At 41.7% G+C, this 111673-nt stretch overlaps 8 protein-coding genes and 2 long non-coding RNA genes across 21 annotated transcripts; 6 read left to right on the top strand and 4 right to left on the bottom strand.

Moving 5' to 3' along the window:
* Positions 1–10913: 10913 nt before the first annotated feature.
* On the top strand, positions 10914–29141 carry gne (glucosamine (UDP-N-acetyl)-2-epimerase/N-acetylmannosamine kinase). 7 transcript variants are annotated; one of them, XM_086120983.1, is made up of 15 exons: positions 10934–11066; positions 18250–18391; positions 18473–18541; positions 20287–20435; positions 21045–21291; positions 22002–22209; positions 22594–22746; positions 23220–23432; positions 23565–23652; positions 24476–24686; positions 24764–24893; positions 25003–25224; positions 26609–26791; positions 27240–27356; positions 27531–29141. In XM_086120983.1, exons 3-15 carry the CDS (start codon positions 18491–18493, stop codon positions 27764–27766), a joined length of 2208 nt encoding a protein of 735 aa, XP_085977109.1. In that variant the 5' UTR covers positions 10934–11066; positions 18250–18391; positions 18473–18490; the 3' UTR covers positions 27767–29141. The 7 variants fall into 7 exon arrangements, with proteins under 7 accessions (XP_085977104.1, XP_085977109.1, XP_085977103.1 ...); XM_086120980.1 differs by lacking the exon at positions 10934–11066 and adding an exon at positions 12421–13697; XM_086120981.1 differs by lacking the exon at positions 10934–11066 and adding an exon at positions 15476–18164.
* Positions 29142–29876: 735 nt separating this feature from the next.
* Positions 29877–38812, top strand: clta (clathrin, light chain A). 2 transcript variants are annotated; one of them, XM_086120984.1, is made up of 7 exons: positions 29977–30154; positions 30905–30933; positions 31523–31640; positions 32960–33071; positions 34714–34767; positions 36439–36474; positions 37846–38812. In XM_086120984.1, the coding sequence occupies exons 1-7, from the start codon at positions 29977–29979 to the stop codon at positions 38015–38017; spliced, it is 699 nt and encodes a 232-aa protein (XP_085977110.1). In that variant the 3' UTR covers positions 38018–38812. The 2 variants fall into 2 exon arrangements, with proteins under 2 accessions (XP_085977111.1, XP_085977110.1); XM_086120985.1 differs by lacking the exons at positions 34714–34767; positions 36439–36474 and having other exon boundaries at positions 29877–30154.
* Positions 30403–36342, bottom strand: LOC147200324 (uncharacterized). The gene is made up of 2 exons (XR_015101909.1): positions 36279–36342; positions 30403–33668 (listed from the first exon to the last, which is right to left on the bottom strand). It is a non-coding gene; the product is annotated as an uncharacterized LOC147200324 (long non-coding RNA).
* A 4569-nt stretch (positions 38813–43381) lies between the features above and the next one.
* LOC147200322 (uncharacterized) lies at positions 43382–52124 on the bottom strand. Of its 3 annotated transcripts, none has more exons than XR_015101792.1 (4): positions 52077–52124; positions 46465–51180; positions 44881–44983; positions 43382–44787 (listed from the first exon to the last, which is right to left on the bottom strand). It is a non-coding gene; the product is annotated as an uncharacterized LOC147200322 (long non-coding RNA). The 3 variants fall into 3 exon arrangements; XR_015101793.1 differs by lacking the exon at positions 52077–52124 and having other exon boundaries at positions 46465–46584; positions 46677–51506; XR_015101791.1 differs by lacking the exon at positions 52077–52124 and having other exon boundaries at positions 44881–51506.
* Positions 51593–54667, top strand: LOC147200321 (N-acetylneuraminate-9-phosphate synthase-like). Its single transcript, XM_086119590.1, has 6 exons — positions 51593–51823; positions 52150–52365; positions 52449–52548; positions 52895–53049; positions 53131–53397; positions 54284–54667. Exons 1-6 carry the CDS (start codon positions 51692–51694, stop codon positions 54473–54475), a joined length of 1062 nt encoding a protein of 353 aa, XP_085975716.1. The 5' UTR covers positions 51593–51691; the 3' UTR covers positions 54476–54667.
* Positions 54668–58566: 3899 nt separating this feature from the next.
* Positions 58567–62631, top strand: LOC147200320 (N-acetylneuraminate-9-phosphate synthase-like). 3 transcript variants are annotated; one of them, XM_086119855.1, is made up of 7 exons: positions 58567–58814; positions 59478–59693; positions 59784–59883; positions 60458–60612; positions 60691–60957; positions 61679–61931; positions 62535–62631. In XM_086119855.1, the coding sequence occupies exons 1-6, from the start codon at positions 58683–58685 to the stop codon at positions 61886–61888; spliced, it is 1080 nt and encodes a 359-aa protein (XP_085975981.1). In that variant the 5' UTR covers positions 58567–58682; the 3' UTR covers positions 61889–61931; positions 62535–62631. The 3 variants fall into 3 exon arrangements, with proteins under 3 accessions (XP_085975981.1, XP_085975980.1, XP_085975979.1); XM_086119854.1 differs by lacking the exon at positions 62535–62631 and adding an exon at positions 61999–62233; XM_086119853.1 differs by lacking the exon at positions 62535–62631 and having other exon boundaries at positions 61679–62233.
* A 1034-nt stretch (positions 62632–63665) lies between these two features.
* On the top strand, positions 63666–80054 carry slc24a2b (solute carrier family 24 member 2b). Its single transcript, XM_086119852.1, has 10 exons — positions 63666–63852; positions 64848–65959; positions 71925–71963; positions 72058–72169; positions 72668–72754; positions 73280–73356; positions 73460–73597; positions 74420–74509; positions 76276–76442; positions 77583–80054. The coding sequence occupies exons 2-10, from the start codon at positions 65054–65056 to the stop codon at positions 77830–77832; spliced, it is 1866 nt and encodes a 621-aa protein (XP_085975978.1). The 5' UTR covers positions 63666–63852; positions 64848–65053; the 3' UTR covers positions 77833–80054.
* An 809-nt stretch (positions 80055–80863) lies between these two features.
* Positions 80864–82586, top strand: xpa (xeroderma pigmentosum, complementation group A). Its single transcript, XM_086120175.1, has 4 exons — positions 80864–81699; positions 81779–81884; positions 81971–82254; positions 82334–82586. Exons 1-4 carry the CDS (start codon positions 81405–81407, stop codon positions 82486–82488), a joined length of 840 nt encoding a protein of 279 aa, XP_085976301.1. The 5' UTR covers positions 80864–81404; the 3' UTR covers positions 82489–82586.
* A 526-nt stretch (positions 82587–83112) lies between these two features.
* On the bottom strand, positions 83113–86650 carry kpna7 (karyopherin alpha 7 (importin alpha 8)). The gene is made up of 12 exons (XM_086119932.1): positions 86585–86650; positions 86362–86505; positions 86199–86284; positions 85747–85915; positions 85510–85609; positions 85234–85316; positions 84980–85066; positions 84489–84665; positions 84160–84393; positions 83900–84082; positions 83679–83825; positions 83113–83255 (listed from the first exon to the last, which is right to left on the bottom strand). Exons 1-12 carry the CDS (start codon positions 86648–86650, stop codon positions 83163–83165), a joined length of 1569 nt encoding a protein of 522 aa, XP_085976058.1. The 3' UTR covers positions 83113–83162.
* A 15574-nt stretch (positions 86651–102224) lies between these two features.
* LOC147200316 (fibroblast growth factor 20-like) lies at positions 102225–107210 on the bottom strand. The gene is made up of 3 exons (XM_086120040.1): positions 106657–107210; positions 105038–105141; positions 102225–103454 (listed from the first exon to the last, which is right to left on the bottom strand). The coding sequence occupies exons 1-3, from the start codon at positions 106961–106963 to the stop codon at positions 103209–103211; spliced, it is 657 nt and encodes a 218-aa protein (XP_085976166.1). The 5' UTR covers positions 106964–107210; the 3' UTR covers positions 102225–103208.
* Positions 107211–111673: the final 4463 nt, after the last annotated feature.

Here is a 111673-nt window from a genome sequence, read left to right as displayed (position 1 = left end):
GATCGGTGAGAGGGGGGGGCTGTGGGAGTGGTCACAGCTGACTTCAAGCACGGCCCATCAAAGTGGCTCCTTTCATTCTCTTTAAATGCAGCACGCTTGAGTAGAGACGAGGCTAGACTAGCTGTCAGACTCTCATATTGACATTAGCAGACTACTTGCAGACACAGAAGAATCCATATATTTATTGTAGCTGCTCCATTGGCCACCTGGAGAGAACCTATCTCACTCCACATTTTGTGCTCATTTGGGCTCAGCAACCTCGAAGAAAATAGTCTCTTTGTCTTTTTAATTCCCTGTATCTTAGATGTATTCACCGGGTTGTCTGCAGACGAGCCAATCAACGGTGTGAACAACTCCAATCAAGCTTGAAAGGTGTCACATATTGTAAACTAGTTTCCGCTCAGTGGAAAAACAAGGCTCTCCCTTCAAATTGCGGTCTGAGTCAGCTCAAACAATCTTTTCAAAAAAAAATTGAAGAGTATATGAGAAACACAAACACTTGAGTATTTATTTTACTCTTGACTTTTGTCTGTTTGTTGCTTCAAATACAAGCTGTCAAATGCAATGGGGACCAATGTCCTGCTTTCTTTTTGGACCTTGTTCCGCCTTTCCATCAGGTTTTTGTTGCCTCATTGCCTGTTTTGAGAAACAAACTGCAGGGTTCAATTCCGGCTCCGGCCTTCCTGTGTGGAGTTTGTATGTTCTTCCCATGTACTTCACCCAACTGCCCGAAGAAGGTTCCAGCACGCCCGTGACCCTCGTGAGGACAAATGGATTAGAAAATGGATGGATGGATGGATGGATGAAATAATCCATAGCGATACCAATCAAATCATGATCCACGTTCTTGGGCTTGCTCAAAGTCATGTGCCCTGTGGTTTAATGGCACCATTTTAGCAAACACATTCCTCTTTTATACACCCAACAGAAGCTGTGCTACCAAACTACATAATTTATAAATATGAAATGCAAGTGTTTACCGACTGTTTTGCTAAGTGTGTTTGCTATCTGGCCCTCTAAAATAGTGTGCCCCTGCAAAAGCTTAAACCCCCCCCCCCCCCTCCCGTGGTTACATTTGGCAGACTCAATAGGAATGGACAGACAGAGAGCACACCGAGGACCATGGGGAGCTTAAACTGCTGCATCTCACATCAATTAATCAAGACGCAGGAGACTGTGTCCAGTCAACCCACTGTGGCACCAACACATCCATCACCTTGTTTATAGCCTGGAAACGCTCTGAGACAACTGCAGCTTGCAGTACACACGCGCACACACATGCACACACACGTGACATGGTCACAATTTACAAGCTTTCGGTTTGAGGTCAAAAATATAAATTCACAATACTGTTTTCAGATTGAACATTTGATTTTTTTTTTCTCTGTTGGACCACACGTTCCCTCTGACAGCCACATTCAAAGAAGTGCGTGCACTACACTTCTTGACAATGGATTGGGCATTTGATTGTAGATTTGGGTTCATGCTTCAAGAATGAATTCACATTATTTGGGGTGCCTCTCAGCAAATGTTCAATACATTTCTCCACCTATCTCAAGATGCAAACTACTCTATGTGCGAAACAAGAGAAGTCAAGATATGAGCTCCCGAAATGCCATTTAAATCTCCATCAGCCATTTTCAAAGGAACATCTAAACAGTCGAGTTCCGCAGGGACTCGCTGCCATTCAAAAAAGGTCAGAATTAACATAGTGCTGCTGTCGCACGGTGTCACAGCGGTGCTGATTTTAACACCTCTACAAAATAATCGTAAGAATGAGTGCGATGTTATGAAGCGATCACAAACGTATACTGCCGTTGTGGGGGGAAAAAAATTACAAAAATGTCATTCCAACTGCTCAAGTTTTGCGAATGTACTGCCAAATATGGGACATCCAGTGAAGCCTCCAATTTTAGTTCAACAAACTAAATGTGTAATATATACATACAAATGCAATACTATGAGTTGCAAATCATTTTCAAAATATATTCATTTGACAAAGACAATATGTTTACTATTCAAACTGAACATTATTGGGGTTTTTTTGCAAATCTTCTCACATTTCCAATTTGATGCCTGCAACACGTTACAAAACAGATGGAATGGGGCAACAAAATACTGGCAAAGTTGAAAAATGCTACAAACAAAATAAGATAAGATATCCTTTATTTGTCCCGCAATGGGGAAATTACAATCAGACACAAAACAACCCCACACCTGTTTAGAACATTCCACAGGTGAGCAGGTTGATTAGAAACAGGTGAGCGCCACAAAAGGAGCACCCCTGAAAGGCCTCGTCATTCTCAAGCAAGGACGCGGCGAGGTTTATCACTTAGTGATCAACTGCGTGGGCAGATAGTCCCACACTTTACAAACCGTGGATCTCAATGCACGATTGCAAAGGATTTATGGGATTTCATCATCTACGGTCCATAATATCATCAAAGGATTTTGAGAATATGGAGAAATTTCTGTACATACTGTAGGTCAAAACAAAAGAAAAAAGAAAAACAACTACACTGAATGCCTACGAACATCGATCCATCAGGCGGCACTGTATCGAAAACCAGCATCGGTGTGTAAAGGATATTGCCACATGCAATACAATACAACAGGAACCATTGTCAGTTAACACAATTCATCGCATTCTACAAATGCCATTTAACAACAACTCCCAGAAACACTTCTTTGGGCTCATCAAAGTTCGACTGGCCAAAAGTGAAAAAGTGTGCTACCATCAGAGGAGTCCACATTCCCATATTGTGTTTGGAAATCGTGGATGCCATGTCCTCTGGGCCAAAGAGTATAAAGGACCATCCAGATTGTCAGAAGCCAGAAGTTCAAAATCAAACATCTGTGATGGCATGGAACGGAGGAATTCCACCAACAGTGCTTCAACAGCTTATGAGAGGTACAGTATATCACAGTAAAATCGAAGGCAGATCTCTGAACAGAATGTGTTCAATCTACATTCTGCTGCATTTTTGTGACATTCCTGTAGTGTGATATTGAAATCACTGAATGTCGTTACATAAATAAGGAGTAACGAAATTGTCTTTCTATTGGTTGTATTGTATTGTATCTGTCATACTGGATCGCAGTACCATGACAGTGACGTTGTGTCATGGAACAGCAATTAAATTTTGCAATTTAGTGCCATATCCTCCGGCAAGTTCAAGTAAAAAGGCATCAGATTGTGTTTCTGCGTCAGTAAATCCTCAGAGAAAGCCTTTTGAAATTCTGGCAGCATCCTTTTTTTCATGCCCAGACGCAAGCATACAGTACAAAAATATCCGACCCAAAAAGAAAAAAAAATGAAAGGAAACTGTGTGTGGATTATGCATTTCAAAACATCCTTGATCTATTTGGATACCGTTCAGAGCTGCATAGAAACAGGAGCCTGATCAATGAGAATTGCTTTGGCAGAGAAAACAGTTTTTCTGGGTCTTGAGAGCTGAGCATTGTTTTATGAACTCTGCACCTCTCTGCAGCCCAATGTGAAGCTAATTCACACCTGATCTGGAAACCTCACTCGTGCTAATAGCGTATTACGCCATTGGCCCCTATCAGAGCATTGTCCATTAAGAACTGTTGTTTTTTTTTTTTTATCATCGACATGATGTACAATATATGAACAGTCCCTGTTTGCCAAACCAGTTCCAGCCCATGTCTTTTACATCGTTACTGTCAATATAAACACACATGTAAGACTATGTGTGATATAAAACTCACACATGTGCCATGTCAAAGGTTTTGAGTTTATGGCATAATATGACGAGGAAGGAAGATGGGTGAGCCACTTCATGAGAACAGTGAACAACTTTGGTCTGAAGGCAGCGAATAATGTTCTAAATTCTTTTGCAAGATAAAAACCCATCCAAACTGTTTAATTCATTTTTGAATTAGAAGCCGCATTTGGACATCTCGGCCTATGATTTCCCTCTTTCACACATATTACCATATTAATATGGCACTGTGACCTCTGTGAGGTTGTTTTGAGAAGTCAGAGGGGAGGAGTGATTTAGCTTTTACATTAGTCTGCTGTCCATCATCCATGCAGCACTCTCAGATCCCTGGAGAGGGTGGAGGGAACGGCAGAGGCGGAGGGGGAGAATAAAGACAGGAGGGGGAGGGGGCTGAGCTACTGAAGGTAATACAGTGTGTGTGTGTGTGTGTGTGTGTGTGTGTGTGTGTGTGTGTGTGTGTCCGTGTCCATCAGCCCACGAGGCCCTCAGAGGTCGCGTGCAGTGAGCAGTGGTGCTGCTGTGCTGCATTGCGTAAAGGCACCTCTTCATGCGCAGAACCGACTGGAGGACTAGCTGGCTGCCTCAAAGATTTACGCAATGTAAAGACGATAAGTACTGTGCTCACGTCCTCATTTATAGAATCTCAGCATCTCCTGACAGGTGACTTACCTGGGGCTGCACAACAAGAGAATAACTTCAAATAGATTGAGAAATAGATCTACGATGAAGCGGAGTAAGACAGCAATATCTTAACTTAGATAGTTTTTGGTATACTTCTGTTGTTCTGGTGATTTCAAATGATTCGTGTAATTTCTAACATTGAGAAATTGGAATGACACTCAAGAGGACTGTTGTTTTTATCATACTGTACGTAGTCCACTAAAGCAGGACATGAAATTTCATGAAGCATTTAACCCGTGCCCATGGTTGGAGACAGGAGGTTCTCACTGGGGCGTGGCACCAAAGATAACCAGATTGCGGTGTCAAGAGATCACTTCCTGCCTGATGACCAACAGCGTGGTGAAAGGAGTGGCAAAGGAAGCAGCTCAGTATGACAGCTGGAAACACTCCATTGCGAAGACCTGAAATGTGATGTAAACAAGGGTGGAGCTGCAGGTCGGGTGTAGGACATACTGCAATTTTCACCCACTCGATTGCAATGGATGAAAAGAAAAGGAGGTAAGCAACCACAAGGATGCGAGTAAATCTTCATTGTCTCTTCTCTCTAAGGCTGTGACCAGAACAGCACTTTTCAAGTTTTTTTTTTACTCCATCCTTAGGGTTATGAATATGTTAACGTGCTTCCACCACCTTTGTGGTGGTAGTACAGGTTTAAGAATTACAAATCTCCCTGGAACTAACAGCACTTCCCTGCGCCACGCCCGCACACACACACATACACACACGTTGAAATAGGTATAAAATACTTCTAAAGGTAGTCCCCGTCTCACTTACAAAGCACCCAGAGTGGGAAGCATGGTGTCCTAACAGCAAAATAGTTGATAGCTATGACTTAACATTATCCTCCAATCCGCTGCCTGAAGTAGGTGAGGCCTATTTTAACGAGAAAAGTTATTGCATCAAAGCAAGACAGCAAATTATGCAAGTGATGTTGGCGGTTGATGCTCTCAAAAATGCGCAATGTAACAAACCCGTTTCATCATTTGAAGAAGTACGACCAACTAAGTAATGACGTGGAAAGCATGAACATGCAACTGGAGCCTGCCATTGCTGACAGCACACCTCACAATAGCAGTTTAGCCACGAGTAACTAGCTGTGCAGCCACTGCACCAGTAATCAAGTGAATTTGAAAGAAGAAGTGACGTGAATATCATGTAGCATTATCATTTTAAAATTATGCTTACATTTAAAGGGGTCTTCATTATTACCAAGAGGTCAATTAGTTGATTTTGGGTCTTAAATACCGGTACCCGTGAAAGCACTCAAGACAGTAAACTAGTTAACTGTGTTGAATTGTAGTACATTTGCTGTACTGTTTAGTAAAGAACAACAAATATTTATGTATTTTTCCCCATGGTCATCTGTTTCATTTTGTTTGTCATATGTATCTCATATTTTGGAAATGGATATGAAATAATGTCCCTGACTATCACTGGAAGATGACCCCTTCCTGTACATCAAATCACAACAGCTGATGTTACACATTTCAAAAGGCAGCATGCTAAGAGAGCACTGACTGATCTGAAGGTACAGGACATCACCTCACTCATCGTCGGCCTCTTAAAATAATGGCCTAAGTTATATTTTGACATTCTTAGTGAAACAGATCGTTCTGTTAACCCCTGAAAACATATGGCAATCCAAGAAAAAAAACAAAATAAAAACACCGACGATGATTGGATCAAGACCAAAGCACCGCTTCCCCCTGAAGAGACAGACTGTACTGAAGGCAGTTTCCCCACTGAGTGCCACCCGTGACAGCCCACACGTGTCCTAACAGATGCCCCTTTGAGCTACAAAGGAAGGGGGTGCCTTTCCGAGTCACATGCACCGCACTTCAACTAGCCATTATTGAAAATATTTTAGTCTTATAGTCTCATGAACACATTTGATCCCCTTCTATCTTTTTATAGATATGATCCATCTGACTTTGTGTTCTTGCACTCCTTGTGCAGTCGATCATATCAATAAGGCAATGGTCATCAATAGATCAGCGTCATCGTGTTTGTCTTTATGAGCCAAACACACATGCACACTGCTTTCTTTTTGTGTCAGGCAGACACATAGGCATATGCAGTACATTCATCTGTACAGTCATAAAGATTGCGCTGACAGGGCTTCTTGCAGTGACCACCAATGACTCATGTCCATTGAGAGAGAGAGAGAGAGAGAGAGAGAGAGAGAGAGAGAGAGAGAGAGAGAGAGAGAGAGAGAGAGAGAGAGAGACTCTCAGTCCGACCCCATAGAGGAAGGGGGAGGGAAAAGTGAAGGAGTAAAGAGTAGCATTAGTTTACATCATATTTGGAAGCAAGGTTCCCATACCAGGCATCTGATGGCGATGAAATACCATGATGACAGCCATCTGCAGGTAACGTCAAAAAGTCAAAACTGGTCACATGGGGAATGGCATTTTCACTAAACAGAAAAAAACCCTGCTTGATACTCTGTCCCAATGATCAATAATGACACTGGATAGAGCACATTATTGGTCTTTATATTCCATTTTATCATTTGAACATTCAAACTTGCATGCTAACATGTTTCATGAACAATCTCATGAGTTAACAACACATTGTCAGTTGGAATCTACTTGAACGTTAAATGTAAAACACGCAACAGCAACGTGGCCCACAGCAAAAGCTACTTTCTTCTCGAGGACCATGAATCAGGGGTTATTGATTTAAGTGTACTTCCTGGTCCCACATGCACCCGCCCATACAAGCAAACTGCTGATGGGAATCTTTGCAATTCAACAGAGATCTGTGAATACATTACTGTATATGGACGCTCAGAGAGCCATGCATATTTGATGACTTTGAAAAGGTAAGGCACTCGGAGAGATATGATGGTTCAACTGTTTTTTTTTTTTTTTTGCTGCAAGCAAAACACAAATCCTCTGTTAATCATAATTCAGCCAAATGTGGCAGGAAAGGTTACATTCAGGCCCATTCTGTGCTTAACGTTATTTCTGATTTTGAGGTTTTGGTGTTATACTGTATTTCACTCTTCGAGCGTACTGTTGCACAATATAGCAACTGCAAATGAATGTATTTGTGCATGCGGAATGAAAACATTGCTCCTCTTCTTAATTAGTCCGACAGAAAACGCCAACACAGCCTCTCCCTGTTTTTCCATTTGACTTTGCAGATATGATGTGTGCCCTTGAGAGAGACCTTGCTTTGCATTGCAGTCATGATGACGGGAACAAGAAGAGGACTCTGGCTGCACCACTGCCTCCTTCTGGACAATATTAAAAAGTGCATCCAGCAAGTGAAATGCTGCAACTCGTACTGAGGCAGAGAAGCAGCAACGTCATTCAGGAAATTCCTTTTCCAAGAAATCTTCAGGTAGTTTGTTTTACTTTGTTCAACAATAATGCCACCATAAAACAATGTTTACAATTACTGGAGTGTTAAAGAAACACAAACTTAAATTCAATTACATTTGAGATGTGTCAAATGAAACTAAAAAACAGAACACGATGTTATGAAAAATCATTTTCAACCAATATTACATTTATCACACTTCAAAGACAAGATATTTAATGTGGCGGCATGGTGGTTGACTGTTAAGCATGTCCACCTCACAGTTCAGGTGCAGGGTTCGATTCCGCTCTGGGCTTCCTGTGTGGAATTTGCATGTTCTCCCCGTGCCTGTGTGGGTGTTCTCTGGGTACTGGGGTTTTCTCCCACATTCCTACAACATGCATGACAGCTTAATGGAATATTCAAAATTGTCCCTAGGTGGGGTGGCCTGTTGGTCACCTGGCACACAGCGCAGAGGTGTAGGGTTCGATGGCGGCTCCAGCTTCCTGTGTGGAGTTTGCATGTTCTCCCTGTGCCGGGTGGGTTTTCTCCAGGTACTCTGGTTTCCTCCCAAATTCCAAAAACATGCATGGAAGGTTAGTGGAACACTCTAAATTGTCCCTAGGGTGTGTGTGTGTGTGTGTGTGTGTGTGTGTGTGTGTGTGTGTGTGTGTGTGTGTGTGTGTGTGTGTGTGTGTGTGTGTGTGTGTACGAGTGCGGATGGTTGTTTGTGTCTGTGTACCCTGCAATTGGCTGACAACCAGTTCAGGGTGTCCCCCGCCATCTGCCCAAAGAGAGCTGGGGTAGGCTTCAGCACACGCGCAACCCTCGTGAGGAGAAGCGGATCAGAAAATGGATGGATGGATACTAATGTTCAAACCAATGTGTGTTGTTGTTTTTCAAACATTCTCTCATTTTGAATTTGATGCCTGCAACACGTTACAAAAAAATGGGGCAAACATAGCCCTGTCCCGTTGTTTTTTTGGAACGCATTGCAGGCATTAAATTCAAAGTGAGTGAATATTTGCTAAAAAATAAAACAAAACAAATCAATCAACTTTATCAGTTTCAACATGAAGTATATTATCTTTGGTGTGTATTGCATCGAAGTCAAAAAGCACTTGCAAATCATTGTCATCTTTCACACTTTCCTGTTTGCATTTGTTTCCGTCAGAAAGTTTTCCATCATCTCCACACCCACTCACAGCCACAGGAAATAAAATGCTCTGTTAAGGGATCCTGAATCTCCAGGAAGTCATCAGTTCTTATGCAACCTGGTCCTGCAATGCAGCACACAAAGTAGCAACAGCAGAGTTGGGTACCTCTGCACTTGTCGTTGGCCACGAACATTAAGCTGTCATATAACAGTCAGTGGAGGAAAGTTAACCAAGAAATGTCTCAGCTGTATCAGATGTGTTTGGGGGGAAAAGAGTTTCTTACTGGTATGGACAACTCTCATGGCAAGTTGATTGATTGAACGCTCTAAAATTGTTGGTGTGATTGTGAGTGTGAACGGTCGTCTGTCTATTATTCCATTGGCTGGTAACCATGAAGTTCAGGGTGTACCCCGCCTACTGCCCGATGTCAACTGGGATATGCTCCAACACGCCCGTGGCCCTTGTGAGGAAAAAGTGGTTCAGATAATAAATGGTGGATGTTAAGAAATACACATTTAAAACATTTTAAAAAGGAAGAATGGCCCCCGGTTGATCGATAATATGTCACCAGGGGGAGCCAAAGGTCCTTTTTTGTAATCGTAAAGAGTTTACATCTAAACTGCCCTGAAAATCATGTTAAAATTTCAAAAATATTTTAACCGCAGAATTTCATGTTCACTTGAAGAACACTGCCATTATTTTAAGGAGAAATGTGTGTTGCTGCTGCTTTTTTTTCTTGTCAAATTAGTGATTTAGCAATTATGTTGTGAAAGAGGACATAAAGGTAGCTGGTGTGAGAGAAGAGGATGCACTAAACAGGGTTAGATGGAGGCAGCTGATTTGCTGTGGCGACCCCTGAAGGGAAAAACCGAAAGGAAAAAAAAGAAGTTATTTAGCATTTAGTCGGGACAATAAATTGGCATTTGGCTTATAATGATGAAAATTCAAACTGCCGTTAATTTTTTTTTTTGCAATGGTAATTTTTTGTTCTGTTTAAATGGCATAAAATAATATATTATTTGTGCCTGGAGACAGTGTCATCTAGATAGTTGACTCGACACAATCCTCTTCTCTCTCTCTCTCTCTCTCTCTCTCTCTCTCTATATATATATATATATGTGTGTGTGTGTGTGTAAGTCCAGTAAATGCTTAATGTGGGCGGCCCGGTAGTCGAGTGGTTAGCACTGTGTCGGCTTCACAGTGCAGAGGTACAATTCCAGCTCCGGCCTTCCTGTGTGGAGTTTGCATGTTTTCCCCGTGCTTGCATGGGTTTTCTCCGGGTCCTCTGGTTTATCTCCCACACTTCAAAATCATGCATGGCAGGCTGATTGGAAACTCCAAATTGTCCCTAGGTTTGAGTGTGTGTGCGAATGGTTGTGTGTTTTTGGGTGCCCCAAATTGTCCCTAGGTTTGAGTGTGTGTTGTGCGAATGGTTGTGTGTTTCTGTGCCCTCCGACTGGCTGGCAACCGGTTCAGGGTGTCCCCCGCCTACTGCCCGAAGACAGCTGGGATAGGCTCCAGCACCCCCCGCGACCCTAGTGAGGATAAAACGGTTCGGAAAATGAATGAATGATGTATGTGTGCCATTTATAAAACAGGCAGATTTCACAAGGAGAAAGGACATTTGAGTTAACTGAGACGAGTAGATCATTATTGTTTCAGAATATCATTAATATTTTGTTTAGTAGTGTGCCATACATTTTTCCAAAGTATGTGCCTTGGCTCAAAAAGGTTGGAATTTTGGCTTATGTAGTCGTTAAAACACCCATTACCCACAGTTGTCAATGCCAGCCTCCACTAAGCAAGCAGCGAGGATCTGTTTCAACTCGACATCACGGTATTTATAAACACTGACACGGTACAATAGCGGACGAAAAAATGTCAGTATAGTGACGATTTATTTTGATGAATGTCACACTTGCTTCCACTTCATGTTGACACGGTGGACAGCAGAGGCCATCTTGAAAGTGAGAAATGGGCGGTGTTAGGAGCACGAGGCGTTTATGTAACGTTTGGAAACTCGGAATTTTCCCCTTCCTCCCACAATTGGACTGTACGACTATTAACTCTGGTTTTGACTCGCGGCTAAGTGTCTCCAGCAAAATACAGAAGAGAAAGCCGATTACGCCGGCGCTTACCTACACCACAGTAAAGTTCTCTCTTCGCATAATTAAAGGTAAAGTCAGACATCATCGGTAGTTTATCATTCGTTGTAACTAGTGTTGGAGAGGTGAACTTCGGCTAAGCGTTAGCGAAATTTAGACATTGAATCTATGCAGTAGGTGTGGTGAATGAGCTCAGCTAACTGCGACACTCGGAGTCCGTTAGGGAGGATGACTCGTAGTTGACGCGCAATAAAAATACGCATCACTTAATTGCGATACGGTGTTATTTCAAGTCACGTGCTAGCATATCTCGAGCGAAGTCATTTCGTCGTCCTCTACATCCGTAGCCCTTCGCATTCATCGTCGTCTTATCAGCCACTCAAGGCTTGCTTGGGGGAGACAGCAACGCATTTTGGGTGCTGCAGCAGCAGACGCGGGTGGTGATAGATAAAACGCGAGTACGATTTCATGGCATAAGAATGAATTGGCATCCTTGGATTTTGCATCCACTCTGGCGCTGGCCACGTCTAACCACTCGTCACTGTGGTGCTAAATTAGGCGATTACACGGGAACAACGTCTTTCTGACCAGTTGTAATAACATTTAGAATGTTTGGTATTTTCACTCAACATATATGCAACGGAATTGCGACTTTTCGAATGGACAGGCGGATGTATTGTATCTGTATCTATCAATCCATTTTCCGTCCTGCTTTATCCTCACAAGGGTAGGGGGCGGGGGGGATGCTGGAGCCAATCACAGCTGTCTTCGGGCAGTAGGCGGGGGAGACCCTGAACCGGTTGCCAGCCAATCGCAGGGCTGTATCTGTATCTGTTGTGACAAATTGGATTACAGATGTCTGCAACATCATCGTCCAGATCAAATGATGTCACTTTCCCCATCCATGTTTCAGGGGTTGTCATTACAGATTATCCAGTCGCCAATATCCGCGAATGCAGGGGTCACCAACGTAGTGCTGCCCGGTAGCCCCCAAGACCATGTGAGCTCTAAAAATGCTACAGGACCAGCAAAATTATGAAAAAAAAGTGCGTCATAGTCTGAATAATATGGTAATTTGGTCCTTTTTTTGCACCATAAAATCTGCCATTACCATTTGGTTTCCATTTTCTTTCATTTTGCAAGAGGCAACCATCAAGGGATGATCTTGCCGATCGCGTCTGCTACAGTGCTGTGTATTTGAGGTTGTTTCTGTGCTCTGTAGCCCCTGACTGTTATGTTGACTTCACAAGCTCCCTTTTGTCCAGTTACAAGCAACTGTGCACTGTCATTCCACTTCCAGGCATTCCACCACAGTGCCACCTTATTGTGCTTGGTGGGTGACTCAAGATGCAGAGTTTTGTTGTGAGTTATTTTTAGACTTTATCGTGATTTTTTATGAGCAAACAATGCATGTACTGTGAGTACATAATGTATGATGTGAGTAAATGTACTGCCATACGGGAGATGGCCACCGAGAGCCTCTTTCACGCTGGAAGTCCTAAGCGTCCTTTTTCTTGGCTCAGTGTCCTGTGAATCTTTTGTAGGATAGATGGTTGCATTTGACTCTGTACTTTGCTGGATTCTGGCAAAGTATCAAAGGTGAAATGCTGCCACGTCCACAGTGTGAAATTGAATCCTGCAAATCAATGTCCTCAACCCTTTGTGTGAAAAGAAACCGCCACAGATGTGTCCACACTCCTTAGATTACTTCAAACCCGCATCAAATGTGTGAGCGGACATTTTGCTCAGCTAAATTCACTTTCGGGAAATTACCGGTACGTCAAAAAGGAACAGGTGTCGACATTCTCGCTCGACTGTTAAGCTTCGGATGAGCTGTGGATTAGATATGAAGATGTACAATGTGGTGTTAACCCACAGACTTGGCCTTAGTGGAGGTTTGCGTGGAACTCAGTTAATGATTGTAACTTGGATTTATTTGTGAGTTTATATAGATCTTTGCATATGAGGTTTATAAAACAAAATTTGGGGCGTCTACAATTCTAAGGCTGACAGTGTACACTGATGGTGGAGCAATAGTATGTTCGACCGATGTCAATGCAGGCATTGTTGGTTCGGTTGCCATTTAGAGATGCTGTGAGTGTGAATCACTTTCTGTGCCTTGCAATTTTATGGTGACCAGTGGATTTAGTCCTGAGGAAAGGCTTCAAGTGAGAAAAAAAATACAAAACATGACTTGAGTCTTTTTTTTTAATGATACTACAATAGCGTCTAGTGTGGTTGCTTAAATATTGTTTTATTCATAATGCTATTTACAATTGAGAAAATCAGTTTCCAGATGATACAATGAGCTGTTGTATAATTGCAAAATGGTGTGCATTTACATGACTACGGTGGTGTGCCTCAGTTGCTGTTTACATTGCTTATCATTAATATAGCGTTTTTTAAAATAAAATACAATATTGTAGTTTTTCTCTCATTCTTTTTTTCCACCCTCTCAACCAATCACATACTCTTCAAATAAGCCCAACCCAATTTCTCCCCTCCCCGACTACTTGCCCATGTCACCCTCTCTCTCTGCCTCTCCATTCTCCTCCCTACACATTTCCGCTTACCAATTTAACACGTTTAAATAGCAATAGAAATAGACAAGGGTTGAACTACGGCACAGAAGGGGGACTGGTGGAACATCCTGTTGTGAAGGGATGGAAAAGCATCGTGGTTTTCTGTGCAAGAATCCTCATGTGAGTCATGTGACTATTTTTCTGCTTTCTCACAAATGTGTTTTTTTGGTTGTCTTTCTTTATCCTTCTTTACATTTCTCAGTATCTCTCATGCTCATTTTTCATTTATGCCTGTACGTCATCTTCCATCTCCGCTGCTTTGTCATCCCTGTATTTCGATTTGCATGCGTACCTTCCCCCGCACAGTAATGCCAGGTGCTGGCTGCTGATCTCGTCTTGTGATGCTTGAGAAGAAGTTACATTTTAATGAATGGGGCACTGGCTCCATCACATGCTTGTCTACATACCAATAGTGTTTTTTTTGTGTGTGTTTGTGTATTGCCGGATGGTTGGGAAGGAAACATAAAGCATGTGTTCTGTGTTTTTGACATGGGATGAACAGTGTGGCAAGTCAGGCATGGCATTGGGAATAGTTTGTATACTGTAAACCAGGGGGTGTCAAACTGATTTTTGTGCCAGGCCACATTGGAGTTACGTCTTCCTTTGGAGGGCCGTTAATAACTGTCATAACGGCCCGTTATGACAGTGAAACCAGATAAATGTTTAATTGTCTCATTGCACTATTACTTGTACACAATAAAATAATGGATTACTCGTTTTGAAATCAGTCAACTATCATAGTTTGCTCAATTATTGTTCAAGTGACTAGAAACAGGGTCACAAAATTATCGCAAAATGTCAACATTATTTATTACATGTGCCAATTTGACATTTCAAAACAGATTTTAGCAAGGATCATGCAAGTTGACACACACAATTTGCATTCACGGGCCACCTAAAATGACATGGCGGGGCGGATCTGGCCCCCGGACCTTGAGTTTGACACCTGTGCTGTAAACAAAACAACAACAAAAAAACATTAAGTCAATTGCTTAAAAAAATAATCTGCAAAATGGTGGGAAAGCAAACGATGACATTACGTGTTATTGAGACACAAATATCCAGAAAGAGAGAAAAACTAAAAACTCAAAATGCGAACAGTGCGCCAGTGCGAACTGCATGTGGCGACCCTCTTGATGCTTCGGCCTTATTTTCTGTTTTTAGTGATTGGTGCTGTATTGATGGACTCCACTAGTGTATGATCACCAATCCTTATTGGACGTGCAATACGTTGGCGGTTTGGTTGCGTTCTAGCATGGTTGGGAAAAGACGTTGCCCTCGTTCCTGGCTGACATCCTGGTGGATCTTTTACATCTCCATGCGATCTCTGCACGGCGGACGCGGCACCGTGGCAAACCCTGTGGCCAGCTAGCGAAGCTAAAAAGGGAGCTAAAACACTTTTCTCCCCCTGCTCGCTCTGAAATGCACAGATGTTGTGGCGCTTTCAGGACCCTTTCGACTCCTGCTTGCTCCCGATCATCGGCTGTGCTGCCCTCCGCGCATCCTCCGATGCGGAATGGGATCGAAAGAGTTACGCACCCCTGCTGCTCCCACAAGAATAGCGTTATTAAACACCAGGTCATTGACGAACAAAACGTTTATTCTTCGGGAGCTATTTCTTTCCAATGACGTGGATTTCCTCTACCTGAGTCCAAAAGGGGACACTTATCAAGTCTTATTCGGGAAAATCATCATAATCCACGTATTCCATTCAAAACTATCGATTTGCATGTCAACCCCATCAGTCTATTTGCGCAGACTCCTCTCCTACAATGTGCAAAGGAATTTTGCAGTTTTTCATTGACAAGATTCCTACAGCTATGGCTCTCGTTTCGAATGCCACTTTTGACCCCTCTGTCCACGTTCCTTGTCCCACAGTGTTGGATTCCTTTGAGGCACTTTCCTTGACCTTTTTGGAGGATGTGGGTTGCCAAATTAAGCCATCCGGCTCTCATTATGACTCTGTTCCTCCTCACTTCTTTAACCCTCTCATGCCCCCTCTAACATGGTAAGCTGTCCACTTTAGTAACCGCTGTCCCTGTAAGGATTAAGGTGGTTCTCTTAGAGTATTGGTAAATCGGTTTTTGGCAGTAGTCTGTCTTCTGGTGTATCCCACAATGTTTTAAACATGCTGTCATACACCCCTTGCTGAAGAAACGTGGCCTTGATCAAGTTATGCTGTTAATTTTAGACCCATTACAGGCTGCGTTTTATTTCTAAAATTCTGGGAAAAGTGGTGCACACGCAGTTAAAATCTTTCTTTGATAAACGTAATGTCATTGAGGTTGTCCAGTCAAGTTTCAAGGTGACGCAAAGCACAGTCAGCCCTATTACGATATTTAAATGATATTGTCCAGGCAAATGACACTGGAGACTATGTGTGTATTGTTTTGTCTGATCTAACTGAAGCGTTTAATACGGTGCACCACAAGTGCTGAGTCCCGCTCTGACCCTCTCTCATATGCTGTTCCACAGGGTCGTATTTTGGGGCCCCTGCTGTCCTTAGGTTCCAGCCTAAGAAAACATGGCATTTCTTTCCACTGCTAGGTGGATGACAGTGAGATCGATGTCCCGTTGAGCAAAATTATGCGTTTTTTGTTACAGCTGCAGCTGTTGTGAAAGTGCTATATTCGTAGAGATGTATTCTATTTTATGTTATATGTAAAGTGCTTTGTTACAGCTGCAGTTGTTGTGAAATGTGCTATATAAATTAAGTTGTATTTTACTATAATCGGTATGTCAGTCCATTCTGTCTCCAGTCAAAATAGATGCTCAAGGCAAAGCTGGTACTTTTATTTGAGAGTATTTTCGGTGGGCATGTTGCCTTGACTGGTGACTGTCAGTGGCCATGACATGATAAAAACAAACTTGCTCTGTTGATTCAAATGTAGCCAAGGACACTGGCTTGTTTGCTGAAGTAAAAGTTCATTTGATTTGAAGCAAGTACCAAATGTGCTGACCGTCTTTTCTGACTGTCCGTGTTCAGTCAAAACTGACTGTCTTCAGTTGTAATTGAGTCACTCGTTAAGAATATTTTACTGTAAACTCAAACTGAGTCCCTTTACACCAGGAGTGCCCAGGTCCGGTCCTTGAGAGCCCCTATCCAGCCTGTTTTAGATGTCTCTCTCCTCCAACATACCTGATTCAAACAATCAGCTCATCAGCAAGCTTTGCAGAAGCCTGATCACAATCTTGTTTGTTTTAATCAGGTGTGGAGGAGAAGGGAGACATATAAAACAGAACGGATAGGGGTTCTCGAGGACCACACTTAGGCACCTCTGCTACATACTGTCATTATTGTGTTGCACCTTGATTTGCATTTATGCTTTTGTTATAGCGTAGGAAGGTCGAGTGTGTCCTTTGACAAATGAAACATGAATGTCTATTTGCATTTGAACTTCTTGACTAGCTTCTAGCATTTTACTCTTGCGGCATCAGTTATAATGCACGCACACAAAAATGCGATCGACATTTGAGCACCCCTGTTCCACAGGGAGGATGATGTCCTCATCAACTATTTAGATGAGATGAGTCTTTATTGCTCTAAGACTAAAGTATGTAGAACTACATCTAGATTCCGAATGATTGTTCATACTGGCATATAATTAATTCAAAAATCGAATTGTAATTAAGCAATCACACTGTAACATGAATTAATGTGTCTTTTATATTGATCAGATAAGATGAAAAGATAAGAAAAGAAAACTTGTCGTCACTTAATCATTGACCTCACAATGGGATGCCCTCCTGTGGCCAAACACGCATGTTCCAAACCAACGACCGCCAATGTCCGGGTATTGCTCAGAAGCTCGCAGCGGGAAGATGGAAAGTAAACTCAGGCGTTACTGTTTTGTTCTGGCCAGTCTTATCGGGTGTCCTAGATCCGGTCCAACCTGTTCTGTTGTATAGTAGTGGCCAAGGTTTGTTTTTGCAGAGTTGCTCACCATCCTGGACAATGGTTGAGTCATAGTCAGAGAGCTTTTAAGCATTATTAATTGCTCTATTCACCCTGCTGCCTTCAAACAGCAGCGGTCATTCCCCTACTGAAGAAGAGCAAATTAGATCTTAACAACCACTGACCAAGATCAATTCTAGCATTTTATTGTGAAAATTATATATTTTTGTTAGTGCACCTTGCTTCCCATTAGTCTCTCTTTCACAAAAAAAAGTATTTTAAAATATCAAATAAAAAAAGCAGCTTACTTTTAACCTACGGTAGCGCATGACCTGCGTCACCGGTAGTAGCCTGCAATTGCAGCTCGCGATCAGAGCTGTTGCGATATATCTTTTTTAAATTATCATTATTCTCATTCCAAGTTTGTTTGATCTACTATTCTCCAATGGCGTTGACAAAGAATGGGAATCTGGAGTATCAGGAGAAACATTTTAAAGCGGTTCACAGAAGCCACAATAGTGATGCTCAATAGTGATGTTCAATTGCACTTAATTGAACGGTGTCTGTTTGTTTTTCTTCTTTCTTCTTTCTACCCACATTCTTGCTGCTGGAGGCTGTAAACTTCCCCAGTGTGGGACAAATAAAGGATATCTTATCTTATCTTATGTTCTTGCACTTAAGACGCTGCAAAAGTACGTCCCATGCCTGTGCGTCAGGTTTCTAATAAGGCAGGCAATGATTTCCTTTTCGCAAACTCTTGTATCTACTTTTTTTCAGTTTCACTCATGTTTGGGGCTGTTATGGCTGTTGCTCCTTATGGCACACACGCGTGCTTGTGTGCGTTCACATGGGTGAGTGCGCGGTAACGGTCGATCGTGGGAGATTGGTTGATTGACAAGTAGATCTTCGGTCAAAAAAGGTTGGGCACCCCAGAAGGATCAGAGAATTGTTTTTGGAATGTGTATTGTGTGTGAAGTGACACCTTTGCGATTTCTTCTAGGAACTTTACTACAAGAGGATGCAAAGCAAAGAAAAGATGAAAAGGGAAAAGATGGATAATCTGAATCAGGTGAATCAGATTATTTAAACAGCAAACTGCTTATTTTACACAATGCTCATTTTTAATCAGTGTGGTACCTCATCGTCAACAAGCAGGCCTGAGGATTTCACGGTAACAATCGGGAGCGTTTCCTCGTTTCCCATAAAAAATCACCGCGCACTAGTGGGGGGGGGGGGGCAGGAAACTTTATGTGCACGTGCGGTGGTGGAGAGGCGTATCACTAAGATCACGTGTGATGTACGCAAACACGGAGGAGAGATTCAACGGAAGGCACGATTCCGAGGCAAGTATTGAAGTTGGTCATTAGATCTAAAGGCTAATCGCTTTAAAAATATTGATGAAACAGTCTTAGTTATCCTATAATTTACTAGTTGTAGTCATGGTAATTTTATGAATAAAACATTCGTCACAAGGTATAGTAATAACTGTCGGTAAGGCCTAACATTGACATATGGTAGATTCTTTAGTCAAATTGATAGCAGATGACACAGTGCGTGGTCTTGGGGTTGCAAAGAGGACGTCAAGCCATGTCAATACGATATGCAGTACAATACAATACATCCTGATTTATATAGCGCTTTCACAACAGCTGCAGCTGTAACAAAGCGCTGAACAAAACAGTTAACATAAAGTAAATTAATAAACACAACGTACACACACACAACACGGACAGTTGTGCAATCCTGACCACATCTCCCTCATATGCTTTGTTGTTTAAAGCAGTTTGAAATGAAAGAGGAGAGAAAAGTGTCCTTTCACCAGTGGATCAGCGACGGCATGCTCAAAATGTGCACATATCGGCTACAAGCTAAATTTGAAAGTCAACAAGAATCTTTGGCATCCATTGACGAAAAAAAGAGATTGATTCACTTCTCCTGTCCCATGTAAATCCATTTCAGTTCCAAGCGGCGACTCTCAGTTCCAAATATGCATCGGCGCTCTGCGCCGACGCTCCTCTCTCTCTGGGCAAATGTAGAACCAAACAATACACGGTCTTTTTTCATGATTCATCACATGATTTTAATAATTCAATTCCTATTACATGATTTTGTATTAATAAAAAGGGTGAGTAGCCACTAATATGTTTATTTACATACATAGCACACACACACACGTATAATCATATATATGATATATAGCCAGGACTGAAGTATTGTGTTCACATATGTGTTTCTGATAGCCATAGTAATTCACAGTAATTGATATATTGATGATTACTAGTAAATTAATCTTTGCAGCGTGAGACTGGAAAAACATACGCTGACATTGTGGTATGCCGTATTCGTGATGCCATGTGAATACATTCAAAGTGTTAACATATTTTGATCCATTTATTTTATTGAATAAACCTGGAGTACACAGCTGCTGATGTAATTATGTTCATTGTTAGTGCATAGTTTTCAAACATTTACCCTTTAAATTTTATACTTTTGAATGTCAGAATTCTTGATAATGAATATCAGTCAAAATAGAAAAATTTGTTCACATGGTGAATGTTTACGGAACCCAAAATTAAAGTTACCGTGGTTTCCCATGAGGTGATCCAATGGAACCGAAAAACGTTTTCTGTGAATTTCTGAAATCCTCTGGCCTGACAAGCATTGTTAAAACTAAGTTAGGAGAACAGTCTTGCCAGTTTGCCACTTTGACTCTGTTTTATTACACTGTGTTCCACAAGATGCTACTACTCCCCAAATCACATTAGTACGTCAACTAATATGATGTGCGCGGCTGTCCCATTTGCATTGCTGTAGTGTAAGAAGAGGCTGAGGGTGTGTGTGGCGACATGCAACAGGGCTGACTACTCGAAACTGGCCCCGATCATGTTTGGGATCAAATCTCACCCTGATGACTTTGAGCTGGATGTAGTCGTGCTCGGTTCGCATCTCATCGATGATTACGGGTAAGATACACACACAACCTACCATATACACCTAAAATGAAGCTATGCGGTATATTTTCTTGTGCATTAACTACACAACAGACTGTAAAAGATATGTCACCGCTCACACCACCCCTTAAGAAGTACAGTGGACCACTTCGAGTTGAGGGAGTAGGAACCGAGCCTAACTGCAAAAATCACATTTATGCCAAAAATTGATGCTACTCGTAAAGCGATGATAATTTCCTGTGTTAATACGAGTGCCTCCTGTGCTGTTCCTACGTATGACCCAGGAAGTAGTTTGTATTTGACGCTGAATGGCTGTTGCCAATGTGACGCCGCAGAAGTAAAGATGATGATCTGACGGTCTTAAAATAGTGGTGATGAACTATAATTTAGCATTGATGGAAGCGTGGTTCAAATAAATTGGCACGAAATGGGCAAAAAAAGGTTTTCGCTCTTTTCCCGCATTACAGGAAATCACGAATGGGCAAGCTTTTATTTAAATCGTGGAGGAAAGGTTCCAAACTAATCCACGGCTAGGTGGATTCGTCATTGCCTAACCGCAAATATGCAAGGGTCCACTGACCACCACAGCCATTTAAACATTGCTTTCTGCCTGTGTCATAGGAACACTTTTCGTATGATTGAGCAGGATGACTTTGACATCAGCTCCAAACTGCACACAATTGTTCGAGGGGAGGATGAGGCAGCCATGGTGGAGAGTGTTGGGCTTGCTCTGGTCAAACTTCCAGATGTCCTACAAAGATTGAGCCCGGATCTTGTCATTATCCATGGAGATCGTTTTGATGCACTGGCTCTAGCAACTTCTGCTGCACTGATGAACATTAGGATACTTCACTTAGAGGGAGGAGAGGTGAGAAGGAAGTGAATGAATAACTAAGGGGACTTTTAATAAGCTAATGGTTGTCCAACTTCTTACCAAAAGAATTCCTTGCTTTCCAAGTACAGTACCACCATCATGAGTTACATTGCAATGCAGTAGCGTAGTAGGCCTAAGTGTTAATAAAAAAATAGGCAGAGGTTTTATTCATAATTAATATTCTTGTCTGGAAGCAAAACATTGTAACTCTTTATTAAAGAATGGTTCTCAAACTTTTAAGAACATGAAAACAGCTGTCTGTAATTAATGAATCAATCCAACTGTATTCACATAAAAATGAATAAAAAGATTCAAATTAAGCTGTATGTGCAGTTAGAAATAAGTCACCCTTCTGCCAGCGCAGTCTCATCGACCACTGCGATTTGTTGTGATGCCCTGGCAATATTTCTGGCACTGTTTCTAGCAACTTCCACATCACGGATGAATTAAAATACCTGACCCTGAGGGAGTTTCTTTTCATTTCACTGTTCAAAACTTAAGCATGTGAAATAATACAAAACCCTTAAAACCTGCTATCTTAGGACATCAGTCATGAATAAAACTCACTTTTTGGGGTGAAGAACTGAATTAAAATGAATATCATTTATTTTCACTTTTCTATAGAGTTACAATTGAGGTTTGAACATTTTGTTCTGGTGTACATTGAACATGATGTGAAGTCTCATCTTGGCTCACTTCCCCAGGTGAGTGGCACAATTGACGACTCAATCCGCCACGCCATCAGTAAACTGGCCCATTATCATGCCTGCTGCACACGGAGGGCAGAGCAACACCTCATTTCCATGTGTGAGGACCACTCTCGAATCCTACTGGCTGGCTGTCCCTCCTATGACAAGCTGCTGTCACCTCATAACTCGGAAGTCTATTTGGATATCATCAAGAGCTGGTTGGGTATGTCAGACACACTAGATATAACTGTCAGGGTTCCGACACAAGTTTGGAAAATTATGGAATTAGATTTCTTAAATTTCAAGGAATAGAAAAGTATGGAAAACATTTTATGGAAATATATTCAAGTTTATAAGACTCCTACAAGAGCCTTGATTTCTTAAAAAAAAAAAAAAGAATTAAAAAAGTGAATATCCATCCATCCTTTATCCAAACTGCTTATCCTCACGAGAGATTGTTTTTCATAAAAGTCTGGAAAAATAATTGAATTTTGAAATCGCACGTGTGTAGGAACCCTGAACTGTTGTAAGTCAACAGTAGAAAGTCACACACAAACCAAGTTAGGTCATTCCTGTTTTTTTTTGTGTTTTTTAATACATTCTGCAGGAGACAACGTGAAGGATCATGACTACATTGTGGCTTTGCAGCACCCTGTCACCACTGATATTCAGCACTCTATCAAGATCTATGGACTCATGTTGGACGCACTTGTCTCCTTCAATAAAAAGACCCTCATCCTCTTTCCCAACATCGATGCCGGTTTGTATTGTAAGGTTATTGTGCATTATATTTTCTTGAGTATTTTTTTTAACCTTTTAACAGTTTCATAAAACAAACATGTTTTATTATGTTTCATAAAACAAACGTGCCAAATCCCTTGTCAGGGGTTGAGAATCACTGATGTTTTCCTACGCAAAACACTTTGAAACATAGCTTGGTTTGTACACTGGGGGCACAGGCATGCTGGAACAGTAAAGAACCGTAATTCCCGAAACACATTCCACATTATAGGAAGTATTGAATTGTCCAGTCTGTCCGATATGCTGATATGGGTAGGACCAAGGGGGTCTAGCTCAATCTTTTGATCATATATTTGATACATTTTGTGATGCTGATGGCGGCGCGGGCACCCGCAGCGACGCCTCTTGTTTTATGTTGTCTTGAGAGGGAAGAAATTCATACAGCACATTTGACAATAAAGTTGTACTTGACTTGACTCACCCTGTATACAGGAAGTAAGGAAATGGTGCGTGTCATGAGAAAAAAGAGCATTGAGACACATCCCAACTTCCGGGCAGTGAAGCACATTCCCTTTGAGCAGTTCATCCAACTGGTGTGCCACGCCGGCTGCATGATCGGAAACAGCAGCTGTGGTGTGCGAGAGGCCGGGGCCTTTGGCACACCAGTAGTCAACCTGGGAACAAGACAAACAGGCAGAGAGACAGGTGAGAACGCCTCGATGTGAATGTGGGTTTCTAGCGGCCCCTGCTGTCCATATTTTGCTGACCATTTTTCTATTGGACGATCAAATGTTAATAGGTTGTTCGACTTCAAAATTTGAATTCCCACTTTGCTAGGTGAAAATGTTCTACATGTGAGGGATGCTGACTCGCATAATAAGATCTACCATGCTCTGCAGCTGCAGTTTGGAAAGCGATACCCCTGGTAAGACTACGTTTTTATTGAAAACAGCAGTCCCCAGTATGTGTTCGAGAATATGTATCATGCTTAGAACCCTAGACCACTTTACAATCACATCTGGTATTAGTGCTGAGAGTTTAACTATATATCTTCCTCCACAGTAGTACTGCAGCAATGATAAATGGTTACTTTTATTAAATATTCTAATTGAACTTTGGTGACAGTGACAATCAGAAAGTCATCAAAAATCCTTTCAGCACAGGCAAACATGTTTATTATGATTTTTAAAAAATCCAAATCTGGATTACAATTATAGCAGCAATGTACTTCATTTCAGTATTTCCGTTTTAGTATATTGTTAAGCTTCACCCAATTGTTCCGCCGGGGCGCCTGCCAGTGAAACGCAGTTTGCGGCAAAAAGTAAACCATGGGGGGAAAAACAATAATTGTTCATTCATTGTATGGTCATATTTTTATTGTTTAATAAAACCCTTGCTTCTTTCTCTGGGTTCAACCTGTGGGAAAAAATACGCTAACATTGCTATAAAGTTATAAAATCCCTCCTCAAATGAAGTCATTGATTTGCAAAACTGCTCCATAAAGAAAAAATTTTTTTTCGAGCCTTGATGTTTACGTACACAGCTTGGTGTTATTATTATTTTTTTTCGTGGCTAATGTTAAGAATATGCTAATTCAGCGTCAAAACTGCATAATAGGGCAAGGAAACTTTAAGTTGATTTGAAACAAATGCCACACCCAGTATAAGGAAGACCAACCTCCATCAAGCGCTTCATTTCAAAGGCTTTGCCTTCACTCGGTTTTCTTCTCAATGTTCCAACCTTTCCAGCTCTAAGATCTATGGTGATGGAAACGCCGTCCCTCGCATTGTCAAGTTCTTACAATCCATTGACCTGAATAAGCCCCTTCAGAAGACTTTCTGCTTCCCTTTGGTGAAAGACTCCATATCCCAAGACATTGATCACATCCTGGAGAAACAAAGTGCTTTGGCTGTGGACCTTGGCGGGACCAACCTCAGAGTAGCAATCGTCTGCTCCCAGGTGGGTTGCTCAGCCTCATCTTGAATAGACCCTTATTACTTTTCATTGATTCTCTTTCTGCCCTTTGTCCAATCAAGGGAATTGTAGTGAAAAAATATACTCAACCGAATCCAAAGACCTTTGAGCCCAGGATGCAGCTCATATTGAAAATGTGTGAAAATGCCATGCAAGATGCAGTGTCTCTCAACTGTAGGATACTTGGTGTTGGTATGAAACAATAGTATACAGCACTATATGGAGAGAAAAAAAAGAGCAAATGAGTTTATGCTGTGGGTAAATAAAAACGACCTAATTCTGTCAAATGTTTCCATGATAGGAGTATCCACTGGCGGACGCGTAAATCCACAAGAGGGTGTGGTACTGGACTCAACAAAGCTAATCCGGGAGTGGACGTCTGTGGATTTGAGGACACCCATCTCAGATGCCTTTCACCTGCCCGTCTGGGTGGACAATGACGGTAACTGTGCAGCCTTAGCCGAGAGGAAGTTTGGTCATGGAAAAGGAGTGGAGAACTTTGTCACTGTGATCACAGGAACGGGTGAGTTGCCCAAGTGTTTACTTACCGGTACTCATTTGTAAAGACTCAGAAGAGCTGCTTTAAAGCAGGTAAAATAGAAGAAGTTGAATAACTTCAGATTTTTTTGTCGTTAGTGATCACGAAGATAACAATGATGTAAAATAATGGATGACTTCATGAATCATTTTTGTCCGATGTTGACTCGCTGTGTGAGCCTTCAAACACACACTTGGTCACTCACTCCCTGCCGTCCTCCATTGCAGAGGCCCTAACCCCCAAATAGTTCTTCCAATCACATTCGGACAGTTAGTTATCCAATTACATTCAGATGACTTTTGGGAATCGTAATCAGTCGGAATTTGTAAAACTCAATCACCAGTTCATGTCACAACAGTGCAGGGTTGCTTGGCGTTACAGTATTTATTAATTGTATATAAAGTGGACCACCGCTATTCGCAGGTGATATGGACCAGGACAGCACGCGATTGGCGGCAGTCCGCATATCACTGACACCCATTGAAATGCATTGGAAATGTTTTTTTGTTTTGTTTTGTTTTGTTTTTTAACCCATGAAGTCTTCAAAAATGCTGATGAATTCCTCATACTGTACACATTTTCTACAAAAAAAAAAACGGGGTTGCTTGCCACCAAAACACAAACAAAAAATAGATCTATGTGTCTCTCTACTTCGCGACATACTGTACCTACTTTTTCATTTCAGAGCAGTTTTGCTAATTAATGATTTCATTTGAGGAGCAACTTTCAAATTTGGAGGAGCATTTTTTGCAAGTTATTCTCAGGGACCTGAAGCAAGGGTTTCAAAAACTACGGGGGAGTTGAATGTAGGGTTGCAGCTATTGAATGTTTTCCAAGCATCGGAATGAAAAGTAATGAAATCGAATTATCAAATGTTAAGATAAACTATATTTTTGCCTGATTAAAGTGCAGTTATGAATGTAACAGAAAAAATAACATATTACACGTCATAACAGATGACCAATTGTTTTACTTTTTTATAGCAATGCACAATGTATATTTTTTAATGCCGATACTGACAAATTCCTGTTTCTCACCACCAATACGATAACAGATAACTTAATATTCATTTTAAAAAATGAGTTTGCTATAGTTAACTGCATGAAACAAACACTCAGATTTATCCAAACCAAATATGACACTAAAATAACAAAAATCCAAAACCGATCTGTTTCTTGAATTGCACCTTTATGTTTTTCAATGAAATACTTCTTATTATACTTTATTATACACACACACACACACACACACACACACACACACACACACACACACACACACGTGTAGTTGTGTTACTTAATTGTTGAAACTGCATTGACACAGTAAATGTAGTTTAATCCTACTCATTTGCAATTTTGTACTGTGCAAGGCATTGGAGGAGGGATTATCCAGCACAACGAGCTGATCCATGGCAGCACTTTTTGCGGTGCCGAACTGGGTCACATCATGGTGTCATTAGATGGCCCTGAGTGTTCGTGTGGAAGCCAAGGATGCATCGAGGCTTATGCTTCTGGACTGGCCCTGCAGAGCGAGGCTAAGAAAATGAATGATGGTGGGTGAAAGTTTGAATCTATCTCATTGTTGAATGTGGTGAGGCTTCCGAAATGTTCAGCATTTGCCCATAAGCAATATCGCGAGAAAAGTGAAAGTGCAGACCTTCAACAAGACTTGCGTTCTTCATCATTTGCAAAGTCAGTGAGTGAACAGCTGCAACCTGGAATCTTAATAACTAAATGTTTCTTCCATGTCTCCCTTCCTTGTGACTCCAAGGTAACAAAATGGAATAAGATCTTACATCAACATAAATAACATGTTGACAGAAATTTGAAAGCGTCAAAATTTTAAAAAGTTAAAGTACATTTTTTCCCTTGTTGTATTTTAATTGCTTCCAAATGGAGGTCATATTTGGGTGAAATTTGGCATGACATTACACCTGTACATACAAATAAGAACCTAATTCAGCAAGATTAAAATCTGCGAACTACTGTTATGTTTTTCAGATGAACTGCTTAAAGGGGAAGGGTTGACTACAAAGCTCTCTGAGCCCATCACTGCTGCTCACCTCATCAACGCAGCAAGACTGGGGAACGCCAAAGCTGTCGCTGTTCTCAACAAGGGTCAGTACCTAAATGAGCACATAATACACATGACAAAAAACTGCAATGGTTTCCTGATTTACAAAGTAATCTCATTATAGCCATCAGTTGTTGTGCGATAGGAGTGTGTGTTGTAAGCAAAGTTAATATCCATTCCTCAAAATGTGTTGTTGTTTTTTTTCTCTTTCTCTGTAGCCTCCACAGCACTGGGTGTGGGCATTATCAACATCCTTCATACACTCAACCCCTCACTTGTGATCCTATCTGGTGTCTTAGCCTCGATCTATGAAGAACCAGTGAAGCACCTCATTGCTAGTAGAGCTCTCTTACCGGCTCAGAGCACGAAGGTGGTCACGACAGACTTGGAAGAACCCGCTTTACTAGGAGCTGCGAGCATGGTGTTAGACTATGCTACAAGAAGGACTTATTAAAAGGATTTGCAGTCCTTGTCTCTTGATTTACTAACATTCTAAAGTTGTTCCCAGGATATGTTAATATTTCCACATTTAGTTTATTTAATTGAAAAATGTATTTACTTTTTGCTGTTTGGCGATATGTGTTTATCAAAGTGGAAAAAAAAATTCCACTTGCTGACAATTTTCATCCATTCCAAACTAATGGTTAGCCGGATTCCTGCGTGGATCATCCATTGTGTATTCTTCAATCAGATCAAATCTTATTAGATTTCCCTGGTTTAAAAAAAAAGAAAAAAAGTTTACTACTTATTTTTCAATATTTTTGGGGGAGGGTGGGGGGAAACGATTTTGCAAACACGCCGGTATTTTTTTTAATTGTGTGTCTTTCATTTCACTTATTTGTTAACCCATCAGTTTTTGTTCCAATTTTAATGAAATAAAAATAACAATGTGTGTTCTAATTTTTTTCTTGACTTCCAAAAATATTGAAAAATGACTTTGGCAATAATGCTATATTAATGCTAGTTATAGCATGAAAACATACACCAAGTGTGAATTGGCTAGGTATGTCAAAGAATTAGTGCGTTTAAAAAAACTTGTTTTTCTCATGACCAAATTTTTCGCTGTTTCTCCATTGCTTCTTCTTTCACCTTTCTACAAATGTTCATCTTTGACTGAGATGATAACGATATGAAATCATATACCGTTGTTTCATTCCATGTATTCGTAGCAATCATTCTTTGAAGACTTGGAAATACTGATATCCTAGTTAGTGGTCTCAAAGGCTTCAGTGATCCATCCATCCATTCTGTAATCCGCTTAACCTCACAAGGTGCGTGGGCGTGCTTGGAGCCTATCCCAGCTGTCTTCGAGCAGTAGGCAGGGACACCCTGAACTAATTGTCAGCCAATCACAGGGATTCAGTGGTAATTAGCCTAAAATGTTAATTAATTCATAAATCATTGGTTCAACACTGTTGTGACTGAAACTTAATACTTTTGCTGCTATGATGGAAATGACTGCATTGTATGATTCTTTATAATGGGCTTCCAATGTACTTTCATTTTTGTGTGAGTTTGCGTGTTTTTGTCTTGGCTCATTATGGCCCAAGTAAATACACAATGAATGTTACATTTCAAGCACTTACCTTCTACCTTCAATGTAGCAATTTAACAATGCTGCCGCAATCACACAATTATCAGTGTGATGGTACACCAGTATGGAGCTCATGTCATGAACCACACTGTTTTATTCAAGGACTCGGACACCAGCGGGATGAAAGCAGAAGTGGGCGTTGGAATCAACATTTTTGACCATTGTACTGCCTCTGCCATGTCCTATTTTACACAATCACATACACTGTATACTTAAATAAAGAGAATCTTTTTTAGGTGTGTCGTAATTGACTTATGCTGTACTGTTTTTCTCCTTGATAATCTGGAAACACATTTTGTAACATGATCATCTCATTTGCAGACAGGTTGAAAAAGAAACTTGGTACTTGAGTCATGCGGTGCCTTCCACCTGAACAATATGACACTGTCGGGGTAGTTAAATATTTAACCACTGTGACTTTATTCTTGGGCTCGAGCTCAATTGTTTATGGCTTTTCACATCGAGTATTAAGAATGGGCTAAATCTGCAAAATTGAATGTGAGTTCCAGTTTGACATGCCAATCTGCGGGGGCATTTGTATGCAGTAGGCTTAATTAAATTGTAATTAAAGTAGGAAGTAATGCATGAATTATTAATTTTATAATGAATAAAACGTTTTATAAAACATTTTCTATCACAAATTTCATAGAAATAGGCGTGTGTTTGAGCATAAATAATAATTTGGCTAAATAATAGTGGAACTGATGATTATATACTTCCTGGATTTGATCGTACAAGTATTGAAGATGATGATTATATACTTCCTGGATTTGATCGTACAAGTAGTGAAGAATGTGTTTTTATTTTTTCATTGAAGTTGTGACAGCACGTACAGGTCACGAGCGCAGTATCGGGGTGGGCATTCGTATTTGATTGGAGACTGGTTGAGACAGGGCTTTTTCAATTGGTTCTTGATCCAATCAATCATTTTTCATGGCTTTTCATTTGCTACCAGTCCGTTTCCGTTTTTTTTAATACGCTGGTTTTTTTTCTTGTCTTTCTCTTTCAGCTAACCGCTCTTTGACCACTACCTACACTTGCCGAAGATTTCCGCCAGATAAAAAGACAATATGGATGATTTTGACATGCTCAATGCACCCGCTGCTGGAAACGGCGTCGGCTCAGAGGAGGACCCTGCTGCGGCGTTTTTGGCCCAACAGGAGAGCGAAATCGCGGGGATTGAAAACGACGAAGGCTTCAGCATCTTAGACGGTGGAGATGTCCCTTCGTCACTGGGAGATTTTAACGGTCGGTGACCGCTGCAGTCAGTTGAGGATACTTTGCTCTCACATCCTTGATAACATTTGATCAGTTGTTTTCTTGCAGTCAGACATTAGCATAGATCCGAACTTATTTTTAGTCTACGATTTTGTTTATCCCGGTCACAGCTAGCTGTGCTAAGCTAACCTGACCCCTGACAACACACTACTGTAACGTAAGAAGAAAAAGAAGAATACAATCACATACATTAACCTTGCGAAAGAGAGAAACATTAATCATGACTGACGTTTTAATGGCATTGTGCAATATTGAATGTCATGAATGAAAGAATGAATGAAGCTGTGTGACTTCAGGGTTTGCTTGCCAACAAGAGGACGACGATGTCGCCTCGACATTAACGTCCCAGTGGCTATACTAAAGACATATTTACGAAAAAAGGCATGTTTTTTTTGGATTTTCCAAAATGAATTATCGTGGAAAAATGCCACGTAATCCTTAAAATTGCCTGTCAAAGTTTGCTAAATGTTCTAAATGTCGATATTGACGAATTCATAAGTTTCATGTTATATGTGTTGTCGTTGAACCTTGAGCCCTTACGGTCATATTAGTGAAAGCCTTACATTTAATTGTAGTGGCCCTGGCCTAGGTCTTCAGGGTTTTTTTCCCTTCATCATTGAACTTTGTACTGAACTGATCATATTTCTGCAGAGGTGATCTAGGTTTTAAAGAACACTGTCTGCTTGAATTCTAACGCAGCCTTTCTTGCTGTCTTTGTAGATGGTGCTGTCAATGGAGAGTTCCATGGGGTAATTAGTCTTTATATTATTTTCAGATTATCACATATACGGCTTTTTTTTTATTCTTGATTCTTAGTTTGCAACGTCAGATCAGCAAAGCTTTCATGGTTTAATGTCAGACTTTTTTAATTACTCAAATTTTAATTGTTAATCAGAGTTAAATACCAAAAGTAAATTTGAAAATCTTCCCGCCAACTAGGTAAATCATGAAGGATGGCACCATATGGAAGTTTATGTTTATGAGGGAAATATTTACTTTCACTCTCATAAGGTAAAACTTATACTGCTGTATGTACTTTCAGAAACTTTGTTTTAAATCATTTGGCTGCTAGAACCTTCCGATTTCCCTTTCCTGTGCTGTCATTGCAACATTGCTGCCTTTTGCAATGTCAGGACTTCCTTTGGCCTGTAAGAGAAGAACAAGAAATGGCATGGATATTGTTTTTAGAGAAAGCCAACAGCGTACATTTTGAAAAATGCACTGATGCAAAGGGACAAAAACTGCAAGAATGAACTCTGCCACTCTGAGGTGGTAGTATGAGTGATCAGAACTGTAAGAGATACCGGTTATCACTCCGATGTCTGTAATGTTTCTTAGGAAAGCAACGGCCCATCTGATGCCTATGCAGCAATTTCCAACGCAGATCGCCTGCAGGCAGAACCTGAAAGTCTTCGCAAATGGAGGGAGGAACAAAGAGAGAGACTGGAGATGCTTGGTAAGCACAGAAGAAGAGCAGCTCAATTACATCACGTGGTGTGAGTTCCAGCCTAGGTGTGTGGAATTCAGTGGAACACTTAAAAAAACAGCAACAAGGGACACTTTATCCTCAATGCCAACTTGTCAATTTTTGCCTAATTATTGCATTTAACCCTTTCAGGGATAGTGGTTACTACAGTGGACAGCTTGTCATGCTTTCAGGTTACAGGGTGCACGAAAGGGTGTATCAACTGAAACCGGATTTTCATCTGTGTTGAACTGTATTGGAAAACAAATAGTTGGGGCAGACAAAGGTTTAGCCAAAGGTTGATTTGCGTGCAGGGTATGTATGCAGCTCTGTCAGTAACCCGATTAAGGTGTGCTAAATGTGCTCATTTGCTGCTTTTCCACTAACGCGGTTCCATATGGAGCCTTGCTTGGCTCAGAGTGTTCGCTTTTCTGTTAGATTTTTTTGGGGGGCCGAGCGATTACAATGTAGCCGCTTTTCAGAACCATCTTGGAGGTGGTTCAAAAGAGCAGGCCGTCTGGTGCCAATTGGGGTTGCGTCCTCCCTGTCATCTAATTGACTCACAACGATGCAGCAAGGAACTCTGCTGCTCACGCCCATTTCCTAGTTTTTTGACGACCTAATTAATAAGCCCTCGCATCCATTGCAGGCTATTGGAGCAGCCTAAGCGGCTGTGAGAGGGACTTGACCCGAAAGAGAGAGCAAAACACCGGGCAATGGCTTAGACAAAAATGAATATTAAAACATTGATTAATTTTGAGTGGGACTAGTGTTAGTATACATCAACCTTCAAAAACGTATCTGTAGATCACTGTAAGCAGGCCAGGTTTCCAGATGCTTCATGAGCTGACAGAAGAGCTGTGTACCATATTGACCATGCTCGGCAGCTTCAAATCTTTTGAGTCCTACCATGTAATGGTATTGCACCCGGATTACAGGTTTTCATCTACTGGATCTCTTGTTCATGGCTCCAATCTTCCCATCATGTACCTTGTCCATGAAGTTCCCCATATCACTAGGTTCCTCCTCAGGGAAGGGATGTCTCGTAATTTGCTAATAAAGTGGCAGCATTGATAAGATGGTCTGCACAGATTGCTTTGTCAAGAACCAGTCCATTTAGGACATTGTTGGCACTGAATAGGTCAGGTAGGTGGATTGACTCTAGTATTCCAGAATCCTCTGTTATATGACCCGAGGAGTCAAAGTCGGACTGAAGCAAGTGAAATCCTCCCAAACGTTGCAGATTTTTCAAGGGTCTGGTAAAATTGCCTTTCTAAATCTGATCTCTTTGCGCTTACCTCCCTGGCCAGATGATAATTCTCGCAAGCAAGAGACTGAATGGAAGACCAAGGCCAAGGTGGAACTTGAGGAGTGGCATGCCAGGCAAAATGAGCAACTGGAGAAAACCAAAGCTAATAACAGGTACAAAGATTGCTTCCATCTCGAGTGAACTTATTGGTAATAATATAACTTCTATGTCAACAATAAAACCACGGGTTAAAATATCAATTTAAGTATGACTCGGGCCATAAACAGTAGTCTGCTGATTACAAATTTGCCCTTGTTTTTTTTTTCCTCGAGCACCTCAATCAGGTTTTCAAAATAATAATATAACAATGATGTAATATGGTAAATATGTTTAGTCATATTTACAAAACACTAATGTAGAAAACCAAAGGCAGATGTAAAACATCTTGTTAATATCCTAATACACACAGATGTATACTTTATGTACAGTAATGTGTATGATATATGTAGGGGGAACTTTTCACCTTCATAAGTGTAAGAAGTGTTGGCGTACAGTTAATGTGCGGTCCTTAGTTGTAAGCCGTTGATTTTGTCAGGGTAATGCAGCGTTGCCTTAAGATTCGAATGTACTGTGTGTTGACTCACGTGTTTTTGAAGAGAAGACTTTTTTTTTTGTCTTGGGTGATAGATGAGTGCACTTGAGACCCCCCACCGCTAGGTAGCGCCAGCGCACTTGACAACATCCATCCACCATCCATTCACTTTCGTGTCCTAGCAGTGGAAGGATGATGTCAGTTAGTGGCAGTAATGTGCCATTAAGCTGCGTTGCCAAATGCCAATTCACGCCACAGAAAAAGGGCAAGCCATTTGGTAGAGTTGTGTTCTGTGCTCACATTTTCCATGCTTGTCGGTTTTTGGAGAGCAAATGTTATTACTGTGGTTTTATACAGGACTATACTCGTGAGTGCAATCAATATTTATGGGGGCGGGAGTAAAAAAACAACAACAACAACCTTAGAAAGTATTAATTGCCTTTCTATTTCTATCAATGGGGAAAGATGATTTCTGGTTTGAAGATACAAGTCTGGTCGCAGAAAAATTAAGCTCTCATCTGAAGGCACCATTGCAATGTAATGAATTTGAAATTATAATGGGTACTATATAAAATGTTATGGTGTGTGTGTGTGTGTGTGTGTGTATCAATGTCCTGTGAACAGTCCGGCTGTAATGTTAAAAATAAATTATTCGAGAAGTTTCTTGGTTGGCCGCATTTTGTAACATTAGACATTGGATATCATTTTGGAACTAAAGTTTTTTGTTGTTGTTTTTTTAATACAAACACTAGGTTCTGGTGAACGTCTATAGTATGTGAATTTTTTTATTTACCGTGGGACGATCCTGGATCACTTTGGGGAGGAAAGAAATTGCGTGTTTTTCGTGTTTTTCATTGGAAATAATGGTTAATCCCGATTAATTTATTGCTTGCTTGTTTGAAAGAAATCACATGGAAAGAGGAATTTAATATCATTTGCATATGGAATCACAATGTTAAAGGGGGAGGGGGGAATCAAGATGGGATTTTTCTAAATTGGTCAGCAGGAGAACATTTTGACCAAACAACCTAATTAACCACATGACATTTCTGACCAATAAAATTGAGCGTCTTGTGTCCGAATTCTGGTCTAACCAACATGCCAGATTTTGATTGTCCTGTTGTACTATAACTCTTGTTTCCACCCTCTTCTCTATTTCCCCTGCTCTCTCTTTTCTCTTCTACCCTCTTGCTGCTTTGTCACGCGGGTGGATGTTTGTCCAGGGTGCTCGATGAAGACTTCTACAAGCAGCCCTTCTCTGAGCTCATTGGTTATGTGTATGTTGCTTCAACTAACATCCTCTGTTCTCATTTTATGCCTTTTTTTTTTCTTTCCATTTTCACCCACATGGCATCATACTCCTCTCATTAGATAGGACATTGTAGTTTGCCATCAGTCTGTATCCCATCCATCATAGCCCAGGAGCATCGCTCGTGTTAAGATTGTACGATGCGACCGATTCAATCGGCATGTCACACATGAGAGGAATGCAACTGCATGTCGCAACTCACGTTCACACTTCCTGTCGCATCTGTGAAGTCTTTTTTTTTTTTAATCCTCTCTCTCATTGTGTAATTGTGTGTGCACGTTGTTACTCATTTAAAAAAACTGCCTTGGTGTCACTCATTTTTTTAAACTTAGGAATTGAATTGGATGAAATAGGATGTTTTGAAGCAGTTGTGTTACAATACATTCATATTATTTATCGGCATTCTTGAATTTCTTTCTCTTTGCTTGGGTTGCACCGTCCTTGCATTCCTTTTTTTTCCCCCCCGCTCCCAAATTTGGAGTGAGTGCATCCATTCAAACCAAATCAAGTCATTGCACTTTCAAATATGAGATATCCGAGGAGGAAATCCCACATTTACAGAACTAACAGTTTCACTCTAATATATGTGAAATGAATTAATTGCAATCACCTCCAATGGTCGACGCCATCGTTTCCACATGGCCATACAAACTTCATCAATGTTCAAACTTAGTTGCTTACCAAAGCAACAGCACCGATTGGAAAAACCCCATCAAGTCTCTCCGATTAATCAGTGTTGACTTCCTCCTCACTGCAAAATGATTTTATAATTCGTTTACAGTGGAGCGCAAGCGACGCAGGTTCATTTTTCAGTCTACCTTTTCTTCGTGATATTTCTCCGCTTTTCTAGGCCACCCTGTGTGGAAATATGTTAATTGTACGTTCCGAGAAAATGAGGAGCGTTCTTTCACGTATTCACAACTGCTTCAAACAGGACATGCCAGCCAGTCTTTCGACCTGTGCAGCCTTTGCTTTTACTATCTGATTGCTTCGGTGCTCTTTAGCCTGCGTTGGGGTGTGCGTCCTTATTTTTTTAACCAATCCAGCACTGAGCAACATATGATTGGCAGTCATTATTTTAAGTACAGTATAATTGACGATAGATATATTTTTTTAATCGCAGTATAGTTTGTAATTTTTTTGTTTGTGTAATCCTACTGGAATTATTATGCATACCTCAATGCAGTGTATGGGGTAAGTGCACAGAATTTCGTGTCTGCGATTGGAACTAGTAGCAAATTGAGATGAAGCAGCCACCTAATTTGCTTTAAGTAGCGTAAAGTAGTTGTGCTCATTGTTTTGCTTTGACCAGCCTTTAGAATCGTCTCCCCTTGATCATGAAGACCACAGTGTCCTTGTGGAGCAAACAAATGACAAGCATGAGCTTTCCGGTATGCAAAGTGAAGGCTGCCCACTGATCATGCTGTAACTTTAGAACGGCTAGAAATAAATTAGGACAGACAGAAATACATAACTCACCTTTTGCATGTCAGCTTAAAACATCTGCAGAGCTCAAATTTAAGTTGTCTTTCATTCTGACCCCCCCCCCCCCCCCCCCCCACCCATCTCTTTGTCTCTTCTCAATTCTGACCTGTGAAACTATTTCTTCCTCCTTTTTTTTTCCTCTGCACCTTTAAAGCACACACATTAACCATCCTTGCTACCGCCTAGACCAGTTAAGTAACGAAACACCCAAATGTCCATTTAAGTTCATCTTGCTTTTGTGGTGGGATTTGACAAAGTTTTGTGTCTTAGCTCCGTATGCAGTCGAAACCCAGCTTAGTTGATCAGTCGTATGGATTGCCTCTTTTTGTGACGTGCCTCGTGTTCGTTGTGACGTTTGATTTGCTCCTCGTCTCCCAGTTTTGCTTTGTGTCATTTGTGTTGTGGCTACAAGTTGTTTTGTTTTAGTCATTGATCGCTCTCAGTGATGGGAGTGCCGTCTGTAGAACTAGCTCAGTAGCATGCAGCCACAGAATGGATTGAAACACTACAATAGCGGTCCACACGTACAAGTTGCCTCGTTTTCTTGGTGGTTGTTCCTTCAGTTTTGAAGGCAAACCTTTCTTTGACAAATACAGGTAACTGCACTGTTATTTTAGGGGAGTAGATTGGGGTCCATTCAAGTTGTTCTGTCTTCCCTTTGTGTTTTGTTCTCGGGTGGCCTCTGCTGAACCAGTTGACGCTTAATGCGTTTCCATGACAGCACAGTAAATGAAGCTCTCGGCTCAGACTGAAATTAGATTTAAAGATGCACGTGAAAACCAATGAAAACAAATGACTCCTAGCTATGACAATGCCATTTCAAGTTAAGCTACTGCGGCAATTAGCAACGATATGAAACGTGCTGCACAGATCCTCTACCTCGGTTGTCGTTTCAAAGTAAGCTACAAGAAGTCAGTATATGACAAAAAAAAAGAAGCTTTTTAAATTTATATCATTCTAATTCACCAGACCTGACATGAAAGGTAGCGTGTCGAGAACTGCATATCGTCATTCCTGACGCAAAGTTCATTGGCATTGTCATGTTGCAATGTTTTGTCAAAGGCTGTCACAGCAACGGTTTCGTTTTTATAGTCATGATACGGTACTTGCAGAACACATTGAGGCAGATTTCTTTATATTTTTTTTCCAGCACGGAAATACCCGATGGGAATGCGTCATGTTCTTTGTTGCGATGCCCCTCACGTCTATTCCAATAAAAACAATGTGTCAGGTTTGTTTTTACTTCAAACAACAAACTAGTTTGGTTACATACTTTTGTTGACACGCAAAGAAAGTGAACTGCATGTAAACGGACCTGCTGAGCCCAACTCCAAACCTCCACTCCCCACTTGTTGAATTGCCTCATCCTGGTTCTTAAGTTAAAAGCAGAGCTGCATTTAATCTCTCCGGAAAATGAATAGCCACATTCCCATGAGGACTTGGGCTCCCCTGGTTTTCAGCAGAGGAATAACTCAGAGCCGTTTTAATATTATGTTGCTCATCTGTACATCACCTCTACCGCCTTTGACAAGTTTCTGTCGTCCCTCCCTGTCGGGTACAGGGCGGCCGAGGAGGCCATGATTTCAGACATGGACGAGAACAACCCAGGCACGGAATGGGAGCGGGTGGCTCGCCTGTGCGACTTCAACCCAAAGTCCAGCAAGCAGGCCAAAGATGTGTCCCGCATGCGCTCCGTCCTGATCTCCCTGAAGCAGTCTCCGCTTGTCCGCTAGGGTGCGCGCCGTATCATTCGCTATCACCGTCAATGCAAACGCAACCAACAGCCGATGACCCACCCCTGTACTTGGAAGAAAAGGCGGCATATTCCCCTTCTCTCGATACCTATTTACTGCACTCGCAGCTCGTTTTCACTCTCGTGGAAGCGGCTAGCCTGCGATCACAAAAACCACAACAGAGTATTCTTCTCCTGACGGGCCAGGCCTTTGGAACATCAAATCACTGTTTTGTCACTGATTATTATTATTGTTTTTTTTTTCAACGATATGTTCTCCGACCAAATACAAGTCCTTGTTTGGGTCCACAAAGCCAGCAGATGATACCGGCCCCATCAAAACATGCTGTAGCCCCTCAAACTCTTGTAAGATTTGATTGATAGTGTCTTTTTTATGTCACATAGTGTGAGTTACCCATCCATAAAATTCCTCCGAATTCCTGTTTCTGTTTAAGGACCAAAAAAAAAAGAAATCCAGTAAGTGTGTTTTGAAGTGTCAGTGTAGTGGCGTATTGTGTTCAATCTATGCATCTCCTTGTGAAAAGCGCCTACTGTCGGGAATAGTCCAGTCCATTACAATTCAAACATGTTGACAGCTCAGTGTGTGTGTGTGTGTGTACGTACTCTATGTGCACCTATGTACATATACAGAAGGCAATATATATACAGAATATAAAACCTCTATGTTATAGAATCTGACAGTTGTGGTTTTAAAGAGAGCTAAGTATTAGTCAAATGATTGACCATGCATGTCCATTGCCCACTCGTTTCAAAATCAGTAAACAGTCAATCAAAACCGTTGTCCTGTTTTGTTTTGTTTTTCCTCTCATTTGTTCTGTTGAGGTTTCCTCCTACCTAATTAGCTTAAAAGTTGTTCAAGGAAAAAACCTGTATGACTAGCACATCAGGTTATTCTGTGAAAGTTTGAAGTTATTCAGGTAGGTATTTTCTTCTTTTCAGTTTGTGAAATGCCTGCAGCAAGTAGTGTTCTGGCTTGCACGTCTACCTCACAGTTTGGGCTTCAATTCTCGGCTTCGGCCTGCGGCGGTAGCGTTTGTACATTCCCCCATGCCTGTGTGGATTTTCTACAGGTACTCCGATTTTCTCCCGCAAAAACATACATGTTGTGTTCACTGAAGCCTCGAAATTGGCCATTGATGTACATGAGTGTCTTCATTCACAAAGCACCAGCCTGTGCCAACAGTGACTACTCCAGGAAGTACCAAATTGGATCAGATTAAAACATTTTTGGAATTACAAATTACTATGTCCAAAATGCATATACAATACTGTGTGTGTGTGTGTGTGTATATATATATATATTTTTTTTTAATTGTATCCATTTAACAAGTTCAATCGACAACATTGTCATCAGTTGCATTTAGAACAAAATCAGATGAGAGGGGCTCCAACTCACCCCGACTCCAATTCAAACAAGCACTATAAATGAACCGCTGGCACAGTGCTGCTTGCGATTTAGCCATTTCGCATGTGCGTAGCAGGTCCCCATGCCAGCTGTGAGTGGCCCTATTCATGCAGATCCAATTAAACCAACAGATATAGATATACTGTATATTTACAACTTTTTCAAGAACCGTAACATACATCTTGTGTTCTGTACTCCTTGAATTGAGAAAGAAATCATCAGCAGGATGTCCCCACAAAGTACGAATTCAAAAGATAAAGATGCATTTGACGTGGCAACTGTTTATGCCATTTTTTTAAGTCATTTGTAATAAATCATGACAACACATGGTAGAAAAATAGCAGGAGTTATCCTTATTTTTCAACTTGTCGTGTTCTAATTACCAACCCATCTCATTATCAGCCCAATTTTCGAAACTTCTAAAAATATTTTTCATGGCATGCTTGGATTCAGTTCTGACAAAGTGAGCCAGCAGAGGTTCGTGAGCAATCGATCAGCCGTGCCAGATTTACCCTCATCACAAAATTAAAGCTCTGTGACTTTATTTTCTGTTGAAAAATCAGAGACGCACTCTTCAAAAGAGCTTTTGAATCACTCTGGTCCGATTATCAAAGAAAAGACACATTTTGAAATTACAATTTATGTTTTCTTTACCTAAAATAAATTCTCACACTCATCAAAGTTCAGGTCCGTACTTTGCACTCCTTGACTCTAAAGATAAAACAGTGACGATGCTCAGTCTGTTATCATCCACGATAATATATGCCAATACACAGTGGATGTAAAAAGTCAAAAAAGAAGATAACAGTTCATTTAAGTTCCCCTTTCGGGGAAAAAATGTATTGTTTCAAGAAGGGAAGTAGAAATAAATGATTGAGATAACGTTGTTTGTTTTACTACTTCCCCTTTCAAAAAATTTAATTCTATTCACAATCTAGTTGAATAAATTATAGGTCACAATAATAACGGTGGGGAAAAAATTGTAAACGAGTTATCGTGCTTTATTGTCTTTATAATCACAAAAATCATTCATTTGAACTCCCCTATATTTAGTTTTTCATCCATATAGAGCACAATAATAATAAGAGATGGACTAAAACAAATAAAGTGGGAGAGACATGTTTTGGACCACAATGGTACAGGTTTAAATCTGCGTTAAAATGGTAAAATCATCATTTACCAGCAAAAATAAATGCATAAGAATAAAAATATACTGTACTTCTGATGCGCATTTGACACCTGAATAAGGCAGTTTGATCCAAGAGCGGGGGCTGAAAAAATAGGGGGTAGGCCAAATGTTACACATGCAAATCAGCTTTAAAAAGTTATATATACTGTATATATACCTGTGTATATATAGATAGATAGATAGACGAGTGGTTAGCGTGTCGGCCTCACAGTGCGGAGGTACCGGGTTCGATTCCAGCTTCCTGTGTCGAGTTTGTCCTTGTGCCTATGTGGGTTTTCTCCGGGCACTCCGGTTTCCTCCCACATTCCAAAAACATGCGTGGCAGGCCGATTGAACACTCAAAATTGTCCCTAGGTGTGAGTGCGGGTGGTTTTTCGTCTCTGTGTGCCCTGTGATTGGCTGGCTCCCGGTTCAGGGTGTCTCGATCAGGATAAGAGTTCGACGAGGGAGAGTATGACCTGCATAGGGGCTGTAAAAAAAAAAGAAGAGGTCAACTCGAAGGGGGATCAATTTGCAGTTGCAACTGAGCTGATTTGCCTGCCGTTTTATGGCGCTTCCAGCCCATGGTGCAGCTCACGATGCCTTCCCTCTCTCATTCACACACTCAATGTGAAACACTTCTAGCATTTGCAATATTCTGGTTGCATAGGGCCAGTTAAATGTGAAAGACATGAATATGATGTCATTTGAAAGTAAGAAGCGAGAAACGATTTGCGTCCTAACATTGTCAGTATGTGTAGCGGTTTGGATGTGGATATTCCAATTGGTCATAATTAGCATGTATACGGGAGCCATTGTCTGATCGCGCGTGTGAACAGGTTATTCCGAATATTTCAGGAACCGGAATTTTGACCTTAACCCAAATACTGACGGCATGTAAACATAGTCATTGACAGTCCCTTGAACCAGAAGATAAAAGATCAAAAGGCTTTCAATAAAACAGTGACAAAATTCAATCTTATCATCTAACAAACAGAAAGAGTTAAGCTGCCCCCATAAATTTTGTTGACCTCATTTCACGACCACATCCGTGTTCTTGTCAAACTTTAACTGTGAGTCAAAGATTTTGTCAAACTTTAACTGTGAGTCAAAGATGGCACTGAGGTATTTGTATGATTCAACAAGTTTGACTTTTTCATGGCGGCCCGGTAGTCCAGTGGTTAGCACGTCGGCTTCACAGTGCAGAGGTACCGGGTTCAATTCCAGCTGCGGCCTCCCTGTGTGGAGTTTGCATGTTCTCCCCGGGCCTGCGTGGGTTTTCTCCGGGTGCTCCGGTTTCCTCCCACATTCCAAAAACATGCATGGCAGGCTGATTGGACACTCTAAATTGTCCCTAGGTGTGAGTGTGGGCGTGGATGGTTGTTCGTCTCTGTGTGCCCTGCGATTGGCTGGCAACTGATTCAGGGTGTCCCCGCCTACTGCCCGAAGACGGCTGGGATAGGTTCCAGCACCCCCCGCGACCCTAGTGAGGATCAAGCGGTTCGGAAAATGGATGACTTTTTCATTGTGAACAACTGCTTGTTTGTGTGGAAAATTGATGAGCAGCCCCCTCGGTTTTGAGAAGATTGAAAGCCAGGAAGGTACAATATTTTGACACTTTTGGACAAAAGCCAATAAAGCGTTACCATGATCTTTAAAAGAGAAAGGAGAGCAGTCTCAAACAGAAACGTTGACCAATAAATAAATAAAGACTGTCTTCCAGAGACGGACAAATCTTTTATCACACTCTCAAAAAAAACCAAAAAAAACATGGATGTCACTGATGTTACTTACTTCCCAAAAAACTATCATACTGTTCATAAAAACTCATAGACCCCCCCCCCCCAAAAAACAAACAAAACAAATTATCCTCAAAATGAGGATAGTTCGAGCGTAGTATTTTTTCCTCCCCCTCTCCCTCCCTTGTGGTTTCTTTCTGACCTCCGGGTTGAGTGAACGCTGGCGCCTTTGGCTGCCGCTGCTCAACTCGTATTGTTTTGTGTTTTTTGTTATTGTAAAGTGTCCTTGGGTGTCTTGAAAGGCACTTATAAATCAAATGTATTATTATTATTAAAACATGCAACATACAATATTTTTTTCCCGTACCGTAACTGAGGCATATGTGACATTATGGAAATCATCCACCTGTTATCTGAACGACTTTGTTCTCACGAGGATTCGCATGGGTGCTGGAGCCTCTCCCAGCCGACTACGGGCAGTAGTCAATCGCAGTGTAGCAATCAGACCAGGTGTAAATGTCGAGGAGATAAATGTTTTCATATTGTTCCATTCTTACCTGTTAAACAGGATCTTTATCAAACTGCCATTGTTCCATGTCAGCATTCCAAATCACCAACTTACTACGTTACGTCAAGGTTATTTTAGTCTGTGCGTGAGAGTTCTTCTGGGTAGGAGAGGTTTGGTCTTATTGTTTGTGCAGGTGAGAGAGTTCTCTTGGGTGAATGCGAGTCATTTGCATGAGAGCCTTTTCCAGTGAGAGGTAAATGTTCCTTTTGGCCAATAAGGCACCTCAAAATGGAAACCTAACTGTCGTCTAATGACCCATAACTGTGTTTCTGTAATAAACGTAGACAATTAAAAAAAATGTCATTAGATATTCAAAACGGTCCACTATTCTTACCAATAGAACAGAATCTCACTCACTTATTTTTTTTCTGAGAGCAGGGTTGTCGAACTCCTTTTTGTCGCGGGCCACTTTGGAGTTACGTCATCCCTCGGCGGGCCGTGATGACAGTGAAACCACAAAAATGTTGAATCGTCTCATCGCATTTTTATTTCCACACAACAAATTCATGGATTGATGGAATGAATGAATGAAATTCATGGATTACTAGTTTTAAAAACAGTCAACTGTAGTAGTTTATTTGATTATTGTTCAAGTGAGTGTGAAGAGGGTAACAAAATTATTGCAAAATCTCAAGGCTATTTATTACACGTGACAATTTGACATTTTGGTACAGATTTTAGCAAGGATCATGCACGTTGACACACATGATTGGTTTTTGTCGGCCACATACAATGATATGGCGGGCCGCATCTGGCACCTCGGGCCTTGAGTTGGGTAACACCTGCATCTGAGAGGAACGTCGAAATGTTAGGTACATGTTTATTTTTTTTCTGTTCAGGAGCAGAGTGTTTTTATTCACAGGTTCAGTCCATCTGGAGGACGGGAAACTCTCCACAACATTTCACCTGAGCCTTACCGGAGCGAGGCAAGTCCCGTTTCAGGGAGCTTTGTGTGATGAGCCCAGTTTCTTATCAAGCTCCTTTGACCCGTTTCCACATTTTGGTCCTTGGTGTTGAACCAGGTCCTTGGACTGAGGCTGCACTGTTCTGATCCACACGCTCTGTCCAGGTACTACAACTGATAGATCCAATGAAAGAGTGTCACTGTTTCTCTTTTAATATCTCTATCTTTTCCGCCAAAGGCTCGGAGGATTGGCCGGGCAGGTTGAAGTGCTTGATTTTGATGCACTTATTCTCCTCCCCATTAGTGTTTGTGATGAACTCAGTGAGCCAATGGTGTCGCTCTGTAAGATAAGAGAGCTTTCTGAAAGTCTGGACTTGATTTGAGCAACTGTTTAAATGTGGTGCGGGCAGCTCTTTGCGCTTCTCTGGCGCTCTGGGGGTGAGTGAGGGCTCCTGGATTTATTATGGCAGGACCTATAGTCATGTACAAAACTGGCAATCTCTGTCGACGAAAACTGCGGCCCGTTGTCAGTCATCAACATTTCGAGTATCGCAAACCTTGCAAAGATCACTTTCAAATGCTCCGCAGTTTGAGATCGTGTCACCGCCAGGAGGTTTTTTTTGTTAACGGGAGTTACAATGGCCATTCTTTCACTCGGCGATATCAGCTGCGATGATTTGCCATGCCAGTCAGGGCGCGGTCACCAAAGGCTCTGCACATCGTATTTCACATCTTTCCACCATTTCCTTAATCTGTCTTGTTATTGATTGCACCACGATGATTCTTGTGCTCTTGCTTCTCATTTGCTCACACCCTGATGCCTTTCAGGTGGTCTCTCCATTTTTTTTCCCCACCGCCACACATCCAGGAAAAACAATCCTCCTACCTTTCAGAAGAAGGCCCTTTGCCATATGGATGTCATTCCTCTCTGGCCAGAATGGCTAAAGGTGTTCAGCCACTCATATCCTGTGAAGGGGGTCAGCCTTTTTTCCATTTGGGTTTTCAGCTGATTACATAAGTTGCCTGAATTCGGAACTTCTCTGATCCGTGCTAGCTTACCTTTGGCGGCAGGTAGAAGTTGGAGAATCTGGTTGGTGTAGGGCTGTAGGCACTGCATTTGTCCTGCAAGATACTGTTGGATATTTTCTAGGTCTTTGAGGGGCTGTTGAGAGAGTATCAGCAGGAACAGTTTTTTTTTTTGCCTGGGGCATGTATGATCATGTAGTTGAACCGCAACAGTTTTAGCCTGGCTGTCATTTTTCAGTGGATCACACAAGGGCTTTGTAGGGCTGGTAGGCTAGGTAAAAATTTGTCGACATAATTCACCATGCTGCCAGGTTCAGGCATTTTCATTTATAACTCTCTTTTTTCGTCAATGGACGCTACGGCTTCGTGTTTACTTTCAAACTTAGCTTGTAGCCGACGTGTGTGCACATTTTGAGCATGACGTCTCTGATTCACTGGTATCTAGGACTGCTTCAAACAACAGAGCGTATGCAGACATAGTGGTTACGATCGCATCACTCTCCGTGTCTTAATGTGTTTTGTTATATTATTTTGATCGTCTTGTTATTTTATGTATAAAACGTTAATTATTTTTGAAATTTTGACTCAAGTGGGCACACGCAAATTGGTAGGCGTACACGATGCCCTCTGACCACCCATGGCAGCGGGAGTGCGTTTGTCCACAGCCTGCGTGAGGAGGCTACAGCTATGACTCAACAAAGTTATGAGATAAAAGTGAACACTGTATTTTTGTTGAGGGCGGTTCCCTGACTGACAGCAAGTTGATAGAACTTTTTCGTTGTGTAGAAACTGTCAGTCAGCTTTCGAATTCCATCCAATTGTGTCCTTTACGGTCAAGTTGTTCATTTAAGGGACTAAATAAAGACCAAAAGGTCCTGGCAAAGTTGATCAGCAGTTTTTAGGGCTGCGGGCCATGGGGGACCCACACTTTGTTCGACACTGTGTCCTGTAGAACCTTGGTCCTGCTTAACTTCTTTTAATTAAAACAAACCAAAATCAACAAGCTATTGTTTTGAAAGGTAGTTATTCGGTGCTGCTTCAGTGCACAGTAAACACTTTTGTGTTGAGCAACCCTGACATTGAAATCAATATGCAGGAAAGTCGGAGCATTTGTCAGAGCAGTTGAGTCGAATTACCTTTGGCTCATGAGTTTATATATATATACACAGTAGATATAAAATTCTTCCTCTGTACGTTTGTAGTAATTTTAGGGAGCCATTTTGCCATGCCTGTACTTTGTTAATAAATGTCTTTAATTTTGTTTTCAAATGTAAAATAATGTAAAGCCCATTGGTTTATGTATGAAATACATTATTTTTTTTATATAAAATTTCAAAAATGATTCACGTTTTATACATAAAATAACCAAACAATATCAAAATAAAGCTGCTTTGCCTTGAGTAAATTGTCATTGTTTCAGTGTTCTCCCACATAAAAGTAAAATATTAACAGAAATGTGAGAGGTGGAGTCACTTTTGTGAGATACTGTATATCCAAGAGCTGGTTTCCTTTCAAACAAAGGCAAGTAAATTTATGTTGATGCACCCGATTCCACTCTCTGTTAATCATTCTCTCATGATCTGATAACAAGCATCATGCTTTCAGCTACGTCAATACCTTTGTCTTCTTTGTCAGAGCTGCAGCTGCTCCCACATCTGAAGCGAGAATACAGTAAATCCCCAGGTACGTCAAAGTGTCCTTGAACAACATATGAAACCCCAAGTTGCGCAGTTGATGCTGTATCATCAGTAGGTAAATGAAGAAACAATGTGAAGGGGTTTGAGTACCATAGGTATTAATTAAAGTGCTTTTTTTTTTCAAATATTAACCATGCATGTCAGTGGTGCTGTTGGTGGTATAGCCATTCGTCCATTATCCGAGCTGCTTATGACAATCAAGTTGTACTTGACTTGACTTGACTTGTACTTATTCTCACGAGGGTCGTGGGCATGCTGCAGCCTATTCCAGCTGTCTTCGGGCAGTAGGCGGGGTCCACCCTGAACTGGTTGCCAGCCAATCGAAGGGCACAGAAACAACCATTCACACTCACAATCACACCGAGGGACAATTTAGAGTGTTCCATTAACCTGCCATACATGTTTTGGGAATTTGGTAGAAAATTTGGTAGAAAAGTAGAGTATATGGAGAAAACCCACACAGGCATGGAGGAAACATGCAAACTTCACACAGGAAGTCTGGCACCCGGATTCGAACCATAGACTTCTGAAGTGTGAGGCAGACTTGCTCACCAGTCGATCACAGTGCTGCCCTTATGGTTGTATACCCCCCCCCCACCCCCACCCCCAAAAAAAATCCCATTTACCAAAAATAACATCACACTGAAAAAAAATCCAAATTCACAACAACAACAAAAATATAACTGACATGCTCACCAAAAAAAAAAAAATCCCTCTCACTCAATCCACAAAAACTCAAAAAGCAACAATCCTAATGACCCAAGTGAACACAAACGTGATGGTAAATGGATGGATTTACAGTTCACTTGATTTAGTTGAGTGTTGTTTCTTAAATGTGAAAATTTCCGTATTTTTTTCTCTTTTCCCTGTTGTGGACTATGGGCCATAGTAGCAAGTAGACCTGCACAACTAAAGAATGCCTACAGATTCTTTTAGCGATAAATGCTTTGATGTTGTCCCATTCTTACCTGTTAAACACATTGACAACAGGATTTTTATCAACCCGTCATTGTTCAACTCCAGATGGAAAAATAATTGCGACATTTTTCAAATTGCCAACTCACTACATTAAGAATTTTTTGGGTGTGCGTGCATAACAGTGTTTTTAAGTAAGAGAAGGTTTTTTGTTTTTTATGGGGTGCGGGTAACAGGGGTGTTTTTGGTGGGTGAGAGTGTCTTTCTGGGTGAATGATTGATTTTGATTTGATTTATTAAACATATAAACACATGATAAGAAAAAAAGTAAACATTTGAAGAAAGAAATATCACCTATGGTTGTCATAGTTTAACATGTATTACACGTTCAAAGGAAGTAAGAAGTACAAAAACTTACCCATTTCCACACCTTGCTATCTACATATCTCATCACAAATGATTACACTAGTATTTTTTTTAATTTAAAATAATGTATCCCAAAATAAAAACAAAACATGCTAATTTTAACACCGATAACAACTCCTCAAATATATGTTTGAGTTATTTGTGTAAGAGGTTTTTTTAAGTTTGAATAGAACCTACTGGGCAGGTCAGAAATGTATTGTCTTGTATGTATTGTGTCCCCTCTCTTATGGTCTCTGCGTGTTTGTCCCGGTTGAGTGAATTTGGAGCAGATGTTGATCATTCAACCTCACCTGATTGCTGCTACGTGATTGGTCAAGGAACTATTTGAACAGTCTCATGTCTACGCTTCTCTCCACTGCCAGCAAGTGCTAGCAAGTTTGATTGCCCTTTGTGTTTTAAGACCTTTCCTCCTCTTTTTGCTTTATAGGAGGTAGATTAAATTTTTATCGTAATTTATTTACTTCTTGTTTGGTGAAGGAAGGGTTTATTTTGAGTGGTTTTTTCTATGTTGGTATTTTATCCCTCTGAAAAGAATAAACTGCTCCGTAAAAAGGTTATTGGTCTTGCTGACCTTTCTGGTAGTGGGAAGCCTGAGGGAGCACTGACACATGTTGTATCCAAGATTTGCCGAGACTTGGACATAACAGGGTAAAATACACAGGCCAACCTTGACCACTTCCCTGACAAACGCGCCCCTCCCTGCCCCACCGGCAAACCACCCACCCTCCTGTCACAGCACACCAGGCCCTTTGACACCTGGCTTGGCTCATAGTATGCATGTCGATGGCTGGACAAAGGCTCTGCTCCGAGCACTCCTACTTCTGGAACATGAAATACGTACACTATTCCCCCACCTTGTCGTCTTCCATCCCAATTTGTCCAAAACAGTGGCCTTCGCCCGACCTTCGCAAGCCAGTGGGATTAGGGGACCAGGCAATCTGCTGCCGTGCCTCCCCTGCAGTTTTTGCTGATGATCTGATCATTTGAATCAGGTGTGTTGCAACAGGGAGACTTGGAAAACATGCAGGACAGCGGCCCTCCACGACCTGAGTTTGACACCCCTGTTTGAATGGATTCACTAAAACACAGTTTCATTTGACTGTTTGATCAAAAGAGCAGTTAAACAGTCTACCTGTCTGCTGCCTCTGCCTCGCCCCTTGTTAGCCAGAAGCTAGCTTCTCTGCAGGGCACACCTGTTTGGGACCCCTCTGGCTCTTTTCTGTGCTCTGTGGCTGAACGGCCTGTTCTGGGGACTCTCACGAAGAACACCTACTTGGACCAGTCGCAACCAGTTCTCCCGGACACTTATCTGTCCACACGGATTATTGTCAACGCGAATGACGCCACCTCCCCAACACTCAGACCAGCTGGAGATAGCTAGAAGCCAATTACAAAGCCCCTGTCAAACTGGTTCCCATCTCCAGGAAAGTTCCGTTCCTCCTCAACAACATCGGTACTGTGGTTTAACCTTGCTTCCGATCGCTTATCATGTGGAATATTAATTTGTTCTTTTGCCATGTGCTGTGCCTGGCTCTCACGACCGCAACTCTTTTACTTGGCAGTGGAAATATTAGGTATCCAGACTTTCACAAGGACCCCTCCACTTCATTTGCATCTCATCACTCATAACTCAAATTATCCTCAAAATGAGGATAGTTCGAGCGTGGTTTTTTTCTCTCTCCCTTCCTTGTGGTTTCTTTCTGACTTCCGGGTTGAGTGAACACTGTCGCGTTTTGCTGCCGCTGCTCAACCCATATTGTGTTTTATTGTTTTGTTATTGTAAAGTGTCCTTGGGTCTCTTGAAAGGCGCTTATAAATCAAATGTATTATTATTATCACTGCATTCTCAAATGACCAGGGTACATCCACCAAGGCTGTGGATGGACCTTTTGGTATAGACATACCTTTTGTGTCGCGAGATAAAGATCATTGTGTTGAATCCCGCAAACATCCTTTAACCACCAAGACACATAAAAATTATGACTTCAGGCTCCTGACAGCATCAAAAGTCCTGATACATGTCGGCACTATTCTTTACAATCAAATAACCGACGATGTTGTGATAGCACACTTCAGGAACAAACTGGCTTCATTTGACCAGTCTGATTTTGAAAGTTTATCTGAGGGTTCGATGTTTTGCTGTCATTTTTCTGTCCAAACAACTTCAGTTTTTCTACATATCAACTTCAAGTGACTGGTTCCAATGTGTCGATGTAATTGACAGGTGTCCTAAGAGAAACCTCTTTCGCAAATCTCGACATATGTAGACTGACGTTAGCAATGGATAAGGCTTCTCTTCGTGTTTTCCATTTGCGTGCAGGTCTACTAATAAGGCACAGGAAACAAAGCATTGTGGGTTAAATGTTGTTGATGATATTGAAATGATGTCGGCAAGAAGAGTCTTTTGGAAATCTTAACTGTTGAATATCAGATTCTTCAGTAACAAGACTTTGCTGGTCACTGACTTTAGGGGTCTACAGGTATTGAAGCAGAGCAGTTTTGCAGGGTGGTCGCAGGGCTTGTGTCGCCAGAGCAGGTTCAGAGGGCGGCTGCGGGGCATGCACCATCGGAGCAGGGTTGGCGCTGCCAAGGAGCCGGGGCGGGGGCCTACTTTTGCCTAGGCGCTGAGACAGTTGCCTAGTGCTGTCGAAGTAGCAGGACAGGGATCTGCAGGTCCCGAGTAGCCAGTATGTGAGAACGCATCAGCCTCATCAGCCTGCCGCCGTAGAGGTTGGGGAGCACAAGAGACATGAAGGACCAGGAGACAGGTGAACTCGCAGAAACATGACAAATGGGAGGAGGTGAAGAAGTAGACAGCGAACGAGGTGATGAAAAAGGCAGGGAGTAAAGTGGCTTGGGTGCAGGTTCAGAATAACGCAACGTTTAAAAGGCGGATTTACGGACAGAACCAGAACCTTTTCCTGGGCGCCTATGTTGGCCAGCCCGCAGAGGTCCCAGATAAATGGCCAATCTGGCACTCAAGTGTCTGAAGGGAAGGGCTTGAAGTAACAAATGGGGAAGTAACCAGGAAAAACAAAATCTGTTTCAGAATCGGAATCAGAAAAATCACAATCGGAAAAATCTGAGTTGAAAAATGAAAAATTGGGCTGGAAAATAAAAGGGGAGTGTTAAAACCTAGGACGAGTGGATAGCACAACTTAGAGAGAGAGGTGTGGAGGAAAATACACAGTTTACATGAAGGGTGTGGGAGTGGTCGGCAGGTTGAGGTGGGGGAGGACCGGGTCTTGTAATGGCCTGGGCGACCCATCGAGAAGGGAGCACCATGAGGGGTTGCCTGTGAAAAGGTAAGCCAGCAGCATGAGATGATCACTATTTAATTGGAGGCAGAGGGATGGTTAGCAGCAGGCGGTGATGTCTGCGGCTCGAAGGATTGTGCCTGAGTCTGCTGAGTCCATGACGGTCTAATCATAAGCAACTAAATAAAATGTTATCTTCTCATCAAAATATACAATAGCTCCCTTGACATGAAGAATGCAGGAGGTCTAGATTTATTCCCTCTCTTTGCACATTGTAAAAAAACCAAAAATAAAACCGATTACTACTACAGGGACAATATGAAATAATAGAATTATAATGATAGATTGTTTTTTTTTCCTGTCAGCAGCCTTGAACGTGTCCGAAAGTAACCACCCCCGTTTTTGAAAACTTGACTACGCCCATTGTTGGTTTAAATACGCAATTACAACGCATCTGCGTCCTTTTCCTTACTGGAACGTCTCCCATACATTACACGTTATAGCCTCAAGCTTATAATTCTCTTCGAAGTTGTCTAGGCTGTCAGCAAAATGCCTTCAACCTTTGAGCTGTGTCCCGGTAGGATGATTGGAGGGGATCGTCCATGTTTTGTTATCGCTGAAATTGGACAAAATCATCAGGGAGACATTGAGATAGCCAAGAAAATGATCAAAATGGCAAAGGTAATAAGTGACACATTTACCGTGTTTTATTTTTTTATTTCACCATGCACTGTTCACTATTTATTCGAACAAGTTGTGTGTATGTGAGTGTATTTATGTATGTGTGTACAGTATATTCTGTCATTTAGTATTCGTGAATACTCCGCATTATAAAATGTAAACGAGGGAGAGACAGCGGGAGAGAAAGTGAGAGAGAGATTTTAAAAGTACTGTCGTATTAAGATAAAATAATTGTTGAAGCAGATTAACTCACGTTTCTGGACGTCAATGTAGTACAAGTGTGTGTGCATGTCCCTCATCCATTCCATATGTACTTACTTTGACAGGACTGTGGTGCTGACTGTGCCAAGTTCCAGAAAAGTGAGCTGCAGTACAAGTTTAACAAACGTGCATTGGAGCGTCCTTACAAGACCAAAAACTCCTGGGGAGAAACCTATGGTGAGCACAAACGCCACCTGGAGTTCAGCCATGACCAGTACAGGGAGCTGCAGAAGTACGCAAAGGAAGTGGGGATCTTCTTAACTGCCTCAGGGATGGATGAGGTACTGTGTGTGCCTTTGCAGGTTTTATATTTTGAACACACGAAAAAATAAAAAGGTTTCACTTTAACTATTGCACTTTTTAGATGGCGATAGAGTTTCTCCACGAGATTAATGTCCCTTTCTTCAAAGTGGCCTCCGCAGACGCCAACAACTTTCCTTATTTGGAAAAGGCTGCCAAGAAAGGTGATTGGTTGATTGATTTGAGTTTTAAAATTTTAGGCAACCACAGATTACATACATAAACTCCATACATACAATAGATAGATAGAAGCGATACTGACTCTGAACTGCTCGTGATGCACATGGCACTGTTGTGTGCTGTTATATTGCTTTTATGTATAGTGTTGATTGTTTCTATTAATGTGGCATGATAGTGGTCGTAGTAAGAGGTGGATTAAGTCCAGTAACACCCACTTAAGGCCCGGGTACTAAAATCATGGCCTAATAATGAAATTACAATGTTGAACAATCCATTCATGTTAGACATTAAGCTTCTCTTTTGTGTGTACGGTACGTGCGTGCATGTCAGGACGTCCCATGGTGATTTCCAGTGGGATGCAGTCCATAGAGACAATGCGTCAGGTGTACAAGACAGTGAAGGAGCACAACCAAAACTTTGTCATCCTGCAGTGTACCAGTACCTACCCCCTTGAGCCTCAGGATGTCAACCTCAGAGTGATCACAGTAAATCGAACAAAAAAATTACGATAACCTGATGAAATGTTCGAAGTAATTCATATCTTAAAACCCTCTTGTCATCAACAGGAATACCAGAAGGAATTCCTCGATATTCCAATTGGGTATTCTGGCCACGAGTCTGGAATCAGTATTTCAGTGGCGGCTGTTGCTCTTGGGGCAAAGGTCATAGAGCGCCACGTCACACTGGACAAGACTTGGAGGGGAAGCGACCATGCAGCTTCTCTGGAGCCCGCTGAACTGGCCGAGTTGATTCGTTCCATCCGACTGGTGGAGCTTGCACTGGGATGCGGCCTGAAGAAGAGGTTGCCCTGCGAGGAGTCATTTCATAGAAAGGTGAGATGGTGTTACCCCAAGTACAATTGTTCATGCAACCGAAGTTCTCAAAGCACTTACACAAACAATTGAATGACTTTAGGTAATTGGATTACATACAGTAAATAATAAGATTTTTTTTTTAACTTTATTTGTCTCACAATGGAGAAACCTCCAATTCACTGCAGCAAAATTATAAAAGGAAGAAGTAGAAGAACAAAAAGTATATAAATAAATTATAAAATAAAAATATAAGCATATAAAAATGGGTGAGTGGGGGTGAGGCCAGGTTTTCAGGTCTGTCTATTCGATAGCCTGACAACAGTCAGCAGGAACGAGCGGCGGTGCCTCTCCTTCTTGCAGCGCGGGTGTATCAGTCTCTGGCTGAAGAGGCTCCCCTGTGCTATCAGGGTGGCCTGGAGGGGGTGGGAGGGTCTGCCCATCATAGCTTTTAGCTTGGCTAGCATCCTTGATAAAACCATGAAGGTCACAAAATAAAAAGACAGCCGAAATTAGTCGTCTTTTACTTGATTACTAAGTTGTGAAGAAAATAATCATTGCTTTGCCTCAAAAACTATCAGTAATCCATTACAGCAGACGTATGCACATTTTGAGCATGTTGTCATGTCTCTGATCCACTGGTGAAAGGAGGATTCTCTCCTCTTTCATCTAGAACCGCTTCAAACAACAAAGCGTATGACGGAAAAGTGGTTGAGATTGGACGACTGCCCGTGTTTTTAATGTTGTGTGTTTATTATTTTATTTTATGTTAACTATTGTGTAAAGCACTTTGTTACAGCTGCAGCTGTTGTGAAAGCGCTATATAAATCAGGATGTATTATATTATATTATATTATATTATATTATATTATATTATATTATATTATGACCTGCTCCTTTTCCCCAGCTGGGGAAGTCTGTGGTGGCCAAGGTGACAATCCCCAAAGGAACTGTCCTCAGCTTGGACATGTTGGCAGTGAAGGTGGCCGAGCCCATTGGTGTCGATGCTGAAGACATCTTTCGTCTGGTTGGCAAGACTGTGAATGAGGATGTAAGTGAAGATGAGACCATCACACAACAGGTGGTGAACGGCCTTTAGCCATTTTCTGATCATTTTGGTTAATTTGAGGGAATTCACGGTTGTTACTACATATTCATTGCCCAGGAGTTAGCACCGAATGTCACAAATTGTGAATGAAATGTACAACTTTGCATCAACAAGACATTGTATACAAAGTCATTTGTTGCTTTGCTCATCTGTATGTATTAAATTACTATTTAAAAAAACGCAGCCTGCTATAGACTCCTTTTCCTCCTGCTTGGATTATAAACTCTACATATGTGCCCAGGACAAGTCTGGCATGCAGCACAGTTGAATTGTGTGAAGGAGTGGGCTTCACACACTGTTGGTATTTTCACAGATGCACACAGTTTGGTTTACACCGTTGTAAGCATGAATATCGCAGACTAGCTTGTTCCTCTTATACTCTTTAAAGTTGACACATGAGAGGTGCACAGTCCTTGATATGGCAAAAGCAGAAACTGCTTTGCTGGAGTCCAAGCAAGAGGTCTCAAGAGAGCAAAGTACGTTGAATAAGAAACTGCAAGCAGACCTCCACGGTCTGATGATACAAAGTCGGCCAGGGCAATCACAGATCCCCGCTGTGAAGTGGGCACTTGGGACACTGCATCCCACCTCCCATAGTATATGTCTGTGGTTTCCCTCATGGGATGAATAGAACATCTGTCTGTCTGATTGTCAGTGTGCTCTTCTTTCTCTTGACATGTTGTCAAGTTTAGAATATAAACGAAGGAAGAGAGGAGACATCTCTGTATTGTTTTTATTTGCGAGGAGAATAGGAAAAGGCTGCGCACAAGTCTCTCAGCGACCCTAAACAGCCCCTCCCTAAGCCCTCTCTTTTTATCTGCTCTTGAGGTCCCTAGGTTACATGAAGGTGAGGTCACTAAAGGGAATTGGGGGTTTTCTGCGAACTGGCCACATCTTAACTTTAACAGCAAAATAAATGATGAATGCCACAACAAAATGCATATCCCCGATAAACACTTTTAGCACATTAATTCAGCATCTCTTTAAAAATGCAGAAGGGTCGCTTCCGGTGGTTTCCTCATATCTGGATTGCCAACTAGATATCTTATGGCCAAGTAGATTTGAGCATGTTTCAGTTTTTACACAGCAAACATTACATGTTGATAATACTGTTATAGCAAAATCTTAGCAAAATGAATGCAGAATTAAACATAAATCATCTGTTCCCAAATTTATTCCGTCACATGTATTACATACTATGTGATTATGCAGGCATAAACGTTATGTATTTATGTCAACAGACAATTAGGTGCTTCAGCTTGCATATTTAGAAGTGAGTGGACTGATACTTTAATTACTTGAATATGTAAATTGATAGACAATAATAAATAATGTAATCCATATTAATATTATTTTTACACAAATGGACAGATGTTTGCTCATTATGTATGTGAATACTGTAGAATGGCAGTTGCATGGCATGACAAACTTACACATTGCTTGTCAGATGAGTGAAATATTTGAATTCAAGAAATGTCACCTCACAAAGACTCAAGGGAATAAAAACATCACTGTACTTCAAACGCGCTGGTACTGTTATGTCAAGGTGGTGTCATAAAGATAGATAGGGAGAGAGAATGACATCTGTTCAAATGACGCTCTTTGAATAAACAAGCCTAACCTTATATGTTTTCCACTTGTTCAAACAATGGCCGTGAACACCTGTTAGATAAGAACATAACCTAAATGTTCTTGTCTAAACCAACATTCCCTACACCCTACTTTACCAGGCTGTCAGTTTTTTTTAATATAGATGAGGAAGAACATGAGAAGGGTGATTGATAGCAGCAGCCGGCCTCCCTGTTTGGCGCGTGTATTTTACATCCAAAAAGAGCCTGTACTACTGTACTACTTTCAGCTTTCCGCAGTTACTATCGGCATATACCTGTATATATTATATATTATACAATATATTGATTTGACACAATGGGGATCTACTTTCTTCTGAAATATGAGTTACTTTGGTGGCTATTTTTCTGACATGGGAGTAAGATGCCCGGCTCACTAAAACCCCACCTTTCCCCGTGTAAATAGTCATAAAGTCGGCAGGCAGGCCACTCAGCGCATCGTTCCCTGATACGCTTATCTTATCAAGTCGCCGGTGTAGTAGTAGTTGGGGGAAAAGTGGCCTTCTTTCCTCCTCGTGTTCGTTGAATTTCCGATGGGAAGGATGTTGGTTATCCAAATACAGGCTGGAGACGATGAAGAGTACCTTCGAAGGGTTTATTTGCAGAATATTGTTCATATTAATCATGTTTATATCGTCAGAAGGGCGGTACGGAAACCCATGGTGTGGCATCAGGGCTTTCGTTTCTCCCAAACCGATTCTTAGCTTGTATCAACTGGCACATTCCTATGGCTATCTGATGAGGTAGTGTGCTTCAAGGATACATCTGGCTACAAAACAGAGTTTCACTTCGAACATGAGAACGTTAATACTTGCAAGACTAAATATGGGCAGAATACATACTTCATGGTACATTCGCCTGACTTGTGTGCGGGCAGTGTGGGATCGATACCCACTCAGTGGCGGTGTGGATGTGGGTGTGAATGGTTGTTTGTCTCTATATGTGCCCTGCGACTGACTGCCGACCAGTTCAGGGTGTAGTCAGAAATGCATGGATGGATAGATGAATGGGTTTGTCGGGTGTTCCGTGGAGTTCCACGCAAGGAGGTCGGCACCTGAGCTGGGGGGGCTTCATTGCACACGCATGTGCGGGTGAGTGACTGAGCGCATGAAAGTGGATTTAGAAAAAAATTCAGATGAGCAGAACTGCAGCCAGGGACGTTCACTTCACTAGTGGGAATTCGGCCGAGATGGCTGGGCCTCTTTCCCAGATACACTCACCGAGCGTCCCACTGGCTGCTCAAAGTTACCACGTGTTTTTTTACACACACACACACACACACACACACACACACACACACACACACACACACACACACACACACACACACACACACACATAAAAAAAATATACATATATATACAGTATATATATGTATATATATATATACAGTATATATACAGTTGACTTTGAAGTCAAGATGGCGCCCGAGTAGGCAGACGTCAGCAAGTGCTCTCATGAGCCTTGCTTTTTTTTGTTGTTTTTGTGTTTGTTTTGTCACTTTGTGTTGTTTACGTCGTGTGGACCTGATGTGGACTTTTTTCAGCATTTTTTGGCCACGACATTCATCAAGGAGGAGACTCTGTGCTCGGTGGTTGCGCCTTCTCGGCAGCATGGGTATACCAGCACTGTTTTTGACTGGGAGGAATGTCTGCGCCATTTGACTGTCGTTGCTGGACAGTCCGGGGCGCTTGTGTCTTGCGCCTGTAATGGGCAGCATTTTTCACAGCCCCGCTTTGTTCAGCGGAGAGATTGGTGCTGTTGAACGGTCTGCGGCTGGATGGATGTAAGTCTTGAGGAGCCGACGATGAGAAGAAAGGAGCGTTAGCGCGGAGCGCCGATGCGGATTTGGAACTGGGAGTCGCGGCTTGGAGTTTGAAGCGGATTACGTGGGACAGGAGAAGTGAACTCATCTCTTTTCGTCAATGGACGCTACAGCTTCGTGTTTGCTTTCAAAACTTAGCTTGTAGCAGACGTGTGCACATTTTCAGCATGACGTCTTATCCACTGGTGAAAGGACACTTTGATCCTCTCCTCTTTCATCTAGAACTGCTTCAGACAACAACATGTATGCATATAAGTGGTGAAGATTGCACGACTGTCTGTGCCCTATGTGTTGTGTTGTGTTATTTTGACTTCAAAATGGCGCCGCGCAACTCCTATATTTTCTTGTTCTACTTCTTCCTTTCATAACTTTGCTGCTGTGAATCGGGAATTTCTCCATTGCGAGACTAATAAAAGTTTTCTTTTATATATATATATATATATATATATATATACACACACACACACACACACATAAAAAATATATATACATATACAGTATATATATACAGTACACACACACACACGCATAAATACATACACATAAAATGATGCTATGTTTCTCATTACGAAAAAAAAAACGCACTCTTCAAATGCGGAAGCGAAGGACGCTTCCGGCATGTGCGTCACGGTAACAGTTCCGGGTCGGCCTTCCTGAGTTCCTGGAAGCAGCAGCTTTATCCTTCCTTACGAGCAATTTCATTCATCGTTACATTTTGTGTTTGTTTGTCTTTTCCGTCGTCAACATGCCTTTAAAGTTCGAACTTTGCCCCGGTCGGATGATCGGAGCCAACTATCCGTGTTTCATTATCGCAGAAATTGGGCAAAACCATCAGGGAGACATCGAGCTCGCTAAGAAAATGATCAAAATGGCAAAGGTAAAAATTTACACGAATATGCAGTTCAAAGTTATTTTTGTGTTGAACAACAGATGGTCTTGGACAAGCTGAGTAACTATAAAAAAATCACAGGAGCCTCAAGTAAAATAAGTCATTTCAAAATGGTCTCCTATCTGGTTAAAGTTTTATTTGTCTTGTGTGATATGTGCCCCCTATCAAGGGGCTCCTCTCCTTACGCAGGACATTCGATTCACTTAATTCGTGTAATTGCACATTACATACCACATTCACATACCTGTCAATCTCGGCTAATAGCTGCCCTTATAAATAATTATGATTCCCCATACAAAGCAACAAAAACCCGTACAACGGTTTGTCGCGCATGCGCACATCATGCTTTATCAATCCGACCGTACTCAGCGATGACAAAAATATACGATTGAGGATTATTTTTGCTGGTTTGCCGTGACAATAGTAGCGATCGACGACGGCATTGTCCTTGGCTACCAGCAGGTGAGGCGATCTGGATTTGAGCCAAAATGGTGTTTGTGAGATCGGTTCACAATTGTTTTTTTTCCCCCTCGTATAAAAGTTGTAACACGCCGTACATGATTTGAAATGATAAAACATGTATAAAATACGGGGAAAACGTACAAGTTGACAGGTATGCATTCAGGCCTCACTTTTTTTGCACTTTGACAGGACTGTGGTGCTGATTGTGCCAAGTTCCAGAAGAGTGAGCTGCAATACAAGTTCAACAAACGCGCATTAGAGCGTCCATACAAGGCCAAACACTCGTGGGGGGAAACCTATGGTGAACATAAACGCCACCTGGAGTTCAGCCATGACCAGTACAAAGAGTTACAGACGTACGCAAAGGAAGTGGGAATCTTCTTCACTGCCTCAGGGATGGATGAGGTCGGTCACGGAATGTATTTGCAGGTTTTTTGTTGTTTTGTTTGTTTTTTTGCTTTGAACTGTATGTGACACATTTATTCCACATTTTAGATGGCAGTAGAATTCCTCCATGAGCTAAATGTGCCTTTCTTTAAAGTGGGCTCAGGAGACACCAACAACTTTCCTTACCTGGAGAAGACTGCCAAAAAAGGTGGGAAAACCCAAATTATTTCATTAATCACTTCCAAATTACAGCATTTCCTCTTCTCGGGGCCGTGGGAATGTATTTCCTCAATTCCATAATTTATTTCCACACATACACAACACTGTGGCCCTTTATTCAACTCTATACTGTATTCCAGTGAATATAGTAACAGGCAGAAGAATTAAATGTTCCCCACTAGATGGCAGAAGGTGCATAATTAACCTATGTCTTCAACTGTTGCCATTCACGCAACAGATGGTTATAGCACATACAAGCTCATGTGAGCGCGCGCACACACACACACACACACGTCAAATTAATTTAAGTACGTTTCAACGAGATGATCATTATTTCAGTATTGTTCCGACATTTTTGTTTGGTGGTTTGCTGTGAGATGTTTCTTATGTCAAATTATGTGCCTTGTCTCAACCAAGGTTGAGAAACACTGATTTTAGTAGATGTTGCACCTGACGACTCATCGCGACAAATTAGAAAGGCAACCGCAATCGTAAGACATCCATTGAATAGCTCTACTTTAATATGAATTAGCATTCTGTTTTCCCACTTGTGTATGTGTCAGGGCGTCCCATGGTGGTGTCCAGCGGGATGCAGTCCATGGGGACGATGCGTCGGGTGTACAAGATGGTGAAGGAGCACAACCAAAATTTTGCGATCCTGCAGTGTACCAGTGCCTACCCCCTTGAGCCTGAGGATGTCAACCTCAGAGTGATCACAGTAAATCGAACAAAAAGGACTAAACCCAATGAAATGCTAGAAGCATTATGTATCTTAAAACCCTCTTGTCATCAACAGGAATACCAGAAGGAATTCCCCGATATCCCAATTGGGTATTCTGGCCATGAGTCCGGAATCAGTATTTCAGTGGCGGCTGTTGCTCTGGGGGCAAAGGTCATAGAGCGTCACATCACACTGGACAAGACTTGGAAGGGAAGTGACCATGCAGCATCCCTGGAGGCTTCCGAGCTGGCCGAGCTGGTTCGTTCCATCCGACTGGTGGAGAGGGCACTGGGAAGTGGTCTCAAGAAGATGCTACCTTGTGAGAAGCCGTGTCGTGACAAGGTGCCGTATCTCCACTCTGCAAGACATGGGAGCTCAATGAGATAACAAGACAAAGTACATTATTGCAACTACTGGGTGTATGTACACACTGTACACCATGCAAATATTGCAGTCTATAGTTTGGACCAATCGGGCCAAGCGGTGAGCTAACAGCAAACACTTTAATGAGAACACAAAGTATTGACCATTGGCCGTAAGCGCGCCAAACCAACAATGCTCGCCGTTGCGTAGCTTGAAAGTTGCAGTGTCATTTCTCCATACCCTCTCCTGCACCCTCCGGTGTCGCCCATCTTTTCGCCTTCACCGCCCCCCGGTACCATTGGAAACCACAAAACTTGTAAAGGTTGCTACAGTATGTTTTAAAAAAGTGAATATGAGGCTTGATAAAGTGCATTGGACAACATAACGACTACGTAAAGCGCTCTACAAGTAGGTATAACCCGTTCAGGTGGATTAGGCACATGCCGGTTAAGCAGTAAATGAATAGCAAATGCAGTTTATGGGCCATGCTCTTGGTGGAAGTGCTAAATTGAATGCGCCTGACAAGATTTTCAAGCATAAAAGAACTCGCTGCCTGTGTATAGAGAATGTCTAGGCCTTTGTTAAAAAAAAAACTACTATATTGAATTAAAATAAGGATGATTTGTGTTTGAGAACAATTGAAAATCTGAGTAAACATTGCATTTGTAAAATGAATCATAATGACATTTCTTTTCTCCAGCTGGGGAAGTCAGTTGTGGCCAAGGTGAAGATCACCAAAGGAACTGTCCTCAGTCTGGACATGTTAACAGTGAAGGTGGCCGAGCCCATGGGCGTAGCGGCTGAGGACATCTTCCAGCTGGTTGGCAAGGCTGTGACGGCAGATGTAAGCGAAGATGAGAGCGTCGCACCAGAGGTGGTGGACAACTATGGAAAGAAGGCCAAATGCTGAGGATGGGGGAGAAAGTGGTGATGAGGAGAGAAGCACTTACATGGTGAGGACCCGAATCACGTGGGCATAACATGGTGGGTGATTTGCTTTCACATAGTTTTCGTAATCAGGAAGAAGAGGAGATAATTGTCCTCTGAGGTGGCACAAACCGGGTTGGGTCCTTACCTTGAGACAAGTAGACTGAAGATAAATGAATCAATAATTGTACTTGAAAGCCAAGGTCAAACGGTGGAGAATGCTGCTTACTATCCTCAACAAGATGAACTACATTGACACATGTTGCATTGCCTCCTTGTATAATGCAATTTTTTGTGCCTAATAAAGAGGAAAATACAGCTATCCACATGCCAGGAGTCACTGTTTTTTTTGTAGCTGCTCAACCAGGGTTGCACCAATAAATCAAATTTTCACTCTATGGTAACAAGCATTGTTGGAGATTTCGGGATAGCCAGGTGTTGCGCTGACCTAAAGACAGAAGTGTTGGTTCAAGACATTTCACTGTCAACAGTCGATATTTTTTTCATTTTGTTGATAGCATTCCTCTTGAAGAAGCTATGACCCTCTCACCAACCAAAGTCAGCACTCTCACATGTCGATGATGTCGTGAAGTCACATTCTGATGCTTGTGTTTTCTGATGCTTTCCAGATCGATCCTTTTTGATTTGATTGAAGGCAGACATTTTACAGGCGACCCCACCACCAACAGAGAAATAAAAGGCTAGCGTGCTTCTTGTGGTACACAAGGTCAAGTGTGGTTTCTCTCGCATGAGAAGAGATTTATTTTTATTTCGGGTCATGCAGGAGAGCTACTATGTCTCAGGCTAACTTGAAAGGAGGATAGCTTATTTTGCTGAGTTATATAACACGTTGAGCCCTGACACGACATTGTGCTAGCCTTAATTTAGCAACTACTATCTTCAAACATTGTTAATCGATCAAAAAGTCACCTCGGGCTGTAACAACATATTCTCCAACATGTGAATGCAGAGTGAAGACAAATAGGTTTGTCCTCCCCCACTTACTATAAATGTCTTCCCAGATGGTAGAGGATGGGATGGAGCCAGTCTTTCTCTAAGCCTTCGACAGCATCATTTGCTGGTGAGTGAAAGTGAGAGGGCCACTCCATTAAGTATGCTCCTGTGTAATTGGATAGCAACAGTAGGGGATGAGAAACAAAAGACCAGATCATTGAAATCCAGCAGTGCTCTGTGGTTTGGGAGGGAACGGTAAACACTTTGAAGAGATTGACAGAAATAAAGTACTTCTATTTCCTACCTTGGGAAATCATTCTTCATAATTATTGTTTGAATGAACAATGTCTTTACATAATTCATCATTAAGTGTCGCATAAATGTAATTTGAGCAAATATGTGACTTCGGAAATCGTCGTCCAACATTTCGCATTCTTCAGTAGTACCCAAGAAGTAGCTTTCCGTTTTTTGTGACCCCTGCTCTAAACAATATTGCGCGGCGTCCCAGTCGACCTTTGCTGTTACATCAAAGTACAGTACTTGGGATAGTTTTCCAGGGCTTCAAGCACAGGCCAGTGACCCGATGGCACGATCGGCCAGAGCTTTTGAGGCTGACAACACCCATCGACTTGGGTGTGAGGATGAAGAGGAGGGGTGGTGGGGTGAGGTGAGAGGTGGCGGCGGGAGTAGAGGCAAGACCAACGTTGGACTTCACTTGACTGTCGAATGGAAGTGGGAGGAACGGGGAAATGCAGAAGGTGGGTGGCAGCGTCGAAGGGGGAGGAATAGAGAGAGAGTGAGGGAGGAGCACTTGGTGTTCAGCACTTGGCTCTTTTCCCCTTTGGAACTTCTTCTCAGGGACGAAGATCTCACAGAGAATTTGCCATTGGCAACTTTGAACCAAACATCCGATTGGAACATTTACTTGGAGATTGAATTGAGTGAAATATTATTCCATCGTCACGCCAGCTGGCAGAGCAACCTCCAACTCGGGTGAGGATTTCCTCTTTCATACCAGTATCATATGTGCACATTTTCTGCTTTTGTGTTTGGATATACTGTAGTACCGGTATACTGTATCTCCGTTGTACCTCTGTGGTTACCAGACAAGACTTCCTTCTAATTGAAAATGTTATTAGTTTTTATTTAGGTGTAAAATGAACGCTGAGGAAGTTTGAAAGTGATACGTAAAATGTTGCTCCTGTATGCTATTTTTAGTTTTGATGCTAAAATGGACTTTTGATTTGTGACAATGTCTACTTTTTGACTTGGCGCAGCAGCAGTATGCTGGCTCTGTGGCTTATCTAAATCTATTTTATCAGGGATTAGGGAGCCTCCTAACAAGCTTTCACGAATGTCAGATGCTCTCAGGTTCTGAGCACAATTTTAAGAAGGCTGCTGAAGCCACAGAATATGGTCAAAAAGACTTTCCTGATTGCAAGCAGGACTAAAATAAACACCCGGTACCTAAATTCGGCGTTGAAAATGCACTGTCAATTTTCCTTCATTTGATCATGTCTGACAAAATAAACCTTTTGCCGTTGTTTTCTACGCAATCATTTTCCTCAGTTGGTCAATGACAAACTTATGTTTAGTTTGCAAATGATTGTATAGTTCAGTTACACTGTCAAAGTGGTATTCCAGTTACAATATATTTGTCATTGAGAAAATGGAGTTGCGTTGGTGGCCAACTTCGTTGCCCTATACGGTCTCGATCTCACTTAGCTCCATGATAGTCAGAGAGCCTTCAGTATGATGCCGTGCACACATTAATAAACATTCCGGTCGATGAATTATACTTTGACAGTGTCTTTTCAAACCGAACATTATTTGGAATCTGAGATTCAATTGTGTTCCATCCCTTGTATTGAATCTGATTGGATTGTGATGCTTGCTTTTTTTTTTTTTTTTTTTGTACTACGTGTCTCTAATGTTGGGATAGGGATAGTTCTGAATTCAAATGTTTGTTTGTGTATGTGTGTGTCCAGGGAGTAATATGAGGAAGCCTTTAAATGGGCTAGACCCTGGAGTCCGACTGAAGGGCCTCCATTGGGATTAAAAGGAGAAAGAAGATGCAAACCAATCGGTGAACCGGTGTGGCCTGTCAGATCCCTGCCCTCGTAGCCAACAGCACTTCCTACCCATCATTGGCTGCGGTGATTGGAGATACTTCCATTCTGCCTGAGAACCAAAGATGATGGAGTCCTTCCTGCCAAGAAGAAGTCGAGACCCCATGGATCCGTCCAGCTTTGCTCCCCTTCTCGGACCACCTCGCATTTGCATGAAGCACCACTACCAGGGCGTGAAGAGAAAACTGCGGCCTGGGCGAATTCTTGGCTTTATCGTCAGCCTGGCAGTTGTATGCACAGTGTGTTCATGGAGTGCCTTGTCTCTTGTCACCACGGGGGTGCCCACTGAGACTGAATCTGAGGGTTCGGGAGATGTAGAGGTGCCCCAAAGAACTCTCCTGGAGCACCAGAATGTGTCGGACCCGGGGCCCCAGCAAAGCTCAGAAATCGAGATGAATCACGGGGACTACCCAACAGACTACTTTAGCGTGGAGGACAGGCGCCAAGGCTTTGTGGTGTTTCATATGTTTGGCATGTTGTACATGTTTATCGCTTTAGCTATCGTGTGCGATGAATTCTTTGTCCCAGCGCTGACCGTCATTACCGAAAAGCTGGAGATCTCCGATGATGTCGCAGGAGCCACCTTCATGGCGGCAGGCGGCTCGGCTCCAGAGTTGTTCACCTCCGTCATTGGGGTCTTCGTCTCCCACAGCAACGTGGGCATCGGCACCATCGTTGGCTCGGCCGTCTTCAACATCTTGTTTGTGATCGGCATGTGCGCCATCTTCTCCAAAGAGGTGCTGAACCTCACCTGGTGGCCTCTGTTCCGAGACGTCTCCTTCTACATTGTGGGCTTGCTCATGCTCATCTACTTCTTTCTGGATAACGAAATCACACTGACGGAAAGTATCAGCCTGCTCATGTGCTACTGCACCTATGTGACATTCATGAAGTTCAACGCCACGGTAGAACTGCTCATCAAAAGGCAACTGGGCAGCAACCAGGTGGACATAATGGAGCCTGCACCCAAGGTATGATTCAGCAAACAATCTGTTCATTCATCCATTTGTCTGTTTGTCCATCCTTCCACGGGTCGATCCAACGGTCAATCCGCTCCATTGCTCGTCCATCCATCCTTAAAAGCCGATCAATCCTAGATTCATGGATCTACGTGTTCCTTCATCTGTCTGTCACTCCCTTCAGCCATTCCGCCATCCTCCTATCGAATGGATTGTCATTAATCAGGTCATCAATCCATCCATTGGTTCCTCCCACTATCTGTCCATCTGCTCATACACCCATTCATGTGTTTGTCCATCCAGCCAGCCACCAACCCGGTTGTCCATGCGTCTATCCAACAATCACTCTGTTCCGTTCCTTGTCCATCCATCCTTCCACCCATTACACTAGAGTGTCATTGAACTATCTGTCACTCCATCCATCCATCCACGATCCCTTCATTTATTAAACTGTCCCTAAATCCATCGGTCTATCCCTTTATCACACCATATACCTGTCCTTCTGTTCATCCATTCATCCATCCTGTTCCTAATGCTACCTGTCCATCTCTGCATCCATACATATTTATCAATGCAATCAATCAAATGTTTCCTGGATCGATTATTACATTCATACAACCAATGGTACATGAATCCATCCATCCTTGGATTTACTGCTCATCATCTTTTCATTCAGTCCATCAAGAACCCAAGTGTATTTTCTCTGCTTATCCATGCAGAAAGCCATATCGTCACCAAACCATGACACGCCTGACATCAATTGTTTCTAGTTTTGAATCGACTTTTGTCAAATTCAAGTTTTATGAGGCAGTTGTCAAATACAGGCAAAAACATAGACCAATATTTTGCAAAGGTTGTTTTTGTCATGTGCACCCTGGGAGAACGTGTTTGTCTCATTGAATCATGCAGAGAGCTGTCTTTGCCAACTTTGAGGCCAGAGAGGGCGATGACCCAGGAGCACGCAAGGTGTTGATTCACCACTAAGTAATTAAACAGAAGGTCAAAGTCACGTGAATTCCTCTGTGCAAGGAGATAAATATAGGTCTTGCGGTTCCACCTTTGCCACTCAGACAAGAGTACCAGACACCAAGACAGGCCTTGACCGCTTCGTGATGACTTAAAGAACAGGCTTCATCTTTAGTGTCTACTTTTAGAAACCCGGTTCAGACCATTCATTCAGTTCTCAGAACGGGGCTGATGTGACAAGCCACACTTGGGTTCATTAATCAGCAGGCATTGAATTAAAAAGCCTTCTCAAATATGCTACCGTACTTTTATTTTAATTGAAACCTGCGTTGCATTTTAAAGTGCAACAAAATGTCAGAAGAGACTGTTTTTAAGTCTGTCTTCCTCTCTCTCACTCTCTCATCTTCACTCGCTTATTCAACACATCTTGTCTTGTATGTGACATTGTGAAGATGCCTCTTCACTCTTGTTCATCACACTCACAGAGGCAATCACTTGACATCCACTTTCCCAATCACTTCACGTTGGAAATCCAAATGATGTCGTGTTATTGTGCTGTGTGATGCGGTACAAGGTCGAACAGAGACTGACGCAAAACCAAGATGATCACCATGGTCGGGATTGATGCTCTAATCTGAAGATTTGCTGCATCACCCTGCAAGCCCCTCCCTCCCCTCAGATGATCATCTAACAGTTGCCAATAACAAACTGCTTCTCAAAAGCATGACTTGTGGGTTTTTTTTGGGGGGGGGGGTTGTTTTTTGGCGGCTTTTTTTGTAATGATTTTTAATTTTGTAATTTCATTTTTAATAATGATTGTCTTGGTTTTATTACTTTTATTGTGATATCATTTTATATACGATATACGATTCCATGCTTTTTGAAATCAATTTCACACTTAGCGTCAAATGTCCTGCTCCTAAATACTCTGATATTGTATTTTCTAGTAGTTATGAATGAGCACATTGAACCGATTTAATGCTCTGTGGCTTTTGCCGCCTTCTGGGAATCAGCTGTACCTTTGGCTACATAACATCACCCCCAAGAAGAGCCTTTCCTTTTTTGTTGCAAGGCACTTGATGTCCACCTGTCCTCGTGTAATGGTTGCTCCTAAATAATCCCAAAGGTTAATGCTCTTCAATCCCATTATAGCCGCTAATAATAGTCAGGTGCTCTCTGGCGGTAGACGCAATCGCGGCAGCACACAGAAAAGTGGAGACCAAAAAGACCTCTCCTCACTTCAGGCTGACAACATCCTGAAGTTATGACTGTCCGTCTCGGGCACATTGTTAGGAGACTGAACCAAACATTTACTTCAGTTTCTGTGCTGAGAAATGAGTGAGACGTTGCTGGTTTGCTTGATGATAGCACGAAAGACACCAATCCTCTCTGATCCCCTTAACATCTTCTTACCTGCAGTGACGACAGCAAACACACATCCCGGCGCTCTCTCAATCAGTTCCACAAGGTGTCCATCACAGACATTAGCGACATCGATTTTGGTCGCACTTGGCCACATTGCAGTTGCAAATATTGTACCTTTCAGTTTTTGTGCTCTCTCTCCCATTTCACAATTGAAAAAATTCATAAAATAGCATTTAAATCATGTCATTGATATCTGTGCTGGTTTATTCGAAGACAAAGCTGATGTATTTGAAGGAAGCCATGCTAGCTCAGTCTGAAGGGCCTTTGAGTCTCACAACGGACGACAATAAGCAAAGTACCGGTAGTTGCTGGAGAGATGCGAGTTGTCTTGAACAAGGCATCATCTCCACGATCCCAGCTCAAGAGCTGCAGCACTCTTTGCACTTCCTTCACTCTGAGAGTGACAGCGCACGTGCACTCGTCTTTAAAAGACTGCTGGGCATCCTGGCGGACCGAGGTTTTTTTTTTTTTTTTTTTTTTTAACGCTCCCCTGGCAATTTTGTTGGCTGAATTTAGATAATACCTTAGACCAGCTCGGAGCAGGTCCAAGTTATGGCGCAAGTAGTGTAACCCAATTTTGGTGGATTTGATTGAGGTGCAGGCTGGCAGATGTGTGTGGTTGATATCATATTTCATTCATAAATTTGACAACAGTGTGAATGGAACCTTCTGAATCATGGTAGAAATCAATTTCTTGAACGCATAATTATTATAATCAATATTCGATTTTGGAATTTCCTCTCTTTGGGCGCAGCACAGCTTTAGGGGGATTCAGTAATCGCTCCCTCCCAACTTTAACTCATCCGCTGAGGTCCGCTTGTGACCACAAAGCAGGTGTAGAGCAGGACAATGATAAACCAGAGCAGGACGATGATAAACCAAGGACCACCGTCAAATAAAAAACTAAAATAAAGTAAAATTACTCACCCTTTGAGGACATCTGACACAAGGAGTCGGAATAGAATGGTGTTTGGGGGGCAATACTCTGTCCTAGTTTTAGCGGTATTCCCGAAATTAATAGGTTTATCGTATATAATGAGAACATTTAGTGTATATTAGCATCTGCATATGCCACAGTCCTGTTTAGCATTGTAGACAATGCTGATTGCATTTACTTACTAAACGCAGCATTCCGCCAAATCAGTGTCATTGGCTTGTTGTAAGTCTCTCAAAATGAATCTTGACACTAAGTAGGGCGAAACATCAACATCGCGACTGACATGTGATAGATCAATAGAAAATTTGTTCAATGGAAAATAATTAGGAAGAAATGTAGGCAGACGTTAGGCTATATTGTGCATGAAAAATAGCACGATTAAACACATCCGAATGGATAGGTAGTGAATAAGTAAAGGAGTTCTCCGTCTTTGACGTGCTAGCTCCGGTGTTAGTCTGCTCTGAGCCACAGCATCACACCGAAGTCACAATCAGGTCAAACAATAAATAAAATATCCTACAGCAATAATGAGCCCACAAACAAGTTCAAATAAACCAAAGGTGGTTGTTCAACTGTAATGCGTACACTCCAAGAGTTGCGCTTACATTGGATGAACAACGAATGAAGGTGACTGGAACCAAATCGACGATCTTGATTTGGGATAGCGTCTTCCACAAATAATTTCGTGACTGCTAGAGGAGCATGGATGTAAACAACATTGCATTTTACACTACATTAAAATATACACGAAAACAGTGTACATAACTTGAAAATGTGTTTTACTATAACAGATATTTTGAATGGTAGTTCCCCTCTGGGTTGTTGTTTTATGTTATTTTATCTTTAATCCATTTAATTATTTTTCTGATTTTGATTGGTGAAAAAAAATCAATAATTATCAATTTCGACTGAAATGAAATGAATTAAATTAAATGAAAAGCATATTATAAGTATCAGGATATAAGGCTTATATCCTGATACACTAACTAATTACTAATTACAGCCATTCAACAAAAATATGTATATTAAAACTCAAGAGATGACAAATGACCACTCAGAGATGAAATGCCATCAAATCTAAATCTAAATCTAAATCAATGAGTAAACTTGCGTTTAGCCTACTATGGCCGGCAGAGGATCTGAACGATGCAACTTATGTTGACGATGGGACGATGACACATTTTTCAGATGCGTTAATGTGTTTGGGTTAGAGAACTGACGGAAAACCTAGAGACAAAAGCGGGAATTTAAATGTATTTCATTCAACATTTTTTGAAAGAAAATAAACAGTGTAGTTATGATAAAGTCATTGATGTTGTAGTGGGTACACTCACCTCACTTGTGTGCGGGCAGCGTGGGATCGGCTCCCACTCGGTGTGGATGTGGGTGTGAATGGTTGTTTGTCTCTATATGTGCCCTGTGACTGACTGGCGACCAGTTCAGGGTGGAGTCGGCCTTCCGCCTGAGAGCCACCTGGGATAGGTTCCAGCACCTCCTGCGACCGTACAGGATAAGTGGTGTTGAAAATGGATGGATGGGTTTGTCGGGCGCTCCGTGGAGCTCCATGAAAGGAGGTCGGCATCTGAGCTTTTACAAAAAATTCAGAAGGGGACTAGCATGGCAGCAAATGCTTTCCCCCCCAAAGTTAAAGAGAGTTTAAATTACAGTATTTTTAAAATTTTATATTTATTAAATATGCAATAATAATAATAATACAATAGGTGCAATGGGCCGGACATCCATCCATCCATCCATTTTCTTAAACCGCTTTATCCTCACGAGGGTCGTGGGCGTGTTGGTGCCTATCCCAGCTGTCTTTGGGTATTTGGCGGGGTACACTCTGAACTGGTTGTCAGCCAATCACAGGACACGCGTAGATAAATTTGCTCACAATCATACCTAGGGACAATTTAGAGTGTTCTATTAGCCTGTCATGCATGTTTTTGGAATGTGGGAGGAAACCGGATTACCCGGAAAAAACCCACGCAGGCACGGGGAAAACATGCAAACTCAGGAAAGCCCGGAAACGAACGTGGGCATGATACTTTGGTTTAATTTTAAAAATGCACTTCACAGCTCATTTTATCATGCATTTATACATTTTATTACCATATTAATTTCAGAAATGGGAACTCTATTTCAGTCAGCATAAATCGAAAATCAAACAATCAAAACCATACCAATGAAACAAACTTATAGCTTATTGAAAAGGGGTTACGACTGAAGCACTGCTTATAGTCAGCGCACCCTTATTTTCATTCTCTCCAATTCAGTATAAATAGTCTGTGATCACTATTAATATATTTTACCCAAACATGCTCCATATACATTGTCACGGCCCTTTCGCTGTCCTGCTAGTTTACTACAAATGTGCACTCCTTCCTCAGTGGTCACTTTTTGCTCTCTGCCCTCGGATAACACTCCTTTCTTTGTTTGATTAAGATTAAGATATCCTTTATTTGTCCCACACTGGGGAAATGTACAGTCTACAGCAGCAAGATTGTGGGTAGAAAGAAGAAAGAAGAAAAAAACAATTTTTTTTATTTGTTTCTGTTTTACGAAAGATGCCAAACAAATACGAGGAATTGTGAAAAGATTTGGTGGGAGTAAACAGGAAACGGTATTTTCTCTCTTGTTATTTTCCAACAGGTCAACGCCCCTGTTGCGGATGATGAGAACAAACTGATGGTGAGTCTGCTTTGATGCGTGTAAACTTTTGTTAAGGTTTTTTTTTTCCTTCCAAAAGAATATTATGACTGCTGACATGTGTACATTTTTACAGGCCAAACCAAGGTTACAGAGGGAAGGCAGCTGTGCTTCACTGCACAACTCATTGATGAGAAACAGCATTTTCCAGCTCATGATACACACACTGGACCCTTTGAGTAATGAAGGTGTGTTGAGGCGAAATATACACTCATGATACTTGCACGTCAACATTTCAACAAGGTAAACTTTGGGGTTGCTGCACTATATATATAAATAGACACTATCAACAACTTGAGGTACAGTCCCACAAAACCGCCTTTACAAAAATAACATAGCTCTTTAGAACAATTATTATGTCATTTAATATTTGGAGCAAATAGCTATAGGAGGGGAAACAAGTGTGTCAAATGTTGCAAATTGCCATATGTTCTTTTTTGCTATCTGTCATATGGCTGCAAACAGAAGGTAAGTAGCTCAATCTGGTGTGAAATGGATTGTAAACATTATCAACTACTGGACAGCTTTTAATAGATTAGTTGACATAACAATGTCTATGAGTTATTTCTCCAATATTTTTGGACTGTTGCTGCATCTTTTCCTTATTTGCATGTCACAATAAGAAAAAAAATTCCCATAATGCACAAATGTAATCACAAAACCAAACTCTCTTGTCCCACTTTCAGGACGATTCAAAGAGAAGGCTTCAATCCTTCACAAAATGGCAAAGCAGAAGTGTAAAGAAGAACAGGTTGTCAGTGCCAACGGCGTTGGTGTGTTACAATGTTATCTTCAATTTCAATCCATCCATTTTCTATTCCGCATCTCCTCACTAAAGTTGTGAGTGAGTTGGACTATCGGTTTCGACAATGTTGGGTGCTGGATTCGGATCCAAACCTCAGAACCAAAGCAGACATGCTAAAGACAAAGTAATTGCCTACTATCCTCCTCCAGTTTGATACAGGGAATGAAATGATGTCCTCCTCGTTCCTCACTTTAGCCCAACTGGTCTGGGATATACTGAAGGCTTCTGTTGCGCAATAGAAAATGGATAAATTAATTAATTGTCTTTAGCTTGGATGGTTACATTTATAGTGTAACATGCATACAGGCTAACTTATTGCAGTGGGTGTTCTTAGCACAGACCTGACTGACCCCTTATTATTGCATTTAATTATTATTATTATTGTTGTCAAAATGACGCCCCTGTCAGGAGACAAAGCCGCGATTCTTCTCTCTGTCTCATTACACTCCATTTTAATTCATGTGTTTTATTCTCTGTGTGTTCTTCCCACAAGCGATTAAAACCATTCCCACCAGTACCAAGGTGGCAGTGGAAGTCACACCTCCCATGAATGGTGTCGCGGGAGATGAGGTATGGCATTTGCCCCTTCCTGCAAGTTTGCATCTTTCAAAGAATAAAAGCAGCTGTAAAATGTGGACGGAAAACCCCGTGTAGTAAATGTGCTCTCCATCAGGGTGGCGAGGAGGAGGAAGATGAAGATCAGCCACTGAGCCTGGCCTGGCCTGACACCACCAGGAAACAGCTCACCTACCTCGTCATCCTCCCTATTGTCTTTCCTCTCTGGCTCACACTGCCTGATGTCAGGAGAGAGGTGAAAACACACACACAGACACACACACACACACACACACTGCATAGATGGATATATTTATTCATCCTGTGAGGAGAATGTAATAGTCATATTCTTAGTCAAAATTCTTACATAAACACTCTTAACATTCACTGCCATTACCAACTTGTCAATGACGTGTTTTTCAACCTGGATGGGATGGCTTCCCGTGTGAACGTAGCCGAATGATCCTAAAGTTGGACAATTAGAGTAAAGTGGGAAAGATAATATTGTGTGCCAGTGATTCTCAAAATGTGGTATGAATACCACAAGTGACATGCGGGCACTCTCCAGTCCAGACCAGGGAGAAGTACAGCCCAGGGGCCACATTCGGCCTGTCCACAGTCTTTGACCAGCCCTCACCGTGACCATAAAGTCAAAGTAAAACGAAAAAATGCAACACGAATACATTTGCAGACGTATTAAGTTATTCTTTAATGAAACTATTTGCAATACCGTTTTTTTTCTTTTTCAATATTTCTTAATGTTCAAACTTTATATACTGTTATGATGACTTACAATAAAAAATATATATAAATGTCACGTTACTGTAGTCGGTCATCATGGTCATGTTGGTCATTATGATGGTACTTGGAGAGTCATTTTTGACATGGTACGTCATGCAAAAGGTTTGAGAACCACCTCAAAAGGATTTGATTTTATATTATTTTCACTCATTGGTCATATCTCAAATTTTTAAAATAAAGTGTCCTTAACATGCACATTTAACAAATAGCTTATTCCTGTATCTATAGGGCATGAGCTAAAGCTGGACATTGAATTCTATCCTTTGTGATATTTCAGTCTTCAGAAAAGTTCTTCCCCATCACCTTCATTGGCTCCATCACTTGGATTGCTTTCTTCTCCTATTTGATGGTGTGGTGGGCGCATCAGGTAATTTACACACGCACACACGCACACGCAAACACAAACACACACACACACATTTTTTTTCTGTTCGCCCCCGTCTATTTTAGAGCTGCATTTTGAATGCAGCAGCCAGAGTGTTAAATATATGACCTCGACCACTAAGCCCTGGCTAATCTGCCTTGAGCCACAGCCAGATCCACCCGCAACACTCTATTTTAATAGTGCAAATGCAAAAGACGGACATGAAGCAGGAGATCATGCATGCAAGGTCAATACCACTGATCCTCATTAGGGTCGTGGGTGAGCTGGAGCGTATCCCACTTGACTTTGGACGAGGGCAGGTTATGCTCTCGACTGACCGGCAGCCAATCACAGGGTATAAAGCTGTTTATATCAAAAAGGCAATGAAGTTGAATTATAGCATCGTGACTGTACGTTAATGTTCAGCCCCTGAGCAGTCATACTCCTTATTGCTGAATCAAGCTTTTGTTGATGCTGAGTTCTCATGCAGCCTTTTGAAGAGGCTTTGTGTTAAAGTCCCTGTGAAGTGAAACAGTACAAATATCTTATCAATGTTATGCACCACTGAGAGGAGAACCGTGAACAAGCCATACACATTTGAATGAATTAAATGAGTGACAAGTATGTATGTGAAAGGATGTTCTCTCAGCTCTCAGACGCTGTGGGCATGTTGACTATGTGTGCTGAAACCATGCCCCGTTCAATTGTCAATCAAATATGTTTGTACATATAGCATTTTTCATTTGCCTACTCATGTCTATTTGTTTGAGTCAGGAAATACTGTAAATTTGCTAAAAGCCGCTGGTAGTTGGATTATTGTATACCCCACCAATTCGTTGTGGGTGTTTTCTATGCTACGACGAAAGACGCTAGCTTGCGTGCTAACAGGCCTCTTGACGACGTAAATCAACATTGCCGACGTCCAATACGTCACTGCCCACCTGCGTGTTGTGTCGATGTGTATATTTTCATTCCAGGAACACTTCAGGGAAAGTTAACGGTTTATTAAACAAGGTGGCACACCTTCATCCTGTGGCTCACACTACATGCTTGCTGCGAGTTACATACCCACGATACTTTGCATTTCAACATATTACGCTAGCCCGCATAACAGAATATGCATAAAATTTGAAATTTTAGGTGATGACGCTGAGCTTTTCAGTAAATTGTGATATCCAATGTTTATGATTTTTTTTGGTGGGGGGTAGGTATAGCTAGCTAGCTAACCGCACACACTATAATGGCCGAAATGGGTCAAGTAATTTTCACCAATTCAATCACAATTGCTGATGTGGACAAAGGTGCTTGATCTTTATTTCGTGGGGCGGAGTACATTGTCAATTGCACTTTGTGTTGAAGAAATGTGGAAAAAACTTGAAACTTCCTAAACTGCAGTCAGGGACAAACTTAATTAATACAATATGATAAATACATCTTGATTTGTCCCTAAGTATGTCCAAAAGGGAACATGCCACGACCTTAAATTTTACATTCAGTGGCATCATATGTTTGCAATTTTCTGGAAAATGGAGGATCAAATATTTTTACCACCTGTTTTTACTCTGTTAACTCTGCGTTTATAAAGAATGAATATGATTTGATGTAGTATACCAAATAATTAATTCTTATGTTATAATGTGTTATTTTTTTACATTCTTGTCTTTTACATGGCCATTGCCAATTGGATATTGAGGCCTGTCTGCATGTTTCTGGCTGCAGTGAAATACTAAATGAATGAAGCATTAATCAAGCGTTTCTTTGCCCTGTAGGTTGGCGAAACATTCTGGATTACAGAGGAGATCATGGGTCTGACTATCCTAGCAGCAGGCACTTCCATCCCTGACCTCATCACCAGTGTGATTGTGGCCCGAAAAGGCCTTGGTGACATGGCTGTGTCCAGCTCAGTAGGCTCTAACATCTTTGACATCACTGTGGGGTAAGTGAGAGGATTACATCAGATAAAATATAATAATAATAATAATAATAATAATAATACATTTTATTTATAAGCGCCTTTCAAGACACCCAAGGACACTTTACAATAACAAAAAACACAAAACAATACGGGTTGAGCAGCGGCAGCCAAAACGCGCCAGCGTTCACTCAACCCGAAGGTCAGAAAGAAACCACAGGGGAGGGAGAGAGGGAGAAAAAAACCCACGCTTGAACTACCCTCATTTTGAGGATAATTTGAGGTCACAAGACATAAACAATGAAGACGGTGAATCAAGGGAATGTATGAGGGAGGGGGTGATGGTGGGGGACTAGCTTCCGTGCATATTTTCATCAGGGGAAGGTCGAGATAGCAGATGTTGTTTTGGTTGCAGGCTGCCCAAGAATTTAAGACAGCCTTGAGTCCGTGGCTTATGTCTCTTTAGTGGCGTCGATCAGCCAAATCCATGATTTCAGTCAGTAATTGAACACGGATTCCAGTTTTCTCCAAGTTGTTGTCCATCCTGCTGTGACGCTCCAAACCCGCAACAGTTTGTGGTTGAGCACAGTCTGAGTCTGAGTGTTGGACATCCGCGTTATGCCATCCTTAGACCGGCAGCCTCGTCCAATAGAGCCGCTCCCGTCGGTTGAATTTTCGATAGATCAGGAAACTGCTCACACCAAACAGCAGCATACCTGTTATCGGAAGGCCGAAAATGTAGATTTCGTCCAAATCCTCAACGGACAGTGTTGACAGGCACACCATTCTCCGCTTCCTCCAATGATCTAGGGTGTACCCAGCATCAAAAGTCCCAGAGGGGCAAGTAGGCTCCCCACTGCCTGCTCTTCTCATCGAGAAAATGTTGTCGATGGCATCGAGAGACCAGCCAACCAATTCCATGTTTGTTTTTAGGATGAAAATACGACAGGAGGCTAGGAAAAGTCAGACAAAAGACAGCACAAGGACTGAGTGGCGAGCAGGGACGGGTGGGGGTGGGGTGTAGGCTAGCGCAGAAAGCAAAAGCGTCCGCCTTCGTCGAGAGCCAAGCAAGAATGATATGAATATGTATATATATGATATGAATGATATGAATATGACCCCCACCCACCCCAGCTCACTATTGGATGTTAACTTTCCCTCTAGCCTGCCATTCCCGTGGCTCATCTACAACATCATCAACGACTTCAAACCAGTACTGGTTAGCAGCAACGGCCTCTTCTGCGCCATCGTCCTCCTCTTCCTCATGCTCCTCTTCGTCATCATCTCCATCGCAGCCTGTAAGTGGAGGATGAGCAAGCTGCTGGGCTTCCTCATGTTCCTGCTCTACTTCGTTTTCCTCGTCATCAGTGTCATGCTGGAGGACAAAATTTTAATCTGCCCTGTAACCGTCTGAGCGAGGAGTATGTTTGGCGGCACTGATGCCTCTTAATAACTCTATTTCAACTGTGAGGCTCCATTTTGTGTGTCGCTAGCGATACTTGAAGAGACTGATGGACCAGTTAAATGAACACTGACTGACCTGGACAAGTTAGGCAAAAGTTCATCATCAGTTGGTGATGTGTGTGAAAAACACCACTACGACCCGTCGAAGTAATGAACTTGCTGACATGATTTATGATAACAAGATTGAGGTGGACATTATTTTGTGCTGAAAAGCTCTTGAGGGCATTCTCATCATGGGGGAAAAAAGAGAGACTTCATACACTGTAAGTGAGGCTATTTGTTTAGATTTCAAATGTTTCATTTCATACACTGCATTGTTGCACGTTGTCATTCAATTTAGTTTCTCAGAATCATTTGCACAGTTACTGTTTATTCATTTCATGAATAACAAGCATAAGCTTTTAATCATTCTCACTACACTATACCAAATTTTAACTAAGGTATCCATTAACTCTGCCAATATCAGAATGTGATGGGAAGTGGGGTTTTTTCTTCTTACCATACAATTGTGAACACACCATGTTTGTGTTTGGTATGCCTTTAAATGCATCACTTCTCGACTGCCATCCTCTGTGTCTGCTGGCCCTCTAAATTGTGTGTTCACACGCTGTTGGTGATGTGCTCAATGCACGAATAGAGAAAACTTCGTACTGATTTTGAACTTCCTGGTCAGTACGCGACAAAAGAAGGACACCTTTATACCGACAGAAAATGAAAATGGAAAAAAAAAACATGCAATTAGTTATACATGTGTGGAAGAAATTGATGGTTCCTCTCTGTTAATGAAAAAAATGCACAATGGTCACCGAAATAACTTAAAGCTGACCAAGACATTTTTTTTCTCATCAAAGTATTCTCGAGAGAAATGTGTTTGAAAGCTTGGTCTCATTTTTGCCAAGGCCTGTTTCACGCGCACGCCTGTGCGCGGTAAATAATTCAGTTGGATAAAATTTCAAAATCAATGTCTGATTTTCATTGGTCAATTTAAAAATAACCATTTATTTTTACTTTTGTCAGACTTAAGTTATTTCTGTGACCATTCTGGGGGTTTTCTTTCATTACAGGGGAGGACCAACAAAAAAACTAAATAAGGTCCCCATACCCTTCTTCAAACAAATCACTTCCTCGCTTTTCTTGAACTGACTGAACAGATGTTTTAAAACTAGCACCGATATGGTGACATTCAAAGGTCAGGATGTCATAATGAAATACCCGAAAAAGGCACAGTCACTGTTCCTGAATAACACCATCCGCTGCATTTTTGTCTCGTCACCCAAACTGTTTAGTGCTTTCAAAAATGACAACGTTTTTAGTGTAATTTTAACAGCACATAAGACATGTACTGTAAAGTCAAAGTGTAAGGTGGTGAGGTGCTGGATTCTTTTTTTTTTGTGTTTATTTTGAAAACTCCCAAACATATCTTTCATATTCATCGATCAGTATAGATTTGCTGATGTATTCCACCTATGCATCTGGTTACCACGAGAGAAGTAGTTCTTATTTAGACTAACAAAAATTACAACACAACAACAAAATTCTCTATTTTTTTCCTTCCACAAGTATATGAATTGAACTCACCTAACATTATTGTCAGAATATGTTTTATTTTGCATTTGTATGTACAATTGTAAACTATATATACATATATATAAATATAAAGACTGTATATAATCTCCTGTATGTAATCATAGTCACTTCAACATCTATTTTCAGAAGTCAACTTTAGGGCGCTCATGCAGTAACATTTTGAAATTGTTGCTTTGATGATTATGTGCGAGGTGCACAAGGGTACGTACGTATGTGTCCATTGCAAAAATATCGACCACAGTCCATCAATGGGTACAATGACGAATGTTTTTTTTTTAAATTTCCATCTTATTGTTATGCAATCATGAAATCATTTGTTACTTGAACTCTGTATAACAATGTAAAAAAAAAAGGAAATGCCGTATTGCGCAACTCACTGTATAAAACGTTATTATTAAACAAATTAATATTGAACTAAAAACAACACTATTTGAATTTGTGCTCATGCTATAAAACTGAGGTGATCTTGTCTTTGAATGCATTCATTAATATTGGAATTTATATCCTTCCATTTAACATTGAATAAAATCATCATTATTTGTATTATTATTTTAGAAACTTGTGTCAAATCTACAGTGCCACAAACCTCCATAGTGGCTATGAGGGATTGATTGGACCTTGAGGACAGTATGTGTAAAGACAAACTCATCTCAATCGGTTCGATAGATAAATAAATAAACAAAACATGTTCCCATTGTTTGAAACACAAATTACACCTTACTTCTATGTATTTTTTTTCACTCTTTAATCAGGCTATGAATGGGGAATATCTTGCTTCTCAGAATCTGTTGCCATGTCATTGTGCTCCTTATTTTTTCCCACCTTAGTGGACCCCAAGATCTCAGTCAATCAAGAGCCCAACCAAACTTTACCTCTCTGTCGATAATAAACCTTTTTTGACTAAGTAAGCAGAAGAAAGTACACATGCAATGTAGAGAGAAATGCAATAAGTCATCAGAAAAAAAACGTCATTACTTCTCACTGATGCAGTTCAGACTTTACCCTACCTCTCACAGTCATATATGTGGGATAAGCTCCATCTCGTTCACCCTAATGAGGAAAATGGTTGAATGGATGGTTTGTGTTCTTTTAATGACCAAACACCCATCTAGTTATTATTACTCACATTATTATCTTCTCAAAATGATAAAATGTCTGTTTATAGTCAGGATACACGGCGCTGAATAATCAGTAAATATAAAATTAAACACACACAGACTCTCTCTCTCTCTCTCTCTCACGCACACACACAGACTTGAAAATATACTGTATTTAAAACACTATACAGGACTGAACATGTCAATACAGTATATAGTACACATTCACACCACGCGATGGCGGTAGTAACTACAACCCAAACGTGAAAGTAACAAGAAGAAGACGTTTCCCCCAGTCATTTTTGCATTTTCCATAGATCTGAATTTGGATACATTTTGGAACGTCTCGTTCTTGGTGCGTGCCTTTGGTAACGCTAAACTTGTAGGGGCAAAGGGCCCAGTGCAATTTTTGTGTATGGACGGCAAACAAACCTGAAAGAATAAGCATGATGGGATATTGTGCTCCATATGGTTGCGTACAACGCCGTACAATCACGACAAGGTAACTCTTGAAACCTTGCAGAGGTATAAAATTTTTTTGTGACCTCCCGCCCCCCCCCCAAATATTCTGTATTCGCTGCACACGCTTTGACGCTGACAAGTAACCATCGCGAAAATCGACTATTTTTTTGTATGTTTGTCCACGCGTTGCTTTGAGAGGAAACTCGCCCTTGCCAACATGGCCGTTACGTTGGCATGGTGTTCAGCTGGTCTTCGACAATATATTACGTAGCTGTAATTTTGCGTAACCATTCGACTCTGTGGACAGTGGGCATTTGAAGCAGGCGCGTTTGCGCTTCGAGTCGTCGTTCATGTCTGTTGAGTCATTTTTGTTACAATGAGCGATATGGACCCTTCCGAGGCACCGGGTGTGCGTGTTACGGATCCTCCCGTCGACGAGCAATGTCCCAAACCCGAACTTTCTGCTGCAATGCGGGCAAAAATCGAGAGGAATCGACAACGGGCGATGATGCTCCGACAAGCCCGGATAGCGAGCCGCCCTTTGGCTGCAGAGCAGAGTGCGACTTTGGCCAAAGTGTGTAAAACCATCGACACCGGTGCGGGGTTTTTCATCGAAGAAGAGGAGGGCTTGGAGGAGAAGCAGACGGCCAATAGGGTGGTACATCAGCCAGGTTTGTGCGCGAGGCGACCTTGTGTGTTTGTGGGATTGTTCGTTCATGTCATATTGGAATGTCCTAAATCGGTTCGCAGCTCCGGTCATTGAGCCAGACTACCTGTTTTGCGATGACTGTCAAAAGCCTTTTATGGATTCCTACCTCAGCAACAGCTTTGACCTGTCTGTGTGTGACAAGTGCAGGTACATGTATACACAAAACTTTTACTCTGCCATTTTATAACTGCCACACCATTTCTTCTTTCAACATTCAAGTATTTCTCCTTCAGAGACAGCACTGAGAAACACAAGTTGATCTCCAGAACTGAGGCCAAGCAGATCTACCTGCTGAAAGACTGTGATCTGGACAATCGAGAGCCTCCTCTTAAGTTCATCTTGAAGAAAAACCCTCACAACCCACGCTGGGGGGACATGAAGCTCTACCTTAAAGTACATGTAGAGAAGCGAAGTATGGAGGTGTGGGGTTCCGAGGCGGCGCTGGAGGAAGCCAGGGAGACGAGGGAAGAGAACAGAGAAGTGCAGAAGCAAAAACGCTTCAACAAGAAAGTCAAAGGTTAGTTAAATGCCTGAGCATGGAGCATATTAGCATGGAGGCTGAAGTCCTTGGTAATGCGTTTGTTGTGTTTTGTCAGAGCTGCGTCGGGCAGTGAGGAGTAGCATGTGGACAAAAGATACTAGCGCTCACCAACATGAATATGGACCAGAGGTGGTGGTTGATCCGGAAGAGGATCTCTACAAGAAAACGTGCAGGACCTGCGGGCATGAACTCACCTACGAAAAGATGTAAACTGACACTACGGTGCAATGCCTCTGCTCGGAAGCACGTTGTCACATTCTTCTGAATCACTTTTAGTTTAACATTTTCTAATAAAACACTTGACTCGATACATGTAGATGTCTATCGTCTTGCGGAAGCTTCCATCCACTTCCATGTGACATTAGTTTGATTTCTTTTAGTAGTTTAAAACAGTAAACCGAGCTCAAGCTGCATAAAATCAAGTGGCGCATTTTGAACTTTCATGTTGGACACATTTGCAATGTATACATCCTTATTGGAAACAGGAAATGAACTTGGAGCAGGTTTTAATCTATAGAACACATCTTAATACGGCCACAACTCAAATGGGTTTGTCTTGGGTGGTGAAGGAGTTGATGTGAATATGATTGAGGTACACTACTTCTGATGCAGTGAATTCCCATGAATTTGCAGTTCAGCGTCGCAGATTTATTTGAAAATGTTTTCACCTATTCATTATTTGCTGAAAAACAAATTCACACACAGGCAAAAATGCTTCTGTTGATAGGTGAACAGTATATGCAGTAAAGTTACTCAGATATCTGCACCATCTTTTGATTGACTTTAAATGTCATCACCAATCAGTCCCCCCTCCCCAAAAATCAAATAAGTCAGTTTGGTATGAAAATATTTATTTTTCTCATCTCGTAGAACATTCCAGTAGTCTAAAATTCAAATCTTTTTACAGTATCAGGGCTCTGGAACACAAAAGAATCTTCTGTCCTTGGGGCATCGACCTTAATCCCCTCCATCTCACCCTGTTCGAGAAAAGCAATGTAAAATGAGTCAAGCTGTAAAATGCTTGGTGGAAGCCGAGGCAGCCTCTTTCCAACCATCAACGTCTCCACCAGTACTTTCAACAGAGTTTTGTCTTGCGTTTAATTACCCTTTCAGCCATTCAGACTGATGATTATACTATTGCCTCTAAATCTTATAGTTCTGTAATCAGTCTATGAATCCCCCCACCATTTGTCCTTTCGCTAAAAAACAATCGTCTAAAACCAAATGTAAAGTTTAAGATAAGATATCCTTTATTTGTCCCACACTGGGGAAATTTACGGCAATGTGCAGACAAGGAAATTCACCATCAACTGCGTCTCAAAGATTATTGCTCGAATTAATTTTTAAACCTTGAATGCTCTCAAAGTCAAGTTTAAATTATACAGCATACATGGACTTACGTCAACAAAGTACTTTTCCATGATGTTGTGTGCTGCCTGGTACACCATCTCGTTTTCATGGTTCTGGAGACTTTCAATACGATCAAGTCCTCCCAGCTCTTCAATTAGCAGGCTGAGTTTCTCCGTCTCACCGAGCTTCTCTGCGGCCTTCACAGTAATTAACAAGTCAGACTCCAAATGGTGATATCAGGTCATGCTTAAGCGGCGCTGTCCCCACTCACCATAAAAATGTTGTTGATGGCATCTAGTATGACCAGAACGATTTTGGCATCTTTTACTTGCAGAAGGTTGATTATTGCCTCAAGTGCCCCACTATGCACCAATTGAACCACCTGCTCCACAGTGCCCCCACTGGTGAAGTTTGTCACTGCCCACACTGCCTCCCTTTGAGTCTTGAAATCTCCCTTTAGGAAACAAAATGGGACTAATCTGCCAATTTGTAAAAGTTAATTGTTTGAAATTCTAACATTTTACCGCTTACATTTCTAAGTAGTTCTACCAAAGGTGGGAGTAGGCCACATGTGAGGAGCTGTTGGATTTGCGCACATGGCCCAGCTGCAATGTTTGATAAGGCCCATGCCGCTTCCTTCTGGACATTGGCCTTCGGGTGGCTCATGAGGCGAGGAAGTATGCCAAGAACACCAGCATCGATAGCAGCCTGCGTCTGCAGATCTGAGCCACTCACTATGTTCCCGATGGCACGAAGGGCAGGCGTCTCAAGTATATAGGTACAAAAAATAAATAAAAATAAAAAGACAAAGCTTAGCTAACAATTTGACAAATCAACCAAGCTGTGAAGAATTTGGTTACCATGACACTCAGCTCCTTGTGGCTCATGAGTTCCACCAGCCGGTGGACTATACCTGTTGTGACCACAATAGCAATACGATCATTGTTACCGTCTGTCAGGTAGGAGATTGCCCAGCATGCATCTGACAAGATGTCCTTGTCTCCAAGGTGGAGAAACTGGATCAGTGTAGGAAGGACCTGCATGATTTCAACAGTTTCATCCTCAAATGCTGTACATCTAACAACACAGTCACTCCAGGCTAACTATCATTCATTTGTTTACTTCTGTTATTGCGTTTTGGGAGGATGCACATTCAGGTCATTTCATGTGTTCATGAAAGTAAATATTGAATGCATCACTGTGTATGTGGCTAAAAAAAACATTCAAAAGTAGAGCCTTTGCCTGCAATGTAAAGTCAGCATACTTAATGCTGTGAGATCAGTAATGATCTTGACATAATCGGGACCGTTTGGCATTACATTTCAGAAACCTTAATACAAAACGGACTTGCCTGTTGGACCGCAGACAAGGGTGGAAATGGGTTTTTATTCCTGCACAAGTTTGACAATGTCCATGTAAGGTTGCGTAGATAACCAACCTGAAAGGGATGAGCATATTTAAATTTAAAAAAAAGCCTGCAAGTAACAGGCTAGGAATCTTTATAGGTCAAGATATTTCCCCATTTTATTAAAGCAATAACGTTGATGACCAGAAATGGTCAAGAACTATGTAGTATCTTTAAAAAGATTTTTTTTAAAAGCTTACCGGGGTCTCTGGAGAGACCCGTGCCAGTAAGGCAGGGATCACGTTACATTCGATGAGGAAATCTCTATAATTTGGACCATCACCTACAAGTTACAATAAGAAAGGAAAAAAACAGCATCATGGAAAACCCATCTTGGTGGGAGAGCACACGAAAAGCCTAATTTTTACCAACACCTTTTAGAATACTAAGCTCAAAATGATAAGCCACAAGTCTCTTCACTTCCTCATTATATACACTAAATGTATCGTCTTACTGAAGTAAATTAAGCGCATCACCTGCAATGTTCCCAAGGGCCCATACAGCTTGTTCACTGATGTGCAAATGTGGCGACGCCAACAGAGAAATGAAGCAGGGTACAGTGCCATGATCTACCACCTGTGTACAGAAATTGAATGTTCCGGCCCCAATTCTTTCAATGAAGTTTATATATATATTTTTAAAAAAAAGTACATTGAGCCAAATGTTATGTTTATGCCAACTGTGTCATACACGTGTTCCTGCAATGCTCTCACCTGCTTTGTATGCCAAGATGTTCCAGAGGCGATGTTGGTCAGCGCCCAAGCGGCCTCAAACTGCAGATTGGGCTCATCCTCCATACTCAGGAAGAGCACAAAGCGGGTAAGGAGACCAGCGTCTATGATTTCTTGCAGTGGAGGGTTACACTCTTGGGAAAGTAGTTTTCTGAAAAGGGTAACACACGTTACCACTTTTGAAACAGAAGTCTAAAAATCACTTCATAGTGCTCGTGGCAGTTACTCGCAACCACTGCGAAGTGGCACAGTGTCCTGTGAGAGGTAATCTTTAAGGTTTGCTGTGGAAAATGGTCCCATTTCACTTCATTGGTAGGTAGGTGTTGCGTCTTTGCTTGTGTGAAGCACATTGAGTTGCCTTGTGTAGGCAATGTGCTTTATAAATAAATCTGCCTTGACTAAAACACACACACACACAGTATTACTGTACTCACCTAGCAGCCTGGCATCCACGAATTTGAGCATCCTTGCAGTTAGAGTTTATATCTTTAAGAATTTCCTCGATGCTTAAAGTGCGAACCTACAACGATAGACACGTTAAGCACTTGCATAAAGCCAGCGCAGGCTTCCCAATACGTCAAGCGTCCACGAGCTGACCTTGTCATTGGAGATAGTTGTCGGAGAAAACGCATCATCGTCGGGAAGAGAGGACACCGTTATGTGTCTTCTCTTCATCAAGTGCTCATTCTTTTGAGTTTTGCGCAACTCCGCGCATTCCGATAACCTATTTTCTCGAAGTTTCTGAACACAAAGACAATTATGAGAGCGTCTTTCTAGAATTCGTTGGACTCGCTCACCCACGTGATGAGCTCAAACTTACGGTCAGGTCCTTCCCCTTGTTCTTGAAACGACTGATGCGGGGCTCGGGGTTATTCTTGGTGGGCATGGTGGGCTACAATGAAGCAGGTTGAGCTCGTTAGGCGTTCTCCAAAGCCTCAATGAGTGACAATAAGGCGCTCGTCTGCACTGGGCATATTTTAAAGTACAACTGCAGCTGTTGTACGCAATCAACTAATTAATGGGGTGCCTGATTGGCCACGTGCAAGAAGTGACCGTAAAAGTAGCCAATCAAATGTACTCTCGGGAGCTTCTTAGTTACATCTGTGTGCGAAAGTCACATCTGACTTTATTTGCTCACTGACAGTTGATTGTGTTTGGAACGTGAGCTGCAACGCTCCATCTGGACGATGGGTGGCAGCACAACACAATCTAGACCAGGAGGGCACGGCCTGATTTCGTTTTCCATTTATTTATTTTATAGTACAATGGACCAGCAAGATCAGTAAAAATGAGAAAGTGTAATTATATATGATGACACATTCACCAGATTATAGATTGCGTAAGTGTTCATCAATCTTCAATGAATTAGGTGCTGCGTTGAGTAACACTGGTCAGCCGCAGCATCTTACTAAAATCATCTTAAAATATGAGCGTGCTCGTGTGGGGAAGTCGGAAGTGACATTTATTTTTTTAGTTGTGGCATCACGGTTTAAAGTGGCCGTGTATGTTTCCATATCATACCACCCACTGTTAAGGTAGTCACGCATATCCAGAGCAATTTTCACACACAATTAAGCAGGAACACATCTAAGTTAAAATCACTATTTTGCTGATCTTAATTTACGAGTTCATGCATTTTTATTTGCAACGGATTTGCTTGTGTACCATCTCATCGTCTGTTTCTATGTCATGACCCGATTCGCTAGCAATCAGCCAGTCAGAGTTGTCAAACGTGTCAAAGGCCAACGCCAGTTTGCATACAATGGCTCGTTCATTCAAATATATCTAAAAATCACAATGACACAAAGGTCTCTTAATTCTAAACAATTCTAAGTGGTGCCTTTTTTTTAGCTTTGTTCCTGCTTGCATTATCTGTGTGTGTGTGTTTGTGTGCAACATTAGTATCTGTAAACATTTTATTTCTTAAAACCATGACTGGATTGTATGATCAACAATTAGGTGTTGGCCCGGCCCAGCCTTGTTTAATTATCACAAGATTAACAGACTTGGCTGCTTGTCCAAGTATGCACGCCTCGAAGTTAACACAACGCGGGGGTCCACCCGGAGACTTGGTAGGTATATTAATTTAGATAAAATCGGATTCTCCGAACGCCTTTTGATTCGCTTAATGGTGTATTTTACTCCACGTTCTCAATTTTGTGATTTACTGAGCTAGATTGTGCTTAGAGACTGTTATTGTAAAACTTTAACTTGTGTCACCTTTGGTCTGTCGTTGAAGCCTTTTTAGAAATTTGTCGTTGCTCTCATTTCATTTTCATTCTTCACCACAAATTCAATAGGCTATTAATATTTCATGCTGCCTCTTCAAACCCCACCTGTCAATAATTGGTATAGTACACAATACAGGCTAATCCATCAAAAAGACGTGCGCGTGTGTGTGTGAGTGTGTGTGTGTTAAATAGATAATTTGTTTCTGCAAAGCTGCTGGGTTGTATAAATAGGCTGTGGACCCAACAGCTTCGAGGTCCTAGTAAAACCATTGCTAATTTCAGGACAAAGATGACACGGAAGATTTTAAAACAAGTACACAACGTTCCCCAACTAATTACATTTGATGATGTTACTGCTGGTAGGTAACCTGCTGTCAATGGTCATCAATTTGGATCAAAACATTTAAAGTGGTGTCCCCTTTTGTGGTGACTTGCCATTTTATCCCGTCTTTATGTCATCTTTTAAAAAAACCTGATTAAGCCCGCTGTTGTCGATCGAAGTGAAAAAAAAATTGACATCTGAATGAACTGAAGTCTCATAAGACAAGTTGACATTCTCACATTTCTTGAATAATATTTTGAATGTAAATTTTGGTCGGTTGAAACTGAATGTATGATCTTTGTAGTGGTCCAATACTCAAGTACCACTGTGTACTCATGAATGTCCCTGTAAACTAAACAGGAAGGAGAGTTACAGTATATTGCCATCTTAACCCCCAGCAGATGTGTAGTGCAGAGGCGTTAGACTTACTGCTGTTTGTGAACGTTGTAAAAAGCCATGAACAGGTTTCCCTTCATTGTCCTTCAAGTTGCCAAGTCAAACTATCATCAGCATGCAAGTGGAAAGCTTGTTACCCCGCACGTGGGCTTTCAAAGCAACTTGGCTATTTTGGCACACTGGTGATGTGCAGTAAAAAGTGAGAGGCCACAATGTAGCGGAGTTTAGTTCTGGTGTTTATTTTATTTTTTGCAAATAAGAACTTGGCTGGTTATGACACTATTTACTGATGCTGGTGAGAGAACTTGGTGAAAAGGACATACGTATAACCTTTGGGTAAAGGATTGAGTGCCCTATCTTTGTGCCCAGTGCAAGTCTAGCACAAAGTGAACTCTCAATGTGCACAAGGCTGGATGGAGTTTTTTTTTTTCTTTTGGTATGTTCGTACACAGCCACAGTTATAGCGGGGCATTTGCACCATTGTTAGGAGTAAACGCGGCTGACTTCCTTCCTGGCCAATGACAGTGGCTCCACTCATTCCCTTTAAATTCAGAATAGGAGAGGCTTTGAAAATGCAGAAACCAAAATGGATTCACTGGACTCCATGCAGAAGATCGGAGTGCACAAAATACATTTATAAGGGACTACAGGCAGACCTCCACCTTAGGATGATGTAAGGTTGGCGAGCGCGATCACAGATCACCACTGTGAAGTGTTCATTTGGAAATCGCCCTGCACTCTAATTTTTTGTGCGAATAATCTGCCTGTGCTTCGATCAAAATCATATTGCGCCACCTGTGCTACAATTTAGACCTGCTTTTCGGTGGTCTAAGGTCAGGTCTACTTTCTGTTATTAAACTGTCCGAAAGAAAACACCGGAACGCCAAGCATGGTGCACGCAACGCAGTTCATCGTATTCCCAAACATAGTAATCGAAACTCTCACTGGTTTGAAAATGAAGATGCACCAGTTTTTTAGGCCGAGCTCAGTTGTGCCCGTCTACAAAAATACTGCCCTGAGACATACTTTCCATAAAGGTAGGCTTGAGTGTGTTTTGTGTCGAAGAAAATGAGTGCCTTGCCCTTTGGGAGAATGTTCGCGAGACCGTGAGCCAAAATCAGTAACCCATGATCTCTTATATCCCATGATGGCCTCAAACATAGTCATTTTCCCAGAAAAGTAGTTAGTTGCCCTAAAGGGAGTAGTCAGGTGTCCCTAAACTTTTGTCCCCTGTGTGTAAATGTTGACACTGACAGGAAAGGAAATCAAAGCAGCAGAGAGGTCATTGGGGTATGGGGGTCTAGCTTTAAAGGTGAATGTGGAGTTCACAATAGTGCTGAGACAGGGACCACCACAGTGAAGGGCTCCATAGACAGACGGAAAGAAAGTATGCATAACACACACTGCAGGGTGGGGGGGGGGGGGGGGGTGCAGATGACAACAATAACATCCTTCATTCCTGTTCCGAGTCCAGGAGTAAGGCAGGCAGCTGGCTTCCAGGCAAGAGAAGGGACTAAGGGGCTTTAAGGGTGACTTGGAGGGTAGAGTGATTGTTGTCGGGGTGCTGGCATGTATCAGATGGATCTGTGCTGAGAGACCCCCCTTGCACTGGCATCCCATTGACTTGAAGCCCAGGCCTGAGAAAAGAACAGACAGATTTGGTCATATGAGGAAGGTCTTGACATCTTATTGGTGTGTGTGTTATTATTTTATGTGCAGGGCTTTGTTACAGCTGTGGCTGTTGCGGAAGTATCATATAGTTTAAATAATGTTGATTTGAGTTTCTTTTGGCTTATGTTGTAACAACATTGCCTGGTGGAGTGTGTGTGTGTGTGTGTGTATGTGTGTGTGTGTTTTAAGTGCAAGAAAGATAGACAAGGGGATTGGCGAAGTACAGACATCAAAGCGTAGTGGAAGAGAGAAACAGCTGGTGTGTGTGTGTGTGTGTGTGTGTTATGCATAAACACACCTTCAAAGACGTTCCTAATGTGGCAGCCCACCTGACTTCAAGCATCAGTATGGGAACACTATCACACACTGCATAGAGCAACTGATCTTGTCTCTGTGCTTCCAAGCCGTATGCAAAACACACCTGTCACTGTGTCTTTGTGGTTTGTGTGTGTGTGTGTGTGCGAGAATGTGTACATAGGGCAATAAATGACAGGTTGTGTGGATCTTCCTGTCCTAACATGTAAAGGCTCCGTGCTCCACAGCTGGGCAGCTTCAGCCTGGATTCGGCCTCTGGGACAGAGGATCAAAATGAGAGACAAAATAGCAGGTGGATTTGTCACACATACAGCCGATGCTCGGTAGTCACGTCGTGCTTGGTAATTTGGAATAAATAGTTCAAAAATGGTCTCTTCAACATTATTGTGGATTTTCTAAAATGTTAGGTGCCTTTTTCCCCCTCTTACCTGCCACACATCTCGTCCTTTCACCACAGTCTCCTACATTTTGGGCAATGCGAGGACCTAAACTCCACCAATGTGAACAGATAGACCATGCTAAGTAAAAAAAATACAAAAAACGTGGCCCCACAAGTCAATAGAATGGGCATGCCCTTCCCTAAAATAAATTCTATACCTTAACAATAATGAACTTACAAATTCTGATGCTCAATTTGAAACTGACTCTCATAGTGAAGTTACAATAAATACACACATGTATCATTTCTGCAATGCACTGGATTTTGATACACAATATTCATCCTGCAAATATGGCCATTATTGTCTTATTTGCTGCTGGAGGCTGTAAATTTCCCCAGTGTGGGACTAATAAAGGATATCTTATCTTATCTTATCTTATCTTATCTTATCTTATTTTCTGGCCCATTCAAATTTTGAGTATAAAGTCCGTCAGACAAAACGTTTATGACGATCAATCCCCTGTTTGGAGTGACAGCGGCACAAGCTAGCAGCAGATAAAAGTGCTGTGAAGTTGATGTACTTGATAGGTTGTGGCTAGTTCGGCGTACTCAAAAACACACTTCCATATAGTTGCACATGAAAAAAGGGGCATCAAATTCCCTGTCACGCTTTTCAGGTGTGCGGTTTCAGCTGTCACACGAACAAGGAGAAAACCAGCGTGCTCTGATAGAACCTCCATTTTGCATAATCTGCACACAGCATGCAATGATGCACGTTCGTGTGCACACGTTAACTATTTCTTCAATGGAAAGTTGTATTAACAGTGCCATTTCTGTCGAACTAAAGCGTACTGCTCATGCTGAAAACAAAACAAGTAGGAATGTTACAAGAATCATGTCCTAATATTTCAACGGAAAGACTTTTTAGCAAGTGATAAAATAATCAGGGGATTTAATATTATTAGAAGAGCATTTTTTTCCAGTTTTGAATATTCAGAGAAAATAACCTCATTAGCCAGGGGAGTGGTGCCCATCAGGAATTTCTGGAGTTTCATGAATTGCTGGTCCATTTCCAGTCCGTCGACAAATATGTTTCAGCGCATCCCTGCGCTGAGTCTCAACCCCCCCCCCCCCCCCCAATTATGTTCCTGCTCACACGGCCTGAAAATTGAAAAGAAAAAGAAAAACAATCCTATTCAAAAATTGAATCTGAAAATTGAACGGTAGGTCAAGATCGATTTAATTTGGTCTTTAACTAGTTTTGGAAAAGTGGCAACATATTTGTGGTAAATCGGATTGATGACAGGAAAAAAAAAGACAAACGGTCTGTGTAGATCTTTCTCAACGCACAAGAATGTGGACACATTGCATAAACTGTTCTTACTGGTGATGGTGTTGGCAAGACACGGTGGTCATATTAACACAGGTAAACAGTATGTCTATGATTCTAAATCTATGAAGAAGAAAAACAATGGCCATTTTCTTTTTAGAGTGACCCCAAGAATCCCATATGCCATTTGAATTACCATAACATTTGGTAGAAAAGGGACCAAAGGATCTCAGTCAAATCACAGTGGAGGACCTGAGTCAGCAAACACAGTTTGTATTGATCCAAAAAAAACCCTGACATAATCAATTCAACTCCAAATGAATTGACATCAAGCCAAGAAAACGGCATTCCAACAATAGTCGACGCGTTCTTCTCCTTTGCCATTGATGCTGTGTCGGAGGCGCATTTGTCATGTCAAGACCTTCAGGGGAATTCCTGATGAATATTCAGTAAAAATCTATTCTTTCCTTCTCCCCCGTTAATTCCATTGCACCGCAGCTCTCATGTTTGTTCTTGTTGCACATTAGTAAATGTCACGCGAGGTCACCTGAGATGTCACTGTGTGTTTATGACGGCTGCTCGATATATCGTCTATCGATCGCGCAGACACACAGATGACCATAGAATGTTCTATTGATCCGTTAATCTAGTGAAGTGTGAAAGTGGAAGGCTCTTGTTTGGTTCAAAATCATTGAAAGAAGAGACCACATAAATCCTTGGGTTGCATTGGATTTACTTAATTTGGACATGTACATCGGTTGTGCATAATTTAAATGTGTTAAACATATATCATGTGAGTATTTTTGTGGAAAAGGGTAGAAAATTACGTCAGTTGACCACCTTTTATTAACGCCCAACCGAGAGTTAAGTACTTTTTTTTTTCAGTGTGGCGACTGAAGGAAATGATGAGACTGAGAATAAATGGCGCCTATACTGTAGTATAAATTGTTGTGCACACCCCTCTTTATATCTCTTCCCTTTCTCCTTCCTTTCCCTTTCACTGCAGAGGAGTCTTTTGCAGTCCCTGCTTGAGAGATCAATATAGCGTGGCAAGTGATCGATTGACAGAGTGGGAGTGTGTGAGAGATGAGTTCAATACACTTCAATTTACCCTCACTTGCTTTAATTATTTCCACCCAGTTTGAGAGGCAGACAGAGAGGTGTTTGTGCGTGTGGGCGAATGCTCGTGTTTGTGTGGTAGGATAGGGTAGTTTGTAATCGTGTCACTCAAGTGAATGTGGACAATAGAAATCGTGCTACGAATGAATTCAGCATATTTTGAATATTAGCATGGTATTTGTTATTTATGATTATTATTTGTTTGTTGATTTATTTATTGATTTATAAAATGTGAAAGTGTCAATAGCTGACCACTGAATGAATACTTTAATCAAATGGTGAATTCTGGTAAGATTGTTTGAGCAATTTAAATTGTTCTCGCTTTGTTGGATCATTTTGTTTGTTCGCTTTGTAGCTTTGTGCAGTGCATTCCTACAAAATTACATTTATCATAATATAATAATTTGACAAGGTGTTTCGCACAAGTTGTAATGCTGATTATTTGTAGGCGGGGCCTGCTTTTTTTTCCACCCGTGCCTGACTATGTCATTGAAGGAATCAGGCAAGCATTGCATTGTTGTGTCGCTGACGGTGTCATGGTACACTTGCCTGACTTGTGAGCGGGTAGCGTAGGATCGGTTCCCACTCAGTGAGGGTGTGGATGTGGGTGTGAATGGTTGTTTGTCTCTACATGTACCCTGTGACTGACTGTCGATGAGTTCAGGGTGTAATGCGCCCAACGTTAGCTGGGATAGGCTCCAGCGACTTTGTTCAGCATAAGCGGTGTTGAAAATGGATAGATGTGTTATTGTTTTCTGGCTTGCTTTGTCACACTCTGTTGTCACCTAGTGTCTGAAAACAGTGATTCATATGCACCGCTCTATGCATGTCCACTTCAACCTGTGAAAATATAAAAGCGATATAAACAGCTGGATTTTATTGACCTTAAATGTGAGCTCCTATGAAGAAAAGCCAATGTCACCTCCACAAAATCCAAAATATTGTGCTGATCATTTTTACCTTTTTGCAGGTTGACGTGGGAATGTGCATATGAATTTTGATAGTGATTGATCATAGTTTTCAGACATTTAGTGATGCTTAAGTTTTGTTCGACTCCATAGGCCAGAGTATGGCTTGACAATGATTCAAAGTTGGGCTTTCTAAAATCCCGCACACATGACCCGAGTGGGGAATGCATTGCATTGAGTAGATGAATGGATGGACACCAGAGGGCTAACTAACCCCCCTGCCTAGTGTTGGTAACTTGGAGTGCATCATTTTGGAATAGGTGGTGGCAAACCTGCTATACTCCCTTGATGTGGTGTTGGGGGAAAAAAATAAGCCAAGCTAACGCTTGTGGACTGAAATCTAATACATAACGACCCATGAAAAATTCAGCTTACGAAAATCTTGGAACGCATTGTGTTTGTGTATCCTGGTGACTTATCAAAGAAAACAGATCTGGCATGACAGAACCTGCATGTAAGCTGCGCATTTCCTCACTCTCTCAAGTGAGCCATGGAGATAGTGTATGTACATTTTGGGGACGACTGATGCCCGTGATTATTAGTGATATACAGTATGTACAATTGTTTTCCGCTGACTTCCGCCAAGACAGAGAAAGCTAGGCCGTGGCTGTATTCAGTTAAAAGGTGTGGTTTTAGAGTCATTAGTTATTTACGGATCTCTTCAAAGCAAATTGATGAGATTAAAAATGCAAGCTAATCTCATTTTCCTGATCAATAAATACATAAATAAAGTTTTTGAGTGAAAAAATTGGACATGGGATGATCCCTTTGATGAGAGATGCTGGTTGAAAGTGGTCGAATTCATGCATAATGCTCCCACGCTGAACAGAAGTTAAGCCATCTTGCATTCTATATTATTGATGTTTGCTTGAGATGTTTTACTGAGCAGCTACGACAGAAATACAGGTGCCACTTTCATTTCCGGTTCTAAGGATCTCATCATAGTTTTCCTTTGTCAATGAGACTAGTACTCCGCTAGGGTAAAATCACACCAAAAAATAAAAAATAAAACCCCACAAAGGGCAAGATTATCCATGCCAAGTTTAATATCATTCAAATGTATATGGGGTGTGTCTAAAGGTGTGCGTAGCAGTCACTCTTGGTTCTGTCAGGAGTCATGAGAGGTCAAATCATTTGTTAGTCAAAAGCGGTATATCTGTTGTGAGCATTGGGCAAGAGGTTTGTTTTGTCTGAATTCACCACAGATGAGTCACTCGCACCATTACTCTCACGCACAGAGAGGCGATGAATGACAGCGCGCGTGTGATGTTGCATGTGTGCGCACGTGCGTTGTCGACCGCATGAAGATGGCCCGTGTGTGGGTGCCGCCTTTTGGAGATACGGACCAGCAGGGATCACCTTCACACCTGCCTGCCTTTTGGCAAAAACAAAACTCCTCATGCACACGAGCACACGCTCTTTCATTCACACATCTTGTCGTTGATGGCATAGTGTCGGAAATGTGTTGACAGCTCTGAAGAATTACAAATTACCATATTTCTTCAGTGGCCTGGTGGGGTGATTTACTCAAGTACTGAAGGCCCTGGCACCAAAGGCATTGAAATCATATCCTGTATACGCACACACACACACAAATTCAAATGATATCCAGAAACATATGGGGAACATATTTTTTGTGTAGCGAGCACATATTTATGGCCAAAAAAGGGAGTTTTTTTTCCTCTCCAGAGGCTAAGGGGGGTGCTTGAGCAATATGTAGGAGGGACGAGGGAGGGAAGGAAAAAAACCATAACACTTTTCATGACTTCACTTGAGATTCACTTATTAGTCTTCGGGCAGTATGCCGGGACACCCTGAACTGGTTGCCAGCCAATCTCAAGACACACATAGAAAAAAAATCACGTAATCGTTTCAGAAAATAAACCAAAGACTGCACTACAGTGACCTCTGTTCATCATGGTCGATACAGTACATAAGAGACCTTTCTGCAATAGGTCAAAATCTGCAGCTCAAACATGGACGTACGATCTGTTTGTGCTTCAACTACCCTGATTATAAAGGGAAGAGGAAAGCCTCTTTGATTGGCTGGGAGTTGGCTACTAAGAAAATACCCAAAACAAAGAAAACTCCACACATTCAGACAATTCAACTGTGCTTTGTGCTAGACTTGCACTGGGCAGGAAAATAGGGTCCTATGTGTTTAGATATGTGCATTTTAGAGGCAAGATCTGGTGGGGTTAGCGCGTCGACCTCACAGTACAGAGGTCATGGGTTCGATCCCGGCTTCGGCCTTCCTGTGTGGAGTTTGTATGTTCTCCCCGGACCTGCGTGGGTTTTCTCCGGGTGTTCCGGTTTCCTCCCACATTCCAAAAAACATGAATGGCAGGCTGATTGAAGACCCTAAATTGTCCCTAGGTGTGAGTGTGAACGCGGATGGTTGTTCGTCTCTGTGTGCCCTGCGATTGGCTGGCAACCGTTTCAGGGTGTCCCCCGCCTGCTGCCCGAAGACAGCTGGGATAGACTCCAGCACCCCCACGACCCTAAAGTGCTTCAGAAAATGGATGGATGGATGGTCTGGTGGGGTTGCGTCTGATGTGACAAACTGGTTGGAGAACGGTTGGCCGTTGCCTCAAGCAATGACAAATAAGCATCTTTGGGGTTTTTTCTTTCTTTTTTTTTTTAACTGATCCCCGAGCGTTAAATATCTGAAAAGTGCATTGGTACCTGTGGCTTTACTTTCCCATACACAAGGGTATTCCAGTCTTAAGTATAATGCAAAAAACGTTTTTAAAAAAAACCTCGGCAACCAAAGAGGGCTGTAGTGGGAGAACATTATACAGGAGACATGAAACATGTTTGGTTTGTTCATTGAACATAAAATGTTCAATGAACAAACAATGAACAAATGAACATAAAATATTGCCATAGAAAGCTTACATGGTCAAAAGTGTTAAGGAAGTTAAAAAAAATTTTTTTTTTAACTCCAACCCATTGTTCTCTGTACATTATATTCCAAAGAATGACCCTGCCAAGCACCAAGTCCCCATTATTCATCTCAATTTTACTTTTTAAAATCCATGCCTATGCCTTCATGGCTGCTTGCATGCCGAATCCAGTATGGGCAATCTAACCATTTGATGGAAAATCCCACAGAGTACTGCACCACAAAAAAAAGGACTCAGAGGCAGGGCACTACACGCTCACACGCATGTATGCACACACACACACACACACACACACACACACACGCAAGCCCTCACACATCAGTCAGACATGCCTCTGGTCAGGAGAACCCCTGGCTCACCTTCACACAGATTCATAGATCACACACACTTTGGCGCACACACAGTCACTGTCTCTCTCTTTTTTCCCTCAGTCACAGGCATACACGCACACGCACACACACACACACACATGCACGTACATGAACGTTGTGCTGACATGAATCTATGCAGTTACTTTGACTCATATAAACATGCCTCCCCCTTCCAGCGCGCGTGCACAAATACACACACACACTTCAAAGGAAGATTGCAGGATGACAGGCTGCAACACTTCGAACCCACATGCAGCGTTACTGTTGGTAATACCTCCTCTCACAAAGCCACCTGTTTCTTAGAAACCTTCAAGCCATTCCTTCCTCACTCTGTACTGGTATGAACAGCAATACACACGCAAACACACACACATGCTGGTACTCAGCCATCTTTCTGGCTCTGAGGTCCTCTCACCGCACACTGTGAACCCCTATCAGGGGATTACATCCAATCTGACTCTTTTCCTAACGAGACACAATGTTCTCCCTGCTTCTAAAGGTTGGTTTTACGTCAAAGGAGGTTCTTCATTCTTTTTAAATGAAATCAGATTCAAAAAGCCGAAGTAGTTGTTGTCAAAAAATCAAATTACAATGTGCCCTGACATGATTTTCACCATTTTATGTTATGTTATGAAATTTGCAGTGAGCTCAGCTTATTTTTAAAATCCAAAACTCTTTTGGCCAATCCTGTTGAGATTTTCACGGGGACTTTGATAGATTTCTGGGTGATGATTGATCGAAAAACGTGAGTACATTGTACGATGGCTAAATAAAATACAACGGAACTCAGTTTTGCTTCCGTTGCCTTTTTAAAAATGTGTTTTTAGCTTGTATCTGTATGTCTTGGCATGCTACCGTATGCTTCAAGCTAACGTGTTTTTAGCGTGCGCGCATGCATGCCGTATGTTTAAGCTGGCGTATGTTTTACCACTTTAAAACTGCGCCCAATAATACAGTGCGTTTTGTCTATGTGTAAAATACAGAAATAGCACCCGTTAATGAGACTGCGCCCAACCATACGGTGCGCCGAATGGTCGTGAAAATACGGTATACTTACATTTTAACATATTGAATCTATCATCTTTATCATCCTTTTTGCAAAAGCTTATCCGCATTCTACACTGAGATACATTTGTGTTACGAAATTGTATATCGAGAAAATGGTAAACCTTGAAATGAGAAAAACGACGAAAACATTAATCGCAGCTGAAATTCGCTCAACACTTGTACAAGGCGTCCTCCTTCATGGAATGACAATGAGAGAATCAGGTCAAAGAGTCCAATCCAATTTGAACAGATTCTCTGTGGCCAGCATTAGCAAGACAGTGGGGAAAGCAGTTCTTATTCTTCTTGTTGAACAACATAGGCCATTTGGCAGACAGAAAATTATACTGTAAATCCTGTAATGGTTTTTACATTACATGTTTTATTGACTGTACATGCTTGTAAGTGCATGTTCCTCTTTGTAGAATTGAAAGATGGCAGAATGAAGGGGGAAGGATTGCTCTTTTCTCCCAACGTCAACAAGCACTCATCGTTGACATGAGCAGAAAGTGTATCAAACAGCCGGCGATGTGAAGCACTTCGGCAAGATGCCACACACAGGCGAGATTTTGGAGAATGAATCTCAGTGAATTTGACAATCAAGTAAGTCTTGTATTTATCCATCGATCCTTTTTCAACACCGCTTATTACATATGTTGCGAATGATTAAATTGTGGCCCACCAATGTCATTTTTCATGCGCAAACAAAAAAATTTTTCAAAGTAGATCAATTGTGAATGGAGTTCGGATTTTTGTATTTTGCCTTTAAGGTTTTGAAGAATGGGTAGGAGGTTTCAAGAAATGTCATTTAGCAACTGTGAAAAACTAACAGTCACGCGCTGCTGTGAGGATATCAGTTGGGCAGCTGAGGTCAAAGGTGACATCGGCCTTATAGGTTCACTCCTTGTCAGCATCTTCATTAACTCTTTGGAGATTACTTTCCTCTATCAAAGCAAGAACCAGACTGACATTAAAGTAGCAAACACAAGAAGGCAAACCTGAATTATGAAATGAAGCAGGGAAGCATAGTGCTTTGTGGTTACATGTCTGCCTCATAGTTCAGAGGTTCACCATTCGAATCACAGCTTAGGCCTTCCCGTGTGAAGTTTGCAAGTTGTCACTTGTGTGGGTTATCTTTGCATGGGTAGCTTCCTTCCACATTCCAAAAACATGCATGTTTGGTTCAGTGCACACTCTAAATTGTCTGTGAATGTGAGCGCTTAATGACCGTCCACATGTGACTTGCGATTTACTGTCAAGCGGTCCAGGTTCTTCCATGCCTCTCAGCTCCAGCTCGGAGGAAAAGCGCTGTAGAAAATGGATTGATGGATGGATCGAGGTTGATGATTCAAACCGTCAAACATCACTTTAAACACTTTAATGGGTCAGAGAAGATATTCTTTCCATTCAACATTCAAGTTAGTTTTTCATCCGACTTTTCATAATAATACAAAAATATGACAATTCAAACAACAAAGATTAAATAGTAGTTAAGTAATTATTTATTTAAAAAAAAAAGAAAAGGAAGAGAAATTTGTGGCATGCACAGCAAGATTCCACACACGTTCGAGCACAAACATTTGATTGACGGTAGGACATCCTTACTGACACAATCACTCTTACGCATATCTGTGCTCACTCTGCTAGAGTGGTATATTCATTCCGGGTTGTTCCAAGAAAAAGGCATGACTCACCTGTAGGTGGGCAGGTGAAGAGAGAAAGAAAGGAATGATGAAGGAGAGGATGAAAGACTGCAGCAATGCATCCGGCCTACCAGTCACTTGTTAATTGCGGTGAATGTCAGTGGAAGTGCAAACTGTCTCTTCACACTGATGACTTCATGTTATGTTTCCCCTTTTGTTTTCAGTGCTTCCATCAGCATGTAGTTGGCTTCAATGAACTAAACCTCTTGACCAGTGGCGGTTCGGGGGGGGGGGGGGCAACGGGGGCCAGTGCCCCTGTAGCACCGATTCTGGCCCCCCCTGTGGCCCCCCCTCCGAGCGCAGATTACGCAGTCGTGCCGAGTCGCCGACGCGAAAGGTGGAACCAAAGTGCGTGATTTAACATTCTAGTCGGACCCGTTAGTGCGCTGCGCCATTTAAAAATGAGCGGGAAAATGAGAAGCAGTCCGCAGAGAAGGAAATTACCACTACACGAGTGCTATTTGCGTGTGTGTGCGTGTGTGCGCGCGCGTCTGTGTGTGTGTGTGTGTGTGTGTGTGCGCGCGCGTGTTTGTGTGTGCGTGTGTGTGTAACTTTTTTAGTCTCCCTTTTTATTTTAATTTTTATTTAACAGGATCAATATATAAGACATTGCCTTTTAAAATTGGGATAATTATATGCATGTAAAACATCTAGCTTCAGTGTATTTGCAATTTTTGTCCCCGGCAGGCTGGTACCATATCATCCCCTGGCTTGAATATTCTCAACAGACGTATTGTTACGCTTGCAGACATTTTAGCCCTCCTAATACTGTTTTTTTCTCATCACTGTAATGTTATGACTACAATTTCAAAGTCTGAAGAAATAAAAAGTCAAATAATATTTAGAATCTGTCTTTTTAGCCCTGGGTTGAATGTGCCCCCCCCATCAAAACCCCTGGCCCCAGCCCGGCCCCCTCAGTGAAATTGATCCAGAACCGCCCCTGCTCTTGACATCTGCCACCCTCCTTGATTTTTTTTTTTTTTTTTTGTTAGCCATGAAATCCATACTACATACTATTTCAAGGAGAATTTTACTGTAAATTAAATGTGGCTCCCTTTGTTTCGTACATAAAACACGGTTGCAGTTGAAGTCTATGTGGGACGTTGTTTTTTTTTTGTCACGAGATAAATATTATATCCAATTGTGTAGATTGTTGCAACCAATTAGTGCAAAAAAGAAAAGCACAACATGGCACCCACGGTATTACTATTTTCTCGAATCTCCTTTTTCTAGTGACCTTTGCCAAGGCAACCATAGTGTTGGGCCTCTACCCTTGTGAAATAAACACCTGCCTGGAATAATAACATGTAGGAGAAAACAGAAAAATCCCTTTCATTTAATCCACATTGGCACACCTTTGAAAATGTTTTGTAATCTTTCTGTAGATTTATGAGGACTTGAACTATGTTTCGTATCTGCCACAGGGATTAATTACCATGAATATTACTGAATAATTTTAGCTGACATTCTTACATATGTATTGTTTAAAAAGCTAACTCTCTGACATAGTATTTAGCTTATGGTAGCTTGTCTGTTTTGAACTCAACGCCTCCTGTTTCCAGACCAAAACCTTAAACTCCAGTGTAATGCCAATGGCAAATTTACAGTTTCATTCATGGAAACCATGTTTCTCTGTAAAATTTTACTTTAATGCACAAAAAAGCGTCATATTTGTTGGTTTGGGATCAAAATAGTCTACTAAATTTGAAGATCTCTACATTTTGAAGGAAAACAAAATTATTTTTACCAAACATGGAGATGCAGTAATATACATTTTAGCATATGAATATGCAGAAATGACACACAAATTAAAATAGCAGAAAAAAGATGCTCTATTTTATTTTGTCATCCCTGTAAAAATATATTCTCAAAATAAATAAATATAGGAAATAAATATACTGTTTGTCCCAGGATTTAGAGCCTCATAAATAAGAATACAATCTGTCTGCAGGTCTGTAAATTCCTTGTGTCCACTCTGTGCTTGTCGTTTGACTGCAATCAGCGAGGAGAACAGTACAATTCCTTCACTGGGTCGTAGAGTATGAGAGTTCGGAGCAGAGCACAGCCGCCACAAAGGAAGTCCATACAAATTTGCTTGTCTTCGTCCTCATTCTCATTTTCAGTGCATCAGCAATCAGGACCTTTCAGATAGATGGCTTCCGCTCCCTTCTACAGCACAAACATGGCTGCTTTCCAGTGCATAAAACTACCCTTTGTTGTAAACCAGTTATTCTGTATAGAGGGCTATACATTTTTCAAAGTGGTTTACTTAGCAGCCTCAGTAAGGTGTAGCAATAAAACAGAAAGGCGGCAGGAAAAAAAAAAAGAAACGCCTATCTGCTTGTTTCATCTCAACTTGCCTTTGTTCACTTAAACATGCAAACTTGGACGAGCGGGTAGCATGGAGACTTAAAGAAAATCCATCTTAGCTACTGATGCCATTGCATGTGGCAATAATATTTGGGGGTTCCGTTTCTGCTGCATTATCCCGGACATTTCCGAGTGCTTTTCTGCCAAAGTCCCTTGCAAAGTGGTGCGGAGAGGGTTGCTATCCTTCCATCATTCGGCAGTCTGGATCTGGTGCATTTCTTTAAACCGCTTTTGAATCAAACGTTCCCCTCAAAAGGCATGAAGTATGAGATGCACATGATCCCTTTGAGTTCTGTTTCTGGCCCACATTGGTTTGCCCTCAGCTCTGTCCAAGTATATCCCTATACAGTTCTGGTACTCTGTCTGGATCGACAGGTCTCGGTAGGAAGTGCGTGAACTTCTGATGTCGCCTCGATCTCGTTCCATCCCGTGGTGTACCGTCTTTGTTCAGGGCAACGAAGAAAAATGATCCTTTTTCTCCATGTCTGTAGATGTTGGATGAGTAGGTGTTGTACCAGTTCTCTTCAAATTGCTCCCGAAAAACACTTTCTGCTGATAGCTTCTGCTGCAAAACCAAAGAAAATTAAGGTTATCAGTGGAGAACAAGCGTGCCAAACTCTTTTTTGTCGCGGGCCACATTGTTCTTATGGTTTGACTTGGAGGGCCGTTAGGAATTTTGGGAAACCATTATAAATGTTTAATCACCTCCACATATTACATACACAGCGCACAACAAATGGATGGATAACTAGTTTTAAAATCAGAAGTCAAGAATAATGATTGTTATTGTGGATTACATATGACAATTTGAAATTTTGGTTCAGACTTTAGCAAGCATCATGGAACTTGACATGCTTGATTTGCTTTCGCGGGCCACATAAAAGGATGTGGCGGGCCAAATCTGGCCCCCGGGCCTTGACTTTGACACATGTGGTCTAGAATGTCACACCCGTTGGTAAATGAGCAGTGGCGGATCATCAACAGAGATCGCACCTTGAAAGGCACATCATCAAATGATGAAAAGGAACTATGATAATACAAATACATCTAAACATCATATACATATATCTGTTTTGAGATGAGCAGGATAAATGGTAAAAAGTTATTGATGAGGAAAATTGATTTGTTTATCTCTGGTGTCTCAATCGATGATATACTTCCAGTTTGGCCACAGACGACAATGCTGGCAGACTTTCATTAAATATGTGACATACTGCGTTGGTCCTCATAAGCACGTCTTGTGCACCACTGGATGCTGAATTCTACGTTTAAACAGAGATACCGTAATAGCAAAAGTCATTTCCTTTCTGGCTGTTCTGAGTGGCTCCTGCCTTTGATGGGAACCTGCCCCATCCAATATGGCCAGCATGTAGCATTGCGCTCAGTCAGACTTGTACAGCAAATCTGCTTTTGCCGTTATAGTCAAATAAGTGGAGTCACTTCAACGCGTTTCTAGAGGAGAACGTAGAGCTCGAGCTGCATGTTTAGGAACAAGTATAGTGGATTTATGGGCTTAATCATAGGTGTCTTAACAAAATTACAGGCAGGCTGAAGTGAAGACTGCACTTGTCACTCTTGTCAGCTGTCTTAAGAAAGGCCCTGGCCGGGGAATTGTGTAGCGTGATTATGTGACAAGCTCCTATGGATTTATCAGTGAAGGGTCATGATTTTTTATGGCCTGAGTGCAAGCCACAGCTGGAGTAACATGGTGTTTACCTTTGGCTTTAAAAAAAAAAAAAAAATTGAAATGCCTTTCTCAAATTGAATGTCACGTAATAATTTAGTTAAAACTCAACTCAACTTGATTTATACAGTGCTGCATAACAACCGCAGCTGTAAGAAACTGCTGTACATAAATGGTAAAAGGCAGTAAGTAGTAGTAGTGATCTAATCATAAATAACTGATTCCAATGTTGTCTTCTCATTAAAATCTACAATAGCTCCCTTGACATAAAGCATACAGGAGGTGCAGTTTTATTCCTTCTTTATGCACATTGTGCAATGAGACTACTGCTACTAATAATGAAAAGATAATAAAATGAATGTACGTATATTTCACTACCACTCCCCTGGCAAAAATTCCACCAGCCACCACTGTCAATGAGGTAACGCAGGAGTTTTTATGATTGGAAACAAAAATATACTCACCGATCCATACAGTTCCCCTTTGCTGTTCATGGAGAGGTAAAGGCCACTGTCCACACCTCTGATGCTCACCAGCCCCACAGCCAGACTGATAAACTCCAAAATACCTGAGCACAGGTTAAAACACATTAAAACACAGAACTCTTTGACAGGAAAAATCAAAACGTCATCTTATGGTTTGTATTGCCTATCTACTTTCTTCCCAAATGGTTACCTGATCCAAAGGAGTAAAAATCTCCAAGCAGAGTTACAGTAACTTGAATATAGCTGTGAGAAGTGAGGTTAGATGTCTGGAATGGCCTCTGGCATGAAGTCACATTTGGATCTCAGGGGGAATGAATCAAGTGCCAGAAGAGTTACTACCTCAGTGCTGCAAAAATAAATCTTTACGCGGCCTACTTTGATGTTTATGATAAAGCTTTTGATCATCTTTATAACCCAGGACGAAATGAAAAGCTTTCAATCTATGTGAAAACAAAACACCATGCGTACATTCTCGGCATATAAAGTACTTTTTGTCCCATTGACACTTGGCTTTTGCAGCTTAGAAACATACTCGTCTTTTGCCTTCGTCAAACAGTTAGTGGAGCCTATTAGTCAGCCTTACGCGCTACAAATGGACTCTTATGGGAACCCCATTACTGACAGTGCCGCTCAATATATTGCAGCAGCTGTCGTCACAGTGGTAAAACGTTTTATAAGTACTTTCAATATGCAAGGGGTGCCATGGATGTTCTAGGGAGGCAATATCCTGACCGGCTACAACATACAAGATAAACAGTATTGAAAATGAATGGATGAATGGCTGCACTTTGGTATAGAACTGTGTTGCATCCCACATTAAGAAAGAGCTGTTTATAAAAGGTGGGTTAGTTAATAAATGCATGTATCAGACCATGATGCAGTGCATTATACACAAATGCAATAATAATCCGACTTTTAACGCTGGAGAACCCACGGCGTCAAATTGGCCCCTATAAATTCTGCTACTCAAATGCTACCCTTAAATCCCAAAGGGTCAAATTTGGCCCTAATCCTAAATGAGGATTAAAGCATTGAATATTTGAAAATACATATATTTTGGTGTTCAGTGAACATATAGCAGTCATTTAATGTATAATTTATCATTTTCTAAAGAAGAACAGGGTTCTTGGGTTCTCCAGGGTTAAACACTGTGTTCTTCAAAATTGAGTAGTGCTATGTGACGCCGTGTTGTACTTTATGTGAGGTTATCTAAATTTGGAGGCGATGCATTACAACCAGTGTTAAAATCAATTTCTCACATCAACAGCGAGAGTAAGCCTGTGTTTTACCCTCGAGCCAAACTAGTGATGATGCTTGTGGGGTGGCAGTAGAGCTTCGAGACAGATGTTGAAGGCTCAGGTCTTGCAGAATATAAATATAGTGGCAGCCAAATTGTTGTACAGATGCTAATCTGCTCCCTGGCTGTTGTCAAGCGCTAGAGCACCCTTTCACTCTGACATCTCTCCTTGCATTCCTGCATGTGAGTGATTTTGTTCTATGTTTGCGTAGCAATACAACAGAGTGAAAGTTCAATTTCACCTCGAGGCATTAAAATCAGTATAATACAATAAAAATAAGGTCAATAATGACTTGCGCACCGAATCTGCTGTGGTCCTCTCTGGTGCCCCGCACGGTACCATCGGGGTGGATTTCCATGTGGAAGCCGGTCCTGCAATAGAGCTGTCGCCGTCTCAGAATCCCCTTGAGGTGGCTGAGGTCCGCTAAACTCCGGGAAAGGCGTTCGGACGACATCAGGTGCTCCTGCTGCTGCTCTTGCTGCATGAGTCCGCTCACCGTGCCGTATTCCACCGCGCCGGCCGGGGTGAGAAGGAAATGAGCACCACCCGCGGAGCCAAAGCTGTCCAGAAATCCGTTGAAGATCCCAACCTCAGCTGCTGCCCCCATCACAGTGCGAACGGACCGATCCGCTTTACTAGACCCGAAAGTGGAGCTCCGTAGAGATTCTTGGAGCGCAAAGTTAAAGTTGCAGTGCAGTTAATCAGCACCTCGTGGAACGGATGTATGCGGACATCCCGCTTTGCACAACCGCGTCGGGTCTCCTCCTCTGCGCTGCAGTTTATCAGCGCATCATCATCATCATCATCATCATCATCTCGCCAGTGCGCTGCCTCTCCTCGGGATACTCCTCTTTGCTCCGATGCACGTTGGAGGGGGTTCTCTTTCTCTCTCTTTCTCCCCCCCCCCTGAATTCACTTCTTACTTTTTATTTATGACCGGTTTCCCGCTCCATCCAGCGACAGAATGGAAAGCATAAGAGGCAGCAGCAGCAGCAGCTTGCGTCTATATAATGCACTCAGGGTAGCACTCGCCCCGAGTGATCTTTTATGCAAATGAGCCTTGATCTCCTCCTTTATGGCGCATTTCAGCACTGCCCCTCAAAACAGCCAGCCCAGCACTCGCTGACGAAAGCGCATCTAAAACGGCCTTATGTTTTCGTTCGAATGAAAACTACTTTGTCGAAAATTTATTGGTAGGGTCGGGCGTTATCATGGGATGGCAGGAGATCCCTGTTCAACCAATCAAGCGTTTGTGCACTGACACGAGTGCAGCGACCTTGGTGCGAAGAATAAACATTGCGCGAATGTGTGCGTGTGCCAAACAGCAATGAAAGTGATCTTGCGATTACCCCAAACGCCCCGTGCACGCCCCCGTATCGAAATGGCTCAGGTGCAGCGAGAAGGAGAAGGAAAGCCCCCGTTTGCGTAATTTTCGCAGACGGCTGTTGATTTATTGCCCTCGAGTTTTATGTAAGCCAGCAGTACATTTACGAGGCCCGTACAGGGGCAAACTCACACACACAGCGGCTCGTACACACCTGTGCAAACGACATCACTTGACTGTCAATCCCATCATTGATCTTGGCAGGTGTCTTTGAACAGCACTGGAACTCATACATCCTTAATTGTGGTCTGAAAGGGCGAATCAAAGACACACACGCTTCAAAGTGGAGAAGATCTTGTAAGAGGATCAGGCGAAAACAACCTGGAGTGGGGAAATACCTGTTTGAACTGCAGGCCTCCAAAATACCCCGACACATGACACTCGGTTTTGTAATGCATGACTTTTTTTTTGCCTACATGCTGTCAGAAAAACAATTCCCCCTGTTGGACATTGACCAGTTTGAAATGAACAGAAAGGGACGTTACAAAGCAATTAGCAGGCGCACACCAGCAGAGATTCGCCAGCCATTCATTCACGCCTTTATTTGAAACTTGAGAGATCAGTGAGGGCAAACCCTCATTTTCAGTTATGTATAGTAAATAGGAAAGAAACAAAACAACAGTTATTTAACAGTTACATATAAAAGCAAAATAGTCCATGATCATATGAATGTATTGAGATGCTCGATTGTAACAATTGTGTTGAGTATGAATGTCTGCATGGGATTTTCAAAAAAAATATCTTTTAGATCCTCATTGGGTGAGGAAATGAAATTAGAATAATGGGGTTCTTTGCTTTCACTCTTTAACATCATTAACTTTCAATAGAAGATGTACTCATAATTTGTAATGCATCCTTAGTGATATATCAATTTAAAGAATTTCAAGAGACCAAAAAGCTGAATGCAGTTTTTTTATACGTTACAAGATATCAAAGTGCCTGAGCATATTTTCCAGGTTCACTTTCATTGGTCCGCGGAAAATGAAATACATGGACTTGATTTGGATTTTCAAGCCCACCTGATACAAAAACTTTAAATTTAGAGAGCTTTTAAATATTGTTCCTACCATGATATCAGCTCTCTTTTAGTCCACGAGTACATATTTTTGCGGTGGATAATTTCCCAATACATGCCCCTTGGGCTAGTAGCATTTGGGAATATTTGCAGTGCCCCTTTTGCATTCAACTTGATCCAAAATGTTCGACATAATACATTCAAGAGTGAAGTAAATACTAACATATTTGGCCTGGTTTTTCTAAATACCTTCCACATGATCATAGAAACACACCTTTTAGAAATTGTCACCTCCCAGGAGAGTGGAAGGAGCCTCTCGAGGTGAGCGCCACAGTGATAGACTGTTCTCCAAATTTAAAAATGTATTGTGCTTGTTCTTCTAGCACTCTTGCCATGACGTGAGCCCAATCTCAGCCGACAACGTGACGCTATGGTCCTTTTAGTACCTATTCTTTCCTACATCCTCCTCTTGCTCCTTGCTTCCCACTCTACAGCGTCGGCTGAATCAAACAAGAGATGTGAGACGCTTTAAGCGGCCTCACCAGCAGCAAAGTGGCAGTTTTTTTTCTCTTTTTTTGTTGTTCTAAGAGGTACTGATAAACAGAATTGCAGGCAAAAAACAAATTATTCCTTGGAATCAAATTACTGGGAACCCATTCGCTAAAAAGAACCATTAAAAAAGTATCATCCCTGTTGTAGGAAGGAAAATCCAGTCCAAAAAAAAAACAAAACGAAACTGTACGTGGTTTTACCAATTTTAGCAATGTGATTTTATCATTTACACATAATGTAAGGAGCTGTGTCAACATTTCTGCTTTTGCAAAGATGTCGTATCCATACAACTTTAGAGTTGTGAGTATTTGAGAGGAGCTTGGTTCACATCCGAGAATGTGGACATTTGAGCTTTGCAAGTCTTAGTTCTTCCTGAGCTCAGATAAATGCAGGATTGCTACTCTGGCTGTGAGCAATATCATATAAAATTTGATTTTAAAAAATCTATATACCGACGATAAACTGGGTGTGATGCATGGATAAATGCCTTGTTTCACACTACTGTACATGTAGGAATTTTACATCTTTTCTTCATGCACACTCTTTCTCGGTTTGTTGGAAATAGTTTTGTCTCAACCTGGAGCCCAAGTTTCAGTTATATGTTGCATTGATTTTGGTGGCCATGCACACACATGGACACACAGCTGCCCCCCTCCCTGGGGAGTTGCATTAATAAATGACTTGAAGGTGAGGTTGTGCATGCTTTGTGTTTGTGGGTATGTGTGTGGGTGTGTGTCCATATGCATGTGCCTCTGATCATTTTGTACTCATGTCTATTTTTTCAAAAACTGAAAAAAGAACAAGAGACATTGTGGGATAATGTGGTTATTTTGATTAAGCTTGCATATGTATGTGTGTTAAACACCACACCCAGTGCAGGGTCTGCACCCAACCATTTTCTTTTCCCTGATTCATTAGTATTTATGACCAGAAAGTATCCCCCCCCCCCCACCCCACCCAAGGATTGATCAGCGTTGCCTCCAGGCTGATCAGATCCTGATATATTAGATATTGATCTTGTCACAATGAAGACGTTAACTACAATGACACATTTCCACACGAGGTGCAAAGTGAAGCGTTCCCAGGGTCACATGACTCGATGCTAGATGATTTGCTTCCTTAATGGCATTGGGCAGAGTGAAGCCAACCATGTAGGAACTATGTCTGCATGAAGGAGGTGCATGGAGGCTGCCCCCAGGGTCCCAGATCCAATCCCAACCTGCACCCTCCTACACAATGAAATTACTGATCGAATGGCTGGATAAGGTAATAACTATATAGCCTGAAGGTGAATGTTGTGCATTGTTGTCAGATTGATATGGCTGAACTGTAGTATATGGAAAAGGAAGTCATAATACCTGCAATATAAAGTCACTTTTATTAGTTTTCAATGCACAAGATGTGATTTTATCACATTTATCCGACACTCCATCTAACTATTGAGCATTACTTTTATTTTCCCTTCTTTTAGGATCACTGGGATGGTGGGAGTTTTGAATAAGTTATTAAAATACATAATCACCCATACATGCTAGAACAACAGAAACATTCCTATTACATCTTACTTGTGTTACCATCAGTATTACAGGTGCAAAAGAGAAGGGACATTGTAAGTAATGTTCACATTAAAATAGGATTATTTTGGACCAAAGACTGTTTGTTAGTGAAGTGTTTGATGCAATGTGAGCACTGGGTTAAATGCAATAATGGTTTAGGGTGAAACTTGTTTCATGTGTGAACAGGTTCTTCTCTTAAACGTCTTCTCGATCCTTTGATCTTCAAAGCCATGAGAAAGACTTCATCAGGCTGGTGTTTACACATGTAGCTACCGACTTTAATGGACAATTGATCTTCAACAATAGTTTGATAGAGTCTCTCCTATGAAAGTCATTTGATTTCCAAATCTGAAGATATTGATCCATCCATTATCGTCACGAGGGTTACTGGAGCCTATCCCAGCTGACTTCGGGCAGTAGGCGGGGTACACCCTGAACTGGTTGTCAGCCAATCGCAGGGCCATCCACAGTGGACCTTAAATACACAAATGCAATGTGATTTAAAAAATTGATACTGTATAGAGTGAGTACAGAGAACAAATCTGATCAAAGGACATCTCACTAGTTTTCAAAAAACAAACAAACAAAAATAAAACAATAATCAGTGTGAACCTGACAGGACAATAAACCATTTTCTCTGGCCTTCACTCATCTCATGCCTCTAATTTGGTTTTTAAGAGACCATGTGGCCGAGGAAGTCCAACCTATCAGAGACAAAAGGCATGACAGAAGAGGTGTCAATAATTTCCCATGCACTTGTGGATACGCTTATAGCGAGTCACCAGCACACCCCCTCAGCCTTGTGCTTGC

Source organism: Hippocampus guttulatus, chromosome 9 (genome assembly GCF_054856545.1).
Source record: "Hippocampus guttulatus isolate MCC_2025c chromosome 9, RoL_Hgut_1.0, whole genome shotgun sequence".
In the NCBI taxonomy this organism is placed as follows: Eukaryota; Metazoa; Chordata; class Actinopteri; order Syngnathiformes; family Syngnathidae; genus Hippocampus; species Hippocampus guttulatus.
This window is presented reverse-complemented; position numbering and strand designations above follow the sequence as displayed.

Bases quoted from the DNA above. Each gene is read 5' to 3' on its own strand.
- gne (XM_086120976.1), top strand. From the start codon at position 13,659: ATGGAAAAGCATCGTGGTTTTCTGTGCAAGAATCCTCAT. The intron at 13,698-18,472 runs GTGAGTCATGTG...GATTTCTTCTAG, and splicing joins TTCTGTGCAAGAATCCTCAT to GAACTTTACTACAAGAGGAT. The intron at 20,436-21,044 runs GTAAGATACACA...CCTGTGTCATAG, and splicing joins CATCTCATCGATGATTACGG to GAACACTTTTCGTATGATTG.
- clta (XM_086120984.1), top strand. From the start codon at position 29,977: ATGGATGATTTTGACATGCTCAATGCACCCGCTGCTGGAAACGGCGTC. The intron at 34,768-36,438 runs GTATGTTGCTTC...GCACCTTTAAAG, and splicing joins TCTGAGCTCATTGGTTATGT to CACACACATTAACCATCCTT. The intron at 36,475-37,845 runs GTTAAGTAACGA...TGTCGGGTACAG, and splicing joins CCTTGCTACCGCCTAGACCA to GGCGGCCGAGGAGGCCATGA.
- LOC147200321 (XM_086119590.1), top strand. From the start codon at position 51,692: ATGCCTTCAACCTTTGAGCTGTGTCCCGGTAGGATGATTGGAGGGGAT. The intron at 52,366-52,448 runs GTACTGTGTGTG...TGCACTTTTTAG, and splicing joins CTGCCTCAGGGATGGATGAG to ATGGCGATAGAGTTTCTCCA. The intron at 53,398-54,283 runs GTGAGATGGTGT...CCTTTTCCCCAG, and splicing joins AGGAGTCATTTCATAGAAAG to CTGGGGAAGTCTGTGGTGGC.
- LOC147200320 (XM_086119855.1), top strand. From the start codon at position 58,683: ATGCCTTTAAAGTTCGAACTTTGCCCCGGTCGGATGATCGGAGCCAAC. The intron at 59,694-59,783 runs GTCGGTCACGGA...TCCACATTTTAG, and splicing joins CTGCCTCAGGGATGGATGAG to ATGGCAGTAGAATTCCTCCA. The intron at 60,613-60,690 runs GTAAATCGAACA...TGTCATCAACAG, and splicing joins TCAACCTCAGAGTGATCACA to GAATACCAGAAGGAATTCCC.
- slc24a2b (XM_086119852.1), top strand. From the start codon at position 65,054: ATGATGGAGTCCTTCCTGCCAAGAAGAAGTCGAGACCCCATGGATCCG. The intron at 65,960-71,924 runs GTATGATTCAGC...ATTTTCCAACAG, and splicing joins TAATGGAGCCTGCACCCAAG to GTCAACGCCCCTGTTGCGGA. The intron at 72,170-72,667 runs GTGTGTTGAGGC...TCCCACTTTCAG, and splicing joins GGACCCTTTGAGTAATGAAG to GACGATTCAAAGAGAAGGCT.
- xpa (XM_086120175.1), top strand. From the start codon at position 81,405: ATGAGCGATATGGACCCTTCCGAGGCACCGGGTGTGCGTGTTACGGAT. The intron at 81,700-81,778 runs GTTTGTGCGCGA...ATCGGTTCGCAG, and splicing joins TAGGGTGGTACATCAGCCAG to CTCCGGTCATTGAGCCAGAC. The intron at 82,255-82,333 runs GTTAGTTAAATG...GTGTTTTGTCAG, and splicing joins CTTCAACAAGAAAGTCAAAG to AGCTGCGTCGGGCAGTGAGG.
- kpna7 (XM_086119932.1), bottom strand. From the start codon at position 86,650: ATGCCCACCAAGAATAACCCCGAGCCCCGCATCAGTCGTTTCAAGAAC. The intron at 86,285-86,361 runs GTCAGCTCGTGG...CTATCGTTGTAG, and splicing joins CAACTATCTCCAATGACAAG to GTTCGCACTTTAAGCATCGA. The intron at 85,610-85,746 runs GTGAGAGCATTG...TTCTGTACACAG, and splicing joins CATCTTGGCATACAAAGCAG to GTGGTAGATCATGGCACTGT.
- LOC147200316 (XM_086120040.1), bottom strand. From the start codon at position 106,963: ATGGGGGCAGCAGCTGAGGTTGGGATCTTCAACGGATTTCTGGACAGC. The intron at 105,142-106,656 runs GTGCGCAAGTCA...ACCTGTGCTCAG, and splicing joins AGAGGACCACAGCAGATTCG to GTATTTTGGAGTTTATCAGT. The intron at 103,455-105,037 runs GTGAGTATATTT...TTGGTTTTGCAG, and splicing joins AAGGGGAACTGTATGGATCG to CAGAAGCTATCAGCAGAAAG.